Source organism: Melospiza melodia, chromosome 24 (genome assembly GCF_035770615.1).
Source record: "Melospiza melodia melodia isolate bMelMel2 chromosome 24, bMelMel2.pri, whole genome shotgun sequence".
NCBI classification, from domain to species: Eukaryota; Metazoa; Chordata; class Aves; order Passeriformes; family Passerellidae; genus Melospiza; species Melospiza melodia.
The window spans coordinates 8370317-8514495 of record NC_086217.1 but is presented as its reverse complement, the minus strand read 5'-3'; the positions used below and the strand labels follow the sequence as shown (position 1 = coordinate 8514495).

The 144179-nt window shown below is 41.6% G+C and overlaps 2 protein-coding genes across 2 annotated transcripts; both read right to left on the bottom strand.

The window, feature by feature from the left end:
- Nucleotides 1-11523: 11523 nt before the first annotated feature.
- NOG (noggin) lies at nucleotides 11524-13376 on the bottom strand. The gene has a single exon (XM_063175546.1). The coding sequence runs from the start codon at nucleotides 12839-12841 to the stop codon at nucleotides 12170-12172; it is 672 nt and encodes a 223-aa protein (XP_063031616.1). The 5' UTR covers nucleotides 12842-13376; the 3' UTR covers nucleotides 11524-12169.
- Nucleotides 13377-32805: 19429 nt separating this feature from the next.
- ANKFN1 (ankyrin repeat and fibronectin type III domain containing 1) lies at nucleotides 32806-138622 on the bottom strand. The gene is made up of 19 exons (XM_063175726.1): nucleotides 138506-138622; nucleotides 102783-102917; nucleotides 99672-99873; nucleotides 92690-92900; nucleotides 87719-87913; nucleotides 85611-85724; nucleotides 71755-71852; nucleotides 71068-71158; nucleotides 67696-67803; nucleotides 61082-61181; nucleotides 59801-59933; nucleotides 59088-59204; nucleotides 55656-55871; nucleotides 53429-53595; nucleotides 51870-52020; nucleotides 49925-50093; nucleotides 46435-46601; nucleotides 43094-43313; nucleotides 32806-40948 (listed from the first exon to the last, which is right to left on the bottom strand). The coding sequence occupies exons 3-19, from the start codon at nucleotides 99855-99857 to the stop codon at nucleotides 40155-40157; spliced, it is 3237 nt and encodes a 1078-aa protein (XP_063031796.1). The 5' UTR covers nucleotides 99858-99873; nucleotides 102783-102917; nucleotides 138506-138622; the 3' UTR covers nucleotides 32806-40154.
- Between the last annotated feature and the right edge of the window lie 5557 nt (nucleotides 138623-144179).

Here is a 144179-nt window from a genome sequence, read left to right as displayed (position 1 = left end):
TCCCACCTGTGAGTTCTGCTCTCACACTCAGGCACGCTCTATTGAGAGCTGGCCTGTCCATCTGTGCACACAACCTTCCTTGTGCTTGGCCCCTGCTCAGCTGGGACCCTCACTCCAGGGCTTCAGGGCAAAGCTGCCTGGAAGAAATGACACTGAACACCAGAACTGACACACCACCAGCACAAATGAAGATGCCAGGGGCGTTTCAGACAGCACAAATAATTTTCCTTTCATGCAACAGACATTTGGTCAAGATTTCTTGCTTCCAAAAGGCAGATCCTTCTATGGGTGCATGAGAAATGCAGGATGTCTGTTTGGCACTCAAAATCCAACCTAAAGAGCTGCAGAGATGTACTTGGGGCTTGGATGCAATGGCAGTGCCAATACACACACAAAGCAAATCCAGAGACAAGTATGAGTCAGAGAAAGAAAAACTGTGGAATTTTGTCCAGGTCCTTTCCACTTTTACACATGCAGAGAAACTTTACCTAAGCAAACCACCCCACTGATTACATATGTGAGCAGGAATTGCTCACATGAAGAGAGGTCACTGGATCTAGTCCCTGCTTTATGCATGCTGTGGTATAAAGCCAATTCTTACTAAGTCCAAGACTTGTTAGGTTAAGGCACAAGAGACCACAAGAGAGCATTTTGTCTTCCTTGCTAGTTTCAGTCTAGGTAATGAAGTAATTCTTATTTGAGCAGGACATTAGATTGATTGTTGGTTCTGATTTGAAGTCTGCAGCAGAGATAGTCTGTGGCAGATTACTGATTTCTTGAGATGTCATTTACTTAGACAAAAAGGTTAAAATGAGAAGAGATGACTGAGAAGATTAAGGGACAAACTGCTTTCCTGGTCCCCTGGCCATATTCTGGACAACCTCTTCCATAGACTATTTGCTACCAGAACTGACTTTCAGCTTGGAGCAGCAAACTCATACTCACGGAAATAGTTATAGACATGCAGAGAAACATCTGTGCACTGACACATTCAGAAAAGGCATTTTGGGCAAAAGACCTTCCAGGGTAAGATTCCCATCACTGTGTTCAGAAAAAGGGAAGATGTCAGAAATGAGCCATGCCACTTACTGGAACTGACCTGCCACATGTGGAAAGACCCCTCCCATTGCTCAGGAGAACCAGTGTGGCTTCATGTCCCCCAGCCTCACAACACCAGGTCAGCTGCTGTTCCTGGCAGGACACGGCTGTGGAAAGCCTGCAACAGAGTCAGGGACTCATCACTACCAGTATGGGTTGCTATGGGCACCACTGAAGAAAAGCAAAATCATTTGAGAAGGAAATAAAAGACTCTTTTCCACCAATAGTGACAGACACTCCAATAGGTTAGTGATCCTGCTGGAATGCTAATCAACAGCTCATGGAAAGACTTGGAAGTTGTGCAGCTTTTAATATTGCTAGTGAGGGAGTGTGGAAGGGAATTCATGTAATACTGGCCATGCACACACTCAGTACTCAAACACCACACATTAGTGCCACAGTTGAGTCAGACAGTACTTTTGTCTTGCAAGTCTTTCCTCTCAAGATCTCAGCTCCAAGCCCTAGCCACCTGAAGAGCCCATCCACACATTCCTACTGAGCCAAATATTTAAATGGAGAAGGATTCCTTGCTGGCATCAAACCACCCAGCTCACATCAGCACAGCTATGCTGATTTACTGCAGCCATGCCTCTGGCATCTGCTTTGAGCTCTGAGACAATCTAAATTTTCCATTCCTCACAGCTCTGGTGAATAATTTAAATACATGCTTTGAGCTCAAAAATAATACATTTTCAATTTTTTTGGTGAGCTGCAAAATAAGAAATACTGTCTCAGAATCACATGGAATCATCTGTTCCATCTTCACCCCATGTTCCATCTTGCTGAGTTTTGATTGAAATGGGATTTCAGTTTGTGCAGGCTAAAAAGGAATGGACTTTTGTAACAGAATTGAATGAGGACTTCTAAAATGCAAAAACACACCAAGTTAAAAAAAATCAACAGGTATTACACTGAAAAGATCAGAACAAAATCTTTTGTTAAAAAAAATAGTTTATTATTTTCAAAGCTCAAAGTGGCCAGATTTTTCAGCTGATGGGAATCTATAAAATGTTATGCTGCCAATGAGTCACCATTTTTGCCCCAGAAAAACTGCTAAAATATTTTCCTCAGACTGTACCAGTAGAGAAATTTATTTACCTTAGTAAGACAATTTGGACACGTAGGGCCAGGAGCATTTACTGTCTTACAGAACAATTTTGAGCAATTTACAGCAGAAACACTCATATGAATCCAAAATACTATGAGGGAAAAAGGTTACAGAATAAACTACAGAATTGCTCAGTAAGGTTGGAAGGCACACTTTGAAATAAATAACATATTTGACTCACACATTTCAAGTGGCATTGCAGAAATGATGCTCAAGAGCATCTGGGGAAGGAGGAGATTTGGGGATGATTTGTAATGGGGCAATTTAATACTCACAGTAGAGCTACTCATGATTCAGATCTATCATTCAGTGCTACAGCAATTTTTTAAACACATTTTGTTTTCAATTGAAATTAGGGTGGTTGGACCATGCTGTCTATATGGTAGACTGTGTTAACCTCTGTGTTCTCCCAGTTATGAACATTAAAATCCATCTTTTACTCTGGTTTTCCAGAAAGTGAAAGAAATTCCACAAAGCTAAACTTGCAAGACAAAATGTGCAATTTCACAGAACACCTACTATTTGGTAAAAAAGTATTTTAATCACAATATTAGGACAACCTTCAGGGAAAATACAACAGGCAAAGAGAAACTTCATTGACGAGTAATTACTGTACCAAAGACAGAAAGATTGTAGGCAATAAGAAATAGAAAAAGAGATATCTGAAAATACTTTGTATTCTTTAAAAGCAGATGAAGATCTTTGATTGGCATAAAATAACTGCATTGAAGTCAGTATGTTAATCCATCACATCTGCAGGGGCTGTTGTAGAGCTGAAATGAAGGAAGGGGGGGACTCAACCACTCTTTCAGCATATGACACATCAGCCATGCTGATGGAAGGCAGGAGGAAGGAAAAATTGAAAAGAGGGTAATGCTGACTTAGCTCTCCTTCCCCCGTCCTCCCTTTGCCCCTGTAAATCCACCCTGGCTGAAGATATGGCTTAGAATCCAATTGTTTTGCTTTAGGATTTCTCTTGTCTGTGAGAAACTCCATCTCCACCTCTTTTTCTCATTACTTCAGAGTGAGAAGATTTGGAAATGGGGTTTTCTGCAGCTCCTAGGAATGTTATATTCCTAAATACCCCATTTTAAAACATGTGCATCTATTAGCTGTTTTGAAAACAAAACAAAACACCTTACCATAGCCAATTACAAAATTCACCATATCAGATGGAGTCTTGTACATAGCAGTAAAGCTACATCTGCTGTTTTTCACAGTGTGGTGTATTATCATTGTCTCCTACTGAGAGCTGTGAATTTCTGCATCCAAAAATGCAAACCAAAGGTTTTTCCTGCCACAGATGTCATCTTATTGAACAAGATGCCTAATCTCAGGCACCCAGGACTGAAAATGTTAACTTTAAACTTTGTTGGCATTTCTCAGAAGCTTAGGAGTAAGAGGAACCTAGTCTGCCTGGTCAGAAAAGTTTCTTTCAGATTGCCTGAAATATTTTGTGGATGATTACAGTCTGAACATTTGAGTACATGCCACTTCATTAGACCTACTCATTTTTTTGGTTTTACCATAGATGGGAAATTAGGAGTGATCTCTGATATTTGATTTCCCATAAGATATGAGAGATATTCAGGGCAGTGTCTGGAAAAAAATTAGGATAATAAGGTGTATAAATCTCTGCTTCATTTGAAACAACGCATAAAAGCCGACCCCACATTAATTTTTTTGCTGAAAGAACTTCAATAAGTTTTAAAGTAAGTGTTTCATTTACTGCCACATGCCACACATACATGGCAAACAGTTTATACAAACCACAACACTCAGCTGTTCCTGGTTAGGTAGAGCAGCCCTCCCCTGAACACCCAAGCTGCTCCCGGTCCCCTCGGGAGTCCCTGGCAGGGTGCTGAGGTTTCAGCTGCCCCAAGTGAGAACGTTTGGGCTCTGGGGTGAGCAGGGAGTCCTTGTGTGGATGTGCTTGTGAGGCCTTGGCTGAGTTGTGCTCAAGGCTCTGCTGGCTCAGGGCAGAATGCTGTGCACTTCTGGAGACGGCTGAAGTGCCGTGTAACTATTCCCAACCTGGTGGTCCAGCTTTAATGCCTTCTACATGTAGTGCTCAGGGAGCTTTATTAGAGTTCCCAGCCCAGCAGAAACTCCACTGTGCACACACACAACGGTGCTGGCTCTGTGTGGCCGGGTTTGGGCAGCTGGGGGGGCTGCAGGGATGCCTTCACTGCAAAGCTTCCCCCGTGTCCCACAGAGCCACTTCCAGCTCCAAGGTGCACCAAGGCTGAGCCCATCAGCCCTGACGGGAGAGCCTCTGGGCAAAGGCATTTAGAAATGGAAACAAAAATTCCAGCTGCTTCATCCAGAGAGAGGAGTGAGATACTGGAGAGAAACAACTCTGCAGCCAGCCAGTCAGTGCAGAAGGAGGGAAAGGAGGCGCTCCAGGCTCCTCCAGGAGCTGAGGCTGCCCTGCAGGCCCTGGTGAACACCGTGGCCAGCAAGGCTGTCCCTGGGTCCCCGGGGAGCAGACACCAACTGCAGCCCTGGAGGAGCCCACAGCAAGCTGAACCTTTGGGAAGCCCGTGCTGGAGCTGGCAGGACCTGCAGCCCATGGAGAGAGGAGCCCACCCTGGAGCAGGGAAGAGTGAGAGGAATTCTCTCGCTCTGCAGGGAGGAACAACAGAAGGACCCGTGATGATCTGACCCCAGCCCTCATTTCCAAGCCTCTGTGCTGCTGGAGGGGAGGAAGCACAGAAAATCAGGAGTGCATTTAAGCCTGGAAAGAAGGGAGGGGTGGAGGGGAGGTGTTTTAAGGTTTGGTTTTGTTTCTCAGTACTCTGATTTGATTGGTAATAAATGAATTTCCCCGAGCTAAGTCTGTTTTGCCTGTTATGGTAATTGGTGAGGGATTTTCCCTGCCTTTATTTTGACCCGAGAACCTCCTGTTGTATTTTCTCCCCCTGCCATCCAGATGAGGAGCGATAGAGCAGCGTTGGTGGGCACCTGGAGTCCTGCCAGGGTGAACCCCCCCAGACCCATGCTGGGTGGAAAGGGCTCTTCACACCCTCATGAAGGCAGGAGCAGATACAATGACAGACAGGAGACATACCTGGGTGTTTCCAAGGCCAGGAGATGTAGCACTGAGACTTAATTTAGGCATTGCCTCTAACTGAGGCTTATTTACAAGAGCTTCAAGGTTCAGGTCAATGACCTCATTTATTGTGCAAGTATTACCTACAAAACAAAAATTTACCCACTTCTTCCAAAAGGACATGATGAACTTGGAAGTCCACCCGATTTTCAGAGATAGTATTTCAGCTCCTCTCACCAGGCTATGAAATCTCTCTAGTAATTTATGCATGTTTACAATAATATCTGTGCAATATTATTCAACATGCTGGTGCTGTGTGAAAAATGGAATGCCCTTAGAGAACATATCCACGCAAAAAGCAAAATAAACCTGGCTAGATATGCAATGCCTAAATGGCCAAAGCAAACTAGGAGAGGGAGTGAGAGAAAATTATTTTCTGTCCATTTTTCACTCCCAGACAATATTATGAAGTGCCTGGAATACCAGAAGGTTCATTTTAAAACAGAGGACTGATGTTTACACTGGCCCTTATAGAAATATATATTGGGTTTATGTACTTGTTTTCTCTAATACTTTAAGTTAAACTCAGCTTATTTATTGCTGAGAAAGGTACTGGATTTTTTTTTATTGCACAGGTACAACACAGCAGCCTGGCAAGGATATTCTGAAATTGTTCAGAGAAGCGTGTGCTCAGAGCTGTGTGATTGGGAATCCTATGGAAGGGTAACCTCTACCCTGAGCCCTGGAAAGTTGCACTGCTGTAAATAAGGTATTTGCACCAGTAGGTGTAAGATGCACTTATTATGAAGCTGTTTACACCACCCAGTGCAGGAGGCACTCCAATTAACACAGCAGGCCCTTCTGTTTGTTCTGTCTTCCTCTGGACCATGTGTTTGCATCCAGGCCAGGTAGGAAGTTGCCAGGTGTAGGCCAAAAATAAAGGCATTGCTACGCCAGAAGGAAAATGCTGTTAGGGTTGTATCAATACAAGGGGCTATATTGGTTACCTTCTCCTAATTTAATCGCTCCCCCACAAAACAAAAAATACCCATCAACAATACACTCCTCACAATCCCAATCACTATCACAATCACAATCAAACTGCTAAGCTACTAACCACAAACACAGATCAAGCATCCTCATTCCTGTGTCATTTTGCACTTTGGATTGAGAATCCCTGCAAGCATGACAGTTCTGGTGGTGGCTTTGTGATCTGGATCCTGCTTGGTAGGATCTATGCAGAGACCAACAACTCATTCTACAGAGCCCACTCTGCAGGCATCAGATGACTGTGGCTTTCAGTTACTACCTCTGGAGCAGAGCCAGAAGCCTAGTGGTGAAAAGCTCTTTATACCATTACCAATCCCTCGAGCCACCCAGTCCTTCTCCATTGCATACAGGTTTTTAGTGTTGTGCCTAAGATCTGTTCTGGTTCTGAGTAACGTTCTTTGTGATGGGAGCCTTGCCACTCCCCCTCTCATGAGGGAAAGAAAACAATGAGGAGGGAGTGTGAAACCTATTTTCAAACTCTGTTATGATTATCTGAGGCAGTGACTACTCTGGGATTCTCCACGGGAGAGACCTGAGTGCTGGGAGATGTCTGTCCTGGGTGAAGAGCAGACCCCCGACCAGTCAGTGCCAGGATCTGACTGAGTGCTGGGTGATGTCTGTCCTGGGTGAAGAGCAGACCCCCAACCAGTCAGTGCCAGGATCTGTGTGCTCTCAGTGGGTGTCATTGCCTTCAGCTGGGCTCTGGGATGGGAGCACCCACACAGAGCCAGAGGCCCCCACAGGGATGGCTCCAAAGCTTTCCAGGACATCTCCAGGCTGACAGGAGCTCAGAGCATGCACAGGTTGGTCTGGCATTGAGCGCTGGCTCAGAAGGATGCTCGAAGGCCCATGAATATAACCCAGAGAGGGCAGAACTACAATTAGTGAGCTCCCACAGCATCAGCTCTCAGCTGGTTTCCATCTATGCCATCCACCAACAGAGTCAGAGGCTAAATTGTGGCATCTCTGCACTCCTGTCCCACAGTTCAGCAGGGAAAGTGACTCACTGTGACGTTACACCCGTGCAGATTTTTCTGCAGCAGCTTTTCTCTCAGACTCTTCAGAAGCACATCACACAGGGCAGCTGCTTTCCCCTCAGGGAACAGGCTGCAGGGGACTTAGCAGTAATACACTGGTACCCGGGATTCACAAAGAGGGCTGTAAGCTGCTGATCCTGCAATAACACCTCCAAGGATTTAGAGTCTTTAATGTTGATTGCTGAATATTTCTGTTCCCGTCTGAACCATTCCAACAGTTGTTTCAAGTGAACGCATTCATTCCCTTCCTTTTAACCATTGGAGCTTCTTGCTAGGTCTGGGAGCAGGGAAGAGGGAATGAAAAGGTCTCTTCAAATTTGCTGGAGCTGCTCTCTTAAAAGGGAGCATTGACACAGATCCTGCAGCTCCCACGTGCAGCAAGGCTCCCACTGGAGCTGCAGGCACAGAGAGACTGCGGGATCCTTGTGGGCACTCCAGGGGAGTGTGGCTGCTCTCCTCCCTGCTGGATGAGAGAATCGTATCTATTCCTAGCATGGATCTACCAGGTGGCAACATTCCCCTGCCAGCATACCTTTGGTTTGGCTCACCTTGAAAGCTATGATGTTACATTATATGATGACGTCATTATATTTATTTCAGCTTTCAAGGAAGATTCCTGGCAAATCTCCAAGCTGGAATATCTTCTCTTTAATGTGTCCAAGATCCAGCCAGTGTGGTGCAGATTACATTTATATATCACAGCCCAGTGAAGTGAACTGCTGGGAATTTTTTTCAAGATGTTGATGTAACTAAATTAAGATTATTTCTCTATTAAAACTATGGAAGAAGAAAAACTTGTCCAGTATTTACCCAAATACTACAGCTCTAATTTCTAGCTGTGGTTATTTTGGTGATGACTCCACGGTGCCCTCATGCAATGTCAACAACTCATCTTTGTGGTATTTTGAAAATTATAAAAGAAATCAAATAGATTTTTCAATTAAGTATGTATGTGAGGAGTCAACACTTTATTGTGCAAAGTTTCCTAATTGGTTCATTTTCTTCACACTATCTGAACTAATTTTGAATTAGGTAATTTGGACAAGTTACTCTGGTTTACTTTGTTGTGCTTTTATTGATTGTGTTCTCTTAGCACTTTCAAATTAGCCATCATCACAACTTTGGCTAAAAGTTACCTTTTCCCTTGATAATCAGAAGTATAAAGCTTTAGAGAATGATACATAGAATACTGCTCTGCACTGACAAAAACAATGGCTTGGATGCTAAATGCACTGTCACAGAGGAACCCCCCTTGAACACCAGGCTTCAACTTTATTAGATTTTGAATAAACACGAGGTGTGAGAGAACAGATTATTCTGATTACAACTGGCTACAGTGGCAAAGAAGATGAATCCTGTGCTCCTCACAAGCAACGGCAGCACACAGGTTAAATGACTCAGCTGGGCCTATGGCAGACACAGAATCAATTCAAATTCCCATTATTATGCTTTAAGACACTAAAATTGCAAAATAAGAAACTGAAGAGTATCTAAAAGCAAACTTTAAACTTTTCCCTTAATCCTTCCCCACAGTGGTCTTTTTGCAGTCTGATGCCACTACAAAGATCAGCAAAGAAAAACTGGCTGTGTTATGAACTGATTTTTATTTAAAAGAGCTATAATTCAATTTTGCTATAAAAACATATTACAAAATCTAATATTAAATAGATTTGCATAGAAACATTCATCAGAAAGATATTTTATTTGTTTGGCTTGAAACACTTCCACTACAAGCCAAACATTTCAACACTAGGGCAGGAGGACCAGAAAGTGGACCTGACCAGAAACAACAGTGAAGACTACTAGTTTACTTTTGATCTACCAGCTGACAAAATTTAGCTATTTATTAAAAAAAAAATAAAAATCATGGGCCTTATGAATGGTGAAACTTGATTTTTTAAAACCCAAAATATTCTCATAAATTTATTAACAAGGTGTTATTGGTTGAGAAGGCATGCATGTAACACATGACTCTCTGATGACAATGACCCTTGGATTAATATTAAGACAGATATGGAGATAAATATTTAGACTACATTAACAGCACACTTCTTTTACACTCACATAACAGTCACCAGTACACACTCAGCTCTGCATGCATATAAAATTTTAAATCTTGAAGCCAGCAGTCAGAGGTGGCTTCCAGATGAAGTCCCTGTCTCCCCCATTGCTGGGATCACAGACAGATAAATCACTGGGTGACCCCCCTCGCTAAGTAGTGGGAATATTACTTTAGCAAATTTTGCTAATGGGGCAAAGGACCTTGTATTGTAATCCAGTGACATTTTCAACCTTCGGAGAACTTTTGTTGACATTCCCGAGTCCCTGGCTGCCATCCCAGCATGAAATAGTTTCTGTTCACATAATTCTCGTGTTTACCAGTCATGAAAAACTCTTGCTTTTTTTTTTAAATAAACTTTTTTTTTTTTGCAAGTGAAACTCTGTCTAAAAAAATATTGGCCCCAGGCATACAAGGTTTTGCATAAATTCATATGTGATGAATGGCTGATTTTAATGTTATTTGGGTATTTGTCAGAACCTAACAAATATACATGGTAATGGTGGTTCATAAACTTAAACATCTCAATATACCCTTTCTTCTGGAAATAAATTACGTTTGTTTGCCCTGCCTGGAGTCCTAAGGTAGCCGACATTAGGAATATTTTAAATGTGATCATCCATCCAGCATGTCTTTCAGGCGCCACGAAGATTAAATGAAAGAATCATAAGATGAAGGTCTTTAACTTTTAATCCTTTTACAATGAACCCTTAGATAGACATGGGGGCAGGGTGCCTTCTATGTGAGTAATAATGCCTCTGTTCCTCTTCACTAGGTTAATGAATACCCTAAATGTCCCAAGATCTGATTTTCTTCCCCCCTCCCAAAACTATTGAAATTAGAGCAAAGAGACGGGCGGTAAAACGCACCGACAGACTGAGCGAGGGAATGAATATGCATTCGGAGATACCGAACTAAGCGTTAGAGAAAGCAGGGCTGGCTCGTCTTAATGAAAGACTCGCGGGTTTTAAATGATTAGCATAGATTCCCTCCGAGTTTTGAAGGAGAAATTAAAAAGAAAAAAAAAAAAAGAAAAAAAAAAAAAGGTTTTTTTGGCTCCAAGATAAATAAGGAAAAGGCTTTCTGCACTGTCAGGGAGCCTTTGAAGAACACGTGAAGAGTTTGTTTTCGCAGTTGGTATCCATGAGATACGAACCGCCGGCTCTCCCAGCACGTAAAAGTCAAACACGTCCCCAATTGGGCCGGGTCCCGAGGAGCCGCGGGACAGCTGCGGGCGGGCCGGGCCGTTCCGTTCCGTTCCGCAGCGCCGAGAGCACCGGGCACCGGGCAGCGAACAGCGGGCACGGAGCAGCGGGCGGGGGCGGCCCCGGGGGGCGGGCCGGGAGCGGGCGGCGGCGGGATCGGGCACCCCGCGGCAGCACGGGCGGCACGGGGCGCTGCTCCCCGGCGGCGGAGCTCGCTGTCCCCCGGCAGAGCTCGCTGTCCCCCGGTAGCACGGGGCGCTGTCCCCGGCCGCAGAGCTCGCTGTCCCCCGGCAGAGCTCGCTGTCCCGCGGCTGCGGGCACGGTGCTGCCCGGCTGCCTATAGAGAGGAGGCTGGAGGGACGGGGCGCAGTCCCCGAGCCCCGCAGCCCCGGGCAGCCCGGCACGGGGGCGATGGCCCGGCGCTGGCGGGAGCCCAAAGAGTTAACCGGGCCGGTCCGGGCGGTGCGCGGGGCTGTCACAGGATCAGGCTAATAACGTGTCTGCGCTGAAACCCCCCAAAGCCCAGGGGTCAAGTTTCAGCAGTGTCCCACCACAATGGTAGGTGTGAAAGACACGTGTCCCGTTGTAAATGAAATGTCAAGCGGTTAAAAGAAAAATCCCCGAGCAGCTGCCACCGAGCTCGCCGGGGCTGCGCGGCTGCGGGAGCGGCTCCGCGGGGCCAGCGCGGAGCGGAGCGCAGGGACCCCCCCGCCGGCCGCCCCCGTCCCGCGGGGCCGCAGCCCCGCTCCGGCCCTGGGGGTGCCGCAGAGCCCCCCTGACAGAGTCGTGAGCAGGTTCCCACCTCCCCCTGCCACCACGAAACGTCCTGCTGAGCGTGGAGAACGAGGAGGAGAGAGAAGAAAGCCCCCCCGACGGCGGCCAAACCAAAAAGCAAACAGAATCCAAACGGCTCGTGTTTTAGTGGTTGACTTTAATTCTGCACTGCACTTTTACTACAAGGATATAAAGAATAAATAGCAGATACTCTTCATTTACATAGGATTAAGTCATTCGAACTGTTCTCTCTATTTACAATAACATTGTGCTCTAGGCGTTTATTCATTTTTATTTTAAATCTGAAGTCCGTAAGGAAAAAGAAAAAAAACCCTCACACACACGCTTTCCGAATAATGGAAAATATTATCAAAGTTTTCTTATCAAAAAGTTTGGTTTGTATTTTTTAATCCTTTTATTAAAAAAAAACACCCAACAAAAAACCTACTTCGCCAAAGCGAAGCAACTTCTCTCTGGAATATAAATACAAAAAAAAAAAAAAAAAAAAAAAAAAAAAAAAAAGGAAAAAAAAAGAAAAAAAAAAGAATACATTAGCAACGATCAGGGTAATAGTCTTGAAAATACAGTAGACGCTGATTATTTCACGTATAATACTGACCTTTTAATAGTATATTAAACCGGTGCCATATATACACACACAATATACATTCTCCTACACGTTACAGTGCATTACAACGTTAACCAGAAAGCAAATGTCTTTTATTTCTGTTGCAGCAAAGGTCCACGTGAGTCCGCTGGAGAAGGGGCGCGAAGGAAGTGCCAGCCCTAGCAAGAGCACTTACACTCCGAAATGATGGGGTACTGGATGGGTATCCATGTGCATCTCTGCCCGCCCCGGCGCTGGCACCTCCACCTCAGGATCGTTAAATGCACGGACTTGGCAGGTTTGCAAACCATGCCTTCGGGGACTGAACAAGACCTTTTACTGTAGCAGCTGCCCACTTTGACATACCGGGGCCAAAAGCGGCTGCCGAGATCGTTCCACGTGTATAGGACCGGGCAGAAGGTCTGGGACCAAAGCCACATCTGCAGCTTCCTGCGCAGCTTCTTGCTCAGCCTGTGCTTCTTGCCCGGCTGCAGCCCGTCGTAGAACTCCAGCCCTTTGATTTCGCTGGGCATCGCTCCCGAGGGTCTCTGCCTGAGCAGCAAGTCCAGCTCAGCTAGATCGTCCACTCCGAGCCGGTCCTCGGGCAAAGAAACAGCCATAAAGTTGGGGTCGAAGTGTCCGCCCATGAGGTTCCTTAGCAAGGTCTCGTTAAGATCCTTCTCCTTGGGGTCAAAGATAGGGTCCGGGTGCTCGATTAGATCCACCAAGGGCAAGTTGTCGCTGGGAGCCGGTCGGATGTGCAGATAGTGCTGGCAGGCGCCCTGCTCTAGCCGGAGACCCAGCAGAACCACCAAGGCGTATATAGTCACAAGGCACTGGGAATGATCCATCCTTGGGAGACCGGTGGGGGGGGGAGGGGGAAAGGGGGGCTGGATTCACCAAGCAGCAAGGCAAGAAGGTGCAAGCAAATGCATCAGAAAACTTGTACGGGGATATCCAAAATAGCTCGTCTTTGAAGGGGATCACGATCTCCACTCGCCGCACCACCAGCAAAGACAGCCCCCTGATAAGCGCGGAGAACAAGCCCCCTGCAAACACTCTTCTCTTGCAGGCTTCTCTATAAAATTTCTCCTGGTGAAGCCGCTCCAAAATTCTGCTGCTGCTGCTGCTTCTTCTCGCCCTTCCCGGGAACGGGAGATGCCTCTTTTTGTTGCGAATTGTGCTTGTTGCTGCCGCTCCTCGTTGTCTGCCCGTGCGTGTGGAAGAAGTAGCTGCCGGTTCTTCCTCCCCGCTCCTCTCCGCCGTTTGCAAAGCAGCCTCCTCAGCAGCAACAGCAGCCACGCACGTTGGCACCAGTTTGTCTGCTTTGCAAGGACCCAAAGCCTTTAAATTTCCTGCACTTTCAGCTTCATCTCCATGGAAACCACAGACTCTCTCCTAACCCACCCCACCCCCCTTAAAACCCACACACACAACACAACCCCCACTCCCACAAAAGTCCAGGAGAGCGCGGCTTCCCCCTTCCCACCGGCAGGCACCCTCTGCTGGGGAAGGCTGAGGCGGGAGCCGCCGCCTCCCCCCGCCCTCCGCACGCCGCCGCTCACGCGAGCCGCCGCGCCCCGGGAGATGCTGCCCTGCCCGGGGCAGCCGCCGGCAGCTCCGCCCGGCCGGCCGCCCGCTCGTGGGGCCGGGGCCGCCGGCTCCGGGCTCGGCCTCGCCCCGCCGCTCTCCTCGTGGGCGCGGAGCGCGGCCTCTCCCGCCCGCCCCGCGCAGGAGCGGGGCCCGGTGCTCCGCGGGCTGTCCCGGAGCTCCGCGGGCTGTCCCGGAGCTCCGCGGGCCGCCCGCGCCCTCCCGGCCCGGCCCGCGCTGCGCGGCCGCCGGGGGCCCTGCCCGGGCGCGCACATGGGCGCGGGGCGCGCTGCCCGCCCGGGGCCGCTGCGGACGCTCTGCCCGCGGCGCCGGGGCCGCCGGGCGCCTTCCCGGGCGCAGCGAGCCCTCTGCTGGCGGCGCCGCGCCGGGCCGGGGGCTGCCCGCGGGCGGCCGGGGGGCACCGGGACGGCGCGGAGCGGCGGGATGCCCGCGGCGCCGGGGAAACTCGGGAAGCGGCTCCCGCGCCCCGCGGGTGAGCGCGGGCAGAGCCCCGGGGGTGCGCGGGCGGGAGGAGGCGGCTCGGGGGCTGCGGCAGGGCGGGACCCCGCGAACGGAGCTGCGGCCCCCCGAGACGAGCCCGGTGCTCGGCGCCCATGGCGGATGCTCCCGGAGACTGCCCGGCCCCGCCGCTCTCTCCGGAGCACTTGCTTAGCGATTTTCTAGGGAGCTCGCTAAGACTTCTGCATCAGAAACGCAATTTCCAGTTATGCCCTCAATACATACAGGAAAAATGGAAAGTGCCTCAATTGAAATGCATAAAACAATTTAAAATTTGATACTAAATGCCACTTCCTCGGCAGAATTACTGTCTTGCAAAGAGCACTTACACGGCGTGGCGGGCAGTATGGCTGTATGGCTGTAAGGATCTATTATGGTTTGAGTAAAATTTCCTGAAGTGCTTGAATCCCATTCCTGCAGGCTATTTAGGCACTTAGGAGCCTAAGTTTAATGGGACTGAAGCTAAGCCATTTCACCTAAATTATTTATGCATTTGTTTAAATCTAACCTTCAAAATTAGGTTCATTATGAAAGTAGTACATAGATCATATTACCAATATTGGGTGATTTTTATAAAAATGATATTTTTTCAACTAGTTTCATTCCCAATTTTCAATTTAAAAGAACTCTTAACTTTGCTTTATTCCAGAACATGTAGAGCATTTTATAAATAATACATAAGTGAAAAAAGATTACATGAAAAAGATGGAAAACTAATCTAAGGTCAACACTGTGAAAGAGCTTCACAGTGACACTTGCTACTACAATGTCAGTCAAAGATCTGCTGGAGTTTTATTACCATTTTTTTCACCTGCAAGTTGAAGTCTCCACCTTCACCCAGGTCCTGGTAAACTTTAATTGCTGAAATTTGGCATAAAAGTTGTCCCTCGATATAAGTGAGAAGCTACACCTCAGAAACAGAACAGAAGCAAAAATTCAGAAGTTTCATTCTATTGCTTATAATTTTTTTTAATAATAAATTAAGTTTCCCTCAGCTGGTATTCAAAACCAGTTCTTTAATCTTGAGTCTAAAAAGCAAAGCCAATAAGGCCTTTGTATCATCTATTCCATGCCAGATATTTAAGATTCCACATTCAAAACTGTGACTCTAAAAAGAACTGGAAGACAAGACCTTTCCTCCTCAAGTGAGTTACCTGCACAACGAAATGTTTCTGGAATGAGTCTCTTTAAGCCTCTCTGTCCCTCTTTAAGCCCCAGATGTGTTCTGAGCAGAGCAGGCTGGGGCTCAGTAATTCCTCAAGCATGGATGTCTGCCTTGCCTCAGGTGCACTGAGCTCCTGGAGCGGCCATGAAAACTTGAGGAATGTAGAAGTGACAGAAGTCACTCGTGGCCCAAGAATTTCTTGGTGGCGTGGCTGACAGCAGGACTGGGAAAGAGCTGCCAGTAACTCTGCCAGAGGCCTCTGGGTCAGAGGGAAAAGAAACTGGTTTATTCCAAGGCTTGCTGAGAACAGCAGTAAATGAAACCTGGAGGTAAAGGGCATGATCCAGGATCTGTGTATGATGCCAGCCCTTCCTGGGATAGGGAGAGAGGCCAGCAGCTCATAGAGGCCTTAGCTGGTCATTCTACTGGCAGTGATGCTTGAAGCAGAGTAGAACAACTCCCTTTGCTCAGTTTTATTGGTTCTGGAGTGCTGTCAGTACTAAAAATCTGTTTTTTCAGTAGACAAAGCAAATACAACCTTCAAGGCGCACAGGAAGCCAGTGTGGCCAAGAGCAAGATGCCACTTCTTCAGGGTGACATCGCTGATGAGGAGAGAAGAGGAATGCAGCCTGCACGGCTCTGCAGGCACAGCTCTGCAAACACATTATGTAACAGCTTACTTCAGTCCACAGCAGCGAGGATGCAAGGAACAATTCAAAATAGATTTGTTTCCTGTTAAATCTACTGACAGAAAATGGCCTGACCTGCTTCACCCAACCCAGGGCTCAGGGACGTCCCTCTGAATGCAGCCCATGGTTTCAAATCAGTCTGGTCTGCAAGCAGTGGTCTCATGCACCACTCCAAACTGCAGAGGGAATCACAGAAGGTAATAAAACACTGGAAAACTGGCATGAAGAAGAAGGATGCCAGGTGTGATTGGCAAAGCTGTGCCTTCCTTAGGAGTGGAGGCTTCCTTAGAACTATTCTTGCTTGCCTTTACACTTAAAGAATATTTAAGTCATGCTCTCATTGCCTTTTTCTTCTCATGTTAAAAAATCCATTGGCATGAAATGATTGTTAAGGAAAGGAAGGGAAAAGCAACAGCATAACCAAATGAGTCCTCTGCTCTGCTGTCATGCAAATTTCTCATATGGCTTTGGGCAGCACATTTCATAGCTCTGCCTTTCCGTATCTGTAGAGCAGGAATGCTAATCCTTGCCTCCTTTATGGAAGTGTTGGAGAGTTTGATGAGATGCTACCAGTATCAGTGGAAAAATGCAGAGGGAAGAGTCTCCTGTTCTACTAAAATTGTAGAGGAAACCTGTGTTTGAAAGAGCAGACAACTGAATTAAAACCATTTCAATTTTAGTCTTAGGTCCTAGCAAGCTGCTAGTTTCCTCTTCCTTTATACACCTGTATAAATTTTATAAGGAACTTCTTCTCTACCTTTTCTTTAACAACTGAATCCCTAAAGAAATTCTAAAGGAGATGCACAGCTTGCAGCCATTTTACAGAGTCCAAATATATCAGATGACAAATCTACATTATGAGCTATCAAGGGTCATGTATGACCTTCCCTGGAATCCATGTACCACAGGTAGAAAATCACCATTCTACTACTTTGAGACTACATTCTTTAGTGTGGAAAGATTCAGGGAGATCCTGCTGGATCTTTGCAATGTGGTGCTCTGTCCCTCTTCCCTCATGAGGAAGGTACTTCATCAATTTCCCTGCCCCTTTCCTGATACACAGAATAAGGATTGTGCTGAGGATGACAATGTTAGCAGGTGATCAGCTGCTCTGAAGGAAAACAGTTTTGAATCAAAAACTTTGGAAGGTAAAACATACTTTGAGAGAGAAAAAAATCTACCTTGCAATCCCAACAGAATGGAGACAGGGAAGGATACATTTGGCCAAGAACATGTATCTACAGTGATAAATAATATATAAATAATATATATTGAAACTAAGCTCTGGGATGAGTGTTTTATAGTGGAGTAAATCCTAAGATGACTAATGCATTAAAACGATGAAGAGAAAACCACCCCAAAAAAATAAATAAAAAAACAGCTATTTCTTAGTCTTTTTAGTACAACTACACATAGATGTATCCACTGCCTTAAGAAAAAGTGTCCTTAAAGAATTGCTGTATTTTTCTGATTACATGTCATTCTTTCTCCTAAAATACTGTGCCTCCTTGATTCTCAGCCCAGTCTTTTCTTGCTTCTGCATTTTTCCTAAGGTATAGACTTTTGTCTTTAGACCAGAGCTTGTGCATTCATCTGCTGATAAACTGTTTATCTTAGCTTTTATGAGGGCGCCTTGCTGCAAGCCAGCCAGAGACAGGATCCTGGGTGTTTGTCTTTTTTTTTTGAAGAGGGTCCGGGAAGTGACGGGTATTTATACCTCCCTTGGCTCTATATATCATGGGAGGTGGAACTCCACTGTCTCTGTTTCTTGCTTTTTCTCTCAGCAGTGTCTTCTGCCATAAATCTGGATCTCTCAGAACAGACTTTTCTTGGCTACAACCCCACTTGGAGGAATTAGTTTTATTTATTTATTTATTTATTTACGCAAAAGGTTTGCAACAGAGGAAACCCAAAGTTTTTCTAAATCCTCCCCCTCCTCTACCCCACCTAAACATTCTACTTTTTGTGCCAAATTCCAACATCTCAGCAGTGAAGAGAAGAGACCAGCATCTCACAGTGTGCAGAGCAATTGATTACAGGCAGGGAAGCCAGAGGGAGAATTGGAAAAGATGAAACAGAAACCAAGGCATTTTTTATGTTAAAAAATGACATTTATATTTACAAGCAATGGCTCCTGAAGGGGATCTGAATCTCCACACAGGCAATACTGTTTATCCAAACAAACTCCCTGTGGCAGCATATATTACATTTATACACACATGGCAAGTAGGAATGTATTTATTCATTGTAGCCAGCCTGGTCATTAAGAGAAACATCTATTGAGATAAACCAAGTTTTTACTATTCCTTTTTATAAAACACTAAAGACAACTGAGGGACAAAGATTCAATGAAGCGAAAAATACAGCAACCTCCCCAGTCAAGGCCTGTGTGCATGGGAGTGATTCATTGATGCCAGCTACTGAATAACCCTGATACATAACATTTCTCACCTCTGATATTTAAAAAGACCCCCTCGCCCTTTTAGCACCAATGGAGCCCTTCAAATGTTTTATTGCTAATTGTCTAATGCTATGTGATGAATGACTGCTTGACTGAAAATGACAACCCCTTTTCTCTCAACTACTTCATTTTCCTGGCTCCAGTGGGGGTGAAGAGGAAAATAAATCCAATTACATCATATTTACCCCATTGGTTATGAATGAAGGAAAACTGAAACTTATTTTAAAAGTACTTCTGTCAACTCAGTCCTGAGCCCCCAGGTCCCCTGCACTCAGTAAATGTTGCCTCAGACTCTGGTGTAAAAGGTTCCAAGAGACTCACGGGTTTTGTGGAAGTCCAAAGTCCAAGAGGCAGGGTCTAATCCTGATCAGAGAGCCAGAGGGAACAGGATCCCAAAAATAACTGACTCAGAAATCCTGCACTAAGTGTAGAATGGCTGCACTTTATGCTCACAAGAAGTATCCTGGCTATGGTGTAATAAAAGAGCAGAATTTAGCCTATATATAAAACAACTTCTGACTAGGGTTTTGCCTCAAGAATCAGTGCAAGAGCAGAACGTCCCACAAATTCAGAACCACTGCTTTATTAGAAATTCTTTAAATTTGCTCCAGCTAGAAAATGTACGAGGATGAAGGAGCTTTAGTAACTAGAAAAAGATTAAACTGCATACCATTCCCCAGCATTTTGTATTATCACTCCTTTCCAACTTCTTATGCTTTATCCCTTCAGGGAATCTGATCTCTTAAAAAAGAAGTGGATCACAGTGATCAGCCAGAGTTGTGTGCATAGCATTATCTCTGCAGCCACTACAAAATGTCCCAAGACACAAGCCCACAGTGGCTGGGCTGGCTGTGAAAAGCTCTGTGTTCAATAGGAGACTTCTCAAAGAAACCTGTACCTTTAGTGGCACATGGAATGATTTCTCCTTTCTCTCACAAATGATGTAACAGGCACACTCGTGGGGTTATGGGATTGATTCAAATACAGAAACAGACATTTGTGTCTGAGAGTGCTGATGTTCAGTAGCAATCTCGGGTGGGTTTCTTTGGCTTGGGAGTTTCAAGTCTTTGCGTCTAAAGGCAAAGGGACCCAGGCGAGTAAAATAATGAATCCAGGCTTCCCAGACACAGATCTGACATTTGCTCTCTCCCTCTGACTCAGGCTTTGACTGGGTTCAGGGATTAATTAGGCCATGCAAACGAGTTAGGTTCTCTCTTCTGGCAACCTGGTCACGTAGGGAACCCCTGCCCCTCCCCTTCCCCACACTCTCCTTGCCCATAATGAAGCATGACTGTAGTAAAACAAGTCTTTTGATGGTGACTCTTCTCATCACTTTCAAGACAAACAATGTCTCAGAAGCCCCCCAGCTGCTTTTATTTTTCTTATATCTACAGTTACATCTTGGGTGTGTTTACTCATCCTCATTAAATATGTTGGTCGTTCGTTGTCCCCTGACTCCCCCCTTTTTCTTAATATCCTTCCTTTACTGCAGTTTACACAAAACATCAACTACAGGACAGAGTTAAAAGCTTTTGGATATTGAGCAACATCCCACAACACCACAGTCTCTAAAAGAGAATTGACAGGGGTATAGGAGGGTACAGCAGGATTATGAGACAAAAAGCACCACAGCACACAGAGAAGTCACAAATTACTATTTTGCTCACAGCACAGCTTTGCTTATGTACAGTGAAGTTCCTCTGATAAACCTGAATAAGGACTTGGTGTTATTTTTTCAAATAGAAAATTACCAAGTGACTGTTATCCTCCTCCTTTGAACACAGATACTCTGAAAGACCAGGATGGCACAGGAATTAAAAAACAACCCATCCCAGGACTAACAACCAGCTAGGCTTTCCTGCATGGACATGGGTCAGGATGATTTTCTTTCAAGCATCACTGAAATAACACTTCCACTGAGTATCTTTGCTGCCTAGCATGTGTCCTGAAGCCACATCACCTTTTGAAGTACTTGTTCTCATAATAAACACATCAGCAGTTCAATAACATGCCAGACACAATGACATATATTTTGAGTACTATTTGTTCTCTTTACATGTGTCTATACATGTGTAATTGTTCCCATGCAGGAACAGCCTTCCCACTTCTCCTATTCTTGACAGAGTAGTGTTCCAAAGACGCATGATCTTGTTCTGATTTACAAAAAAATCAAAATCGAACAAAAAAGAGCATTGCACTGACCACTCTGGAAGTGCCACAAGAGTTCTCTCTACTTTGAACATGAGGGTTAACTTTGGTCAGCAAAGTGAGCATTTCAACTCAAATATGAGGTACTGAAACGGGCCCAGACAAGGCATTCAAAGAAGAAAGATGCCTTTGCAACAGAAAAAGAAGCAAAAGGAAGAATGCTGCATTTAAAACATCTCATGGCAGGGATGGCTTTTTATGCCACTTTCACTTAAGATCTCCCCACTTTTCTCATCAAAAAAGAAGGTGGGAATAACCTTGCTCAGCAGACCATAATCTAATCTGCTCTCCCTGGGGAAACAGATATTGGAGTTGGCCAATCATCATTCTTCTGTGAGATCTCTCGAATAAATAAATAAATAAACAAACAAACAAATAAATAGCAGCCTTCCCTGAGGAGCCGAAGAGAGCCCTGGTGTGCTTAGGTTTCGGTCCTGCCTGGTGCTACCGCTGCAGGACCTGGAGGGAGCAGGGAGGGGGGCGAGGTGGGGGCAATCACCCTCCAACACCGGGAACTGTTTGTGAATTACCCTAAGCTTCCCTTAGTCATTATTCCATTAACTGCCTCTTGGTAGATCTGTCAGTAACTAAGCTGGGACTTATTTGTAGAGAATCAGAGGCTATTTGCTGCACTAAGTGAGCCATGAGAGCGAAAGGGTTTGGGATTTATTTGTAATTACAGTCCGGATTTTTTTCTTCTCCTTGCCTGGACCCCACTGGTACTTTCATTCACATTCCCTAAGCTGAAGCTGGCGCCAGGATCACAGGCTGGCCCTGTGTTTATGTCATTGAGACTAGGACAATATTTCAGTGTGGAGCCAGACCGCAGGGATCCACTCTATAAAACCCTCACTAAAAATAGACAGCCGCCCTGCCCCCAGGCCCGCGGACCGCCGGCTCCCTGCGTGGAGAGAGAACAGCCCTGGGCCGGGCCCGGCTCAGCCCCGCCGGCCCCCGGCGCTGCCAGCCCTGCCCTGCCAGCCCTGCCCTGCCAGCCCTGCCCTGCCAGCCCTGCCCTGCCATCCCCCGGCGCTGCCAGCCCTGCCCTGCCATCCCCTGCCCTCCCATCCCCTGCGCTGCCAGCCCTGCCCTGCCATCTCCCTGCCCTGCCATCCCCCGGCGCTGCCAGCCCTGCCCTGCCAGCCCTGCCCTGCCATCCCCTGCCCTGCCAGCCCTGCCCTGCCATCCCCCGACTCTGCCATCCCCCGACTCTGCCATCCCCTGCCCTGCCAGCCCTGCCCTGCCATCCCCTGCCCTGCCATCTCCCTGCCCTGCCATCTCCCTGCCCTGCCATCTCCCTGCCCTGCCATCCCCTGCCCTGCCATCTCCCTGCCCTGCCAGCCCTGCCCTGCCATCCCCCGGCCCTGCCATCTCCCGGCCCTGCCATCCCCTGCCCTGCCATCCCCTGCCCTGCCATCCCCCTGCCCTGCCATCCCCCGGCCCTGCCATCTCCCGGCCCTGCCAGCCCTGCCCTGCCATCCCCCGGCCCTGCCATCTCCCGGCCCTGCCAGCCCTGCTCTGCCATTCCCAGCTCTGCCATCTCCCGGCCCTGCCAGCCCTGCCCTGCCATTCCCGGCTCTGCCATCCCCGGCCCTGCCATCCCCGGCTTTGCCATCCCCGTCCCTGCCATCTCCCAGCTCCGCCATCTCCCAGCCCTGCCATCCCCGGCCCTGCCATCCCCGGCCCTGCCATCTCCCTGCCCTGCCATCCCCGGCCCTGCCATCCCCAGCTCTGCCATCTCCCGACTCTGCCATCTCCCAACTCTGCCATCCCCGGCCCTGCCATCCCCGGCCCTGCCATCTCCCAGCCCTGCCATCCCCAGCTCTGCCATCCCCGGCCCTGCCATCCCCGGCCCTGCCATCCCCCGGCCCTGCCATCTCCCGGCCCTGCCATCCCCGGCCCTGCCATCCCCGGCCCTGCCATCTCCCGGCCCTGCCATCCCCCGGCCCTGCCATCCCCGGCCCTGCCATCTCCCGGCCCTGCCATCCCCCGGCCCTGCCATCCCCGTCCCTGCCATCCCCAGCCCTGCCATCTCCCAGCTCTGCCATCTCCCAGCCCTGCCATCCCCAGCCCTGCCATCCCCGTCCCTGCCATCCCCGTCCCTGCCATCCCCAGCCCTGCCATCCCCGTCCCTGCCATCCCCGTCCCTGCCATCCCCAGCCCTGCCATCCCCGGCCCGCCCTGCGCTTCACGGCCGCGCCCCCTCTGAGCGGCTCCTGGAGCCGGCGGAGCCTCTCGGGCTGCAGCCGGGGGCACCCTGAGGGATCCTCTGCTCCTTGAGCGCTCCCTGAGCGTGGATGTGGCACCTCGAGTGCCCGGCCTCCCCCTGCCCCGAGCCTGCTCTGCAGCAATCCCTGAGCAGCCCCGCACACCCCTGCTCAGGCTGCTGCCCCATGCTGAGTTATCCTAAAATCCCACTGGCTGTAACTGGGAGAGCAAGAGACACCTGAAAATGTCAGCTTGGGACTCCTCCTTTCCGTCTGTAGCTTGCACATAGAGACCCCAGTAGGACAAAACTGGGTCAAAGACCTCACCTCTGTCTGATAAATCTTTCTTACAGCATATTAAAACACGAGCTGAACATTTCCATCTCATAGCTGTCAATTTTATTCAGAAGCATGAACCGGGGCAAATCATTCAGCCTTTTCAATGCCAGTGGTGCACGATCTGTCAGCTTGGAAGGATAAATGTAAATAGTAGAGTGTTAATTGATTAGTTCAACAGCTATACCAGGTAGATACAAGGCACTGAAATCGCAGATTTTAAAGGTAAGAGCCTGAACCCGCAGCTTAGATCCTGACATTGGAAGGGGTTTAATTCAAGATGCCTGTGAAGTGACAGAAAAACCTCACATGCATTTTAATGGGCAGCAGAGCCTTCCAAAAGACAGCAACAAAGAGCAATCGAGCCTCTGACTCCGTGTGCTCCCTGCTTGCCTAGCTGATGGAAAAGCAGCAGACGGGAGTGTGCATGCTTGTACACACAGGTATCCTCAGCAGGGGTGCTGCCAATGAACGTTCAAGGGGAGCAAACCCCTCAGAACAGCTTCCTGTCACTGAACCACTGCCCTGGCACAAGTCCTGTTCATCAAGTTAGTGGAACCCTGATGTGCTCAAACCAGTGGCAAAACTACAGTGGGAAGAGGCAGATTTGGTTGGCTAAAGGAGCCCATCTCACCCTCTCTCCCAAGGCCCAGGACAACCTGACTGTTCTCCACCTGGGCTGCATGGCTCATTGCTGAGAGAGGTGCAGCCAGTCACCCCCTGAATTGAAGAGATGGTTGCACAAATCTATGATAGAACTGAAAACTGAGCTCTGACATCCCTGTCAGTGCTTTAAAATCCTGCAGTGCCACGTGCTGCTGCTCATAATGAAGGTTGACTTTGATTTGATTGGTTTAAATTAAGTCATTCACTAGGCAAAGAAGCCATTTTGTACAAGGAGATAAGGCTATTGTAATACGGACTGAGAATGTTAGAAAGGGCTGCTTTGAAAATTTTCAAAACATCAAGAACATGTATACAGTAGTAGACAAGGATAGCTGTAGTCTTGTAAAGAGATTTATTATGAGAACCATTGATAAGATAATCCAACAGATTTCATACAAGCCAGTCTGTTTTCTGCACCATGCTATGGGTACTCAGTGTTTGCTCAGTGATTATTTTGTTGAGTTCAGCCCCTCCAGGTCCTTCTGCCACCAGGCTGTTCCAGTGAAATGTATCAGGTGAATGTCAGTGAGTGTAACCAGGATCCCTCTGCAGTGGGTGTTGGGCTTGTGCTGAACAGCAGCTCAGGGTGTGCATTCCTGATCCTCTCAACAGATAGCACAGACAAAACTTGAGAACATAAAATTGGGTAAAGTAGAAAATCAGCTTGCCCAGGGTCACAAACCAGCAAAACCAAGAAGAGGACCAGTTCCTATCTTTTGTAGAGTATCATATTGGCAGGGATAGACCACAGGGCCTCATGGATTTTATAGCATGTTCTGATTTAATAACAGTGGAAGTTACTTATCAATTGCTGCCTTTGTAATACTTCTCACTATTTTATTTCTGCCTTGTGAATAACCACCCTGGGGATAGAGGACCTTCAAATACCTTTAGTCAAAAGTGTGATATACAAAGGAAGGAAGCTGAACTGTCTTGGCGTGGAGGAAGCACATTTTTGATACTGGACCATGTTCTGCCATGTGCCATTATTGTTTGAGAAGCAGCCCTGAATTGTTCCCACACTTCATGCTACAGCTTTTCATTATCTGAGCAAGTGCCATTTGTTGCCCACGCTTCTTTCTACAGTCAGTGCGTGCATTCCTTTTTCACCTCTGTGCTAGTGTGGGTGCACCTGACAAGGGATATACAGTGAAAGGAAACTGTTGCAGAAACAGGACTCCCTGATTTGTTACATTAATTAGATGATCTGACCCAAGCAGAAGAGTGCAGGAAGATAAAGGCAGCACTTGCAGGAAATGAACATCATCACAGAAACACGAATTGTCTCCCTGGGTTCTGCCACGAATCCCAGTGCAGTAGCATGAAAGCAACTGAAAACTTTCCACAGATGGCCACTTAATGTCTATGTCTCATTTTCAACAACACTTAAGCCATGCAGCCTCGCTTGGGCTCCATTCATAGCAGGGTGTGCAGTCACAACAGCTGCAGTGCAAACCAGCTGGAACTGGGCTTTGAACACGAAGTCCTGGGATGAAATACCAGCTCTTAGGTGGTTTCAATAAGCACAGCCATAATTAGGGGATACTTGATAACTTTGACTGGAGACCATCTATGTCTTGGTTCTCCAGCCATAAAACAACATCACACCCATGACAATCATGGGAGTATAAAAAAAATATATCCTTTGAAAGATTTAATTTTTATTTTATCATTGTACCTAAAAGCTAGGACGTGGACCAGCCATATCTGGTGTTGTGCAAATCTGTAAGAAGGTGGCATTCTTGCTCCCTCAAAAATTTATAGCATAAGTTAAACCTTTGAGGTAACAGATGGTAGGACAGAAGTTAGAGAATGAAACAGAACTATTTTCTGGTTTGCCTCAGCACACCTGTGCCTCAGCACCTATGCTCAATTTTTGTTTCCAGATAAAACAGAAAAAAGCCTTTTAAAAGAAGGCTTAAAAACATCAGATTCTGTGATATGACCCAGGAGAAACTTCTGCACAGCCTGTGCACAATGCTATACAGACTGTGCTCCCTACATTTTGATGAACACAGTCTCTTTCAAAAAGTTAGTGCTGTGAACTGCCAGAGAATTTAAAAGTTTTAAATAATGCTGAGAGCTGGAGGGGCTGTCTACACACAGAAATGGTACCACAGTAAGAGGTAAAAAAACCTGTCTCTACATACTATAGAAAGACACAGTGATTTGAGTTTTCCACATAACTCCAAATAAAGTCTCTATTATAGTTACTTGTTTACTCTTTGTCTGCTGCTTGGCCACCCTGGTCAGATGTCAGAGCCCACCACCTCTCTGGCCATAGGCACAGAGATTGCTCCCATCACAATCACTTTATTATGTGGTTGCTTTCCCAGCTAATTTGAAGGGCAGTCATTTGTCTTAATAGAAAGGTTGTTCTGAATCTGCAGATCTCTGCAAAGGGCACAGGAAGACCAGGGAATTCAGCAATCATCATTTAGCAATTTCATTTTGTACATATTTTCAAAGTACTGCAGGAATCTGTGGTGGGAGCAATCTGTGGATTCCCTTGGAAAGCTTATGGGAATGTATTCTTTCAAATCATTACCCAGCCTTTCTCCCTACCCTCTACCATTTCAGGACAGGAGCAATATACAGTTCTCTCTTTTCCCTGGCATCTGGACAACTCCTCTACTGTCACCACCCTGGAGTCCTCAGCTGGCATAAGAATTCCAAAATAAACGACGGCGTTGTAAGCGGGAGAAAAATATTGTGTCCTTGTGGTGTTGATGTTTTTGCAGCTCAGCTTCTCAATGGTCACCACAAGCTGAGCTGCATATTTCTTTACAAAAATATGCCTGCACTGATAACTTGGCAGGCCACTCTTTGAACAGACATTTAGCTACTTAACTGCTCACTGTTGCCAACCATGTCCAGTTGATGGAGCAGGGAAGAAGGGGCACCTTGACAAGCAGCACATGGTGGCACCAGGATGGTGGGCTTTGTGGCCAGCACACCTTCACTGCAGATCTGCTGCTCAAGAGGTTTTTAAGAGGTTCTGTAATACCCAAAAACTAATACATCAGTAACACAGCAGAAGGTTTTTAAAGAGGCAAAGATACTGACTAAATATCTCCTAAGTTTGGGCATATTTCAAGAAACCACATAAACGAAATAAGCCTCAGCACATAATTTATAAACCTGCCCACAGGCAACTGAAGAAGAGCACGAGCCAATACTCCAACCCAGCACGGAAGTACTTCAAGGTGTTTTGCTGTGTACAGTCACACAGCCCAAGGGAACACAGTACCCAGAGAACTCCAAGGGCAAGGATGGGATTTTTAAAGAGCTCACTGTTGGCTCAGCTCTGCCAACTTTCACTCCTACCAATCTGCATCCAAAAATGCAGGTCTTACCTTTGCTCATCTCCCAGAACCAACACTCCTATTGGAGCCACTTGACTCTCAGTATCTGTCACTTCCAATTAGTGAAATTCTATCCCAGTTTTTAGTAGAACTGGATGGAGAAAGTCCCAATTTATTTATTTTGTAGCCTCGGTGTTCCTACATGTGTTTTTGCGTGCCCCCATCAATTTACACCAAAAGAACCTTCACAGTGTATTAAGTTGCACTTTCAATCTGTGCCTTCTTGCCAGCCTCGAGGGCACAGGGTAGAACCAGAGCTATGCATTCACCAGGCTGGGAGACTGAAGTCACTATCACACTTTCAATAGTTTTCCAATGTCCTTTCCAGAGGTCTCAGTGGATTGACAAATCAAAAAATTGGGGAAAAGTTAGCATGGAGAGCTGGATGAGACGCTCCCACACCTGGGTGGGCACGGCACAGACAGCAATGTCACCATCTGGGCAGCTGTCCCTGCTGAGTGATGACAACCTGACCCAGCAGAGAGGCCCCTCGTGTCCCAAACTGGGGCAGCAGCAGGAAGGTGTTGGTGCACTGCAGCTCCAGGCCCTCTGCACCCTCCAGAGGCCTCTGGTCACCAGGACAGGGACACCGAGACCACAGGGACACTGAGGCCACACGGGAAGAGCTGCAGCCTGACTGAGCCATTTTTTTTCCACAGCTGTCAATTTTCATTACAAAAAGGCAGAGACTGTGTGTTATGAAAGTCCACAGAATATGAAGCTAATAATAAATTGCAGAGGATCGCATGGAGGCTAAAACTATGCCTTGCTTTGGTGGTTGCTAACATGCTGGATATTCAGACTGGTTAACAATGTAGACCAAAAGAATTCCTGTTTGGATTAAAGCACAGGAGATACTGTCACACCAGCAGCACTGGCTGGATTGTGCTGAAAACATGTCCACCAGTGTACAGTGGGATGGGGACACTTGGTTCTTTCCACACAAATTTCACACTGAAGAGTGCAAAGGACAAATCAATATTCAGCAAGTGTCTCCAAAATTTAAGTGTACTCCCTATTTCACCCCAAAGGGCTCCAGTACCCTGACACTGGGGTTGAGAAGGGAATTTCTTGTCTGTGTTAGGACACCTCTATGATTCAAACCCTCCTCACAGGATCTGAACTAATAGCTCTTAGTCACCTTTTGTTTAAGTGGACTAGAAAGAGTTGCCAAAGTATCTTGCTCTAAGCTATGGTTTCCAACTCCTGAATCATTCTTACTGATCCTTCTGAACTTTTCGGAAGCCTTAACTTCCAGAACAGGATGAAATACTTTACTACTTGCATTAAGGGGGATCTGTATGTGGTAAATCTTCTCATTTGGCAAAGAATTAAAGTTAAAATAATTGGGTAAACCACAAATGGAGGAGACGTCTAGCAAGAAAAATACCAGGAAAAGACATTAATTTCACACTTCAAATGAGATTTTTAACATGAAAGCTGAAGACTGCATTATTGTCTACTTGGACTGTAACCAGCCTCAGGTAGATTCATTTCTCTCATTGAAATGAATCTTCAGTTTGTTTTTAAAATTAATTGCCAAAACTAAAACATAAATCAAACATTGATTGAACTGATTTTTTTTGTAAATTGATTTAGCAAATAATGTAGAGCAGGTTGAAAGTGAAATTAAAAGCTGTCCCAGAAACAGTGGCTCTCCCATCAGCTTGCACATCCCAACAGCACAGATCTTATTTACTCCATACTTGCTCCAAAGTAAAAGCCATGATCACATGATAAAGTATATTCTATCCATAAATGGTATCTATGTCACCTTAAATGTCATTTTATGAAATTATTTTAACAATGCAATGCTGGACATTGGATGCAATCTCTGCAGGATGTAGAACACCAGAGCATGAGATTATTTCCTTTTGAGCTGCCCCCTTTTCTGAGGTTATGGGGAGTTTGCAGATTGATTTTAAGGAAGAACATTACTATAAAAACCCCAGCTGAGGAAACGTGCTTTTAAAAGTTTGTTGCATTCAGCCTTTTATTTTACCAACATTGTTACCGAATTCCTGCCTTGACAGATGCAGATACTGTGGTCTTTGGGTAGGTCCAGAACTGTATGTATCAATGCCATAAATTTGAACAAGCAATACAGTTTCAGCAGCCTCATCCTTTGAAAACCTTGGGATCCAAAGCCAGCACAAAGCTCAATCAGAAATTGTTACCATCTGAGTTTACACAGCTCCATCTCTTTTCAAGTACCATGGATTAATGCTGAGGGAAAGTCAATAATGCTAAATTCACCCTGAAGGTTAAACCCATGGATTGCCATGGCATTAGGGACCAGGGATGAGCTCGGCCTGCTGTGGCTATGGCCACCTAATTCAATTAACATTTACGTTCTAAAAACCCCTGTCCCATTTGCAAGTCCTAAGTAATATGGCAAATATGGAACAAATTATCAGCAACAGCAGGGGAGATTTAAAATATGCATCTTGGGTTTGAAGTCACTCAGGAACCTGCGGTGATGCAATCACTCAAACACAGCGATCCTTATGAGCTCAGCTTTGCCAGGAATCCCCGTGCTAACCATCTTCCCCAGCCCGGGTGACACACAGCTGCCAAAAACTCACCCACCACCACCAACGCCTGCAAGTTTCGCACATCAGTTGTTTCCCAGTGACTTCCTGACCGCTTTTTATCAGAAATCCTTTTTCAGCCCAGGGCAGCGCACAGAGTCCTGTACAGCGAGCTGAGGGCGGGCGGTGATGGCTGCGCGTTCTGGGGCTCAGCCTGGGTTTGGCGCTGAGTGTGGAGCCAAGGCCGCTGTCCCATCCCACCGGTGCCACTCACCTGAGTCCCGAGCGCCAACACCTGCGACAGCGGTGGCCAAAGAGAGGCGGCGATCCAGCGGGATGAGCCTCAGCATGACTGCCGGGCCTGGGGCAGGGCTGCGGGCAGTACGGGCAGGGGTTTGGATCCCCCCACTGTGGGGCCGCAGCGGGATCCCCCTCAGGCGCTCCCCTGAGGACGGCGCCTCTCCCGCGGGACCGCCACTGCCCGGCGCTGGCCAGGAGGGGGCACCGCGGCGCCCGCGGGACGCCATGTTGGGCACGCGTGAGGGCACAGCGGGGGGACGGGCCGGCGGTACCGGGGACATTCGGGCAGCCGCCCTCGAAACGTCCCCAACACCGGGCATGGCACAGGCAGTGAGCCCCGGGATGTCCCACGCACACTCCGGGCTGCGCCACACCGGACACATCGGTGCTGCGAAGGGCGGGCTCAGCCCGTGCCCGGTAGCGAGCCCCAGCCGAGCCTTCTCAGGACAAAGCTTTGTCCCCCTGTCACCGCAGCGGCACCAGAGGCTCCGGGCTGCCGAGGTGTAAATCTGGTGTAAAGCTGTGCAGCTCTAGAACTGACCCGGCGGGCGTCACTCGAAGTAAATTAGGACACACTGACTTAGGCTGGTAGAAATATATTTATCTTTCAGTGAAAAGTAAGTGTTGCAAGGGTGTCACGTTGGCACAGAGGGTGATGTGGTGATTTACGACAAGCCAGGATGGGCTGGTGTCCTGCACGCCGGGCAAACCAGGAGCAAGTCAGGCGGACAGCTCTGCTGTGCTTTGCTGCCCGTGTTGGAGGAGAGATCTGCAGTGCTGAGCATCAAAACTGGGCATCACCCTGCCAGGGATTTTGTAAAATTCCCTTCTCTGGGTATCCAGGAGAGGGGAAGGCAAGCTCGGCTTTGCAGCTGTGCATGGGTTTCGGCCCATGGCACAGCCGGGTCTCTGTCACTGCCTGTGGGGATGGGCTGTGGAGCCAGTTTGACTCAGGACAGGACTGTGCATCTGAAGCCAAGCTGCAGAACCAGCTGCAGGGCACAGACTCAGGCTGGGACCACAAACACAATGAAATGCTGGTTTGCATCCTCCCAAACTAAAGCTGAAAAAGCATGCGGGGGATGCACCCAGCTCTCTGAGGCAGGACGAGCGGTCGGCGTCGCTCCGTGGCTGCTCTGCAGCGTACCCGAGGCAGCGCTTGCCGCCGGCTCTGGATTTACGCTCAGCGCATCTGGAGACAAGCAGCGTGCGGCTCGTGTGCTGGAGCCGGGCCAGGGTTAAGCCCCAGTAGTCGGAGCTGGATCCCTGGTAGCACTCGTGATGGGAGGTCAGGCGCAATGAAAGAGCCCTAGTAGTTTGAGAAGGAACACACCAGCACCTCTCCTGATGGGAGGTCAGGCACAGTGAGCAGGAGGGCCCCCCTCGTGCTGGCAGCTCCGTTCCAGTGTTTGGCCGGGCTCCAGAAGATTAAAATAGAGCCTTAGACTGTCCCCTCGGCAGCACTGCCAGCCAGAGCCCTGACAATCCTGGGGTTGTACTCAAACGTGAGTCCCTTGGGAGCGTGGGCTTTACCTTAACAGCTGAGGCACTGAGTCGGTCGGAGCAGGCAGGGTTGTTGCTCTTGTGACTCAGACTCGAGGAAGAGAGGGATCAGGATGGAGCCACGAGAGAGCAGGGGATCAGGACTGAACTACAAGGCACAGAAGGGGGAAAGAAGCAAGTGTGTCCCAGAAGAAAGTCTGAAAAAAAAAATCCTTGTTCTGCCGTAGCTGGGTTCAAAGCACGCATAGCCATGCAAGTTGGGCATTCCACTGTTCGAGCTCGAGTTCCAATTTAGCTCCTTTCTGTGACCATTTCAGGAAAAGAGAAGTGAAAGAAACAAAACAATATTTTCCTTTTTCAAATATTTTAAAAAGCAGTATGGGAAAAGACAAAGGCCATGCAGGTTCTTGTGAAGAACCCCCACATAGGTGGAAAAATCTTCTGTGGTCCAGAAATGATCACAGCTGTGGGGAACGGGAGCCACGTTCCTGTGATGAAGGGCTTCAACAAAAAGCCCAATTTTCAGAAGTGAGGGGCCCTCCCAAGTACACTAAAATCAGCACAAGTGGCAGATGTTGGTGTTTCTTACAGAGGGTTCAACTCTTACAGAATTATTTATCACCATTTAAGGCATCCATACTTGAAATATTTTGCTTCAGGGTGATAAGGAAGTGATAACAAAGAGTGCCAGACAAAACATTTTGGCACTGCCTTTTTTCCCCCTGTGAAATAATATTTGGTTGAAATTTTGAAAGAATCTATTTTGAAAATACCACACAGATTCAGTAAAAAAATGCTGACATCACCAAATTCAGTGATTTTGACATTTCAAGAAGAAGCATATATATTTACTGCTATTAAAGGCTGTTTGTCTTTAAATTTCTTTAATATTAGTTTATAAGGCTTAAAAGTTGCTGCTCCATTTATTTCTGTAATTGAGTGTCTGTGTGAGCAGAGAGTGGATAATTCTACCTGACTCTTTTTGGTATAATAAAGATGAATTGGACAGTCAGAATAAAATGATGTTGCTCTCACAGGTAGGAAAAAGAAGTCCTACTGATTAATTAGCACCAATTAATGAATATTTATTAGTTAAAAACTTTAAGAAAATAAAAACATTTTTTAGCCTTTTGCTAAAGGATATATTTGAAGAGAGAAACTGAAAAAAGCAACCCGGGGAGGAGAAGAGCAGCCCGAGGAAGAGAACAGTGAAGCTTATAAATGAAGATTTTTTTTTTGTGTGTGTGTGTTTTCAAAGCAAACAAAAACCCCAAATAAAACCCAAAACTTTTATTTAAAGACAGAATGAAAAAATAAGTTAATAGTTTGTTCAGAGAGATGAGAGTTTATATAGGTCAATACACTGGAGTGAACAGTGAAATGGGTATCTTGCTGTCAGAAGAGCGAGTCACAAACATGCCCAGAAGAGTTTGTAACTTCTTTCCAGTTGGTTTAAAAGCTTTTCAGTAAAAGAGCAGAGAACACAGAGGCAGGTACAGAACAGCACCGTCCTTCATGGCAGACGGGTTGGAAACGTCTGGGGGAGCAGCACTGCTCACTCACTGATCTTCTGGGAAAAAGGGGAATCTCAGCTCAGGGCAAGCAAAACATACAAACAACCAGGCTCCAAAAATGCATGGTACATGCAAAATGCACCAGAGAGAGGAACTGAAGCACATGCACACAAAAATCCTGCTTTGTCCTGCACTCTAATCCCCAGTTAATTTCTTAGGTCACTGTACATGAATAATTACTTGCATTTGTCGTTTTTTTTTTCCTTTTACTAACTTAATAAACATGGTACCAATCTTAATGTTTTGGAATAAAAAATCAAGGTAGTGGAAACGACAGACATGTTTTATCTTACATTTTGAGAATTATTTTGCTCTGCCACTTAACTCAACTTTGGCTGTGTTTTGGTTAAAATATTTTCCATGGGTGAAAATATCCAATATCAGTCCAGTGGCATGCTGTTATTTTTGAAGCTTGCATTGAGATGGGATGTCAGAGCTGAAATACAGCCCATGGTCACCATGGACATTGTCACATGTGCACAGGAGGCTGATGCTGGGAGGATGCTGACCAGGAAATTGTGTCCCAGCTCTGCCACAAGCTCTGTGACCTTGGCCATGACACCTACTCCAGTTATGGCATCATCTGACTGTAAAACACATTTAGCAACCTGTCCCTCTGTGAAAGCAGATAAACTGTGACCCAGAGCAGAGCTCTTCCAGTTTGACTTCAACATTCAGAACTGAATTGTTCTTGTTTCCCTTGCTTACATACTGAACACAGCTCCACACCGCATTAGAAGTGTCTTGCTTTGCTTTTTTGTGTACAAGAATATGTGAAAAAAGTTCAGTTTCTGTTGTCTTTTATGGGAGGGTATTTTCACCCACAAACCTGGAAGCCATGCCTATTTCATTCAGGTTTCTGAATTAAAATAAAGATTTGGAGACCAGATTTGAAAGCTTGGCCTTAGAAAAAGACACTTTCCAATAAAAATAAAGGAATTCAGGGAGAAACACAAACTATGTTCAGATTTCCAGGGTTTGTAAAGTTCACATATGGGGGTATTTGATGATGGTCAAACACAGTTTTTTTCAAGAAATACTGTGTAAAGATTATGCACAAGTGCATGTGGTATTTAGGATCATGTGAGTGTACACACCAGAATTTCTTTGTTAATGAAGACTTGAAGTGCATAATTTTAGAAGATCACAGGAGTGGTAAGAATGCAAGAGCAATTCAAGTCTTCTAAATCTTGAAAGAGCTGAGTTTCTATGATATTAGATCAAACAGAAAAATCTATGTTAAGAACACTTTTATGACAATGATTCACTCAAATAAACTTAAGATTTCTTTTACCAACTGATCTTTTTTTTTCTAAAATAGTATTTAATATCTGAAGTTATAAAAAATATTTGTAGTCCTGAAAATTATTTTTATTGTCTATTTTATGTACTATTCATGCCTCTTTCAGGAATTATTAAAGAAGCATGAGTCATACGGCACTCATTTACTCTTGGCTTGTGGCCATCCTCAATATATATTTTGATTTTTTCAAGCCATTCACAGGTACATACACGTGAAAATATTGTGTCAAGTCCCAAGCTCACAGTTAGCACAGCATACATTGTTCATCGAGATATTTACAAAGTTTTAGAGCACATAAAATTGTGCATTATTTTGTACCAAAATTTAAACGTTAACATACGCTTGGTTGCATATCTAGAAACAAGTTACAATAAAAATCTCAGCAAAGACAACCAATAAACAGCCAAATTGCTATGTACAAACAAGGCAGGAAGCAATTAAACACTGCCTCGCACATTTCACTTAAATTACTTTTTCTCGGAGGGGAAAACACAAACAACCCCTCTTCCCCTCCCCCAGGTCCCCAATAACCCTATTAAGTCTGTTTTTATCAGCAAAATGACTGGAACTCCCATTGCATTCAGAAGGGGATTCATTTGCATAACATGGGGGAGAAATGTGGTCCCTGTTAGAAGAAGCAATAGTGAATTCTGCAGTGAGGGCTTCCCCAGCACAGCTGGTGTCACACAGTGTGCTGGGCTCACTCTCTGAGCCTGCTCCAGCCATCGCTGTCACCTCCAGGGGAATATTCTGGGATCAAATGCCTTTTGTCTTCCTTGCACATACCATTTTTCACACCAACATAAATGTTGTTTTCATGATGACTCCACTGGTCCAGGTCTCAGGTGATATGGAACTGTGCCTCAGGGTGTGCTGGTCTGTGCATGGTCTGTACCTGACCCAGCTTCAGTGAAACTACTGATTTACACTGCTGCAAAAGAACCTGGAGTGAGGCCCAAGGACAACAGGACTGTGCCCAAACGGACCTTTACATAAAGTAAACCACAAAAACTCTGTGCATTCAGCTTCAAATCTGCTCAATAATTACTACAGTTCACAGTAATAAGGTAGATTAGTGCCACACCAACTTCTCCAATGTCAGATCAGTTTCACATTGCTTTTCCAGGAAAGAAAATGAAAATAACAATAAACATAAAAAGTTTGTTCCCAGTTTTTTGAAAAGCTACATAGGTGGTTTTCTGTAGCCTAGTGACAGCCAAGCTGAGTAACACCTTCCCCTGTTATGGGCTGACTGGTGTAAGGGGTGAATCTTGCCCAGGATGCTGTGCTGTGAAAAGACTGAGGAAGGCATTGCAGCCTGGCTCTTACTGACCCCAAAACTGAGAACTGGCTGAGAACCAGCTCCTGGGTCAGAGCTGACAGACACCAGCACTGAGGAGAGGTGACCCTGAGCTGGTGGGATCACTCCTGGGTCAGAGCTGACAGACACCAGCACTGAGGAGAGGTGACCCTGAGCTGGTGGGATCACTCCTGGGTCAGAGCTGACAGACACCAGCACTGAGGAGAGGTGACCCTGAGCTGGTGGGATCTCTCCGGCATCAGCAATGATGGATGGGCAGCTCCAGAGCCTGATCAGATCAAGGTGACCCCTCCTGGCTCTGCAGAAATGTCTAAGCCAAAGGAGGGCTCTGGGGGCTGCTCTAGGATGGGTGCCCTGCTGGCCAGTCCCTGCTGCCAGCTCCAGTGTGCCAGGGTCCACCTTGGGGAATGCTGCTCTGCCTTTCTGCAAAGAACATATGGGGCCAACAGCTCCCTTCTCACTTCTGGGCATGATTCAGCCTTATGTATTCCACTTAATGTGATCAAAAGATAAGTTATACTTACAAATAAAGCACTCTAGTTACTTATGGGTTTTTTGTAGTGGAAAAATCAGAGACCTAACCTGATGAAATCTCCATTGTCTGAAAATTCAGGGCCTGTTTGCTGAAAATAGTTTTTGCTGATGGGAAAGTTCAACACCTTAGAGAAATTCAGAGTAAGTTCCCAAACTGTGTACCCTATTTTCAAATACACTATACCTTTGTTGTTTGTAAGGCTGTATTGAAATTTTACATAACAGTCACGAGCCATGCATTTAAACACCTTAAAAGAGTTGACCAGCAACTTAATGCATTTCTTTATACAATTGAGAATTTAAAGATGCACTGTCTTTTTCCAAAACACATGAATGTTCAGGATAAAATATTCCATCTCCCCTCTTCCCCTTTAATGTCTATATTTAAAAGCATTATTTTAAAGATTTCTTTGTCTTACTATGAAAAAAAACCAAAATTTTTAATTAGTCTCTAAAACAAAGTAAAAAATTCAACCATGGGAAATAAATGCTTGAGCCACAAGTGTCTTTAGACAAACTGTCCATTTGCAGACTGCCTTTCTGTGGATGCAAGAAATTTTGAATGTAAACCTTGCAGGTTACGTATCTCACTTCCTACCAGCACAAACAGGTAAGTTTGAGACCACTAAACAGGGAGATATAGTCTACATTTTTTTCTTCTTCCTGTGGAGTCATTAATATTAAAGCCCTGTATTCTTTTCTAGCCAGTCCAAGTCATGGCTAGAAATAGGAGGGACTGGGTTCAGACCAGGAGAAAATATAACCCCTGAAAAATGCAGGACAAAAGTTCTGGTGCCAGATGGATGAGTAAGAGAGACCCAGAAGTTGCAAAGCCCAGGTACCCTTTAGAGAGGAGCGCTTCAAGCGATGCCAAGAGAGCACAGGCACCTTTGAATGAATGTCTGCTGGCCACTGGAGCTGGTGTGGTGCAGGCTCTGAGCCCTGGCACTGCCCAGCTCTCTGCAAGAGCTCTTGGAGGGGCACTCGAGCTCAGCCTGGAGAAAGGGCTCCCAGTAATTAAAGGCCTGGATTCCTAATTTTAATTTGATTCTGGACTGTGAGCCTTTACTCAGCTCTACTCAGAAGAGTCACTGGTGCAGCCACTCTGTGGAGTGGGGCTAACAGTGCAGTGCTGTGCATTTTCCAGGATTATTTGCAGTTGCTGAAGTTGCTTGTGAAATGTGTGTGTGATGTTCCTAAGAGAACTGCAGAAGAATTGTGGTTTGTATTATGGCAGTACTTGAAAGGCACTGCTTTCTACTATTTATTTATCTCTGGGTGTTCACTACTGTTCTTTCAAGGACACCCAAAATTGGTAGGGATAGCAGTTTTGAACAAAGAACATGTATTTTTACTTGAATATAAGTCAGTGCTTTATAGCCAGAAGTATTTAAACCCAGAACTATCAGTTAGTAATTTGACTAATAAAGTTTGTGGAAGAACATCAGTCTGGAGGCAATAGATCAAGGAAGCACATCCCATTGGCCATCACCTAAAAACTACTGCCACAGCAAGGTTAAAACTAGGACAGGATAGATTTTGGCTGGTATTTGCACCCCCAGAGTCAAATTTCATCTCAGCACAGAAGATTATGATGAAGTCAAGGCCTTCCTTCAAGTAGAGAATCCAGTCCTTTATGAACTACATGACTGCTTCTGGAAAGGTCCAGCAGCAGGAGCATCAAGAGATTGTTACATCCTTATCTCACCAGCAGTGTGTGCCTCTCTGCTGGACATTTTGCCCTCATTGTCCCTGATGAGCCAAAGAAGAGTGAGGTGGGTTTCATTTAGGAGCATCTTGTTTTATCTCATCACTTCCTGCAAAAACATAGGGCCTCAGTGTATGCTTATTTTATTCTTTAATAGTTTTATGGCAGTTTTCTTTAGAGGCAAAATAGATTAGGGGAGCCCTGGCAAAGTCCTGAATACTGGAAAAGGGTGTCAATTATTTTGGTTCTGCACAGGAGCATTCCATTGTTTGTCTCTCCCTGGTGAAAAGCCTTCTGCTAATAAACAGAATGTGAAGTAATCAGCCCTCAGTGACAGTCAGGCTGTCCTGCTTGGCTCTGTGGTGAGTCAGGCATTCCCCATCCCCAGTTCCATACAATGTGTGCCCTTCTAGCTGCAAATGGGCACTGCCACTGCTGCCTCCCCTGCATCTTCTCACCCACAGGAATTTTTGGTGTGGGTCTCATCCAAACCCTGTGGGAGTGAATGGAAGTCTTTCCATCCTCACTGTGGAGATCAGGTAATGAATGAATATTTTTTGTCCAAGAAGTTAACTTCCTGCTCCCAAAAAGAGAAATTACAAATGTAAATCCCTTATAGAAAAATTTTGCCCTTCCTATCACTGCAAAGACTCTTCTTGGCTTCCACATACTGACCAAGCATAAAATAGTGAATAACATTTATTTTTGAATTTATGGATTGAGTTCGCAGGGATTTTAATAGCACTGGGGTTATGGAAGTGCTATTTTAATAAGGACCACAGATCATGGGCCCAAATCCTTACCTTTACCTCAAGGACTTGTAAACTCAACTATTTAACTCAAATCTCTTTATTGGGGGCCTTAGAATGTATCCACCTGGAGGCTGGAAAACTGAAAGGTAGAAGGCTACACAAACACGGAGTGAGGGAATTTAACCAGCAGGAATGTGGTCTATAAAATTAAACTTCAAGAACTGTTTAAGAAAATTAAAGCTTGTGCAACAGCTGGGGTTTCTCTACACATTAGTTCATTTCTTAGTAACTTCAGTGTTAGGGTTCTTATTAATATAGATTTCAATTTTGAGATCATCTTCTGTAGTGCTTATTGTGGTTGCAAAGGACAAAATCCTCACTCACTGTAATTTGCCTTTACACAATACAGTAAGATCCCAACCTCCTTATCACATAAGTATTTATTTGGGGCCCAAAGAAAAAAACATCTTACACTGAAACTTCATCCCAAACTTTCCTAATCTGAATTGCAGAATATCCCAGCTTCAGACATGGTGATCAAATACCACTTGAGTTTATGGTGAATATTCAGGAATAAAAATAGGGGTGTTTCTTTCCAATGGGTGTGTGACAGTGATGCCAGCACAACAAAATGTGCTCTTGTTTGGTGGGGAAAAGAAAAACTTTGCTTCAATCTCACATATACCCTGCATATTATTTGTCTAGAACCTGGCCTCATTCTGCCTGCTCTTGACCTCGAAGGTTCATCTTCTGACCTTTTAAAATAACTTGCTACTTAAATAATTTGAGATCTAAGCTCCTGAAAAAACAATTGTGATAATTATGTCAGGCTCTGACAGCATTCAGAGATGGTGTTGATTACATTCTCTATACATTGAAAGAATTTTCATTTCTTTAAGTGGCTAGAAACACTGGGTTATCTGTTTTACTAGACCCGTTAGTATTTCAGCTATATCCAACCTAAATTCAATCAAGAGAAGCTGAAAAGTAAAAAAAATTGCAGGAGGTGGTGGGAGACAAGTTAATAGACCTTTAGAACACAGTCCTAACATAAGGTCACCAAGGATGTTACAACTTCTGATAACTTGCAGGCAGAACCACTCATGCTTAAAATTTTGCATGCTCAGAGAAACATGGAAATGAAGAGACCTGCAAAACCTGATACTCAATTGCACATTGCTATGTGGTGACTGTTACAAGTCTACCTGCAAAGCTGCAGATGCCAGTGACAATAATGCTCCCTTCATGAAAGATGATACCTCTGTGAGACCAGAAATCTGGTGATGAAGTCAAAAGATTAGGATTCCTTAGAGTGGCACAAGCTGCCATTTCAGGAGCTGGATTTTCACCGGTGGTTTTGAAAGTATGGCCTTTGTGATCACAATGCTCATATCTCATGTGGAGTGATGGGAAGCAGTGCGGGATTGTGGGGTTAAAGGGTGCTGCTGAAAACTTCTGGGACAGCAGAACCCGACTGCTCCTCTGGCCCCGTGATCTGTTGCATAGCACTGTGCACATCTGTGTGTTCCACAGCCTCCGTGCTCATCGCCCAGGACCTGCCCTCTCCATCCAGAAATGTTTCATAAGGCTCCACATGTATCCTATGGACATCCTGCCTTGGCTCCTCATACCTGCCTTTGCCATCCTCTGGAAGGCTGGATGCATGAGGTACGAAGGTGCCCCGAGACCCATCGATGGGAATGGTCACCTGCTCGCTGGAGGTAGGTTCTTGAGCCAGGTCTGGGGATCTCATCAGGTGCTGGGTGTAGACACCCTCTGACAGAGAGCCCGCCTGCGTCTCGCTGTGCACGCGCAGCCAGCGGTGCTGCCGGCTGAAGTAGTTGTAATGCTGGTGTTTCCCCAACTTTTTTTTCCCTAAAAAGCCCAGTGGCTGCTTGGAGCTGGAGGACTTGTCCGTGCTTTTCGGTGTAAGCCCTGATATTGTCAGACTGCTCATCTGCTCTGTGCAGCATTCAGCACTGGTGTCCAGGGCACCACACTCTGTCAGGCCTTCCCTCAGCACCAGGCAGGGCTTCAGGTCGTGGGCTTGGAGCACGTTGGGTGCGCTGCCACCCAGGCCGCTGCCAGCCTGCTGGGAGATGTCCTGGGACGAGGAGTAAATCAGGTCCAGTTCCCTTGGGCTCAAGGCATCGCTGGAGTCGTAGTCGCTGTCGGTGGGGAGGAACACCTCGGAGCAGCCTTCTTCATCCGAGCAGGGCTGGGAGTCTGCAAGGAGAGCTGGTTAACACTCACAGGACAAGCTCAGCACAGACATGTCATTCACGTGGGTTTTGTCCTAATTTTAAATCTCCAGTGATGGAAATGTTTGTGTGTTTCCTCTGTGAAATTGCCATAGGCCAAGTGACAGCAAAGGCAGTCAGGGAGGGTTTGTCAGGGAGGAGTCACAGATGTGTTAGACAGGTGGTGGCAGAATTAGGAAAACCAGAAAGAATTAATTTATTATGTGAAAGATGGGGAAAAACTTGAATTTGAATTGGGATTAAGTTCTGAGAGGATCTGTTTTCTTTTATCTTGCTTTCACTAAATTTTAGACATGGAGAATTGTGAGAGAGAAAATCTCTAATCCAGTTTCTGTTTTTATTTAAGATGTCAATTAAGTTACTCTAGATTTATATCTCTAGAGTGTGAGCAATGTGCAACTATAAGTGTGGTAAGAGGCTCAAGGCACAACATGGATGTTGATAAATAAAAACTGCCCTTTTGGCCATCAGGTGCATTGTGTGTTCAAATCCAAAACAGACACACAGAATTCAAATGCGAATTTGAGTACCACATCTCACACTGACACTGAAATTGCTGCTGTCTTTGGGCTTCAGAGGGATCAATAAAATAATAAATAGTGGCATGTGTGATAGAATAGATTGATGCTCCATTGCCACGGATAGTTTATCTTAGATTCCAGGAATTAAACATCGATTTTATACAGTGCTGACTGCTCACTTGGAGCTTGTGTAAATTGCCATAGAGCCCAGTATTAATGAATCCAGGGTGTGCAGGACAAGATAAAACTGCAGTTTGCACTGTACCAGAGCCAAGGATTATTCTGTATTCATGGTCTGTGATACAGGGGAAAAACAGCTCAGGGAGGGGTGCTGAGAAAGAACACCACTGAATCATCGAGTGAAGCAAAGCACCAGCCTCTTCAGGCTTCTTTTCTTTTAACCTCATGAAATCTAGTCAGAATAGATGTATTAATTTTCCTTAACTGTATAAAACTGCCAATTTGAAAAAAACCTAAATTATTATTACTATAATGGTCATGGCAGTTGTTTAATGCAGCATCTATTGCTTTTGTTTCTGCTGTTTCATTTACTTGTTGCTTAAAGACATCTCAGCAGAATGATGGCTTATTTTTTCCTCCAAAGTCCTTATTCTGTTAGCAAAATGGGTGTTGATGTTTCATTTGCTTCATCTTTATTTCCTGTGATTCATTTCTTTCATCAGTTTAATTTTCTGGCTATGCAGTGAAGTAATAATGGTCAGTGAGGTGGGTACTTCTTTGTGTAATTTGTGTAATTCAAAATGCTTCTCTAAAACACTGAAAACTCTGAGAGGTGTGTGAAAACATCTGTAAAACTGGACAATTGGCACTAAAATTTGCTCTATCAAAAAAAAGCAAGAGTGGCATGAGAAAAAATTGCTGCTAAACAGAGGAAAACTGAAAGCCTGGAAAGAAAATGGCTGTAATACCTGAGATACAGAAGGTGGCAAATGGAAAATCTGGAAAAAATTGAGTTAGATTCTGTCAAATTAATGAAAACTGTGGGGAGGAATAATAGATACATGAGTGATGAGAATGGGTCAATAGCTTTTGCTAACAACTCATGTCTCATCAGTCAAACAAAACTCTGAACGTGTGCACAATAAATACACAGCCATCGTCAGAGCTCTGCAGGGCTTGTGATAATGTTCTTTAGCATGGGCTCTGCAGCTGAAATTGGGACAGAGAGAAAGCTCCTTCCCTATGAAAGAGCAGATTGTTGGTGTAGGCAAAAAAATGAAGCAGTCAGCTTTCACCATGGATGGATTTTACTGGAATTCTGGACATCATGGAGAAGCCAGTGATAGCACTTGTCCCTTCCAACCTGTGCATTAAATGATCTGGAACAGTGAGGTGACAAAGTTGGCTGATGATGAGCAGTTATTCTGAGTAGCTGAAAGTAAAAAATGATTGTAAAGATTACAGAAGGATCTCAGTATACTGAGTGGCAAATGATTGGTAAAATGATTGTTAAAATACCTTGACAGGTATGGGAAAAATTTACTCCTTTTATGAAAGGACATACAAAAACTGTTATAATTAAAAGTGAGTTCAAAGAGTGCTTGGTAAAAAAAGAAAAGTTCTCTTACCACTCACAGCTTTTCTCCTCTGGATTCTAGGCTCAGGAGAAGGGGGAGGTGAAGGAAGACAATCTAGATGTGAAGAGGTGGAGCTCATTTTCTTTTGAGAGTGTTCTTCTGAAAGATCCACAAGCTTCTTTATGGGCAGGCCTGCTGCTGGCTGCTTGTATCTTGCATACTGCAGTGCCTCTGTGATCCATCTCATGTCCCTCCAGATCTCATCAATTTGCTGTGAGGAAAACAATAGTGACAAAATACAGTCAAGTATGAGTATTAATTCTACCTAAGTGTGTACTTTTTCAAGTGCAAGTCTGTAGTCACTGGTAAGAGAGAGCAGCATGATCCCCCAAAAGAACATTCAGATTGAGGAGGTCTGAACTGATTTTGGTTAAGAGGTACCTCAATTATGAATGTGTAGTTAGGAGGGGTAAATCCAGACCTAAAATATGACATGGAGAGAAAATGAAAATTGTATTTTGATGGAGTAAAAATATGATCAGTTTATAGCACACCTGGAAGCTGGTTTGATTCTGCACTGGAATAAAAGTGAGAGATCTGGAGCATCTTTTCAAACCCAGGTGAAAGCAACTGCTCAGGTCAGACCTAGTTTTTATCAAAGAACATACACATGTGCAAATACATAAATGGAGGGCAGAAGCACAGCTATGAGCCAAACTGCAGTTTTTCCTTACCATTTTAGTCTCCATACATTTTAAAAGTATAAATCTACACAAAAGCAGTTGTAAGACATGCCTTTTGATGGCATTAAGAGACAAGTGCCTAAATCAATAGCAGGATTTAGGTTAAGTATCTCTGCAGAGAGGAAAGATGCTGTTTAGTGTGGGTCTGAAGAGTGTTTTGATAATGGAACATTTTCAACATCTTTAAACATCATCTTCAAGCCATTCAAGATCTTTGATGGCTGAGCAAATGTTGCAACCATCAAATGAGAGTAGCTGTGAGTAAATACCCTCCTGCTGCAGTGTCCTTTCTAGAATTTCCCTTGCACTTTTCCTACAGTGAATGTCAAGTGAGCCTTCCTATTAATACTGCAGAGCTTGAGGGAAGCTGCTTTGCAGTTACACAAGCTACATTCTGCAAGAATGCAGTGAGAGTTCAGTCAGTAATGGAGAGGCAAAAGTGAGGGGTGCTCTGTGCAGTGACAATTGTCTGCTGGGGAGTGCCAGAGGGATCAGAGAGCCTGCTGACTGATATTTGAAGGCAACTTCTCTTAGCTGGAGATGCTTCACAAAATGCATATTCAAAGTGTGAAAGTTACTCCCAAGGGATGCTGTAGATGCCAGATTTGCTGGGGTAGTCCTGATGAGCTGTGTTGGAGACAGGATAGCTGGGCAGCTGGATCTTGGTTTTGACCTAGTATGGCCATTTTTATGTAAAGGTGAAATCCTGACTCCAATGATGTCAGTGCAAGCCTTGCCACTGAGTTAATATGAGCTAAGAATATACATCAATAAGAATAGCAAATGGTTCAGAGATTAATTCATAATCCTGCATAATTTCAAGACTTCAGTGTAGCTCCATGAAGAGAATTCCAGTTAGCAAACATCTCACCTATTTGATTTTAGAGATTTTATACATCCTTTCTGTGATCCTCCCTCAACCCCAAACAAGAAGCATCCTGCATGCAGTTTATTAAAATGCAAATCCTGTTGGGTTTCTGTAATGAACGGTGGTTCTTTTACAATTTAGGAACATTTGAAGCATTACATGATATGAATTACAGCTTAACTTCAGTTTTAGTTTCAGTGTCTTTAGATTCCTTTCTCTGTAACATTCTGGTAAAGACTCCAAGTACCTTACATTCTGGCTGGGGTTTTTTTCAATAATTTTTACTTTTCAGCTGCCCTCTGACTCCTTTTCAGAACTGCATTTATATAGAGTCCCTTGCTCTTTACAATGTTTGGTTTGTGTAGTGACTTCAACACTGTCTTAGATCTGGGATCACACAAATGCTCTTGTGGTTTTGTGGTCACCAGTGAAGATTGTGGCATGTGGTAGGCAGAGATATTTTTGCCAATAGGTGGAATGCAGCTGGTTTTCATTTGAGAGGAAACCTGACAAGCCTAATACACTGTCACAATAATTCAGCACAAAACACTGAAGTTTAAAATGTTCTCCCCTATTTTCCCAGCATAGATATGTGACTCAAACACTTTGGAAAAGAGGAACACAGAACTGTCTATACAGTACCTGCATATTAATATAAAAATGCTTGGGTTTTATGTGAAGGGTAAAAATTTTCCAAATTCTCCTGCAGACGGCAAGAAAGCTAGATTTTCTGAGTGTGAGAATGGGGTGACTGAGAGTGGGATTTCGATGGATCTTCCCTCTCTGCCCTGCTGCAGGTTGCCCAAAGCTCCAAGTGGACAAGGCAAAGGGGGTCTGCATGCAGAACAAAAATAAATAGAAATATTATCCTTTTGTTCTATGGAGGGCCAAACATCTTGTCAATGGGATAGTGTCTTGGCCCCTATTCCAACAGAAGATAACTTGAATATTAAGAATATAGAGCTGAAAAGTTATTTGTATTTCTCTTGTAGAGAGACAGGTCAACCATGCCCGTAGATATACTCTGCAAAAGTAATGAGCTTTATCTATAAATAACCAATTATCAAAATCATTTGCAAAAGGATAGGCTTTACTGTGCTGCACAATGGAGGGTAGTTCAAAGAGCCCTTAGTTGAGTGGGTAGAGTTTTGATTTGGGAGCAGTAGAGGAAAATCAGGATGAAGGACAGAGAATAAGCAAATTGGACAAGTGTGGTAACACGGGATCCTCCTGCACTGGAGGACTGAGGCAGTGCCACTGCATGGTGCTGGCCAGGCTCACAGCTGCTTTTGGGGCCAGCTTGACATCTGAAATGCAGAGCTGTGTTCCTGAGTGTGATATTGTTGGTGGAGGTTGTCTCCACAACCTAGTCTGAATTTTCATTGAAATTTTTTTAATTGCCAAATTATTGTGGTGAAAAATGTCCCCAGTTCATACAGACAAAGAAAAACTCTTACACAAATGAATGCCCAGACGTGGTGCTAGCTTACCTCACGTTAGATGGGAGGGAGTTTTACAAGCAGACTGACACATTTCTTTATAACAGTCTAGTATAACTGTCATTTGATTTTACCCATAAAAATCCTTCTATAAAAGCAACAACTAAGGAAAGCATGTTCTGGGTTTGAATTTCATAAAAACAGAATTGCACTTTTGATACAACTGCTCTTTTTATGATGTCTGTGAATAATTCTCCATTTAGATTTCAAATTACAGCCCCATGCAATTTTTAAGAAAGCCACCTTAAAATCTCCTTGGAATAGTCAGAAACAGACTATTACCTGTATGTAGTCTATAACTTGCTGGTGTCTTTGTTTGGCTGCAGCGACTTCACTGTCTGAAATTGCTTCCCTCAGGGACTGCTGGGTTTTCAGAGAGTCCAGCTCTATGACAGCAGAAAGGCGGCAATACAGGCTTATAAATTTTTCCTTGTAACAGCAAAAATGAGCTGTGAAAAGACCAAGTGCAAAGGAAAATTGTTACATTCTGGTTATGAAATATGAAATCCTTAGCGTTCAGAACACAAATTTTATTAAATATAGTAACTAACTCTGGATGGCTTTCTTTAAGCTAGAAATGAATAATACAGGCTTCAGTTCTGCTCTCATTTACACTGGATTTACTCAGTAGCTTCACTGATTTCAAAAGAGTCATTTCTAATTACATATAAGTGAAGGGATGATCAGGTCCTTAGTATGCAGCTCCAGAGGCTATCTTGCCTTTGATGGCTTTAATCAGAAAGGCTATTTCTGAGGCTTTTATAGCTCATCATTTCTTTTATCAAGAAAGTAGTGACATGGCTGGAAAATGAAACTAATACTTAATTTTTTTCTTAAATTGAGTGTTTCAGAATGAAACAAAAAAAAATTGAAGGCTGATAACTTTCTCTTGGACTTCACTGTTATCACAATTTGGGAGAAATAATTAAAACTTTTTTAGGTGTTACCACACATCATCTTCTGAACTCTCCTGCAGAAGGGTAACACAAAAAGTTCAGACATGACCTCTTGCTTTGTATAATGTGACTTTGGAGCAGCACAGAACTATCCTCTTTACCAGAGGTAACAGAGACAGCATAGCTACAGTGCCATGGAGCTTTGCAAATGTCAGTTTATCCAGTGTGTTAAGGATACATTATTCCAGGACCTGCCACTGCTCAGGCAAAACTGAGCAGTTACCTCTCCAAATGGCAGTGCAAACGTACTCATATTTGCTGAGGGAGAGCAAGTTTTCAGAAATACTTCCCCATTCATTGGTGCTGCAGTAAATGCAAACATACAGCTGACCCTGTTAGAGCAGCGAGTGCCAGTGGGATTTACTGCTGCTGCTCCCCTGGACTGGGACAGGGCATTTTTCAGGGTGTTCCAGGTGTAAAATGCATATATTCTTCTCATAAAAAATATTTTAAAAAAGAAATGAAAACAGTGTCCCGTGTCTACTTGTCCCTTACAAACAACATGATTAGAATAATTGAGAAGAATTTGTTCAACTGAGAGATCCAATCACAGAAACATTTTTAGCATTAACAATAAAGGCCTAATCTTAACACAGACATCTCACAAAAAAGAGTGAAAGAATGAATTCTACCTTCTGGTTTCAGCAATGCCTAGATATTGCAGGGATCCAGTGTGAATAGTGTGTGGTCTTCCAGTACATATGCCATATGTGGTGGACTCTTGAGTGAATTACAGCTGCGGTTTCGGCTCCAGTGCTGAAGTTTCGAGCCTTTGTGGTTTTAAGTCAGACCCTTTAATGTTACTTTAACAAATGTTACTTCAACGTAGTCTTTTGTGGTTATGCAATTATATAGTTGGTAGCCACCAGCTAATGGGGAATGGAAGCTTCTAATATTTGAGATGTGAATCACAGTCACTTTATAGAACATCAGGGATACATATATAATAAGTCATATTGAAATGTCATCCGCCTTTGGCCTGAGGATTGCTTACTTAAAAAAATACTCAAAAGTAAAATTCAGCTTTCCATACTGTTTTCTCTACCATGAACTGTTTTCCCACTGCAGCAACATTGCAGAACAGAGAGGGTTGTACCAGGAATGCCTTTTGGGAGGTGACTCTGTTGCATGTTTGGTGGCACCACACCATCCCGTGCAGGCTGTGTCCCTGAAATGAGAGGCACTCCTGCCCCTGGCCCGTGTTCCACCTAATGAGAATCAAATAGCCTGCACAACATCTAGTGAGGAGATTAATTGCATCAGAGATTAATATGCTCTGTGCATTAATTTGCATAGCAGGGCAGCAGGCCCCTCTCACCAGGAGAAATGATGTGCTCCATCCTCAGAGGCCAACAGGCTTCAGGGTGGCACATCAGAAGATAAAAGTCTGGCTCTAGGGCACTGCAGCCACGGCCATGTGACCCAAAGCACTGAGCTAACTCTTACATTAGCTGTCCTTTGAAGGGGTAACTTTTCCTTGGCAGACTACACCATGTATTGTGTGGCTGTTCCACTCATAATTGTGTGGCAGCTCAGCTGGCATCTGTCCTCCCACAGGCAGCAGAAACCCCCAGAGCTGTCACAGCACCACAGTGGGCTGTGGCTCATGTGCCATAAATCCACTGCTGCTGCAAATGCCTGATCCAAATGAAATTTGTGTTGCTGGGTGATGGTAGGTCATGGATGAGTAGTGACTGCAGAAACACAGGCAAGGCAACACCCTCCATGAATATCTAACCTCCTACCTAAATGATTTGAGCAGCACTTGGCTCTGATAGGAAAGTAATGGTGTCACATAAACCTCTGACAGGGATATCACTGGCACACAGCTGCCACTAAAGCCTTTCCTGCAGTGGCTCCTGGTGCTCTGACTCCATCAGTTTTTATCTTTCTCTCTTCTTCAAGGCAGAGGAAAGAAAGATCACAGTTTTACAGGCCAGAAGGAAACAGAGCAGACTGACATGTAAGGCTCAGCAGCCCCCACATTTTAATATTATTTCTGAAAAGAACTGTTAAGTCTTTATGAGCTGCTTTTATGTGGAACCTTTTCTTTTCTCTGTGGACCAAAGAAGAAGAAATGAGAAATAGAGGACCTTGAAGCTAAAGCATCTTATGTCTTCTGTGAAACAGCTGGAAAACCCTGTTTTGGAGAATTCTTGCCCAGTCAGCAATGCAGTGGAAGGAGAGAGCTGAATCTGCTGCAGCAGAAGATGTGCTCTCCAAAGAAAGAGATTCAAGTCCAGTACTTTGGCATTTTTCACAACAGGCTTTTGGTGCACCACAGCAGTAGGACAGTCTCCTGCATTTTTCCAGGTATCAAAGGGAAAAAGATGCCCTTCATATGGGAAAATCTATTCAGACCTTTCACAAAGCTGTAAAGGAGTCAGACCTTGAGTGGGACCATTTGTAATCAGGATCTGCATAAATCCCCATTACAGAACCAGCAATTATCCTTGTGACAACTTAGAGAGATGTTTTTTGCATCTCCTGTCCCACTCCAGCCTTGCTGTGTCACGTGCAATATCTCTCGGTTCTGATTTTTAAAGAACATCATCTTGCAAAGCAGCTTATAGACACATAGTGGATGACTGTGGGCCTTGCTGTCTGCTCTGCATTTCAATAACGATGGCTACAGTGCATGCTTTAACTGCCCTGCTCCCTCTGTAACTTGTACACCGTTCTAGGGAGTGTTGTTGCCAAAGCCATCATGTGATTTATTGACTCTCCACTGGGACAAGGGGGAAAACAGATACAACTTTGTGATTTTATTATAAGGAGACTGGGTTAATATTTCTAGGTGAAGCAAGCTACTATACCAAGTTCAAACATCTGAAGAGGGAGGTTAAGAAATCCTGAGTGTGGGGTGTAAGGATTATTCTGTCCTGGGGCAGTGCAGACGTCGTCTGAGGCGGGGAGCAGGAGAAGAAAGGAGACATTGTGACCCAGTTCCAACACCTCCTGTGTGTACAGACGGAAGTGCTTAGCCTGTACGGGGACACGCGCGGGGGAAGGAATAGGAGAGAATTACAACATGGCACTTATATAAACAACACCCCAAATGATATAAAACATTAAAGAAAATTTGCACAACATCAAGCTCGGAATTTTTATAAAACGTAAATATTTGGGGCGGGGGGGGGTGGTGGTGGTGGCTAAATGTGGGTTCATGTCACTACATAAAATAAAGATTTAAAGCTGCAATGTTCCACATTAAAACAACACACACAGGCACAACCCCCCTGAAAACAACATTTATGTTTCTTATTAGGCAGAAAATGATCACATGCCATGTGCTTTTCAAGATTATGATTGCATAATTATGTGAAAACATGAAAATGGATTCAATTAAAAACCTTTAAGATTCAATTTAAGGTTGGTTAAGAGAAATATGCAGCTCTCCCTCAACACAGCACTGAAAAGGTTTAACAAGTGCTGCAGCAAGAGAAAATGGCCCAGGCAGAAGTGGCCTGAGGCTGCTCAGAGCTGCTGTGTGCAGCACTGCCTTCTGCCCTGGCTGTGCCCCAGTGCCACTGTCCCTGCTCCTAGTTACCACAAAAATAATAAAAATACATAAATAAATCCGTGGAATTAAAAATGCAATTCATTAACATGAAAGCTTGGTGCTGAGCCATCAGACCATTTGCATCTGTGTTGAACTACAAGGTCATGTTGATATCCATCTCTCAGGCACAATGCATGAGCTCAGATGCTTGGCTGAGGAACATATTGCACAGTGATTTCAATATTTTAGTCCCTAACTCTACAAGAAGAGAAAAAGGTTGCACAAAAGGCATAACCTCCAAGCAAATGCAGTAATATAGAGACCTGTACAGAGCCCTATTGAATTAGAGTGACTGACCACAAGGCAGCACACCATCTGTCTTAATTTTGGATTTACTTGAGTCTTACTTGGCTCTTCCCTAGCTACAAGGTGAAGCACTGATGGATTCCTTTTTAAAAGCAAAGCCTAAACCTTTCAAAATCAAGAAATGTAGAACCAGGTTAATTTATTTTAAGACCACATCTTTCTAGCTGGACAAACAGACCTTGAAGTGATATAAAGATGATTTACTTCTACTTTAAGACCTCTTTACCTTTGCAGACCAAAATAAAATGGAATTCATGTAAACAAGAAACAAACTTCTTAGCTTATTTTTTCATGGATCTTTCACATCATAGATTATTCTTCCTGACTTTATTTATTCACATATGCATTTCTTGTACCTAAATGTAAAGCCAGACACCTCTCCTCACTCACAGAAATCTGGAGGTCTGGGACTTTGTGTTTTAGAGGGGGTACATTCATCTGTGTGCAAAAACCAGCAAAATGCTGTGTCTTTGCTGGGCCTTTCCTACAGCCTCACTCAGAGTGTCCCAAAAAACTGTCACTTGCTGTGCTTGCCTGCAAAAATGACTCTTTTTCTTTGTCAGCTTTGTAAAGGTGATCAAAACTACAACTTTCATGCAAAAGTGCCTATTTGGACCTGCCTGAAGTTGCACAAATAAGCTAAAAGATAAAAAAAAAATAGCAGGCAGTTGAAATTTGCCTCTTAATCCTTGTGTGTTCACATGTCCAGGACAAGAACTGCTTTACTGAAGATGTTCCCCCTCAGAACAATGGAATACAAAACTTCTCTGCTTTGCTTTTCTTGCAACCCTGACATTGAATCTCTACTTTTCAGTGGCACAGTTTTGTAGCTTTTCGCTGTGTTCTTAAGAATGGGGTATTAAAAAGGTGATAAATCCCACAAAGGCAAATACCTGATGCAGAGGTAGATTGATCTGTTTGAGGAGAGCTTTCACTGCTGTCTGGAGCTCATACAAGAACAATTGAGTAGGGCAGTCTGAAGTATGATCCATACTTTCCACAGATTCTGAGCCAGAAAGTGTTTGGATCCATTCCCACTCATCTCTGTATGTTGAGTCAAGTTAAAATTAGAAATATAACAACAGTTCAATGCACAAGCAGGAATTCAGTGTATGTGCATTTGGGATCTGTTGATAGTTTAATCCTCATATACCAAAACATTCTAAACTTGTGCTATCTTGATTGAACTTTGAAAAGTTTTATTTTTCTAGCACATGTACATCAGGCTGAACATTCCTCTGGAAGTCCAACTGCCTTTGAAATATTTCAGTAAGGCTTCTCACTCCAGGTTTTCTCTTTCATATTCTGCATTCCCCATCTACCACAATATTTTAAAAAACATGCATTTGAAATGGCTACAATTAGCAGGAGGTTTGATCTCTGTGAAGGACTATCTTCTACTGACTGCAGCCAAAGAACTTCCTGCTTTCCTCCATGTGTCTCTGTTTGAGACCTGATAAACATGGGAATCATAGTTCTGGATCCAGTCCCTAATTCACCCTGCCTAGTATTCAGTCTTGAATAGCAGCCAGCATCAAACATTAAAAAAGAAAAAGAATGTACAGGAAACCCCACTACAAGACAAGTAATAGTTGTGGTATAATCTGTTCCTAAATAAAGTTCTGATCTGAAACTTCAAGAGTCAGGGATTGCTATAAACTCTGAAGCATTTGCCTTTCTATTCCTTCCAACATTGTTGTTAGTATTCACTACTACATTCTGGATATCCTCATTGTCTGTGTAAATATCCAGGTCCTTTTTCCTTGTGCAAAATTCTCAGCTGGTTGCTGAAATGATACAAGATTAAAAAGCTCCAGAAAAAGATCAATAAAATGTTTTTCTCTGGGCAAGGACCAGGCAGTACAAACAGGGCCCTTGCCAATGGATAAGGGAAGCAGTGGACAAGGGGGAAATGGCTTTTCCAAAGCACAGAAGTTTGCTGGCTGGTTGCATTTATAAATATGGTTTTCAATTGCTGTGGGTTTGCTGTGATTTAGGGTGAAAAAAACCAGATATCACACAAGAGAATAAACAGAAAAATTCCCCACAGCAACACTCCACAGTCAGTGAAAATCCATGGAAAGGGTGGCACTGAATCCACTGAAGGCTGAGTCAGGGCTGCAGGCTATGATCTTCTGAACAGGTCATTACCCCTGTGCAGGGCTGGAATAACCATGGAACACCATCCCTAGCAACCAATGGCCCCCATCCATGTGCCCTGGGAAGGTTCTCAGAGTGCTGGAGAAGCTCAGGTGCACCTGTTCAGCCCAGCAGGGCTCTCTGGGATGGCACAGCCTGGAGCCAAACCCTTCTGCCACACTCCAGAGCCAAACCATGCTGCACCTACAGCTTTGCAATGGCAGAATTGCCTTGGCAGTAACATTTGATCAATTGTTTCAAACTTAAAACAACTGTTCTCTCTCTCTGTAAGTAAATCTCTGTATTCACTTACTTGGAGACGTTGCTGTTGTCTCGGATTTTGACATGGCACAGGACATTGGGCAGCTTCTGCAGCACGAGCACTTTGATCTGGTCCACGGAGCTGCAGAGCTTCAGGTAGCCCAGGTACAGGCCGGGAGGGAGGCGCTGCTGACTTCGTTTGTGATAGGAAAGTATGTCCTGGTTTAAGGGAAACAGTCCTACATAAAAATCTCCTCTCTTTTTCCACATAAGCAGAAGAGTTTGGGAGCAGAAAGCAACAAATGTTTTTACAGCCGCCGTTCCCAATTCAAAAAGCATTTAAGCACATGCTTAAGCATATGAATAATCTCTGGTAGCTCGGGTGCACTTGGACAACTTCTCACTTAAAGCCATACACAGGATCTCTAAGGTCTCTGTGTCATGCAGGAATTGGCTCTGACAACCTGAGGTTTCAATCTTCTGCAACTGTGGTGTTTAAACTGGCTTAAATAACCCCCACCTCTGCCTCCTGTCCGATCATTTCAGTGGTGAGCCAGGTCAGGGAACCGATTCCTCTGGAAAACAACTTGGGAAAAGGAGCAGTTGTTTTTCAGCTGAGCAGTTCCCTGGTTTGGGTTTGGTTGGTGGCTGCACAGAGAGAGCAGGGCAGCACTGGGGCAGAGCTGGGAGAGAGGGGCTGCAGGAGCCAGGGCTGTCCCCAAGGAGATGCCAGCCCACATCTCTCCAAAACCTGCTCTGTGTCACCTGCTGTCAACAGGAAGATCTCTGTCAGCATGAGGGTTGGTAGTTTGCAAAACTGAACAAGTGGCAGCGTTTTCTGAACAAATATCTTTATCAACAAATAGAGCTTAGAGGAAATTAGTATTGATGGTGAATTTGCTGAGGCCAGGAGACATTTTTAGAGCTATGTATAGCAGCAGTTCTCCAAAACTACCTGAAAAATGATGTCTGCTGCCATCCATCCTGAGAAATGTGTGCTTCTGCAGTGGGTGAGGATTAAGACACCTGGCCCTGTGCCTTTACTCTTGGAACCATCAAATTATCTGCCAGTGCTATGCTTGGCTCTGACCAGTGCAATTAGACCCTCATTTTCACAAGCACTTCATGAACAAAATACCCACTCGATGATTAAACAAGTAATAGAAGAAAGGGTGGGCATTAGATAGGAATGTGTAAACCATTAGGGGAACATTTTTTCCACTAGGATCTCTGTGGAAATCTGATCAGGACTTTAGTTTGCTTTTCCTAATATAAAACTTTTGCCCAGATTGACAATTTTCTGCACCTTTAACACATTGTAATACATTAAATCTAGCATAGATCAGGTAAGTTTTATTGTCTTTTGGAAATTTTTTAACATTCCTAAAACCTGGTAACATATATTTTGATTGCCTGTCACTTCCCGGTATAAAAAGCAGAGTCTGTGCCCCAGAAAGTGCCTCTAATTCAAAAATTAACCACAGCAGCCATCATCTCATGGACAGTGCTAAAAAAGGAACTAAGACAATGATTTCTCTTGTATTTTGGGTAATTGTGCAACAATTTTAGGGAGATTGGCTGCTGTTACCTACAGAAAACATGTATTAATCTTAACATGGACTGTCCCTGTTTAATGTGTGCTCAGAGATAATTCTGAACCCCCACTCAGGGATGGGAACTGAGCTGAGTGTGCCAAGCAGCTTCTGAGATCAGTCCTGACCTTGGCATTTCTCTAATTGCAAGTCCAGGAGCATGTGATGCAGAAATTAAAGGAGGGTTATGGTCAGTTAAGGGTTCCTTAGTGGCTATACCAGGCTCCAAGGAACGCTGAACCCCACAGAACAAGCTTATTAAGTAAAACAGTAAAGTTTAAAACCTAGATTTAGTTTTCAAGGTTGGATGGAAAAATCTTACAGAGTGTAGAAATTCGAAGTGTCTGTATAGGTGCTTAAGAACATCCCAGAGAATTTTAAAGCTTTTTTATATCCCTTGCTACAAAATTCCATAGCCTGGTTTCCCGAAATTGATAGAAACTACAATTCTCTGCTAGGATTTTGAAGTAATTTCTTTAGAATCTCATGGATATTTTGCATATTAAGGATCTGATCCCAGATCCACTGGAAGTAATATAAGTCTTTGCTCTCAATGGGAGCCTTGCCATTAATTTTATTGGGCACTGGACTAAGGCCTAAAATTCTACAAGAGGCTTCCAAAAATGGGGGCTCTGGCACAGGCTTTACAAAAGCAAATAACACACAGTAAGAGAAGCAAAGCACTACCTGGATTGTTATGAGCAAGATGTCTAATGCTGTTGGCTCCTCTGGAGTTGAGAGGGATTTCCTCTGGCTTTGTAGTTTGGATACCTGCATCCATTTGCCGTTAAAAAATGAGTACAGGCTCTCCACTTCTCTGACAGTAACTATCAGCATATTGCCATGGCGATCCTTGATGGGCTCGTAAAAAACTCTGCCTAAATTGTGAGTTCCCAGCAAATTCTAGAAAACAAACACAAAATGAAAGTTATTTATCACATATCAGGAGAGTATCATTTGAAACATAATTTTGTGCTCATTGACATCACTCCTGTTAGCTTCACTAAGAATGAGGCACTGTGTTTCTCAAACCCTTGCCTTACAGTCATACCATTTAGTGACAAAAGGAAATGTTTTCCCTCAGGCTGTGTTTGTGGATTGAGTTGTGGATTCTCTGATGCATTTGGTCCAGCAGTGTTTACTCCAATGCTTAATGGAGAACCTCAGGAAGACTATTATGACCCAATGCCTTTGTAAAAGGCAAATTGATCCACCTATTTACTGCAAAGAAATTCACTTATTTGGGCCAAACTTCCTTGTTTTGCCCAGTCATGTAAAGATGAAGGATGCTATTTTTGAAAGCACTCATTGGTCTGCTGGTGATTCCTTTGATTTGAACTTGCTTAAGAGTTGGGTGCTTATCTGAACCTTCCCACAACCAAATGTCAGAGATCATATAAAATTCTTCATTTTCCCCCAAATCACTCCTAACAGACACTTTAAATATTTTTTGCTATGTTAAGTAACTGTAATCTCCATTCTCTGTTCTCCATTTTAAAATGATTCAGATTATTTTCAGCAACAAAAGCAAGAGACCCTCATATTTGTGCTGAATGTAAATAATTCTGGAGCTAAACTGTGCAATGTGTTTGTGAAGCACAGGATTTGAAGAGACACGAATCCTTTTACTTCAGATACCAAGAATGTGCTAGACAAAACAGGCAGAAACTCACAAAACTACCAAGGCACAGCTCTCCAGGAAAATCTGTGAGGATTAAAGAAAAGTAATTTAAAAAGACTCCACATAAAATACATATTTTGGTTAAAATCCCTTTCCTCACACAGTAAGGCATCTGCTTATAGGTGCAAACACACTCAATCCAGTGACCAGCCACTGAAGAGATTCCCAGATGTTGTAAAGAAAAATGCATAACATTTAAAATATGCTCATTACTTTGTGATTTTTCAAGAGATCTACAGTAAACTGGATAGGGAGAAGGGTAGTGTAAAAGGAAAACTGAATTCACAATGAAGCACATTGTATCTTTGGGGAAGTGCTGTACATTAATTTAATGACATTGTAAACCGATAGATTATACTGAAATTAATTATCTGCAGTTAGCAGGCAATATTTACTTATCAACTTTAATATTATGAAATTGTTTATAAACTCTCAGCAGTCAGCACAGTGCCTGGGTTTGGGCAGTATAGGTTGTTTATTGCAGCTTTGTGCATCTCTTTCCAGGGCAGACTGTTGGGGTCTATACAGCCCATCTCCTCTGCCTTGTTTAACTGCTCTGCCTTTTGGGGTTTGTCTCCTTCTCTGACTGACTTTGGCTGTCTTGAGTGTACATTTTGTGCTAATCCCTGTGTCTCCAGCTGGGGCGGATCCTGGCAGTAGTCCTTAGCCATCTAATTGTCATATTAATTACTGCAGCACATGAATGTGCCCAGATGAAAACAAACAGTTCTTTATTGTCACTATGTTGTGAATGACATTCCAGCACAGGGAATGGGGGACACACTAATATCAATATGGGACTGATTCATGCCCTAAAAAAGTTTTGTGTCTGCTTAGCTTGTTACACCATCACTTGTGCTTTGCTTTAGTTGTCTGCTGGTAACAACAGGCAAAGTTGCAGTCCCTGTTGTCTCTCGCTCTACTGATCTAGTCCCTGAGCAGCTGTGTCATCACTGATCTTTTCCATTCTGTCCTGAATTCCTGCAGAGTCAGTCTATTAACTGCCTCAATAAAAAGTATTCAACCATATGAACTTTATTGAGATCCGTCTGCTGGTGGATCCCATGAGGCCACACAACGTTGGCAGCTGGGTGACAATCCCCGTCCTCTTCAGGGACCAAGCAAACAGAACAGACATTTGGGGCAATAAATTTGGCAAAACTTCAGCAGGGAATACACCACATGGGCATAACTGCTGTGTCTCTGTGTTTCAAGCTCTGCACTTTGCCTCCCTGGTAGCCAATAAGACCACGATGCCCTGGGGATGTTGGGTGTCTCCCAGGGCAGATTTTTGTCCAAGGGGATCTGCACGGGGGGGATGGAGCTGAGCTAACCAAACCTGTGCCATCTGAGCTGAGCCAGCCCCAGGGGGGGAACATTCAGCAGATCCAGTTAAAACTTCCCCTAGTGACAGCTCCAAGGATGACAAGCAGCTGCTGCCTTACACAGGTGTTCCCCAATAATGTGCAGCAGGCTGGGCTTTGGGGCACGCTGGGGAAATCAGTCCAGACAGGTGGCTGCCCAGGAAGGCTGCACAGCATCCACCAAAAGGTGTAAAACAAACTCCCCCATGCATATTGTCAGCAATGGCCCCACAGCGAGTGGGGGGCTGCACCCCAGGTCACTGTGACCCAGCCTGGGGGACGTGTGGCCACAGTGACCAGCAGTGTCCAGCAGTGTCCAGCACTGCAGCAATGCCAGCAGTGCACCACTGATTTTCTGGGAAGTTCTGGTGGCTTCAACAAAAGGTAGGAGAAAATGAGGCCTGGATATACTTTTTCCATAACAACCATGCACACAGCTTTTTGAAAATGTATTTTCCCACAAAAGGAACTATTTTAATGGAAGTGTCTGCCGGCCATCTAGAGATTTCATGTTGTCGTGAAACCCAACTTAACCCAACTTCAAAGCTTTGCAATAAAGGTAGAAATGTTCTGCTGGAGAAGTGTAATTTCTGTTTGCATAACAAGTAGTGAACTGAGACAGAAGGATTTAAGTGACCTGTTCAGTAACACTCAGGTTGTATCTGTTGAAGGGGCTGGAATGGAACAGACTTTAAATGCTTCATTAAGAGACTAATAATTAATAATGAGTAGGCCTATAAGAGTCTATCAAGAGTAAATACTAGGATTATAACTTTGAATTCTCAATCTGCAAACTCACAGGCTTCTCTGCCTGGTCATTATTTACTGGTTCATATTTGTTTCTTTGTTTATTTCTTTTGTTCTTTTTTCCTATTGTTTCTTTCCTTTGTTATTCCTGCTCTTTACTTCTATTATAATAAACTCCTTCCTTCCTGGCAGGAGAGACTCAGTGCCTCATTTCTCTGGAGATGAGGTTGCTGCTCCAAAGAACAGTCCCAGGGATAGCTGGCAGCTCTGTCCCTTGCAGAGCAGGAGTCACTGAGCTAACAGCCAGAAATGTGCCATGGGACCCACCTGTAGCTGTGCTGCTGCTGAAAGCATCTTCTGCCTGGCCTGGAGAGCAGTGGAGGAGGACACAGACACTGCCATGTTCTGCCTCAGCCACCTGATGTCATCCCACATGCACGACAGCTGCAAAAACACATCCACTTCAACCAGCTCTTGTTCTCGGCATTTGCAAAAGCAGAAGTGATACTAAAATGCAAGTTGGACTTGAAAAATCAGTAGATACTGCACATTTTGTGTTTCTGCAGATGACAATTCAGCTGACTGGATAAACATGGCACAGATACTGACTCACACAGGAGGTATTCTGTAAACATCATGAACCTGTTTCAATTGATTTTGGACTGCTGTGCAAAACTGATTTACTGTTCTTTGTGGTATAAGAAAAGTCGTGTGAGACAACTTGAGTGATGGCACAACCACAATACCAAATTTAAAACCCCTGGTTATTTCTTTAGGCCCTTGCTGTAAATGTCCATAAAACCTGTAAGTACCCACATAGCAATCACTCATCTAGGATTGCTGTATCACTGTCAGTGGCCCAGTCAGGATTTAATCCACATAACTGGTTTGCGAAAATTGCCTTTAACATGAGTGATAGAGCATTTAATCGTTCAGCTTTTTACTGACATCATTCCATACATTCAGAGTGATGAGCTGAGGCCTATGCATTGCCAGAAACACATTTGCAGAAGCAGTAGATGAAATGAGACTCCCATTACCTTTGTGAACCACAGGAAATCCTGCATAACTGAACTACTGTGAGAGTCATCGATTTCCACAATTGGGATTTGATCTTCATTGGTTACTAACAAATTGTCTTTGTAAAAAAGTATAACAGATAAGTAGAGTCCCCTAAAGAGAGAAGGAAACACTATCAAACACCTTTCATGTCTATTCACATCCATGCCAAATTTAGTCAAAGAATCGTAGATGTCAAGTTCTGATGAGACAAAGTGAATCATCTGGTCTAAACTTCTGTGTAATATAAGGTCATGCATCTTCAGTCAGTAAATTCTGAAAAATATCTGGGAAGTTTATCACTTTAGATGATGTGAGACTATGTGAATCTAAGAGATTATGGATCTGTGCAAGCCACTGACATCAGTCTCAGTGAGAATTTTGCCAGAGTACACAGTACACAATGAAGACTTTATGCCCTTCAGAAATCAGAAATTTTACTAAAACTTATAATTAATGTGCTTAGTTCTGCCCTCCTTTATTCAGAGCAAATCTGAAGTAACTCAATTGAAATCAGGTGGGTTATTATGGATTTACATTGGTATAATCGAGTGTAATTTGGCCAACATATCTGCAAACCTGTTTATAGAGATCATTCCTTTCAATATTTACCCTCACAATTAGTTACATAGTTAAGTAGTTACTGCAGGGAATTTAAAGACTCTGGAGAGCTCTTCTGAAAGAATCAAAACCTTATCAAAATACAAAGAAGAAAATGCAAATTGAACACTCCTGGCAATGGAAGAAGAAATAATCCAGAATAAGCAACTTCCATTTGCTAAAACAAATAATTAGGGCTGAGAGTTGGCTCACAGTGGGCTGCAAACCCAGCTGAGGATGTCAGAGTTCTATGTGTGTAGCTTGTTGCCAGCGGACTATTCAAGTGTTATCTGAGCTCTGTGCCTTACATTATGAATGAATAAATGTTGTAGTTTCATTAATGAGCAGCAACAGAGGCAATGCTTTCAAACAGCTCAGTAACTGCACTTTGGGTTTACACAGAATATTTCACTCTGTAACAATTTGAATCCACTTCCAAAAGTAACAAGAGAAACATTCTATTGATTTCAGTAGGAGCTGGAGCATTATTTTCCTGTCAGCTGCACCAGTCCTACACATCTGTGATTTTATCAGCTCATTCTGACCAATTGCTGTCTCATCAGTAGTGGCATATTCACACATATTTCTAAGGTTCTTTTCTCTAACACACAACAACAACTGCCAAAATTCAGAATGCCTGGAACAGAGAAGGAATGACAAACCGTTTCAGAGTCTTCACAAACTTGTTTGATGAATGGAAAAGGTGCTTCAGGCTTCTGGAAACCGATTGCTTGCGACCAGCATTTTGTAATTTAGAACTTTCTGAAATGGGAAAAAGAAGCAAACCCAACCCAGCTCTTAAATTTCAGTTAGTGTCTCATAAAAAACCTTTGTTTCTTGAACCACAGTACTAAATTTCAGTCAGTGCCCATTACATTCCTTTCAAAAGACAACATTTAGAAAGATGCTCAAATGCAACCCTTTGATGGTGTTTTCATTAACTTAGTGATACACAGCAGCAGACAATTTCCTTACTTGCTGCAAACTCAGACAAGATAAAGCTGTTTTGCTCTGAGGCAAGGTTGAAACAGCCCTACACACTCTTAATGCTCAGAGAGGATGGGAATTTTACAAGTGGTCTCAAAAACCCAAGAAGGAATTTTAATCATCAGTCAACATTTTAGGGCGCTGTAATTTCTAAATTTCTTACCACATGTAGCTTAAGCCTCTAAGAAGTGAATAACTGGTGCACTGGCTGACACTGACATCCCAGCATCACCAGTGAAACCAAAGGAAAAGCTTTGAGGAGACCAGATTAACCCTCATCTTTCTCTATACCACATTAAATACATCTGCTGTTGCTTGGATTTTTTTTCTCCATCACAGCAACTTCCTCTCATTATTGTCTCAGAGCTTCCACAGTTACCTTTGCTCCCTAGTAATCTGAGTCCAAGGAAGAGGTGTTAAATTCTTTTGTTCACTTCATGTCAAAGCTGAGACCTGTTGTGTGCCTGCCAGCATCTCTGAGCCAGCTCTCCAATAGAAGAATTTTATAAAATTGTCCCAATGTTTAAGAAAAATATTGTTAAAGTTTCATACATTGCATTTTTTCACTTTGATGAATTTGACTAAATGTCTTTTCTCATGCATGGCCTTGTAAGCCAAGGAAATATCTTCCCATGGGCATTGAAAGCCCTGAGTTCTGTGTAACAGCTGTGAACCCCTGTGTGCCTGAGCAGGTTTGGAGGGGACACCAAGAGGTGGCAATCAGGGACAAGCAGCACTTTATAATGTACTGGCAGTTGCTGTTCATACCTGGATTTGAAAGCAATGGGCATTTAACACTGTTTGGGTTTGGTTTTGGTTTTTGCAATGTCTGTGCTGTTTAATGTTGTTGCAAGAGAAACAGCAGAAATACTTTGAAAAATGGAGTTAATTATTCAGATATTTGCTGTGATATGAAAAGAAAGACAAAACAGAAAATGTCACTGTGAAAGTGCATCTCCCTCTTCCAGGATCTGAGTGTTTATTTGGATAAAGCATGGATCCCCATCCAGACTGAAGTGTGAAACATTTTGAGGGACATCCTTTTTGAGGGACACCCTTCTCCAGTGGGAAAACCCATGACTCATGAAGAGCCACTTGCTGAAAGCTGCAGTTCATCTCCTCAGGTGTTCTCAGAGTATTTCCCACTTACCTCTGGTGCAGAATAGGAGGGGCCTGCCTGTGTTTCCCTGGTGAGTTCTAATTTTGAGTATTTGAAGAACATCTAAATTTGCTGTTTTCACAAGCCCATCTGTGGAAGTGCTCAGCATATTTAAAATGCTGAATAAATTTGCACCATGATTGGCACATTGAAAGGCCCAGCAAGCAGACACATTGTTAGCAGTAATTACTGCTCTGTGGAACAGCGAGTACAAAGAGAACAAGGTTCTGTTGGGGTGAAATCATACAGTTCAGATGTGTGAGACTTATTAGATCATCACATCCATTGTCTTTCCAGTGCAAACTTGTTCTCCGTGGCATATTCTCCAATTCACTCTTCAGCTTAAACAGACTCATCCAAATCCATGACTACTACTTTGTTTTCTTGTCTTTCAAAAATATTCATTTGTATTTCCATCCATATCTCCTCAGATAATGGTTATTTTACTGTGAACTTTTTTCACTGTATTGCAGTAATGTAAACCAAATGCTACATAAAAACTCCTTTCTTACTGTTTCATTCTTCCAAGGTTAAGATCAATTTAGGAATATAAATTTCATTCTAATTATTTTCTTCTGTATTCCCTCCATCTATACAGAAGAAATGGAGGAGGAAATTACTGAAGGTAAAGCAACATAACTTTGTATAAAACACCAAGAGACTGCAGCATTAAAATAAGAAGGTACATTACAAGTGAAATATATGTTATTGGTCTATTTAGTTTAGTCCACAGCTTTGCAGAAGCCAACAGCAAAAGAATTAATGTAAAACTAGACGGAGATGGTAAACTCTCCTATATTGCTGTTTGCTTTTTATTTTACAGTATTGTGTGTCTAGAAGCCAGAAAACATGGAGCTGAGATTAGAGGATAATTTGGATCTGCAGGAAATGGAACTTTGTCTGTTACTTAATTAACTAATAAATAACATGGAATAACCTTCATAAAAAAGCATCAGTAGCAACACAGTAAGTTTATATTAACAAATGATACAGAAACTGAGCTGTGAGCTCTTTTAATAGAAGCCTGGGAGTGAGCACATAGCAGCCAAGATGGGAGAATTTCCAGAGATTAGATTTAGATCAGAGGCATTCAAACCTGGTCTGAAATAGGCAACAATTAAATAATAAAGTGTATTTATGACATTGTCAGCCTTTCTCTTTGAAGGTAGAGGGTTTATAAAGATTTCTTTGCAGTTTTTTACGTAACTACAACCCATACTTAAAAGCAACCTATTGGAAGAATAAGAACCATCCCTTCAAACTTGTGTGCATCTGGGGTCCCTTCTTAAATTCTCAACCTGAACTTCTCAGTCTACAGCTTGGTTTTCAAGTCTACTTTTGTATATTCTCACAAAAAATATAATTTAAACATCTTAAATGCCTTGTGGAATTAGAGATCCTTCTCTTTGCTAAATGCAATTAAAACTATTTACTTTGCTTGTGAATCAAATTAAAATGAGAACATTTTTATTTCACCTCTGACTTGTCTAGTAAAAAACATTTCAACTGAATTTCAGAAGGAAAATATCTGGTAAGAATTCTACTGAAGAGTTGGGTTTCTTTCTTAATGAAGCGTCACACAATTACTTAATCCACTCTGAATTGCTTAGAAAGAAAGATCTAAAAGGAAAAAAAATACTTAAAAATATATTTGAAGTGTTGCCAGGACATACAATTGTTCTAAGTCAGTTATGATAGTCTGTAGCATGGAATTATGAAGACAAATGGATGACTGTTGTTTGTAATCATCAGGGTTTTCCAGAAGATTAAACATATGAAAGCAAAGCTTCCTAAGTAATTCCCTAGGAGATTTCATCATATCACAGAGCAGGTTCAAAAGCAACAGCTGATCTAATTCCAAAAGCTCTTAAACTCACTGTACATTCCAGTGTATTCTTCCTGGTATTTTTGTAAGCTTGTTTTCTCCAGCGCCTGCAATGCAGAGCACAGGGCAGAAGGCAGAGCCTGAATGAACAGACTTGGGCAGAGATCTGCCTGGAATGTGGGCAATGTCCCCTCCCAGATCCCGCAGGAGCAGCAGCTCACAGCCTCGTCCTCCAGCCCCTCTGGCTTCTGAGGCTTTTGCCTGCATTGTTCAGATAATCTCAGACCATTCAGATTGATGGCTCTCAGGTGTTTCCACCGTCCTGTCACTTGTCCTGCCCTTGGAGCACGAGTGGGACAGGAATCTCTGTGGGGCACTGGAGGTGCCTGGGCACCAGGATGGACCCAGCTCTGTTCCACTGAATCCACAGGAATCACTGTGGGGCACCAGGACTGATCCAGCTCTGTTCCACTGAATCCACAGGAGTCACTGTGGGGCACCAGGATGGATCCATCTCTGTTCCCAGTGAATCCACAGGAATCACTGTGGGGCACCAGGATGGATCCATCTCTGTTCCCAGTGAATCCACAGGAATCACTGTGGGGCACCAGGATGGATCCAGCTCTGTTCCACTGAATCCACAGGAATCACTGTGGGGCACCAGGACTGATCCAGCTCTGTTCCCAGTGAATCCACAGGAGTCACTGTGGGGCACCAGGACTGATCCCAGCTCTGTTCCCAGTGAATCCACAGGAATCACTGTGGGGCACCAGGACTGATCCCAGCTCTGTTCCCAGTGAATCCACAGGAATCACTGTGGGGCACCAGGACTGATCCCAGCTCTGTTCCCAGTGAATCCACAGGAGTCACTGTGGGGCACCAGGATGGATCCAGCTCTGTTCCACTGAATCCACAGGAGTCACTGTGGGGCACCAGGACTGATCCAGCTCTGTTCCCACTGAATCCACAGGAGTCACTGTGGGGCACCAGGACTGATCCCAGCTCTGTTCCCAGTGAATCCACAGGAGTCACTGTGGGGCACCAGGATGGATCCAGCTCTGTTCCACTGAATCCACAGGAATCACTGTGGGGCACCAGGACTGATCCCAGCTCTGTTCCCAGTGAATCCACAGGAGTCACTGTGGGGCACCAGGATGGATCCAGCTCTGTTCCACTGAATCCACAGGAGTCACTGTGGGGCACCAGGATGGATCCAGCTCTGCTCCCACTGAGCTCTGGTTCCTGCAGAGCCTGGCTCTGCTCTCACAGCTCATCAGCACTGGAGGCAGAGTCAAGGATCTTCCTCAAACAATGTCCAGCTGTTTACTGACAGCTCTACAACAGATGGGGCAAACAGAGATCCCAAGGCTGGCATTTACTGGAATGTGGTAAAGGGAATCATGGCAAAGAACAGAAAAATGTCTGGGCAGCCTGTGTGTAAACAGCAGGCCCAGGCTGACTTCCACCCTGTCAGTCCATCATGCTAATATAGAATTAAGAATAGAAATCAAGCCTCTGCATTAAATCAAGTGAAAGCTGTTATTTGGGGTTTTCTGAGAAGCTTATCTCAGATCCTTGATCAAACTCCTCAGATTCCACTGAGGTTGATAAATATCAGAATAAAATTTCTGAGTCAAAGTGATGTCATAATTCTTACTTTTCCTGCAAACTTTGTTTTGATTTCTTACCAAATTAGTGAAATAAAAGGGATTGACATCATCATATATTTAAGGAAAGTTCCAAAGGTTCTCCTATGATGATACCATGCTGATTTATCCAAAATGTACTACTGTGTAATGCTAGCATTACGAGCAATTATGAGATTTTTATTTGGTTGGAGGCAAGGGTGTTGCTCAAGCTGACTCCAGTGTGGGGTCCCACAGCCTTTCAGGCACAGAAGAAAATGTTCTGAGCTGAACACATTTTCTGTATTGTAATTTATTATTCAAGGAAAAGGTGTTAGGAAATCAACAATGAAGTGATTTTTTGACACTGGGGTTAATTTCAGGAGCAGTGAAATTTTATAAGAAGCAGGCACTGGTGTCAGAATATCAAAAGGAGGTATTTTCTGCATGATGTTTATAACTGCTTTTGTTCTGGGCTGCTATGTCAGTAAAACAATTTATGCTAAGAATATTTTCAGATATTCCATCACTTAGTCCCTGTTGACTTGAAAGGTGGCCTGAAAGAGCTGAGATAGGCACTAGTTCCAGAAAGGAAAAACTGTACCACAAAAAATTCCTTCTTAAAAATCCATGTAAGAGATAGAATACATCATCTGTATTTCCAGTACCAAGACCACCTGCAAGTGATAATGTTTGCATGAATTTTAATTAGAGAAATAACATTTTCTTGCAATATCTCCTTTCCAAGCATCATAGATGAATAGTTGAAGTTGCTATGGTTACAATGGGTTGTGTCAGACTGTGGATCAGTGTGATGGTTACAAATTTGTATGTAAAGAACAAGGGCTGCATCTTTTCATTTCAACCAGATGATTTCAGCTCAAAATATTTCTGTGATTTTAAATCGGTTGATGCAACTTGACATATCAGTCATACTAGGTGAAGAAAAATGAAAACTTCATGATAGTTTATCTTTTCTGTTTAAAGTAAGTCCCTTTGCAATTTTTATTCCAGTTAGAAGTTTATTTTAAGAAAATAAATAGTACTTTTCAACAACCCATATAGAACAGGAGTTTTTATATAGGCTCTAAAAAGAATGCCGAGATGTTGCTTTGGCTCTTGAGCTATTAAAGGCACAGTCTGTTTCTCATGAATGAAGATTGGCTGAGATTTGAACTCTCTCCTAGTTTTGATCCATTCTGTTTTGAAATGTAGCAATCTTATCTTCCCATTGCATTGTGCAAGTATTTTTCATTATGGATTGGCATGCCATCCACTTAGTATCTTCCATTTGGAGGCAGCCAATTCCTCCCTTTTGATCCAAACCAGTTGTTAACTGTCTAAAGTATTTCTTTATATGAAAAAATAAAAGAGCCTTCCTTGAAACATTTTAGTGGAATCCCGCGTGAAACTAATTTGTGGGGAAAAACAAATCAGTAGGTGTGTAGGGTATGGGGAGAGAAAGCCTGTGCCTGTGTGTGTGTACATTGCAGCCTTCAGACGTTTTCATCCAACTAATTTCAAGGGTTAAGAGGGAGATAGCGTGCTAAAGTGATTCCAGATGGGCCAATATTAATATCTTTCTTTTCCTGATGAATGAGAAGGTATGACCTAGTTAGAAAACTGCTAAAAGTGAAGGCACCAGCGAGGCTCCAGCCCAGCAGAGCCGTTCCTGCTCACCTCGGCAGCTGTGGTGCTGGTGCGCGGCGCGGACCTGCTGCAGGAGCCCTTCCAGGGCCTCCGTGTGTCTCCTGTGCTGAGGCTCTCTTCCACTGCAGTCTTTCCAGTCTGGTGAACAAAGGAAATAAACAGAAATGAAACACAAAGGTGCAGGAGAGGCTCTAAAAATATTTTGTTGCCTCTGGTACTTCTCGTCTCTAGAGGAGTTTTACATCTCGGCAGGCAGGAGTTGTTTCTAAGTCTGTTGTTACTTGTACACTGAGGTTTCTTTGCCTCGTGCCAGCTGGGTGATTAATCATAATGATTATTAACAAAGAGCTCACAAGCAGCTCTGAGAAGCTCCTGTAGTGACTGACTTGACCATGGCTGTTTCTCTCCATGAATGGGCTCTGGTGCCACAGTAAGGGCGGCTCTCAGCCCCTCACCAAGGTCACACAATGCTCCTTCTGCCACTCCTGCCGACACCAGGAGACTCCACAGCTCACCTACAGTTCTGCAAAGCAGAGAATGAACATCTTCCTACCCCCAGAGCTCGCCCTGTAGCCAGAGAAACATGCTTGGAGTAAAATCACTTCTGGAGATCTGCTCCCAGCAGAGGCCTGAGCAAACGCTGGCAGCTCCTGCCCTGGAGCCATGGGCTGCTCAGCACTGCACTCCTGAGGCAAAAACCTGCTGCATTTGTCCCACACACATTCAACCACCAGCAGACTTTGTTTTCACTCACTTGCTGCTAATGAGAATCTCAGGCTTCATTTTAAAAAACAAACTCATCACAAATAGGAAGAAACTGCGTGTATCAGAAAGGAGCTCTTTAATTCCAGACTTGGCTATTTTAATACTTTGATTATAATGAGAAAAGCTCATTGCACCAGTTTCCTGGCCCAAAGGAATGGTGGATCAAGGTATTAAGAGATCTGTCTGCACAGGAGACATGCTCCCATCTTGCTGGCACAGAGGCCGGGTACGTACTCATAGCCACCAGCAGTTTGCTCACTCACTAAATATACAGATCCAGTTTCTAGTGCAAGTTTGGAGTCAAGCATTCCTTCCAATGGGCTCACTATGCCAGGGATATAAATACCTGTTTATTTACATTTAGTGTAGCAGCCAGAGTAAGCCCCATGAAAGGCTGGAAAGAGAAGACATTTGGTATCCTGATAGCTTGTGGGCAGTGTGACAGCCGCAGAGGGGCTGTCCTGTGTGCTCTGTGCTGCTGCAGACATCAGGGTCAGCTGCATTTACTGCTCAGTGTGGGGAAAATGTCCTCAGAGCTCCTGTGAGCAGCCAGGAGGGACCAGCTGGAACTCACCAGTATCAAAGTGTTTGCTGTTATCAGACTGGTAGAGTTTCAAACAACCTTGTGATTTCTCTGTCTCAGTGGTTTCCAAACTTTTTGAACCTCCAGGTTGCTGACTACCTTAAAAATGACACAGAAACCAGACCAGCTTCTGTCATTGTCCATCACTCACCTGATCATGAATAAACTTAGAAATGTTTCTGTCTACTGGGATTTCACAGAGAAGCTGCACAATGCTGGCCACCACTTTCCAGGCTGCTGCTGTGTGTGAGGGAAGTGGCAAGTGCTCCCTGCCATCACACACAGACACATGTCCAAGAGTGTCACCAGCCTGATGCTCTGGGATTGGACCAGCATCAGGCCCTGAAGCTTTCCTTTCCCTGCATATTCTCATGGCTGCTGATACACACAACTTTGTAGAGCATTAATGTATTCCCATTTAAATTTTAGCTTAGGGCCATATTTTGTTATGCAGCACTGGTGTAATGTCAGCTTGCTGCCTCCTTGCCAAGCACAAATCTTCTGCTTTTCAAAACCAGTGGTGAAGGCAGTCATGTGAATAGGGAAATTCTGCCCCCAGTAACTGCAATGGTAAATAACATCTTGTCTTTCTAATGTGAGTATTACTTAATGAAAAGATTTGCATTTAGGCTCTGCTGATCTCACTGTAAAGCTTAAGCATGTGGCCCTAAACCCAGCAATTACAGACCTTTCTGTACTCTTAGCACCCTGAGATACTGTACAAGGGGAATGAACAGAATTCTCTCCATGGCTTTTGTGCTGATCCACTGAAATCTGCAGGAAGATTTCCTTCACACCCCAAAACTTTGGAGCTGGCACATAATGTCAGATTTCAGAAGGTTAATAGCAGGGGACTATAAAAAGGGAAGAGAATGCAATATGCTGAAAGCAAAATTCACATCATACAAAGTTGCAGTCTTAAATACCACCTGTCTTGCCAGGAGTGCTCCTTCTTTGGGGATATTTGGCTAACTGGCAGCTACTGTGAAAGAATCTGTCCCCCAGCTGATGTAAATTCTGGGTTTCTGGGGCCAAGTCCTGTGTAGTTACACCTGGCTATAGTCAAGGTAATTGCACATTACCAAGTTATTAGTTATCCACAGTAGATTTTTCCCCCATTATTGTAGCCCATTTTTGTTCTCAAGCAGAATATTTCTTTAGCCTAGTTCTGGTATTGTTCTGGAGAAAACACAAGAAAAAAAAAAAAAAGAAGCAAAATGGGACAATGGTAATGCAAAAGCCTTATTTATCCAACCCTCTCCATTATGACTGCTGAGAGTAGGTACAGCTTGTTATATTTTTTCGCATTAGCATGCAAGGTTATTAAATTGCTACATTAGCTTAATAAAAACTAGTGTTAATGCAATAGAAAAGAGAAGTCCCACTTTACTGCATTAATCAACACAAGGGGAGCTGTAATACACTGAGCCAGTTTGGCAGGGAACACTTAAGTCTGGAAAAGCAACTAACAATACAATGTGATTATAATAGATTAAAAATTACAAATGACAACTCATAGCCCTAATGAAGTTTGAGAAGACTGCCCGAGGTTGGATAAGGAACATTTTCTTTTTGACATTTCTGCAACATTTACAGGCTACATCCTACCACCATGTGTGTCCACACTGGAATATTTTATGTACAGGATGCTGTAAGAGTGGTCCAGTGAATGGGATCTGTAATGCTACAAGGTAAAGCATAAAACTACATGAGATACTTGTAAGTGTTTTGCTTCTAGCAGCTCAGAAACAGGTTTTGATCTATTAATGTACTGAAAAATGAAGTTCCATATATCAGAACTCTACTAAGAGAAAAGAAGATTAAAATATTTCTAACTTTTTAAAGTGTTAATGACTAGAAAACAATTTTCTGTCAAAGGACTGGAGAAGAACAAAAGCTGAGACATAAATATACATCAATTATTATTTTGCTTAATTTTTGAGGGTTGGAAAGAATTGAGTTTTACTATTTATTTCACTCCCAGGTGGCATGACAATTACATTGTGAACTCCAACATCACTAAGCAAACTGGAGGCCAGACCAAGCCCACCTACTTGAAGGAGAAGCATATTCAGGAGTAGATTTGCATGGAGGTCCCCATCCTCTCATGTTGTATGCTGAGACACGGACATAATATCTCTGGCCCTGCAAATGGAAACAACTGGAGTCAAAACTATCACTGGATTCAAAATCTTGGCTGTAACAACTGCAAAGCAGTGCCTCACAAAGATTTTTTTTCCAGCTTAAATAGTTTTAATAATTTAAATGCACCATGATCAATTGAAACATACTACAAAGATTTGAGGACAAGGTTTAAGACCCAATTCTGTTTGGTGTAAAATAGATATACAAAGACAAATAACAAAAATGAGAATGACTGCCATCAACATGTGCATTTCTGGAAGAAGGAGAAGAGAAGGAGTTGTTATGTGAGGTATTGGTCATCAGAGTCAGGTCTAGATTTCTCAAGAGCCTTTGCTCTGCACTGATTATCCCATGATCCAGAAAACAGCAGCTTTTGCTCCAGTCTTTCCCAATTTCTCCTGAGAATGATAACTCAAAACTGGTTCTATTCCTTTGTGACTTTTGGATTATGGCTACCAGACATACTGTGCTCAATCACTGGAACATGTTGCTACAAGAAAGGCTCTGCAGTGATTTCCAAGGGTGTGGTGCAAATTCTCTTTGTATCACTGTGGGGACCAGGCCATGAAGGTCTAAATGAGTCCCCTGGAACTCACCGTCCTGAGACCTGTGATGAAGCACCTCAAAGAGTGAAGATTATCCATAATTATTTCACCAGCCAAAGGAGAAAAGTCTTCTGAAGAGCTCCATTCCACTAGAAACAAATAGCAGGAGAAAATCAAGTCAGGTACCAGTCCAAGCAAAGAAGCCAAAGGACTTGAATCACTCACAGGTTAACTTTTCTCCTAGCAGTTTCCCAGTCCATGTGGGTACTAAAAGTCATGTTCAACAGTAATGTATAGCAAATACACAGTGATTAAATGATATCTCTGTGTACGGGAGATAAACCCAAAATATTGTTCAAAAGCTTTTCAGGAAAGAATGCTTAAAAATAGACTGCAATACAAATTACTTTGAGTTACCATTGTGCTCATTTAAGCAATTTCTTTTTAAAGACAGAGAAGCAGTGGAAAAGAAAAGGTGAAGGAATTGGACCTGTTAATGCCATTTGGCAGTTTATACATCCTAACCAACAGAAACCATTGGATTTGCAATGACTTGCATTGGATTTTCCCAGGTGGGCATGGGCAGAGAGCCCTTTTGGCTCCTCAGGCCCACAGACTTCCCTTGGCTAATTAGGATAGAAATGTTCTCCTTGGACTAGACACTCACTGGAGCCTCCTGGTTGGTTTCAGAGGTTCTGGCTCTCCTGGCCAGGCCTGCTGCTGCTCTGGTCACTGCAATTACAGAGCTCCACCAGGACCTGGTAAGCTGAATCCATCTTCAGAGGGATTTGGGTGCTGCTGGGCTGACAGACCCCTCCCATCTTTCCTTCAGCCCAAATTGTGGTGGACACCTTCACCAAAGTGCTCCTGTCACTCCTGTTCCTGCCGAGCTCAGGGGTTATGCAATCAGCTGTCCTGCTGTCCATACTCTTCCTCAGTACTTGAAAAAATTATTCTGCACATAAAATACTACTGGAAGATTTTGGGAAAAGGATATGCGCAAGTGAGGAACGGATGACTGCAGGCAGGAAACCAGCCTTTTTTCTTGAATTATTCCTTATTAATGAGAGGTGCCATCCTGGTTAATCCTGGAGTCATACCTCTGGCATTTAGTGACCTGTACCTTCAGATTCAAACTTCCAGGAAAACCTATCAAAACCATAGTGAAATTAATCTCTTGAATTATTCTACAGTAGAAACTGGGAAATCTCATGAATTTCCTGGATTTACACCAAAGAATTCAATATAAAGATTTTCTTTATTTCCTAAAATCTATTCACAAAATAGTTTTTAGACATTTTACTTGTATATTCATTAGTACTGGAGTTGATAATTTAGAATAGATCAGAGGATATAGGTATTCTAATTTCAACATGTGGAATTTTCATCTTCTGGCAGTGTCATACCAGTATTTTCACGTTAAAAGAAAATGGCTTCAGAGAATTTCTTGTTCAGCATATATAACATCTAACTGCCAACACATTTTTCTGAAACAGCCAAGTATCAATAGCACAACTCATTTTTCCCTTCTCCCCTAATCTCTCCTTTTCTATGATTGCACTTTGTTTCTATGATTGCACAGCATGCTCTGCAACATTTTTGTGTTTGCTGCAATGAAAAGAAGATTGGTTTTTTATATTCTCATTGAATTTTTTCACTGTGTATTTTTCTAGTTTTCCACGGGTTTTAAATACCTAATTACTGCCACCTTTAGTGGAAGCTATCTCTGCACATTAGTAGGAAAATGTAGAGACTGTTGCAGTACCGTATTGTAGGGTTTTGTTGACAGTTTAATTATAGGAATACTTAAAAGCAACATTGAACTTGATGGCCTGTCAGAGTTTCCATTGTAAACCGTGATTTTCAAGGTTTCTAACTCCACTCGTATTAAATTGCTGCAGACACTGTACACATGCTGCAGACTTAGACATGTTTTCTGTTTTCCAGAAGGAGAAACCAGAAGGGAAAACCCTGCTCAAGCTGCTGGATGTATTGTCAACAGGCTTGCAGTCACTGCAGACACCCTTTTTCTTTCCAAGGATTCATGTCAAGCAAGACAGTGTCACTCAGGACAGCTCCTGCCAGCAAATCCTGCCTTCATTGGAATCCCCATGTCTGCTGCAAGAGAGGGGCAGTGGTTGGGCCACACTTTGGGCAGCACAAAGCAGAAGCCAAGGATGAGAGAAGTAGCTCTAAGTAGCTTTTGATCCTCCCAAATTTTTAACTGTTCCATGGACTGGAGGCTGCCCAGACATAATCTGGTACTTTGAGAGGCATATTTAAATTCGGGTAGCTTACACAAACAAACTGCAGCCCTGTCCTTGATGTGGGTCCCCTTCTACTTGCATTTGGCATTTAGAGGAGTGCTCCCAACATTTAGAGATGCTGGCACACTGTCTGAAGAGGAGTTATTGCCTTAATCTGAGCAGGATTGCAATCTTACCTGTCTGCAATCCTGTGACCAGCAGGAACACCACAGTTCTGATGGTGTGACTAGCAACAGCATGGCAGCTTGTTCTCAGAAATAACCAAAGGCTGCTGAGTTCAGGGACAGACACTGAGTTTCCAAGGAGAGAATGGGCTGACATGATCCTCAAAGCCGTGTCAGGAGCAGCAGGGAAGTTTGAGAGGCTCTGTGATAGTAAATCACAGGGCTGTGCTCTGATCTCCCAGGGCAAGCTGCTGCCCCAGCTGGTGTCAGTGAGGCCCTGAGTGATGCTGGGTGACACTGGGATGTCCCAGCCCCTCGAGGGACAGCAGCTGCCTTGGGAGGGTGTCCCAGTGTCCCAGGGCTCGTCCTGCCATGAGGTGCAGGTCCCCCCCTGGTCCCCCCACTATCCCATCCTTCACTGGCTGCCAGCTGAGGCTCAGCTGTGCCTCTCCTTGTGCAGCCAGCAATGCCAGCATTTTGCTTTGTTTTTAGCTTAGCCAGTGGTGTCTGAGCCCCATGGAACTGAAACACAGGAATAGGATATTTGCCTGTGGATCAGGTTATGGTTATCATGGTTGAGAACCCTCCCTTTAAAGGATATTTACCTAACAAGATGGTGTATCCAAAGTTGCTCAAAACTTAATTTTCAAATATATTTATTTTGAAACCTCACTTTTGGAAAAAAACCCCGTCCCCCAGTTTCAATAAAAATTTCCATAACTGAAAAATAAATATTTTTTCAACAGCTGTGTTGGAATAGTGCCTTCTTTTTCCCCTCATTTCAAAGTATATCTGTCATAAAGAAACTCATAACAAGTTTTGGAATTTTCTTGCTTACTTATAATTTTAACAAACTTTTTTCCTCCCATGATTTTACTGACTCAAGTGAGAAGATGACATGATACAGCTTTAAAGAAATGCAAATCAATGGAAATAATTTATCACTTTGGTTTATATCTCCTGCTCTGCATTGCCAGTTTTTAGCTCTCTACTGTAATGGTCATCTAAAAATAATACAGAATATTCTGCTATACTGATTCATTGGGCTAGAAACCTCCAAGGGGGACATAGATACCAGTTTTCCTATTCTATAGAGGTAAAAATGAAGTAAAGAGGGCTAGAGAACCTTTTTCAGTCAAAAGGCCCCAAAACAAGGGCAAAATCCATGTATCAGGCCAGTGTTGCTCCCACTACCTGGCCTCGTGGGATGTCTGCAGCTGTTCCTGGTACCAATACAAAGCCACTCACTCATGGTCTTACCCTGGCGAAGGATCTGGACCTAAAAATTATCTAATTTTGCATGAGCAACCCATCATGAAGATTTAGCTAAATCTTTGCCTCCTTTGTGAGAGGGAGAGTGCTAGGAGAGAGCAAACAGAAATTACCAACCATTTGTGTCACGCTGAAGTCCTTGGGACTTTAAGAGGGAACAAAAGGCTGCCTCACCTCAGCATGTAAATGCTGAATTATAAACATGCTCAAGTATAGAAAGCTGAGGATGAAGAGGGTCCTTTATAAGAGCCCAGGAACAGGAGCTGGTCTTGTAGACTGCACCAACTGTGCTGTGAAGGACCTGAAAGCTGTTGGGTGAATTAAGGATGGAGCATGTTCCAGTCCTGTTCTGAACACCCCAAAGGGCTGCTTTGTTGTGAACGCTGAATGTCTTTGCTGTTGCGGCTTTCCATCTGACACTTCATGTTATGTCAGAGCAGGGCTTTTTTGTGTGTTTAATATATTGGTGACTATGTGTTTTAATGAAGGTGCCCTGTATTCCAGAGCTAGCAAATGCACGATGTGTTGCTGCGGTCGCCAAGATAAGTAGTAATTTTTAAATAAACAGCAGTATAAACAGTTACATAAAACTCATGTAAATTGCTGGCACATAATTTTAGACTGGCTTAAGTTATGTAACTTACTTGTGGCCAAGTTTTTTTTTCTGTTTTTTTTTTTTTTTTTAAATACTCAATTCACACACTTTAAAATAAAGGGAGAGGTTTATTTTCACCTGTTTCTTTTCCACTCACAATCCTTCTGTTATACTGAGCATGCCTTTAACAGCTTCTCAGAGAGACAGAGAGACAGATAAAGGGCAAAGGGAAGACATAAAACACCTTCTGACCCTATTGTAGATTCATTCAGGAAAACACCTTCTCCTGAGTCAAGTAAATAGCTTGAGCCACAGTACAATTTATTTCTTGTCTTGACATTTGTTTTTCCTTGCACTTATATTATTGAATTGCTGAGGAGATTAATTAGATTGAGGGACAGGAGTTCTGTTGCTGCTTGTTTGGGGTCTGCAGAGTAGTGTATGGAGCTGAAATTCTGGATTTTATTCCTGCCTTTGCCACTGACTTGCTGAGTGACCTTGGGCAGTCATTCTGTCACTCAAGCTTTTAAGGAAGGCTTAAGCAGCAAAGGTTCTGTCTCCTTCCCCTCCTCCCATGTCCAGGGCCAGGGCTGATGGTGGTCTCATCTTGTTTTTCCAAGGGCCTCCAAACAAATAATTGTGTTATTTATTAGCTTCCTTTAAAATAGAAAACATAACAGAAATCACCACCAGAAATTTCTTCATGCCATCTTTTTCTGCTTGCTGATCTTTAAAAAATTTTAATTATTTACTCTCATAATGTCTTAGCAGCTGGATTTAAGGGCATTAAACTCTGCCATTCATATGAATAAAACCAGGATGAAAGACCCTAAACAAATATTTATAAAACAAGTGAAGAGACCTGAACATTAGTGAAAAGCAGGAGTCTGTTGGTGTAGAGACCAGCTCTGGTAGAGAACACTGTTTGCAGTATTTGGTCAGCTCCTCCTTGCTGTTTTCAGCTGTTGTCTCCAGCCTGATTTAGGAAAGGAACCCAATTTTTTCACATTTTCAGCTCAGGCTGTGTTCATGCCTCTTTCATGTTTGGAAATCCTCCAAGAAGTGATAGGAGAAAGACAAGCCATACCAGCTGTAGGGACTACTGACAGCATAATGCTTCCATTAGGAAAAAACAAATGTTTGGCACTGAGCAGTTTGTGCAAACACAGAAGTTAAAACACAGTCATGGCCTGGGACTTGGATTTCTAGGTACGGCTCAAATTAAAACCTGTGCTCCAATCTTCTCCCAATACTAGTGTTCATTATTTTGGCTCTTATCTATCATTTCAGTTATTTCTGTAAACTTAAGCAAGGCTCTTTGTACTGGGTTAGTACAAAGAGAAGCATCAGTAAAGCTGAAGAGAAATGAAAAAAGATGCAACAAACAGCTCTGTGCCCACCTGAGGCAAACAGAGCACTGCTGTGGTGTGGTAGGAAAGAGCTGGAGGGGGATTTAAGGGCCTCTCAGCAGAGCAAGACAGAGCAGTGCAAGACAGTACCAAAAAAAGCATATCTAGACTATTCCTAGAGAGCACATCTTCATTTGGAGCTTCCATGGCTATAAATCTTCACATTACTTATTTCAGATATTTTTTCTTTTAATAATCAAATACTTTATTTGCAGTAAATCTTCTTCCCAACAGCTCTGGGCTCCTTTGCGTTTTACGCCTGCTAATAATAACCAATGATGTTAAATAACCTTTCTTGTGGCCCTGTTTCTGGATGTTCCTTTGACCCAGGCCAGAATACTCTATTTTATGTCTTGACATTTATGGGAACCATTATGACAGCAGGCTGGGTGCCAAAGACACATCTTTGCTTGATCATGGTTTCATGACTAGTTAATCTTAAAGCAAATCTGCATTATATAAATGATTTATAAGATACTATTTTTACTGAATTTTAATAAAATTCTCACCAAGAGAATATAAAAAGAAAATTGATCTTTTTTCTCAAGTATTTGATTAGCGTTTTCTAAATCCCAGCAATTCTCTATCTGTTTGCAATAAGGCCAGCTATCCCAGTACAAGAAGGAAATTTTTTCCTCTCAGTGAAATGACATTTCTTACGAACATTTTATAAATAACTAAGAAAATGTGCCATGTGGGTGCACATGCAGCCTTCCAATGTGGGCTAGTGGTTGGAAAGCTACAATGGATTATAATAACAGCCAAGATTTGTTTCTCAGCCCTGAAATTACAAACATACCCCACTGTGGCCGTGGAAGGAAAAGTGGGAGAGAACATGTGTTAGAACTGTGAGAGGGGATTGAAGAATAAATGGGGTTCTTATGCAGAGGCTTCACATGCTGGAAAAGCTTGGCTGGGGTTCTGCAAGCTTCCTCTGCAGTGGGAGCGTTGCTCTCCCGTGCTCTGAGCGTCGGCACAGCGCGCACGGGCAGGCTCAGCTCCGGCCCAAAACACGGCATTGAAATAGAGTTAATAATCAGCAGCTGGGAAAATGCACTCAAAAAAGTAATCTATCACAAGGTAGGAGGCAAAGCAGAGCACTGCACAGTGTGGGGAACAAAGGAAGGAAGTACTCAGAGGGTAATTCAAGGAATCTGTTTAATGGGATTCCACTCCTTGTTCTCTGGTTCCTCTGTGATATTCCACTCCTTGTTCTCTAGTTCCTCTGTGATATGAAGAGGGACTTTGCTGCATAGATGTTGATTAAACATATTTAAGGCTTTTATTTCTTTATAAAATAATCCCTACAGTAACTTAAAGAGCTTTCACCTTCCCTAGCAGTGCAGACAGGTGTACCATCCTTGATTTGGGGAGATTTAACTTAGTTTAATTTATTGAAAATTAACCCAAATTTCTAATAATTCATTCAAAGTAGAAGAAAGTAAATATAATTAGAAAAACATCTAAGTGAACAGCTACCCATCATCTTTCCTAGACTGAACTTAATGTGCTTGTCCTCCTGCTCTCCTACGGTCAGCTTCCCTTCTCTCTGTTGTGGCTTTCACTCATTGCTGGGTTTTCCATGAGACATAGCCAGGCCAGCTGTGAGCATCACATGGCTTCTCCTGACCTCCTCCCACTCCTTCAGTTGACCCTGGCTCCTGGAAACTGCCATCCATGCCCATCACTCTGCTCAGGAGTGAGCCCAGTGGGTGCTCAGGTGTGAACTGGGGTAAGAAGGAGCTCGTGGGGGAGCCAGCTGGGTGCTCATTAGTAAATTAACTGGGTGCTTGTGCACAGACTGATGGGGTGCTCATGCCTGAACTAACTGGGCACTCATGCAGCAGGAAACCCTGCAGTTTATGCTCAATACACGAGGTAGGAGGTTGCAGCAGATCCCAAGACCTGATTCCAAATTTACAGACAGGCATCAGTTCTGGGGGTCAGATCTGATTACTAGAACAGGATCAGGCTTTAGCTGGGGAGGCAAATAAGACCCAGACCTTTGATGCTTGTCAGTGGTCCAAGAAAATCCATGATGGGCCAGAGAAGGCTTAAGATGAAGCTGTGAGCAGGGAAACTTTGCCATAAACCCTTTGAAGACATTCTGTTTTTGTTTATGTCTTCAGTAAGTCTTCATTCCCAAATCCATTAATCAAAATATCTGCTAAATCATTGATCTCCTTCAAGACAGAAGCTGAAGGTCTTGAGTCCCAGTCCTGCCACTGATTACAAGGAATTCACCTCTTTTGTGCCATACCTATGAAATGGGAGCTGTAACAGCCACATACAAACCATTAAAAAAACCCCAAAACGCAATAATTTTGGTAAGTCAAAGCAAACATAAAAGACAACGCAGTGTCTAAAATTCAACATCATGATAGGAGCCTTTTTCCTCAGAAATGAAGGCAGACAAAAGTAGAGACTGTATGTCTGGGTTTTCTCATAGCTATTCATCCTGAGCTGCTGTTCAAAATCCTTATAAAACACAAAGCAGGAGGAAAGAATGATTCAGCTGAGTAAATGGTGTTTGATTAGCCACATTAGTTAATTACACCATCACTTAATATGTGATTCATGTTCAAAGGTGATTTTAAATACATAACAAACTTAAATAATAGAAGGTCTTAAATTTTATGTAAAGTCCAGCACATACTACAGACATTGACAGGAGCTAGAAATAGAAAGGTTTGTTTTAACTTTTATACATTTCTGTACTGGCTAGGCATAAAAATAGAAGTCAAATTGCACAGTCCTGTTAGCTACCAAAACGTAACGTGCAAATAAAGTGCCCGGGAGACCTAATAAAATGCCATAAATGAACTACTGTAAAAAATATCAGACCACACCTATTCAGCAGGATAAATTCAAATGTCTTACAAAGAAATGTATTCTCTTTTCTTTTTATGGAGCAAGAACTGTTTTTAAAAAGAGAGAATGAATTTCAAAATACACAAAGAAACTTTGAATAATAAGTGGAAAGGGTTCAAGACCAAGTGCAGAATGCTGCTCAATTCCTCTATGGACTGGACCAGAATCAAGCAGTGACACAGCATCTACTTTAGAGAGACAGAGCTATTATTATTAAAGTTCTTTGTTTTCGTAAGACTTGCTTCCACAAGCATTCATTTCCATAACCAGGGTTCTTCTAGAAGTCAAAGAAAGCACAGGCTTGCTGCTTTGCACTCTGACACTGCTATGGGAGCAGATAGTTGCCACCAAAGTGGAGAAAGATATATGTAGATATGGATATAGAGATATAGCAATATATCTGTATATTTAGGTCTTTGAGGATCACTGCAGGGAGCCTGCTATGGAACAAATCCAAACTTGGTCAAACATGGAAGGCCAACTTTTGATAAACATATCGAACACAAATTAAAAAATGTGGTATTTGCTGTTTGTATGTGTTCATGGGGACAAGCAGAAGCCCACACAAAATGATGAGATTATTTGGTTGTGAAAGGATGACCCCCAAGAATAAAACATGCAGAATCACACAAAATTTATAGATAACTCCTGTTAAGTCTTGGAGGTTTTTCACACTGAAATCTTTAAGGTAAATTTCCATTGACTTGGTGAGAAGCCAGCTGAGAATCCCAGATCCAGGTTTCTTTGGAGCTCCAGGTCTCACACAGGCCCAGGCTCCTCATTCCTGAGCACAGGTGCTGACCCTGAGTGCAAAGGCAGCTCCCCCATCCCTTACTGAGACTCCCAGTGACAGCAGTGAATTGTACTGGTCTGTTCTGGACTGGCACTGACCCTTTTCATGCAGCCCTGTGACAGCAACACCCTGGGGCTGCTGCATATCCAGCCAGGACTGAAACAGTGACTCAAAGACAATTATTCTCATTCAAAAAATAAATCTGAAATAGATCACAAAATGCTTTGGAAGAAAGGAGGCAGGGAACGACCTTTTCTCAAAATTTAAGCAAAACATGACTCCTTCTTTCTTGATCTAAGCCAACCTGTTTTGTTTTGTTTCATGTTTTAAAGAGCTACACTGACGGAAAATAAAAATCTTCTCTCCATCCAAAAGAAATCCTGGAAGGCAGCTGGGTAGTTCTAACAAACATGAAATACTCTGCTAAAAGACCAAACTAAACAAAAAGGTAACAAGGGCTAAAGTGGCCCAGACAGCTCAGCATCACTATCTGGAAAATAACTTGGCATTCACAACTACAACCAAACAGAGAAGATTAGCTTTGTTTGCTACATCAAACATGTCTTTCTTCCTTTCTCTTCAAACATAAATAGTTCCAGGCTCTAAAATAAATTAGCTCAACTTGGGTTATACAAGCTGTTTCATTTTTTTTTCTTCAAAAGGGAATATAGATGTTTGTTTAAAAATTGTAAATAAAATATAAACAGAGATTTTTCATTGCATGGTGATTCTTTCCAGTAGGTAGTGATCAACACTGTGTCCATTTTCCTTCCTTATCCTATACTTTGGTATCACAGCATTATTATGACTACTTCTCATGGGAAATGAGATGAAAAAAAATCATGCAGTAAGAAGAGGTTTATCTGTACTTATTCACTGTAAAAGCAAAATAATTATCAGGTTTAAAATCCACAGAAAATAAATGCAACAAAATTACTTAACATTACTTTCACTTTTTTTTCTTTGAAAAATCCCTCTTTCTTTATGTGTATGTGCTATGTGGAACACGCAAACCCAAAAAAGCTGGTTAGTGAAAGACAAGAGTTCTTAAAGCCCAGCAAGCCCTTGCTGCTGCCTCTGGTGGGTGTTCCTGGGAGCTGAGTGCTGTCTGAGTGTTGATGGTGCTGCTGTGGGGTGGTTTTAGGAGATGGTTTCAGTGCTGCAGCTCTGGGATAACAAAACATCCTGCAGTACCAGTGTGCTGGTGTAAACAGAAAGCTCTCCCTGGCTTCAAACTCTGGCAAGATGTTTTGTACGTTAACCGGAAGGTTTTGATTGTGTTTTCAAAGATGTAAAACTAAAGCAGGTCCTAAGTACTTCCATGGTGGGATGTGAAGTTTGGCTCTAGGGCACAATTAGCCAAGGGCAGGGTTTTTCCCCCCTCAATATTACAGTGATGCTTCACATCCTTCCTAAAACTGGCTGGGGTGAGGTGTCTCTGGCTTGGAGTCTTTCTTAGCATGGAGCAGATTATTACTTTTATTATTGATTTATGCCATGGCTGTCTGCTTCCAGCCTCAAAACACTTTACTAAGTTACAATATACTTAGGAATCATTTCACGTCAGCTACCACCACGCTGCAGCCTTCTCCAGAGGGAAGCTGAAGGGAGCCATTAGGATGGTGCCTGCAACATTAAACAACAATCCAGGAGAGGAAGTAAAGAATACTCTGGCTGCTTAAAGCAATGGCTGAACAGAATGCAGTCACTGAGCTGCCATCCAGCTGGGACACCAAAGTCAATACCCATTCACCGTGTGTGGTTAAAATTAAATCTCCTAATGAAGTGAGATGGTTTTAGTGGTTAGAGAGTGAGTGCAAAGTATTATTCTCCTCTATGATTATTTGTAAGTTATACTGCTAACAAGGGAAAAGATCACACACAGGAAAACAGCAGACAGTTAGATAATGTTCCAAGCCCAGTTTCTAAAAAACATTTGGGCAAATAAAGCTTTGGGAAAAAAAAAAAAAAAAAAAAAAAAAGAAAGAAGAAAAGGAAAAACAAAGATGACACAGGATAAATTGAATTGGCAGTTTTTCACTGTTTTTAGGGAACTAAACTAAGCCAAACAGAATTGATGTCAGTTTTTATTCCCTACAGTTCAGGCCCAGAGAAAAGAACATTATTAGTTTCTGTTAATGAGCAGGTATTCCCTAAACACTGGTGCAAATGCTCCTGAATTTTAATTTGCTTAGAAAAAGAAATGGTAAAGTATTGAGGGGGAAAAAACCCACATTAATGTCTTCTTTTTTGTTTGTTTGTTTTGGTTTTTTTGTTTGGTTGGTTTTTTTTTGTTCCTGAATTAGCAAAATGCTTCGGTGGTTTTCTGGACGGAGGTTTATATATCTGACTAAAAAGATACTCACACTTTGTTATCAAGCTCTCCTTTCAGGGCTAGTAATTGTTAGCTGGTTCTAATCATTCTTGCAAGTGATCATTTGAAAGGTTCATTTTATGACCCCTCAAAGTAGCACAAAGAATCTCACTCCATAATGTAATAAACAATTCTACAACCAGTGCTTAATTAATTCCTGAAAGTCACCAAAAGGAGCTATTAATGATCTTTCTTTTTATCTAACCATAAATATACAAGTCTCCTGGGACAAAGGATTTAAAAAGAATATTCTGTCAAGACTAACTGTCAACTTGATAAAGCATAAAATGATCATGAGTGAGGGTAATTCAAAATACAGGGCAGTGCTACCTGGTCTGAAAGTTAGGTCAGGTTGGATTAAATTTCTCTGAATGCTGTGTTTATCAAAAACAGGACACCACTGACACGGTACAAACCAGACTCAACCCAAATGAATACCCAAGAGAAAAGTACTGCAGCCTTCACAGAATTATTTTTAAAAATTAGCTCTGTTTGGGAATGTGATCTTCTGTGAAAATACCAAGAATCATTATAATTAGAGGGTGGACAATGTTTCAGGATTATTTAAAATACAACTATTACGAAGAACAGTCTGATATTTTCTAGAGAACTTTGGTGTTTTAGGAGCCCAAGTATTGTTTTCATGAGTAAAGCAGGCAGTGGGAAGCTCTTAAATGAAATTTAGTTTCCTGGCAACACAACCCATTGCTGAAAATTAGATTTAGGCTTCTAAAGGGCTTTGATGTTTTTGAAAATCACACTTCCTGCACAGTGCACAGCTGACTAGGTGTAATACATTAATTTGCCTTCTACTGAGGCTGTCAGGGCATTATCACTTTGATGGCCTCAGTAGTGTCTGGGAGGTTGGGTTTTGGTTTTTTTCTTCGTAGAATGCAAAAAATTATTTTGCTGGGCCTAGCCAGTGATGAGTGGAATCTGTGACTAGAAGCAGGAGGAGGAAGGAAAGAGACAATGTACCCTTTCCAAAATAAACTCCTGTGGTGCTTTGGGAGCTTGTGCTGGTGCCAGTGGAGCCTGTGAACTGCCTGTCCCATCTTTGGAAACACTCCCTGAGCTGCTGGACCCTTGAGGGATGGGATCTTTCTGAATTTCTCCTCTTGAAACCATCCCTGGGACACCCCCATGGAAACATGAAACATTCCCCGCCACACAGCCAGGACAGTGCTGCCTGTGAGAATGGGAACTTTGGGTTTAGGCACCTCTGAAAGGAGTTTTCAATGATTAACACAAAGAAACAAACACAGCAGGATGCATGAAGGGAGAAACTGGGGGAAATAACTAAGGGGACTTTGAGGCTCCCACTCCTTGACTCCCCTGGGCAGGGCCAAGGAGGCTGCAGATCCCCAGTCCCTGGACCTGTGGGAGGATTCCCGCTCCCACTGCAAGCTGGAGGCTGTGGATTGCGGTGCTGAACACTGAAGAACTTACTGTTCCAAGGATTGTAGAAAACCTGAAAGTTCCTTTAAACAGGAAATTTAAAAAATTCTAATTTTTGTTCTAATCTTCAATAAAACTTGCTTTTTTGCTTAATGTTGGAATTTCCTGTGGAACAGAAATTCTGTTTTAAAACCATCTCTATTCAACAGGGCTATTCAGATGGAAGCATTTTCTTATTCATTCCACTTTGCAACTAACTGGTGCCACCCCAAATGTATCACTCTTCCAAGAATGATGTGGCAGCCCTGGAATAGCTAATTAATTGGGCTGTATGATGCCTGTGCCAGAAGTTTCAGCTTCCAGAGGCATTCCTTTAAGGAATGGTGGTGTGGGTTTGGCTTTTACAAGGATACACATGGTTTCAGGAGCCCACAGGCACCAAAAGTTAGTTTGTGTTTTGTAACTGCTCATCTCAACCCAGTCATTGAGCTGATGTCTTAACCACAGTGAGTCAAGCAAACTTCTTCAAAGCACTCATGGAGAAAGATTTTGGTTAATTTATTTTTCTTTTTTTTTAATAAAAATTTTGTCCTTGGGTAATCTTTCAAGAAAATTCCACTTCTATGTCTGTTTACTGGGAAAATAATTACATTTAAACACTACTTGCATCGTAATATAACCTCTTGCATATAAATACCTTTGCCACTTAGCCCTCAAATTTTTGTACATTGTTAAGGGGAATGAGAGATGTCAAAATCCAGTACCTTTATACTTGGTCACCACAGCTGAGTTGACACTGAGGGGTTCTTGGAAGGTGACAGTGAGTGATGTGCTGCTCGTTACCATGAGACAGACATTGCTTGGCGCCTCGGGGGCTCCTGGGAGAGAAGAGAAAACATCAGCTCTTCAGCACAACAAATCCTATTCAAACAATGTTCCTGAGTCTTCAAAGAACCCACTGAAAATCACCCTGCAATTGTGAGCTTTGGGTTGTAGGTGTTTGTGTTTTCTGCCTTTTGAGCATTTTAATTAGTGACCCTACTAACAATATCCTGCAGACACCATTTGTTTCTATCATGGTTTTTGGCTCCTTTTTGGTTAAAAATATCTTCCTGCATATATGTAACCCAATAAAACAGATCCATGCTAATTATGTCAATGAAAAGCCCCTATAAATCTCTTGGGGTGGGTAAGAGGAGAGGGAAAGGACAAAACCACAAAGAGCTAATGAAACCTTGATGGTTTCACTAACAAACTCAAATTCATCAAAAACCAGAAAACATTTTTATGTTATCGGGATTCAAAAATTGCAAATTTCACAACTGTTTTGGTGCAATAGCCCCAAAATGCAGTTGTCAATTGGGATCTAACATTTTTGTTAAAAAAAAAAAAGGGGAAAAAAAGCTTAATTTGCAGAATATCAATAGACTCAATTCAGAAAACACAAAAATGTCATGACTTACTGCTGGGATTGATTTTAAAAGTCAGTATATTAACTTTCACTATTTCTGTATTTCCTGTATTTTGTATCTAAGAGAAGGAGTATTACATCTGTCTTGAAGAAATAACCCTAACTTACAATAAATTTGCAAAAATTATTTGTGAGTACATTTATATAAAGATGGTTTTTAAAATGTTAATGGCAATGATTGTATTCCATCACATAGGATACAGCTAAAAGATCCATGTGTCTAGAAACAATTCAGGCCTGTTTACTCCTTCATTTGGGCCCAAATTCCATTTAATTTGGATACAGACTCACTTGTACAACTGTTTAAAGTGACTCAATTTGTGGCTGTGGTGATGAAATGGATACCAAGATTAGGATTAGTGCTTATCAAATTAAGGTTAAATTTTCACAATATTTATGTGCAAAATGAAATTTCACTGCTTGATCAAATATTTGGAACAATCCCATTCCAAAATAGTAAGTTCTTTTGAAAAATAATCAAATTACGACAGAGAAAAGGCCAACATCTCCATCCCTCTTCCTGGCTATTCAGATGTTGTTTTATAGCATCCTGTTTTAAATTCTGAACATGTTAAATGAGATCCAGGAGTAAATGTGAAAAGAGATAAGCAGGGCAGAATCATTGCATCCTGAAGGAAGAGTTGGTATGTTGGATGTTGTATTAATTTTATGCAACCTAAGGAGCCATATGCTTGTTTCTCTGAGATATTTGGTCCTTTTATTGTTCTAACAGTGATTTCCTTCTCCCTCTTGGAAAGGCCATTTCACCTCTGTGCCTCAGTTTCCCCATCCCAACCTCCTCCAGCTCCCACTCACAGCAGTGCTGTGAGGATCATCATCTTTGGAGAGAGTTCTCAGCTGCTGATTCCTGCCTGGAATTTTGCTGTTTCCTTGTACTTGATGTCATTTTTGCCTTTTTTTGTTTTATAGGTTCCCTGTATTCTCCACACCTATATTTGGAGCTCTGTAGCCTGTTGTATTAGTAGCTAGTTTGCCCAGTGCTTTTCCATAGCCTTTCCTTAAGCAGCAAGCAAAAACAAAGACAAAACATTCCAGAGCTCCAAGCTCCAGGAGGTGCAGGGTTCTTGGTTCTTCCTGGGAACCAAGGCTGAGAACAATTCCTTGAGATCCATTTCATGTTCAGAGCACAGCCAGTGCCAAGGGGGGAACTCCAGAGAAGGGGCTTGACCTGGGTGGGGGGAATTGCATCACCACTCATCCTCCTTTTTATCCATTATGCTAATTTCCTAAAACCGATAAAAATGTAGGGGTGGGCTTTTGTGGACATCTTTCTATAACTGCCCCTGAAGGCCTCCAAATAAAGGTCTCTTTTTTTATTACCTCCTTACTAAAATTACCTCAAGTTTCATTTCCAAGTTGAGAAAAGGGCAACATACTCACGGGCATGCTCGTAGCCGGCCTTCATGCGCTGGTAGAGCCTGGCCCTCCACTCCCAGCCCTTGAGCTGCTTCTCCCGCTCGGCGCTGTCCGTGCCCAGCCCTTCGCTCGCTGCCTGTGCCGATAACTCCATCACTCTCTGCTGGGCCTCCTGCACCAGCGTGCTCAGGTGCACAGACCTGCTCTCCACGGTCACAACTGCCAGGAAAAGAGGGAAATAGGAAGTGCTTGCCAAATTGCTGGCCATGCTCAGAACACATCTTAGGTTACAAGGTAAGATGTACTCAAAAGTGTGTATTCCATCACCATCTTCATAAGCTGTTAGAACCAGACAGGGCAGAGTTCCTTATTTCCTTCATGACTCATCCCTGATAACTCTGAGGGATCTCTTCTGTTCATGGGCCATTGAGTGTCACTGCATGGCTGATAAAATTACATCATCCCCTTGGGAGATGCTCCGCCCAGGGGGAGATACCAAGCATTCTTACCCGGATATGATCTGAGGTTTGGAACACCACTGCTGCCTTTTCTCTACTGGATTCTCAGAGGACAAGGTCTCCATAACCACCACTGGACCTTCAGAGGAAAATCAAGCCCTTCTACAGGATCACCACTTCAACAGAACCACATTTGTCACTCCAGGAGAATTGCAGCCACCATTTAATCCGAGTGCTACCTGCACCCTGAACAACAGGGTGTCAGGTTGTATTCTGACAGTGTTTCTGTATTATTGCATTTATTTTGATTTTCCTTAAAGGTCAGGCCACTTAAATGTCATTAACACATGAATTAATTTGCCAAATTTTTTCCTCAGGTATTTCTCCTATGCTTAGAATTGTCTTAAATAGACTGAAATTGCATATCTGTTGTAAATCAAATATGAAAACCAAGCTAAAATAATAACCTTGCTCTCTAACCTCTGCTTCAGTATAATATTGTAAACTTACATTTAAAAAAAGGATTTTGTACTGATTACAAACACAATATATAAACTTCACCAAACAAGAAGAGATCTGATAGGCAAAATTAAGAATTTTTTGTGCCTAAGGTCCACGGCTGGTAGAGAATTGATCTCTTTCCACAGTTTTGCCCAGAGAATTTAATTAGTCCTTTGACAGACAGCGAGCAGCTTGCCACATGGAGATTTTTTCCTCCCATGCCTAGAATAATATTAATTTGATGTTTAGCTGTTCAGATTTTCTGTGTGAAGTATTGTGGGCTACATCAAGGTGAAAATTAAGATCACATAGGTTACAAACTAGAATAGGTTTGATTTTAGCCCAAGTTCCCAAACAAGCCCCTTGATTGTACAGTGAAATGTGGTGAATCAAGTCCTATTTTCAGAGTTGCTCTTAGCCTAAAATTGTTCAATCTGCAGTTTAGAAAGTAGGACTTGTAAAGATGTTTAATTTGAAAATAAATTCAGGTATTGATTTGGTTTTTAATATGCAGGAAAGAGTGCACTAGAGAAGGAATTCTGAAATCACAGAAAATCACTTTGGTGTTCAGTGTTTTTGCAGAAGAGCTCTGAGATAGCGTTAATTTAAAGGGCCTCTTTTTTCCATAATCAGTGCTCTGGCACATGTGGCTTCTCTTAGCAATAGTGAGGAATTGCTAAGTAGAGACAGGCAGGCTCTTGGTTGCCCCAAGTCTTTCACAGGAACAGCAGGAGTCTCACACAGACTGAACCCATAATTCACTTGCACAAGTCAGGAGCAGCAGATATTTCTGAAAACATCAAACTGTACCATATAAAGCACCAAGACTCTCATAGGTTTTTGACACCAAAACATGACAGGAGCAAATATGTATGTGGATATGAAAGCATTATTTCTAAACTGGGATTACATGGGACAAATTAGATTGGAAAGGAACTTTTCTAGACCAATACTCTTCAAAACAGGCTCAGCCAAGAGGTCAAACTGAGTTACTGCAGGCATTATCCAGTCTGGTCTTGAAAACTTCCCAGGATGGATGAAGATTTTTCCACTGCTTCGTTGTCCTTATAGTGAAAAAGGTGTTTGTTTTATCCAGCCTGAACCTCTCATTTTAACTTTTGTCTCTGTCTCTCATAACAGGATGACAGCCAGAGTTTACCAGAGTCCAAGAATAACCCTACTAATGTGAAAAGTGGCCTGGGATCTTTACAGCCACGGGAGAGCAAAGAATTACTCAACACCTCTGACATCCAAAGAGTTGTTTTTGAAGAATGTTTGTCTCTAAGACTTTGGTTTCAGAAGCTGGCTTGAAGCCAGCCTTCTTAAGTTTGATCATTCTTCATATGGACATCAGGGACATATGGCCAGGCTCCCTGGAACCTGCTGGTATCCTCAGAACTGTTGTTTACTGGGAGGCCAGAGGTGATAGGGTTTCCTGGATCCATGCCTACAATAAACATGCAACACATCTGATAGCACAACAGGACTGAGGAAGGAGATTTTATGTGCCAGAGCTTCAGGTGGTTGAGCATTGGCATTGGTTCAAGTTCTCACTAAGGATCTGGCTCTATCTGTTTAATCAAGGCTCAGATCCACATTTGCTGAGTCTCTGATGTCCAATCAGCCAGTGGGAATTTTAATCTTATTTTTATTTGGGTTCACATGAACAAGCCAAACCATGAGTATATGATAAACGATAGTAACTGAAAAGATATCACTTTGTCTTCTCCCCAACTAAATTAATATTTTAAATGGTCTACTCTCTGATCTTAGTTACTTTGTTTATAAAAAGATGTTGGGTTCCTGTTGAGATTTATATAATCTGAGTTCCATGTGGAGATGAAGATCATAATTTTACTTTCTATTGCTTTATCTGCTGCTGTTCCAGGCAGAAATCCAGGTGATACAGATGGAAACTATCTGTCCTCCAGATTCTCTTTTCTACAGAGTTAGGTTAGAGGCTATAATGAAATTTCAGCTGAATCACTACAGCTAATATATACAGTGAAAGAGCAGAGGTTTTCTGTGAAGGAAGCTTTTTGTTTGCACTTGGAATGAGGAATTCTTCCATTTCACCTTTTCCCAGCTCTGTGCATCTGTCTTGTACACTTCTAATCACATTAAGAGATGCTGTGTCCAGTCCCCAAACTGGGTGAGTCAGGATTTTACCCTCCCATTCAGCCTGCAGAAGTCTTGCTCAATTGCCCACCACAGCGGAATGAAAATACTCCTGCTGGGTGCTGGATCATGCTCCTGCAGCCCTGAGATGATACAAACAGGATTTAATTTGAACAGGGTTGGTTGAGTACGAAAAGCAGAGCAGAAAGTCTGGACAAAAGAGAAGGTGACTGCCATCAGTTCCACAAGAGTGAAGACATGCACAAAGATGCTCTGAACCTTTGTTCTGAGGGCTGAAAATAAGTTTTTGCATTTCACTCTCAAACAGCCACTGCAAACCCTTCAGGTAAGAAATCCAAACAAAACGATCGTTTGCTTTTTACTGGGAATGTTTCATCCATTATTTCAATCAGAAAAACTAAAAATCAAGATAAGTGAAGTGGAAATTTGGTGGGTATATTTTGAAATGGAAATGAGGTGGTTATATATTCATATTCTCTGTGTTCATAGGCATGTTTGCATTAATTACAGGAAATGAATACTAATTTATGATTGCCCCTGCTCGCCATCAGACTGCATTTATTTACAGATGAGGTCAATGAAAAATTAGTTTAGTCTTTTTTACTGCTGTTTAGAACACTCAAGACTGTGTTTTCCTCTAGATTTGTCATGGTTAATGAATGTTGCTTCAGCAGTCAATCATGCACTCTAAATGCTGTCACACTTTTTTTTAAAGCCTCAGTCATGAACCATGACAGAAAAATAAACAAATAAATATAAAACTAAAAAACTCTTTTCACTGAGCAGCTACACTATGCAAAAACCTCCAGGGAAGGTTAAAGGAGGCCAGAATAAATGATAATATAAGTGCTGTGGATATAGAAAAGCAATAAAGGTGTACCAACACTGAGGGTCTGGCAAAAAAACTCAACATGCACATGCACACACACTCTCCAGTGAAAAAACTGGCAATGTTAGTAGCCTCAAGGTGCAATTTCCTGGAGCACTGAGATTGACATGCCAGCACTAAATGTTGTTAATTTAACTAACTTCAAATTAATGGCAGAGTCTGCAGTGGCCGAACCCCTCAAACACAGTCTCATTATAGCCTTGCTGGGAATGTCCTAAATATAGGCATTGACAGTTTAAAACAAATTCTCTTACATCGGGGTATTTTTAGACCCACATAAGGCGTCAGAGTTTGTGTCATGGTATATGGGTGATTAATTGGGTTGGTTAGTCACCCTCCAACCCACAAACTGGGCATAAAAAGCCCCATGAAGGAATACAAAGCAGTTTTATAACTACAATATGTAGTTATAAGCAATATTGGGATTCCAGTAAAGTGAGAAGGTCTGTTTTGTGTATAGGTCTTCTCTGGTTCTGTAGAATTTTGAAATTCTCATTTAAGTGGGATTTGAGGCCATTTGAAGACCAGTAGTGAGGGTTCTGTGGGGAATGGAAGTGATAGGTTTCAATATAACCAGCCTCCTGAAGGCAGCATAGCCAAAATCAAAAGGATAATAAAAATAAAGCAAAGTCTAGACAGCCCATCATCCTTTCACTTTTGATGACAAACTCTGCATTTCAGACCACGATCTTTGAATCACTGAGTTTCTGTTGCCATATTTTTAAAGATTTTTTTCTCAAGGCTGCTATTAACCCAGCTGCCCCGGTGTTAATCACATTAGAAGCTCAACATGATTGATTAGTTGGTGAATCTGAGAGAGAGAGAACAAATCTACTGAGCACGTATTCAATGAGTAGATATTGCTGCAAATATCCTCCAGCACTCTTTTTATAATCATCTTTATGATAAAACCAGGCAATTTTTGTGTGTGGTGTAATTGATTTTCACTAACAGCAGAACTGATCTCATACAAGCAATTATCTAAGTCAGTTTGTGTTCTTTACTTACAGTGTGGGCTTTCCTTTGCCCCAACGTGCAGAAGGGTCCTGGCAATGGGGACATTGTTGGTCAGGATGGCAATATCCAAAGGAGTGAGTCCCTCGCTGTTCGGTGTGTTCAGGTCCAGTTCCTCCAGGGTGTATTGATAAAGAAGGATCTGAACAGCATCCAGGTCCTGCTGCTCTACGGCCTCAAACATAGCTTCATTGCACTGGAAGTTCTGTGTTTCAATAAAGACAGAAATTCAGTAAAACTTTTCATATGGTAGCGCTTTAAAAACAGAGAAAATTTGTGTTTTGTGAGTTTGCTCCTGAAAATAAGATATTGTGCCTCCAGCCCCAACTTAGGCTCAGCTTGAAGCAAGGCAAATGTTTGCAGCAGAACTGAGCTTGGTCTACCCCTGGAGTGCTTGAAATTGCTTCAGGTCTGTGGGAAAATTCAAGTGACATTCAAACCCATATGAAACAAACACATTTTTATTTAGACATCTGTCCTGTAATCAAACTGTATGAGCAACATTATGTTTGCAGTGTGAAACTGGATGACACACTACAATTTTGGCAGAGCCTTGGACTACTGAGGTTTTCAAACTCAAAATTTCAAGTAGAAAACTACAATCAGATGATGAAAATCCAGATCAAACAAGCAGTTCTGCAGAAAAACCTTCCCAGTTCCAGTGTGATCCAGTGTGTCACCTCAGTTATTTCTAGGTGCCTGTATTATTGCTTTCAAGTTGTAACCAGAGGAAACTTTGAAATTTGTAGGCCTTATAAACACATGTAGAAATGGGACTGAAAAACTGGATTGTCCAGTGTGCATGTCTGAGCAGCAGAGAGCACAAGCAGCCAAACATGAGAACTTCCACAGCACCAACTCTCAGGCAGGGAGAACCGCTGAACCTTTTCCTTAGCAATGTCAAGGAGATAAAGGAAAGGCACAATACAAAAGCCCCTGTTGTTTCCTAATTGAGCTGGGGAGAAGCAGGTGCAGGAGAGTAGCAGGGCCTGCAGGTTTCTCTTATGAGAACATCCTTCTGGAGCCTGCAGTAATGACAAGTTATTTGCCAAGATTCTTTAAATTCTCTCCCAGTGTCCCATTGCCATAATTACCTGATAGAGTTTTTCCCTCTTTGGAATGAATTAGCAGGAGCAAGAGGCCCAGCAAGGCAAGAAGGGCTCAGAGCACAGATTCAGATACATAGTTTAAACCCCAAAACCACTGAGAAAATTCTCATCCCAGAATGCACTCTTTATTCCATGAAATACATATTGAACTGAAACCATCTTCTACTGTGATTGGAAGTTAATACTTAACCACACTAAAACTTTATTTTCTTTCTAAAATATCAATTTATCAATAGTTTTATTGGACATATCTGTGTCCAAGTTTGCTCTCAGTGAAACAACATTGACCTGCTGGAACATCTGTGTGTCTCCTTGTAAAACACATGGAATAAGGGTTTCCAAACAGTTTTGGAAACTGCAGTCCCAACCTCCACCTTGGAATTTCATCCATTCTACAGGAGCTTTTTTTCAGCGGGCTTGAAGTTAAAAGTGTCTTCCAAAATGTTCAGGCCTGACAGGGGTCTTCTGGTCTACTCTTTGCATGTGAAATATTGGTACCACACTAAGAAGTTGCAACGGTGATGTTAGCTAAAAGTTTCAGTAGGGACCCCATCAGTGCTGAGTATTGGGGATCAGCAGAACAGGAGGATGAGAGTGCAGAAGGTGCCCTGTACCCCAAACTGGCAATGCAAAGAAATGAGATACTTATGTTAAGATGACAATCTAAGGGTGAGATGAGCTATGCAGCAATAATGCAAATCTGGGACAGTAGTGCTGACTTGGGAATCACCTTGTAGACACTGAAGTACTGAACAGCTCATGCTGGAGAAATATTTTTTCTGTAGGTTTCCATGCAGAATAAAAGATATGACTTAAAGATCAGTGCTCTTCATGGAGTTCTGCCACATTCTTGGGTTTAGACTCTTCTCCAAATGATAAGATTCAGGTTTAATTTTATAATTAGATACTTAGGCCATATTCCAGGGTTCATATAAGATAAAAAAATCTCAGAAAAAGGGACAATGGAATGGTAAGCAGCTCTATTTACCATTTTTTAACCCCTCTGATCAAAATAAAAATAATTTATAAGGATATACTCTGTCATTAGGTAAAGCACATGTCCAGAAAATTTTAAAAAAGAAGACAGCACATATTTCTCTTATTATAAGGGAAAACTTTAAAAATGTCAGAAATTTTTACTGCAATGCCGGAATACTTCTTATCATTCCAGTAGTTCCACACACCTGTCTTGCTTATGTAACACCTTTATAATCTTGATATCAGAAACATTATGTTTATTCTGGTGTTTTGCCCGTACGCTGAAAGAATGAAGTGCTCTTGCTAGACATCAAAAGAATTTTAAGTAATTATAATTACAAAACATTTTAATTATTGGTATGATTCTGATACTTTTGTACGTCTTCAGCTCCACTCAACAGTAATATTGATTTAACAGCTGTATGTCACTGTATTGTGCACTCAAAATTAACATGCAGAGAGCACTGATGTATGAAGTGCAGAGGAAAAAGAAAGCTTGCTCTTCACTCCATGAGACTTTATTATTATGATGCAGAATTGTGAACAGATAGACTTTTAAAGCATATTACTCTTGTAATTGATCACAGCTATGAAAATCTACTTATTTAGAAGTGAACTAATCAAGAGCATATTACAAAGGGAATTGGTTGAAGGAAACTGAAGGACTGCATTGGTCTTTCTTTTAGTTAAGTTCATTTTTGGAAACAGTTTGGGGGCAGAACAAAAAGGTAAAGCTGATGATATTACTGAGTGAAAGGCTGTAATGTGGTGCTCACTCAGGACAGGAAGGTGGTTATTTTTCTCTTCACATTCTCCCTTCTGTGGCACTGTGTACACACATGGTTGTCCCTTTTTTAAAAACCAGAATAAATAATTATCTTTTGATTTGCTTTACATATGTGCACAAAAGTTAAATGACCTAGCATTCGGAGAGTGCTACTCTAAGTGCTCAATATCATTATTTAGCTTTAATTCAAATTTTGTCAGAAACTCAGGAAATCTTGTACTACATCCCATGAGTTTCTTCCATTGAACAAACCAAAAATTCACTATTACATAATAATAAAAGAGAGATGGCTAACTTCACTATTATAGCTGAAATTAATCCAAATTATGGCTGACAAAGGCATTTTGTCCTTTTAAAATATACACACACACATACACCCCTTAACAGATTTTACCTACCTGTCAGATTGCTGTAGAATTAATTTTAAAATTTTGATTTGAACTGGGGTTTTTTGGTTATCATGATTTAGACCTGCTGGTGTGCTTTGAAAATGCATCTTCAGACTTCTGCTTGCCAAATGAAATACCTGAAGTATTTGTGAAATTTTGGCCCTAAGTAAGTTGCTGAGCAGAATCTAAGCACATGTTTAAGTTAAATTTGTCGTAAATGCTGTTGCCAACTGACCTGCTGGCAAGAACATTTCACCAAAAGGGAAAAAATAAAAGCAAATTTCTATTTCTTCATTTCATTAGAAATCTGATTGAAAAAGCTGCACTGATTTAAATGAGAAACAGAACATGACTATTATAAGCTGCTTCATCCAATCCAAATGATTACAAGATCAAATTGCAAATATCAGGTTTTCCAAATGAGCAATTCAGACACAGGTAATAGGCTGAAATACATTGGCAAGTTTTGTAATTTCAGAGTGTAAAATCATGGCAGCTGTGATGTGGCCTTTCTAAATGGTCATGTGTGCGTCCCTCTTCCATAGAAGAGCACATCAAACTCTGCTAGACGGTCAAAATCATCCTGGAGAGGCAGCAAGGTATCTATTACATCTTCACCCACGCTACTGAACTGCCCCATTTGGAAATGTGCATCCAGCCCAGCTCTCCAAGTCCAGAAAAACATTCTACACACCTGACCAACTTTTCCCTATTTGCTTTCACACTGAAAACAGAAATATATTTGAAAATAATATAGTTTGCTGCAAAAAGCTTATCACATTCCATGTAGAAGACTTTCTAGTATTGCAGCATGTCTCAGGCATCTGCAGCCTTGTGATAAGAAATCCAAACAGGTATAAGGAGTAATGTCTTTAAAACCCAGTGCTCTATTTTAGTCCAGCTGATATTGTCACAAATACTAACAAGAGCAATCATTTACCTTTACTAGATAACTTCCTTCTGCTCTGAAAGGACAAAAGCATTAAATTCAAAGGAAAACTTAATCACATTTAAAAGTGATTGGGTGAAATTTAGGAGCAGTTTTTACATTGCTTTTTCCTTGACTCAGTCCTGCAGCCTCTAATCATTAGCTGGACAGCTGTGCTCTGTGATTAATTTATTTAGGTGTTGCTGTGATGCACAAATGTATATACTGAAAAGAACTACAGTATTGCTTTGCAGTAAGTAATAACCATGTTCCAGTAAGTGATTCAGTGCCAGAGTGTTTAGAAATGCAATCTTATGTAGCTTAATTAAAATGAAGTGCCCCTTTCAAGCTATTTGCTCTAAGTTTGACTGAAAAAGTCCACTATGTACTACTGGAGTTGGAAAAAGTGGTAAGGTAGTTTCTGCAAAGACTTGTTTTGATAAACATGAGTTCAAGAATAAAGCTATTTTGGGACATTGCTATGTCTGCAGCAAGACAACAATTTACTGAATGGAAAGTGTTGCACAGCAAGAGAGAGTGGAAAGAAAACTCTTCACAAGCCAAAGCTGAAAGAAAACAAATTCTAACAAATGTTGTTCACTTGTCTGGAGACATGATTTTACTCCTTAGCTCAGCAGCACAGAAATTCAATGATTTGAAAATACATGAGCTAGCAACTTGACCTGGAATATTTCCACCCCTTCACTAATAGTTTTCTTGCTGTTTATTTCTAGGGAAAACTGGGAAAACAACAAGCAGAATAGATAGAATGGCATCCAAAGCCTCTCAAGTTCAGTGGGAGTCTATTCACTGCCTGTTGTGGACACCAGCTCAGACCCCAGACTGGTGATACCTGGAGGTTCCTCTGCTGGGTTTTTGTCAGTGACAAAGGCTGTGACACTCCCCTGACAGTGTAGTGGGCTGGGGGAACAAAGATATGTCTGTGTCGTATCAAAACCCATCCACACAACATAAAATCAGGTCTCCCAATGATGATAACTGGTGGAATAGGCACTCCCACTGCTGGCAGATCAGAGTGAAAAGGGACAGATGTGAGGTTCTGAGTTACTGGCTCAGGGTTAGCAGAGGACATGGCCCCCAGCAGCAGTGCTCTGCTCCTCAGTCCTTTGGCTCAGCTCACTGGCAATTTCTCTTCTTATTAGTGAAGTATGACAGAAGAGCCCATGTTTGAAGGAAAATGTAATTTGAAAGGTGTATTTAGATAAACACTGGTCAGAAGATATGCTCACAGGCTGGCATTCATTCAGCCTACATGTCAGTCTGCTCTGGCAGTGTCCCCAGCACTGGTTTATCCTCCTCCTTCACTCCCTCAGTCACGCTTGAAATTGAAGTTGAAAAAAAAAAAAGGAATACAAGATAAGATAGTGGCTAAAAAAATTCATCTGAAGAATCTTTCCCCACGGTTCATACTTTGAGACCTCAATTCAAATCATCCCTACAAACTGAAAAGCATTTGGAAACCCAAAGCCTCAGAAGCAGAGCTGCTACAGCCAGCACGACAGCTGGCTACCATGAAAAGGCTGTTCTCCAGCTCTCAAGTCTTGTTTGAATTTCAAGCTTCTCTTATGAAACAAGAATCTATTGGCTCTGGAAGAGCTGAGAGGAAGCAGCCATGGTCCCCTGCTTCCTTCAGGTCATGGTCTTTCTTCACAGAGAGAGACAACAGTCTCCACAGGTCATGCAAGGTCTTCTGACTTTGGGAAAGCACATTCTGCGGGGACAGCATCAGCTAATTGAATGAAAAATAATTTCCAATTCTTGCAGTGATTTATATAATATATCTCTTAAATAATTTATGAGTAATAAAGGAGTCTAGAGTGTCCTTTCTCCTTCTGACAAAATGTGATATTTTTGTTATCTGGCCCAGCCATACTGAGTTCCATTTGTCATGTGGAAAAATGGGAACTTCTATTAAAAGCCATCTACACTTTTCTGAAAACATGTTTTATTCTTTTCCTGTAAGAGAAACACTTGCATTTATAGATTTAATTCACGTTTTGTCATGTAAGTGCCAAGTTACAACCTTACTCCTAAAATAAAGCATCAGTTATCTACTGACCATCACCACAGTCTGGTAGTAGCCTTACACTTATCTGTCATGCCTGAAAGTTCCATTTGCTCTGTTGTTTGGAAAAATGGGAACTTCTATTGAAAGCCATCATCACTTTTCTCAAAACATGTTTTATTCTTCTCTTGTAAGAGAAACACTTGCCTCTATAGATTTAATTCATGTTTTGTCATGTAAGTGCCAAGTTACAACCTTACTCCTAAAATAAAACATCACCAGAAGTTACAATCTTACTCCTAAATAAAGCATCACCAACCTTACTCCTAAAATAAAGCATCAGTTATCTACTGACCATCACCACAGTTTGGTAGTATCATTACACTTATCTGCCATGCCTGAAAGTTCCATTTGCTCTGTCGTGTGGAAAAATGGGAACTTCTATTAAAAGCCATCTTCACTTTTCTCAAAACATGCTTTATTCTTTTCTTGTAAGAGAAACACTTGCATTTATAGATTTAATTCACATTTTGTCGTGTAAGTGCCAAGTTACAACCTTACTCCTAAAATAAAGCATCACCGCTTGAGTAGGCAGCCTGTCTTTACCCTTCAAGAAGGCCAAACTCTTGACAAAGGGTCATTAATGGTAAGGCTGGGAAGAACACACGCACTCGTGAGGGAAAAAAGCGAGATGAGGAGAATGTGGAGGTGAAAAGGCAGCTGAGGAGGGAGATGGGAGAGGGCAGAGGCAGGTGTTACCATGGAGGCCTTGCGGAGGCTGAGGCGGTCGCAGCGGGATCGGAAGTAGGCCTCGTCGAAGGACGTGTGGCTGCCCTTCAGCTTCTCCGACAGGTTCCGGTAGAGCCGCTTGGCCGCGCTGGGCGACGAGGGCATGCTGTGCTTTTTGCTCTGCAGCAGGCTCAAGTTGTGCATTTGCTGGGTCATTCTCAGCCAGGGTTTTCTAGAGGGAAAGCAGCAGCTGTTTAGTGAGGTTTTGCTGGACCAACGTCGTTGATCAGAAGTGTGTTACTGCAACACACAGTGCAAGGCTGCTGGGCCTAAAATCACCTTCACGCACAGCTTCTGCACATGTTTGGGGCTTTTTCAATGGCAAATCGCTCTTTATGGAATTACACCTGTGGATATCTATGGAGACAGACAATTAAAGATGGAAAAAGAAAACAGATCACCCCAGAATTATTTGCTAATTCATATAGGGAGAAGGAGTTTCAATTAATGAGGGAAACAATGTTTTTGCAGAGTGAGTTCTGGGAATACAGGTGTCAGAAAAAAGTGACACCCAAAAGTAAATGTTGCTATAGACAGTTTCATAATGAGTGGCTTTTTCCTCATGTAGTGAGCAGGCACTGATTGTGTCTACTTGTTGTTTTACTTTATCCTGCTCTGTGTTTGCCCTGTCCATTTAGAGTAGAGCCTTCTCTTCTCCAGCCTTCACTAATGCAGGAAGTGTATTTGTCTCCATCTTCTTCAACTCAGTTGCCCAGATATTTTTCACAGAATCTCTTGAAAGTCATCAAGTTCAAGCTTTTCTTGAGAAGGGAGAAATTGTTTCCAGAATCTCAAATTTCTACAGAGAACAGCTTGACAGCTGCATTTTCTTTTATGAGAAAATACTAACCTGAGCAAGTAAAGGAGAAGCACCTGTCAGTTCTTGGACAGTTTTCCAGGAAATGAGAGTCTTTGGGAGAGGTGCTCTAGTGACACCTCTCCCAATACACATTCAAAACCCAGACAGTTGGCAGGGCTGTTTCCTCTGTTTCAATGTCTACACTGTAAAAAGAAACTGGAGTCTCTGTTACAGCATTCTAGAATGCTGGTGTAAGCTTTGAACCAAAGCAAACTTAGGCATCACTGAGGTGCTAATCTGTGTCACCAAGCCAGAAAAGGTTCAGAGCAGTTAACTACCAAGCCTGTTTCCCATGGCATGGGTTACTGTTCTTATGGACTGTGGCTAAACATAATTTGACTCCAGATATTACCATTCCTTGGGGTAGCTGGAGTCCTTCTCACCTTGATCTGGTGAATGAACCAGGATCTATCCATTCAGAAGGAAACAACAGTGTGTTAGCAACCACCTAAACAACTTCTGAGGACAGTAACCACAGTGTGCCCTTGCCACATGTGGAAACTTTGTCAGTAAAAACCCAGAGCAGATCCATGGTCTGACACTGATGGAAGAAGAGAACAGAATCTTTTATAATCTTATCAATGTTTCTGTGAAGTCAAGAGCGGGTGAATCTATAGAAAAGCTAAGTAAACATCCTTGAAATAGCAGCTAACAATAAAACAGATGGCATCCTTGCTATCCACACAGAACTGGTGAATCACAAATGACTTGAAACATAGATGTGTTCCCTGTATAGTCACCATCAATATCCCAAAGAAGTGCAGGGGATAACTGTGGAACAATAAAGCAATAGCTGGAATGACATGATGTGAACAAGCTGCCTTTTTTCATCAGTGTACTGAAACATGAGTACACTGAAAAACTACAAAATGCTACTGCAGATTTTCATACTTAGCATCCTTGCTAGTACATACAAGGTATGAAATGAAAAAAAAAAAGGCAAGTTGAATATTCTGTAAAACTTTCTGGAAGTGGTATCTTATTAGGCTGAAAATGACTCACAGTAGAGCAATAGGAATGAGATTGGGCAGAATTGTGGGTGAAAAGCGTAATAAGAAATAAGGAAAAGAGACAGCTTGATCCACATGATTCTGTGATGGAAAGCACAGGGGTTTTTTGGTGCTGTTATTTTTTTACAGAAATCAAATATTTCATGAGAGTGTTTTTAGGCTTCTTTAAAAAGTCAATAATTTTATTTCTTTTACAACATATCCTTGCCTCAACAATCAAGTGAGGATGTGAAATGTGCATTGTCTTGATTGAAACAACAAACACCCCAGTTGAAATGCACTTAGCCCGAGGTTGTGTCATTGTCAGAACTAATTTTTGCAGCACCTGGAAGACTAATAATTTAGAAAAAGAAGATGTGCAGAACAGCCCCATTTGAGATTTTTACATCCAGAAGCCTCTGCACAAATCTGACATGGGTCAGGATGACATAAGGACCTCTCCATATGGTTTGGAGTAGCCCTGTGTGATCTAATTTGCACCCCCACAGCAAGGTGAGCACTGCAACAGGCAGCACAGCACCAGGTTTTACTGGGAAAAGCAGGACTAGAAAAAATAACAACAGCAGCTCCCCTTATAACCAGACATAATTAACAGCAGTTTTCATTTCCAAGAATTACAGAGCATAAAAGTCTTGCAGCAGATCTCTGGGGAAACAGTTACTGCCCTGCCATGGAAATACCCATCAAACCAGTGTGACTGTCACTGTGCTATAGGTAGGAACCAAACCAGGGACCAAGGTCTCCCTGGTCATATTTCATATTTCATTCTGCACATCCTGCAGTTTCATCTTTGTGATCAGATTTCTACTTGCACCTAAGCACTGAACCATTTTATTCCCCATCACCAGGGTCCTTTAATAGTCAAATTCAAATTCAAATGAATATAAAATATTTACCTTTACAAAAGATTTGTGGGATTTTTTCCTTTTTAATTGTCTGATACTGACCTATAATTCACGTCCCTCAAAAACATGTTGCAGAGAAAGAAATAGAAATACCTAAATTATAGATCACTGTTGTATGTGGCACATACATGCTACACTCTAAAGACAGGTACATTGGTAGGGCACAGCATAGCTGTAAAAGCATTCTCTTAGGATTTTAGGAAAACACAACAGCTGAGAAACCCCTCAGCACTGTATGTTTATGAATCAAACATACTTGAAACTAGTAATTTGGAATATGTGCATTAAAGAGTTAAATTTGACTTACCAGCTTAGGCTATCCAAGGCAAAAGGTGAAAAAGTTGCTGTTAATTGTCCCCACTCTTCCTTCAATGAATCACATTAGCTCTGCTGTCTCTGCTGGCTCAGCCTCTGGGCAGAATGAGTAAATCTCTTCCTTACACTGCATGAATGATCAGATATGAAAAAGCCTGTTACTAGTGATTACTGAAGTCCAAGATTGCTGCTAAAACCTCAGAGCAGAACAGTATTTAAAGCAAGTAGTGTTGTATCACAGGTAGAACGTTTGGTGCCTAAACTCTGTCCCAGTTACCTGTGCAGCTGTAGGAATGACCAATATGTGAAGCCTCCATGTGAGAGATGCCATGACTCCTGTGTGCTTTTAGCTTGTTGTAGCCTTTAAAACTGATCAGCAGCACAGTGTGCAAGTAGAAAAAATAATTACTGCCAGAGCAAACAAAACTGTGATTGTAATTAATTTGGCATGAAGTATGAGCAAAAAATCATTAATGCAGCCATCCTCAAGCAGCTGGTTTTATGCTAGAACAGTGAGAGGAAGGGGTAAAAATCACAGTGCAGTAGTGCTTGTTGCATGTGATGTATTGTTTCTTCTTTCTCCAAGCAAGCTACCACTCCAGCTGTCTGCAATCATAGCAACAAAAGCAGCAGGCATAGCCATAGCTGTGGGACATCTGCAACATCATTGGAAAGCTCCCAGCCTGAACAGGTTACGCCTCAAAAAGATTATTAAATGGATAACAAAAGCACACTCTACGGATGCTAAAGCAGATCCTGTAATGTCTGCATTAGGAGCTTCCAAAATAGGAAAATAGTGACATTTCAAAATCTCATTTTTTTACTGTAGGGCAAAAAAATTGCAAATGCTGGAGCCCACAGAAACCCACAAAAAATCATGAAGTCAAATGTGGAATATTTCAAATACCCATATACAGAATTCTAAAAACAGTGAAGGTGACAATCAAAGATAAACAACAACCTAGGAAATTGTTATCCTTCTAGACAGTCCACTGGGTTAAATTCATGCAATCAGAAAACTCCAGTGCAACATCAGATAATAGAAAAGAACCAAAACACAGCAATTCCTGGTCCTAGCCAGTGACCATTAATATCTACAGAAAAGTAGTTTGGATTATTTTTAAGGAGATACCAGAGCTACTCTTACAATCTGTGGATTTTTCTTCCCTGGTTTTATTCAGACATGATTTTGGAAAATGTTGGAAACCTCCCAAAATCTGTTGATCAGTCTGATTCTCCCACAGTTCAGACCTCAGCTGAGGCGCTGTGCCTCATACCCAAGGGCATCCTTTTGCCCAAGTAGCTGAAGCTCAAATGTAGTCCTGGGCCTGATGTTTGTATGCCATGGAACTGGAAGCTAAGCTGTATTTTTTAAACCAATCTGGATATGGATCAAACCATTCTTTGGGGGTTTTCTATCAACACACATGCCTGCATGTGCATGTGTAAACATACACACAGACATGGGCATATGAGAATATCAAATGTAAATAATGAGAATATCAAGTGCATATAGTTATGGGGCATAATGAGAATATCAAATACAAATAGTTACTTGCTTTGCTGCAGCAGAGAATTGCAAAGTGCTATTACAATATTCTATGCACAGCATTCCTTCTCCTGTACCTTGAAAATCACAGGCCCTCCATTTACAGGATTCCCTCTTTTGTTCTGCTCCTTCCAAGGATCATTAGTCAGAGAGCTGACTGAGGTCACTTCTCCTTGCCAACAGGAGGGAATTGGAAATCTTTCAAAAACCACCAAATACCTCTCTAACACTGAGATACTATCTGGAAAAAAACATGCTGAAAATCTGAAACGTCTAAATCAGTTAAAAATAAATGTAAGCCTAGGAACTCCATTTTCAGTGCTGTGCTAAATAGGGATGATTCTTCTAAGGCAAAGTCTCCAAATAAGTTTTTTTTTGCCTATATAGACCTCACCTATGGAACTCACTTGTAAAGGAATTCTCCATTTCCAGCTGTGTTGAGGGGAAAAACATAGAGTGAATTTCTAGAAATCAGTCTATTTCCAGCACCAGTTTATTGTGGTTCAATAATTCTATCTTCTGCTTTCTCCCTTCAGCATGGTGGAAAGCAGCCCCTTTTCATTGCCATTTTGATTTTTTAAATGCTTAGTCCTTTTTCTACCCAAACAGTATTTAGCAGAGTAGTAAAAGTCAAGATGTTTTCTTGCCCAAGCCTAGTTCTTGTGAAATACAATTAGGTTTTTTGGCACAAATTAATATATTTATAATCTTCTTGACCTATGAATATAAATTCATAATTAGCCTGTTCAAAATCCAGAAGAAACAAAGCAATTCCCGGTAATGTAAAAGAAGTAATCACACATTTAGCAAATGATAAAAATGCAATTATTAAACATTATTATTGAATGTTTGTAAATAACTGTGAGAGACACCTACATCTAGTTCTAGAAATGAAGAAGGCTAAAAGACCTACAGAAGAAATAGACCCTATGATGAAACACGTGGAAGAAGATCCTTTAGTCTGATCTCCTGCAGAAACCTGCCCATCCTCAGCCTGTGATGCTTCCATCAGAGGACAGAGAAGCCATCCAGTTCTCCTTGCCCTTGCATCCCTCTCTCCAGAGCTGCACAGAGCATTTTGCTGGCTGCACTCACACTGCTGCCTTAACCTCCTGCCACAGGTTTTCCTTCCACGACTGGTGAGTCAGAAGTTCCCCGCCTGTGGCACACAAGGAGAGCTGATCCCACAAGCTGCTCTTGCTCTTGCTGCTGCTAAAGCTGCATGTTTTTGTGAAGATGTACATTTAGTGGCACATTTTGTTTAAGGAGGCTGCCCAAGTTGGCTGAGTCAGTGCCACAGTCCCGCAGACCTCACCCTGTGCTGTTCTCAGCTTTACACACCGCAGGCTTTTTAGCGTCGTGTTGGCCATTAACTCCACGTAGCAAATTCTGCTCGTTCCTCCCCGACCTTGGGAGGTTTCTGGCGCGAGGAAGCTCCGTGTTTGGGCTGGGGTTTCGCTCCTCCATCCATCGATAGGTGGCAGCGTCCACCCAGCTCTCCCCAGCCCGGGAGAGGTCCCGGAGCGGCGGCCACGCCGGGATCCCTGTCCCGGGACACGGTGCCCAGCAGGGCATCCCCATCTCCAACAGGGTATCCCCCATCCCCAGCAGGGCATCCCCAGCAGGGCACCCCCATCCCCAGCAGGGCATCCCCCCATCCCCAGCAGGGCACCCTCATCCCCAGCAGGGCATCCTCTATCCCCAGCAGGGCATCCCCCATCCCCGGACCCCATCCCATCCCTGCTTTACATCGCCTGCAGTGGCTGTGAAAAACATTTGGTTTTTCCCACTAGAAACTGGGTGGGAAGGTTGGAGTGGAGAAAAGGACATGGAGCCTGGCTTTACTTGCAGCGATGGCAAAGCTGTTCCATCAAAAGAGACAAAGCTGCCTTTTAGGTTGTTCACAGTCCCACAAAAGGAACAAATATTGCTCAAATATCAGATCTCCATCCACTATCACAGCAGTGGAGCCAGGCAGATTGGATACCTGGGACTGGGATCTCCACCCCCTCCCAAAGTAACAAAACAAAGTGGCTAACGCTGACACCTGTAGTCACTCTCATTTTAAAATTCCATTACTTGAAAGCTAGTTAAAGTGACTCTTCTCCCTGAAACAAGATAATGGGGTAGTTTTTTTCATACAGTCAAAAATATTCAGTGGGAAAGGTAAAATAAAAAGCAAACAAACCCCCAAACACATAAAAGTTTATGTTTCTTTGTCCCACACTCATTCTTTCTTGCACATTTTTATACATAAAATGTACTGGAGTAAATTCCAACTCTGGTTTTGGCAATTCCTGCCTCTCTGGCTCCTTGTTTACCTATCATCTTTCACACATACCCCTTTGCCAATTTGTTTATTCTCTGTCCTGTTCCCTGGTTTCTTGGGTTTCTTCAAGGACATTGATTGGAGTCTTGCTGTTTCACTAGTTACTTTAGCCAGTGTTCTTGATCCAAATCCATAGCAAATAACCTATTATCCACAAAGACACAGAAGTATTCAGTATGCTTATGAAAAAGCAAAATATTTCCCAGTTGATCAGTCACAGACATGATCAAACTTGAAAAATTCTGAAACTGTGAGTAAAGAAAAAATAATTGTGTTTGGACTAAGCTTAGAAATAATTTCCCCAAGTATTCTGAAATGTGTGAGGCACTGTGATGTCAGTGACGAGTGGAACTGGGCTTGGCAGCCCTGGCTCCTCCAGGTTTCCTCTGGAGCCACAGCTCCCAGCCCAGGGTCCTGTCAGCCCCACCTGGAACCCAACACATCCAGGCTCTGCAGAGCTGGACTTGGCAGATGCACCCGTGCCTGGGGCTTGCAGATTGCCAGAGGAAAGATGCAGATGGGAGGAATTCTCAGCTTGGTGGCAGCTGTGGACTTGCTGCTTGTACTTCACACTATGGTTTTAAATGAACTAGCAGAAACTCGGAACTGTTTGGTCAGAATTCTTTAAAGATGGCATATTTTCCATACAGTCACAGTGGCTTGTTTACCCCTGCTAGTCTTTTTACTTGGAAAATTCCTGAGAATAATAATTCCTGGCTGCAGTGGAATAGAACCAGGCCTGGGCTGTCAGAGCTACAAAACTACTGAGTCATTTGGGATCTTTTGGAGTGTAAGCTAAGGTAAACAGAAATAAAATAGTATAAGAAGTCCATCAGTGCCTCAAAGCCCTCCCTGTTTGAACCAAGGAATCAAAGGGCAACTGCTGTTACCTATCAGGAGGTGTGCACCAATCCTGATACATGGGAGTGCTGCTCTATTGCAAAACCAATGCAGAGCAGAGCTCTTTGCTGGTGGTTCTTGCAATTATTCCCCAGATCAGGAAAACCCCCTCAATCTGTGCAAACACATGCAGTTTCAGGAAGCCTATAAAAGTACATGAGACCATTGGACGTGTCTGAAGATATTGCTGTCCCTCAGAAACAAATTACCCATCTGAACATCATGGAAATAATGAAGTTGTCAGCAACAACAGGCAGCTGTGATGTTTTGTCAGCCTCCTGTTGATTATGTTATCTAGTCAGACACTCCACATAGAGATAATTTATGCCATGTATTGTTCAGCCATGACTGCTCCCAGCTGCACTACATTTAATTCAAGTTACACCAGAACATTTTACAAACAGAAATTAACAAGCTTTTCATAGCTGGCAATTTCTAGATTAGGAAAGAATAAAGAAAAAACCAGAATTTAGCAAAATTGAGCATGGAACAAAGCTGAACAGAGGCAGACGCACAACATCCCAGAGAAGCATCTTCTTTTTTTAGACTGAAGGCATCTTTAGGCTTGTGACACAGTCTTTAAAAAGACCAAAAAGAACATACAAATATATAGATAGGTGTCATTGCAACTTTTATATGATTGTAGTAATTAGCAGTATACTTATTAATATAAAGCCTGTTTCTGAAGATTGATTAACTTTTCTTCAATACTTGTATAAGAGCATTCATTATAAAATACTACACAAGTGCCATTATTTTTCATACTGAATAAAGAAAGAACTTTGATAACAGAAGAACAGCTTCCTGCTGTTCTGTGAACCCCAAGCACTGTTTATTTCACTAAGCAGATATTCCTTAAAGAGCAGCTTGTTTGCCCTGATTAAAGCAGAAGTCTATTTATGGCATTTAGTGACTTTAACATATTAAAATCAGACATTTAGAAAGAAACACATACACAAAACCAGCAGCAAACCAAACCACAAAAAAAACCAGAGTAAGGTACCATATCAGGAAAACTTTGCTACTGAGGACAAAGAGTAGGAAGAGGGGCTATTTTCAAAGGGTAACATTTACCTGGGGTGAATAATTTGTCCAGATCCTGATGGAGACAGATTGTTTAAGATAACAACAATTCAAACCAAGAGCCTATTTGTCTGCATTATCAGAGGAAGAACCACAAGGAGATCTGTCTCCCTGGATCTTTTTTTGTGAGCAGCTCTGCAGGTTATCTTTGCAATAGGGAAGCATCCCCCTGCCTGCCTGTGAGAATCTTCCACAAGTGGAATTCATACTGCAGTCATTTGGTCTGATGTGGCTGTTCATTTACATTTGAGTTTAAATGAAAATAACTCTGAGGAATTCCAAACCAATGCATCACAGAAGCAGTGAAAAAACCCAAACAGAATGGAAAAGATTGCTGTGAAGTAATTATAGATTTGCCACTGCCATTCTTTTTCACAATGTTCAAATTTAAACATTCATTTTTTCTGAGAAATTATAATAGCTTTGAATCACGAAGATCCAAGGTTTACTGCAGAGGCAATGCACATGGACATAACAGTTTTTGTTGAAACCTTTTTATACTTTAGAGAGACAAGGACATATGATTGTTTATCCTTTACAAGAGGCCTGGGGCACAGCAAAATCAGTTGCAAAATTCAAAAGATGGAATTGTTCTTACCTCAAGTGCAACATTTCAATAAAAGTGAAATTAAAAGGTAAGAAGTGCAATTAAGTCTTGTCTGTTTGGAATATAGCAGGTCTATATACTGCTTTAACAAAAATATTTCTTTTTTTACTGTAGTGAAGGCTTTCAAAAACTGTAGCAGTGAGAACAGCAGCTCATGAAAATATCTAGCCATCACTTTTCTTTATCTCTGAACCTGATGAATCTGTTCCCTCTCAATTAACCATTCCAGCCTCTCACTGAGCAATAAACATCAGTGCTTGGCCTTGCCACAAGTCCCATCTCCATCTCACAAACAAGACAGAATACTAAGTGATAAATGCTCCCTAATGACCACACACTTTTTGGATGAATTTAGTGCACAGCCCCTCTTCCCATTTCTCTCTTTATCACATTGAACTAATGCATCAACCAAATCCAAAGGTGAGAAATTAATCTGAAATAAACTCCTGCTTTTCATGGCTGAAGTGTTCATTCATGCTGCTTCATTGCAGCATGACTTCCTCTGTTTTCCAGCAGGTCAAAGAGAATCTGATTCAGAGTATAAAATTGTGGGCTTTATCTCCACATTCAAACTCTGACTTAGCAAAGTCCTTGGAAAACAGCTATCAGGCCAATTCTTCAAGGAGGGCTTGTGGTATAGGCCAAGTCCTGACGTGTTGGCAAAAGTCTATATGAACTTCCATGCTGTTCATAGACCCTCTGGGATGTGTTTTACTCCTTCTCACTCACCCTCAAATCAGAGAGAACACTGCTGGTTAAGCTCAGGGCAGGAGGTGCTTCCAGCACACAGCAGGGCTCTGGCAATGCCCAGAGTCACCGTGGGTGGGACAGCTCAGGGCCACAGCTGGTTCAGTCTCAGCACCTTTTGTTCTTCAAATCATGGTAAAGCACTTGTTAGTCCTAGAACAGACACATTGGCTGGGAAAACCTTTGAGATATCAGGCTCACCCTGCCCTAAGGGTTTCCTGTATCAAAAATGTTTGGTTATCATGTGCTCACTTATGTTTCAGTTACATGCAGAAAATTGAAAATATTAAAAAGTTCAAAAACTATAAAACCCCAACTCCCCAACAGCTTATTATAAATAACTACTTCCTATATTTTATAAATGAGGTACTTCAAAAGTGTTTGTACATCACCATCCAGTTATTACATTCATTAGGGCTGTCGCCGGAGACAGATGGGGAATATAATTTGCTGCTGTGTTAAAAGATTGAATATGGATTTGGAAACGAGGACTCCTGGTCCAATGAAACAACACTCTGTGCAGCCAGAAGTGCTGATCTGATTTCATCTGAATTGTGTTAATAAATATTTGCAAAACCAGGCAGCTTAGGTGGCTTATTTAAGAAAACACTTGCTTTTCACCTTTAGTAATTAATTTCCTTCAGGGTCAGCATTTGGTGGTCTTACAGCTATTGCCCAAACTTCTACACACTTTGGGATGATTAATGATCTCTGTTCTGGAAAATTATGAGGTGCTATAAGGAAAAATTAACTGAATTCACACAATGTGCAACCTCTCACCGGGTACCTTTTCTCTGCATTGTTTTTTTAAGGGGCATGGTCTGTGTGAATGTGTGTCATTGAAAACTGGTAATGAGCTCCCCACAAACCTGCCCTGAATGCTCACACGGTAATGCAGCCAGTCTCAGCTACAGGGCAACACTGAGCCCAAGTGAAATCTTACAGATATGCAGTGCTGGAAAGAGAATTACCCTGCAGGTAGCCCTGATCAGTGTTACACCTGAGCCTTGGGACAGAAAGAAATGCTCAGGGTTTTACTTCAGATGCTCTTCGTGGTTACAGCTTCAACCTTCCTCACACACACACAAAGCACAAACATAGAAATGTCCACATTTATCACGCCAATTTTGATACCTGTTTTGTGAAATTTTTAAAATTAGTAAATAATATGATTTACATCATATTTTGCAGCATTTCATTCAATGCAGGTCTTTTGAATGATTGCAATTGAGAATATATCTTGCATCCCTGCAGATACCGTTCTGGGAGAATTCATTCTGGGCCTCTATCCACTTTTCCAAACAAGCACACCTGCAAAAAACTTCCATGCAACATCCAGTGTTGCTACTCAGATGGAAATAAAGGCATGGATTTGCAATGAGGTGAATAACAATTTAATATATACAATCATCTAACAGAAAATCTTGTGCTCTAGCAGTTTGGAAGCACCTGATCTGTTCTCTTGCCTGTACTGTCTAATAGAACTGTGTAGTTTGGTTTTAATTAGGGGACACAATTATTAAGAATTTGAAAATTAGCCACTATCAGTATGCAGGGTGAATTTGTTGTCTGGCTTTGTCCTTTATCTAAATTGGATTAAAACCAGAAGGTTGATTTGGTTATTCCAGCTGCACTTGGGAAGAAGCAGAGTTCAACTTGAATCACTGGGTTTGCTCTAAGAATTGCTGGTGCAGATGGCTTTGTTGTCTGATGTTCAGGGCAAATAAGGTGACTTTTCTTAAGAGAAATATTGAACTACAGAGAAGGAGGAAAAAAGACAAGCTGGTATGAACAACTTTGAATCATAGATGAAGAGGAGTCACGAAAAAAATATAAAAAAATCCATTTAAAATTTTTAGCAAAGAAGCTTTCAATGACAGAGTAATTTATTTTACGATATTCTACCAGAAGACTGAGAAACATTTTCTCACTGACTTCTGTGAGATGGGTGTTTTGTACTGGAATTACTGCTCAAAGTTTCATGGATTGCAAATAGATGGAACAGGAAAATGAAAGCAGGGAGATTGAAGGGAGAGTTTATCTAAATGGTTACTCAGTGGACCTGTGAGAGAGCTGGAATTGGACATTTATATTGTTCCAGTGCCCATTTATCCTTCCTCATATGGCTTAATAGAAATGTTGGAATTCTGTCTAATTTTGGCTCATTTAACTTTTATTTTACACCCGCCTCCTTTCAAGAAGTTACCATGGAACTGAATTTTCAAATTACCGACATGCCACATTGGTACTTGTGTTTGAAAAGCCCACAGATTAGATTACATGAAGTTACAACAGAATAAATCTGATGGCTAATGGATGATTACATCATTTTCCTTTAAATTAGTCTATATTAAAAACCAGCTTAACACTAAGAAATGAACTTGCACTTCAGCAAAAGCTAGAGTATTAATATTTTGATATAATAGGAAAGTTTGATTATTGAGGCCATTATTATGCCACAGTCTCACAGTTTAAATACAACTGTGAGACTGTGATATCATATTCTCACAACGTAGTTCTTTGGATTTTCTGAAGAACACCCAGACACTCAAAAAAAATTTGTTCCAAGAGGTGCAGTAGTTAAAGAATGATTTTTTAGAAGGGTGAGAAATCCCAGCCTAACTACCAGCCTCTCCTGAAAATAGGCAATCTAAAAATGGAATACTCTGATATATCAGCACACATGCTGTGCCGGGAGAATACGACTTTGTGAGACACACAAAAAGACAAGTGAAGCAGTTGTGGTTTTTAACACTCAAAGAAGCACAGATTCAAGCTTAATAGTACCAGTCCACCACCACAAAGATTGCATAGAATCCCCTTTACTTATACCAGAATTTAGCTTTTAAATATAAGTAGTAGAAAAACCTGATTAAAAGAATTACAAATAATTTTAATATGAGTTTAAGGAAATAGTTATACACCATTGAAACCAGAAATTTCGGTCAGTTTTCCCCACAAACCTATCTATGAACCATTGAAGGGCATTTTAATAAGCAGCATTTTGTTCAGTAGGCTTTTGAAAATAATATGGAGAATACAACTGCTGTTTTCAGCCAGAATCATTCATAGAGCCCTCATGAAAAATAAGGAGTTCGGGCTTAAAAGTGAAATGAATCTTCTCTAATTTTATGTGAAATTCCACAGCGCCATGTAATATGATCTTCATTCCATAATGGGGGCTCCTATTTAGTTAGCAAAAAATAACAACCTCTCTAAATTACTGCCTTTTGCATATCTCCCACAGATCTGATGGCTCAGATTGTAGGTTTGGATAGGGACAGCCTCCCAGTGGGTTACAGATATGAAACCTCACTGCACATGAGAAATACTTACTTTCATCTCCTTCTTCAAGCCTAGATTCAGCTATTCACAACAGAAAATCACAGCACAAACACCAGCCCTGCAAACCTTGGCAGCACTGAGCTGCCGCTGTTCTGTGTTGCCCATCAGCTGTCATGATGGAAAAGAAAACTCTTTCTACATTCAGAGAGTATTTCCAAATGTGCACATGGTACTCACAGGAGATGACAGTGCAAGAATTGAATGTCACTCGCATACCAGAAATACTTCTGAGGTGGGAAATAAAGGAGTGATCACAAGAAAATCCAATGGGATTGCAGTGACAAGCTTTGAATTTGCAGTGAAAGCTGTCTCCCTGCAAGATATGTTTTGTCCAGTGCATGCTGCAAAGCACAGTCAGTTCCTTTTAATTTCCTTCATCTATCTGTGTACACAAGGCAGCATCTGAACTGTATTTCCAAGCAAACAATTATATAAAACCAGGTGTCTTCTCAGAAAAGTTTTCCTTTCCTTGAAAAGCAATCAGGAAAGTAAGGAATTACTGTACTGAAAATTAATACATCTGTATGTGTCTATCTTTAAAAAAAGTGACAGAATACATTAAAAAGTGAAATATTAGATACCCCAAATCAGTTTTCAGACGTTATTAGAGAGCAATTCCCGAAGGATAACTACCAGGTAAAAAATTTGCTGTAAATAGCACTTTTGAGAAAACTGCTTGCAGTTAATTTCCAAATAAAAAAGGTACAATTCACTGTAGAATTTGCTTCAAAATATACAACCAACTAATTATGAAGTAGTCTCTTTCAACATGAAATAATCAATACAGCCAATTAGCATACACAGATGGGTGAGAAAATTAAGCTTATGAGTGAAGTATGAAAGGAATGGAAATCTGAAAGTAATTACAATGGATTTTCCCCCATTTTCTCTCTATAGAGAGTATGTTATATTAGTTTAATATAAACTCATTTTCACCTCTGTCTCTGACAAAACAAGCAGGAAACTGTTACACAATATCACCTTCTTGAAATACCGCCAGATTTTACACTTTTTTTTAAATCCAGGAACAAATGGATAAGGAAATAAAAAAACCCAAATTGTGTTTCTTTACAATTGATGAGTCATGATTAAAAAAGGTCAGAAAATGACATTTGCATTATCTATCTTGTCCTGAAAATAGCACTGTTCAGCAGAGCTGGCTGCCCCCCAGAAAGACACTGCACTGTCAATTTGCAAACAGGTTAAAGCAAAACAGTTTAGTGATAACTCATACCTAGAAATTTATTGCAATGATCAAAATTGCTTTCTTGCATTTGGAATTTAAAATAAAGCATTTTTTTTAAATTATAGGGAAAAATTTAAAAGTCTTCTTTCACACTACCACTGACCATAAAGGTAGGAATTTGGGGGATTTGTGAAATAGTAGAATGATAGCTTGGATCAAGCTTCAAAGTGTTGGTTAATATCTCATTAACTTTGCTAGGGAAGGAATCAACCCTTTCTGATTGATGTCTTAATTATGTCCTAATCAAACCATGACACAGTAATTTCATAAGCACTGGTACATTTCCTTCCCTCACAGCAGCAGAGAAAAACTTTTTTTCTTACATATATTCCTTACTCTGTAAATTAAAAGGGAAAAGACATTTGCTTGATAAATGTAGACACATTCATGATAAAATATATAAAATTATCAGCAGAAAGATGTCCCACATAAATGGTGTCCTCAAATAACCTTTGGTGGAGCTTGAATAACTGTGTGACATACAACTGCTTCAAAAATGAGGCAACTGAACATATTTTTGAGTCAATTTACATGAAACAGTTTTAATGCAATTCCAAGCAAGTCTGTTGGATTATTAAACGGTAACTTTAATAGTTAACAGACACTCTAAGTTTCTAATGTAGCTGAAATAGCTTCCATCCAAGGAAAAAAAATTAATAGAATGAATCCTGCTTTAATCTATATTTTCAGGCTTTGATTAAAGTTGTGGTTTTAATATTTCTTTCAGCTGTCTTCAGCCTGCAACAGCAAAGAGACTTACAGGCCCAGTTCCACCAAATAGTGTGAGGCTTTGCACACATTGAGGCTCATGATTTCTAAATTATATTAAAGCACCTACACAGCCATTAAAACTCACATTCCTTCCCCAGAGCTGCTGCAGCAGTGACTGTAGGAAGAAACTGTTCTTTGATGACCTCCCTTGTGAATGAATAATTTTAGATTTTCCTTTATGATTACTCTTGTTTTGCCCACCCACTTACAACATCAGCTATAATAAGGCTATTTATGGTAACTACTACAGGATAAATTAAACCCACATTTGTGATTCGCATACACAAACCCAGTGCTGCACTTAACAGAGCACAAACCTTTGTGCCTCAGGAGGGCACTGACTGATGTGTGACTGAGAAGCGCAGTTCTGCCATTTTAATGTGTGCCTCTTCAACGTTTTTTTTTGTGATTTTTGAGGCACACAGCACATGGCATTAAAAAGCAGAAGCATCCACACAGCTGCTCTTTGGTATCAAGATCAATGAGCCAGTCAAAATAATCAAAGATGCCCCCTTGATCATGGAAAAAATACTGAGATTTCCAAGCAGGGGTGTGACACCAGGAGTCACAGGGCTGTCCTGTACAACTCCAGCCACATTCATAGCAGCAGCTTTTCACTGCAGCTTTTCACTGAATTTCATACCAAAATACACCCCCATTTCTCCAGGCCTCAAGAAGGCAGTCACTTCATTCAACACTGCTGGTGGTACTGGATTTATAGGATGTGCTTTTAAAAATATTGGGAACAACAAGTTTGAGTTTACAGGTGGTACCTCAGTCCCTCCTCTCCACCCCAGCCTGCAGCCTGTGACTTTCTAATTACTCCTTGATCTGCCTTTTTCACAGAAGAAATGTAAGTATGGATTGGAAAATTACAAAAGCAATACACAGTGGTCAAAGTTTCCAGTTCTCACATCCCTTAGTGAGAAATTCATCCCTAAGCCCAAGAAAATTACTCAAGTGTTGATATCATTGTGTTTTGATAAAAGCCTCAATTTTTATAAAGATCTTTCAGCGAAAACAGTACAGTGAGAATACATCATTAACTCCTACTTAGTGTGATGTGAATGCACCATAATGACCACCCTCTGTTTTGTGCATGAAACCAGCTGAAAGAAACTCCATATATGAAATACAGAAGCCTGGAACATTCTGCAGTGTGCTCAGTGGTTTGAAACAGGAAAAAAAAAATGCTGCTGAGTCTTTACAGTATTAAGATATGAATAACGAACATAAACATGTAGTACCTGGTGACTAATGAGCATAAAGCTTTAATCTTTCTTCGTGGGAAATCCTATGGAAGGCAAATAAACCCATAGAGACCATTGTGGAAGCCATACCATACCATACCATTTGAGAAAGCTTTCTTTTATCCCAATAGTTGGCAACAAAATATATGAATTTACAACAGATTTCTTTCTTTTTTCCTTTTAATCTGTAGCTAACTGCAGTTTTAAAGCCTCTCATTTGTTTAACTACCAGGCTGAACAAGCAAAGTTGGCATTTAGAAAAAGAAAATAAATCAAAATCCAGTTAAATTTGGCACCTTCCTTGTTCATTCTTCCCCAGCAGTCCTGACTTACGAGTGGTTATTCTCCTTTCTCTTCAGATCCTTCTCTAAGCTCTCTCACCAGGATTTCAATGTTAGATGATCAAATGTGCAAGAGAGGCACCTAATTTCTCACAGGCACTTCTGAAAGCTCCTGACTGGGTCTACAGTGAACAATTTTCTTTCTCTTCCCCTGCCCCCACCTCTTTTTTTTTTTTTTTTTTTTTCTTTTCCCCTGGCCTTTGATCTTTAGAAAGCACAAATGCCATTACAGTGAATAAAGTCATAGCCCACAGAGTCAATCCCCCACTATTTACCTCCCCCCCGAGCCAGCCCGGCCCAGGCAGGGCTCAGAGGCAGCAGCAGGTATCATCCCACTGTGACAAATGACAATGTGTGTCAGGGGAGGCTGAGCAAACAAACACTCGGATGCTTGGGAACACAGACACAAGAGCACAAGAGCTAAGATCCAGCTTGCTTTTTTTTTTTTTTTTTTTTTTTTTTCCCTCTCTTTTCTTTCTCCCTCCACCTTCCAAACAGAAGATTAAGTTTGCTGTGAACATGAGCTGATGAAAAGAATTCAAATAGTGCTTTGAATAGTGCCACTGGGAGTGTCACAGGAGAATTACAAATTGCTGCTGGAGACACCAGTCTCCCTTTACAGAAAGTTAACATAAAAGTACACATATCTTCTTTCTATAAGGTACTAACTTGTAAATTAACCTTTAATGGAGTATAAATGATGTCCTGAAAGAACTGCTTATGCAGCTATATTTATGATCTAGAAAATTGCAAATATTTACAAGATTATAGGTGTTAATGGTCTGTCAAAAATGTTTGTATATTGTACATACATTAAACCTCAGTTTAAGACCACCCTGCTATAAAGACCACCCCATTTCTTGTCCCATATAGAATTTCATTTGATTCCATATATTCCATTCCTTATAACGAGGCCAGGCCCCAGCACACACCCAAACCACTCCAGACAGGGAACTGCTCCTCTGTGGGATGCACTGGGAAGGAAAATGTGTTTTAGCCTCTGTTCCCATTCCCTGTGCAGCTCCCACCAGGCAGGGTTACCTTTGTACCTTTGTCCCCACAGCAGGTGAACCCAATCGTAACTTTTCATTTTCTACATTCAGAAATGTTATAAAACAAAAAAAGGATTCAAAAAAAGTTTTTTTAATTCCTCCTTTAAATTAATATTAATACATTTTCTTTATACCCTTTTAAAATTTTAAACCTACTTTACCTTTCTCCTAATCCTATCTCACAACAAAAAATAAATACATTAAAAATTAACCAATGCCAAAACCTATCACACTCTAATACATCAAACAAAAAAATCTTATAATTAAAAAAATCTTTAATAAACAAACCAAAAGCACTGAAAGGTCTCACATCTGAGCTTCTTTTTTTTCTTTTTCTTTTTCTTTTTTTCTTTCTTTTTTTCTTTTTCTTTTTTTTTTCCCCCTCACTTCATTATTGAAGCTGTAATTTTCCTCAAAAGAATTTGCATTTGAGGCTTTCTATGAGTGCTACAAAAAGAAATCATCCTCTCATTGAGTTTATTCTGTATTTGTCACTGACTCAATTTTTGCTTTGTAAATAATTATTAATATATGCATTTTCTGGGCATAAGTTATGGCAACAATAATTTCAATACAAGCCAAAATGTATTTGCTACTCAAAGTGAGACAGTAACTTGTGCTCTGTTCTCTGATCTATTACAGCTTCTTTTCTGGGCAGCTGAGTGACTTTCTGTATTAGAAATTTTATCCCAACTTCTGAATTGAAATTTCTTTTTCTGAAAACATTGCAAAATAAAAACCAGTTGGACCTTGTTAGTTGCGATAGTGAAATTTCAGAAAGGTCAAAGTTTGAATTTTGAAAGAGGAGAAACTTTTTTTGGAAAAGCGCATAACTCCAAATGTTACAATTTTCAATACTTGTTTTACAAACATCATTGAATTCACACATAAATACAGCTGGGGAAAAATAAATACTTTGGGAACAAATACTTGGGGCTCTGCCCAGGTTTTATTGCAACAGATTATTTTCTTTTGTAATTTATCATTTGCTGTGCATTATCTTGCTCAATGACTGGAAAAAACCAACGTTCTTCTTTAGGATAAAAAGTCAAAGGAAAACTTGAAAAGGCTCTCTCCTCCCTGACCTCATGCACATTTTTATTGATATCAAATTGCTCATATTTTTTTGCCTTGCCATTTTCATTTTTATACCTGCTGGATCAGATCGTCAAATGATGTAAACTGGCATTGGCCTAATGGTTTCCATGAAAGTATCAGAGCTGAGGATCTGGCATTAATTACTGGGGATTCTCTGTTATCCAGTGAGATAATGTAAAAGCTGAGCTTGAAAGGGAGCGATCTGTGAGTTAAATACAGAGATACAGCTTAAGTGAAGTGATTTCAGGGAAAATTAACTTCTGAGATTTCACACAGATCTTCAAATGATTATTATTTTATGTCATAATCTGCGCCAAGAGAATAACCAAGGTGAAGCTTCTTCAAATTATGAGACATTTGATTTTCTCAAAAATACAAAATTCATTTAGATAGCTCAATGAAAGAATGCCATCTGGAGTTTTGTTGTTTTACACAGAATGAACTGGCTTACCTTGGTTTGGCTGCTAAAAGTGGTGGAGCAAAACCCAAGGATTTTATATAATTTTTTGGTTTTCAAGCATTGCTTTTTTTTTTTTTTGGCAGACATAAGCACACACATTACAAAGTTCCCAATTATTCCTCTCATTTTGAGTGCTTAATTTTAGTGAGTCTTCTCTCCATTTTTCTTCTAAGATTATTCAGTCGAAAGGGATTTTTATACTAGAAAAACATCAGGATTTTACTTTCATGAGGATATCTCCTGGTGAGGGATATCCAGAAAGGACAGATCCAAAGACCAAAATTTCCCACAGGTAAATCAGAGATTTTGTTGCAGGCAAACACTGCACATGTCACATTTTCTGTGCTTCCAAAGGCTATTTCCCAGTAAACCAAAGCATTATAGACTATTTATTTATAACCCTGATATAGAACAAACAGAACCACTACACAACTATATGTCTGGGTCAACAAACTTTAAGGCTCTACAATAAATTTTTAAGGATGAACACAAGACCTGAGATGCCTCTTCATCAGGGCACTGAACTATACATGTCCATGAATATAATTTGGTTTTTTACTGCCAATATTCCCACTGGAAGAGTCTTTTCCATCAGCAGACGGTCACTTCCTGATTTACCTTATGTAAACCTATGTATTTGGGGGTAGTTTATATCATGCTAGTTTTTTCCCAGTATGTTTGTTTAGACATGTATATCTAACTTAGGTGTCTTCACTCCTGTTAGTTATACAGAGAGTGGCTGTGGGCTTTGAACCAATTAGTTGATTTTAGCAGCAGTGAAATGTCCTTATGCCATTCACATTTTTCCTCTGTAAAAGGTGGATAAAACATCCTTCCTTTCCTCTCCTCTCCATGTTCATTTTCAGACTGTAACTTCTTCTGAGCAAGAATTCTGCTGATCAATGCTGGTTTAGTGCCTACTACAGCGGGTATCTTCTCACAGTGGGGTACTACTATGCTACAAAAAAAAAAAGTAAATATTACTGATGGTAAAAATACAGCTCATCGACCAAAGGTGCAGGAAAAGAATTTTGTCCTGTAGGACATCAAAGTTCTTAAAAATTCATATGTCAAGTATTTCCATCTGAACTAAATTAGTTTTGTAGAACTAAGATTTCATGGCAAATAAAAATAGTATATCATCTTAATAAAAGCATCATGTGCAAAGGGAAAATAAAAGCAAGAAAGATATAATTTTATAGTACTTGCACAGTTCTTCTTACTCTGCACTGAAATTCAAAACTACCAAAGAAGCAGCCATCAACAGCCACATAATCAATCTCCTGCAAAGCTGGTGCTGGTCTCCAACTTATTTGATACAAAGGACAGTGGAAACAATAGGAAAGTTTGCAGGAGTGTAGTAAATAACTCTAATGCTTTGAATTGCAAAGGGTAAGCAGCCTACCAAAAGTATTTATCAAAGTCATATTGGGGGAAAGAAACATCACCAAGCAGAACAGTGCAAGCCAGATGCTTGGAGATTAAATGGGGTCAAAAATGCAACCCTAATTTTCATAACATCCTCATAAAAATTCACAGGAAACTGCTTTCTGAACCTGTTTTGGAAGAGATTTTTTTGAAAATTAAAGGGGAGCTGCAGATTGAGATTCTACTGAATGAGGTCAGAATTACAGAGGAAGAGAAAAATAACCTGTTCATTAAATAAAAATAAGAACATAAAAATCAATACAGAACAATGCTTAAAAGTAGCTGACAGTTGTGTCTAGACTGGTGAGATCAGATTTACATCTTTCAATTTGCACTAGTGTTGAAGGTTCAGATCAGTCAGATCTTTAACCCTTTCAATGAGGGAACCAACCCACTTGACTTTTGTAAACTCACCAGACTTGCCTGTAAATATAAATATAAAGTTAAAAAAAATAGGCTTTACTAATATTTTCAGCTCCTTTCAACCCTAGTGTCTCTCCCTTTTATATACACACATTGTGCTTGTGCCTCATCCTTCAGTTCTTTAAACCCAGTTGTAAAGAGTAGGAGCAAGGCACACACTCTAAAACACTTAACTTTTTTTATTGATAAACCCAACTTAAAGGCCAGTGAATATAACGGAAGATGACCTACACTGGCTGAAGACACAACATCATCTTCATGAAATAATTGAGATAGAATCTCTCCCACATGGAAAGACCAAGATACCAGAATTCTCAAAAAAAAAAAAAAGTTCAAATTATTCAATAGCTCTACAAATAATGAAGGATTTTTTAGAACTTAAAGGAAACAGAAGGAAACAGATTTTTCAAGTTCTCATGATGCCCTTTCGCTGCCATTCAAAAAGCCATCTGACATTTTCTCTCACTGCTCACAGTTCCTGTGCCAGCAGCACCAGGACAATGCTCAGAGCAATGACAGGCATTTAATTTCCAGGCTTTGATGTTGCAAAACAATGCAGTAAAGAGAAATTAAAACTTAACAAATTGATTGACAATTTTTTTTTACACTCTTCCCTTTCATTTCTACAATACCAATTTACCTCCTGCTGGCTTGCAAAAGAAACACAGGGTAATTAATTTGCCTTAGTGGACAGTGAAGGAATACAGAATGCAAATATGAGAGCCATAACCTTGGTGTATTTTGGCCGACACTTAGGCTGTATTTATTATCTGACAACAATTTGCATGCAAGTGTAATTTCTAAAGCAAATTAATTTTCTTAAGAGCAGACAAAGAAGATGGTAAAAAGTAAAAATGAAGCACATCTGAACATACTGGCCACATTCTTTTAGTGAACAGAGAATTTAGTGAGGTTATGAGATATTTATAGGACATGCAGTGTGAATAAACCATGTGCAGGAGTGGCTACACAATGCAATTTATTTCCATCAGCAATTAAATCATCTACCATACTTAAAAAGGTCGCCTTTCTTTTTCTATGGAGATTCAGGAAATAATTTTCTTCTGTATTTCAGAATATAAAAATAATAGTGCAAGTGAAGCACAAGCTGCAGCTCACTGTGAGGTACTCAGAGTGTTTGCCGAGCAGGGCTGTGCGGTGTTCAGCCTGCTCATCCTGAGCACTGCCCTGTGCAAGCCTGAGCCTGGATTAACCTGAAACTGCCAATGGATGCAGCTGCTGATGCTCCACTCATGGCACCTGGATAAATGTTTGAATGTGTCAAAATATTGGAAGGTAAAAGTTTGAAGCAAGAGCTTTCAAAGTATTGGAGGCTTTTCACCTAGAAATGAAAATCTGGAGCTGTAGTATCCCATATTTCTCCACAGTAAATGCCAGCATGAAGAATTGTTTCCAAATAGAAATTCTTCAGTTACTGTAATGACAATAATATTAAAGCATGTTGTGACCCAAGAGCTGAACTTTTCCATACTGGAATTGTGAGCTGATGTCCATGTGTACAGCATGGACAATGTTTCTTGCAGCTGTGGGATAGTTAATTTCTCTCCCTGTTACCCTTTGCTACTCTCACAGTGCAGCATAAAGGAAGAAATCTCACTGCTCCTCCTCTCACTACAGATTGATGCAATATTGAATGTTTGATTCAGAATTATAGAATTAACTTTCTTTTTTTTTTTTTTTAACAAAACAACTTACTGTAAGATTAAAAGGTTGTACCAGGGAAAAGAGTCCACAGAGTTTATGACTTAAGCTTAAAAGCTGGTACAAGTTAATTATTCATCTTGAAGCTAAAACAGCTTGAAAAAAGATTTCCTTTGACAGTCATCCTTTTATCTAAACACTTGGCTGCAGAAACCTAAGAAATTTACAGTCCTTCCCACACACTACACTTTTGTCTGGAAGCAACTAGAAATGCAACTTTTTTTCCTATCATACGCACAGAGGAAATAAAGACATGATAAACTCACTATTTGTGCCAAATTCATTTTGCCTGATGTGCTATTTTGGTGTTAAAATACAATTGGAATGATGGTCTTTGCACACAAAATTAGAAACCTGATTTTACACTTGCAAACTAATATGGCAAACCTGGCCTTTCAACTTACTGAAAATTTTGGTGGTGCTCCTTGTCACATGCAGGGTACAGGGGGTCCAATTTCAGTGGCTGAAGAAACAAGTGAGCAGAGAGGTGGGGCAGCAGTGTGGAATGCTGGATAACACACTGGGCTTGGGAGGCTCCATCTCTGTTCTTGTTGCATGGCTGTGACCAAGTTGCTTCCTGTTTCTCTGACCCCTTCCACCCTCATCCATCATCGGCCTGCACGGCAAGCCTGCCTTCTCACAGGCAAAACCAAGGAGATAGGGTCTGTAGGTGATCCTGTTACACCAACAATGTCTGTACAATGCTTCTTGCCTGTGTTTATTAAGATGTGTTGCCTCCATGATATTCCATGGTTGGTTCAAGAAATGGCAACACATTACTGTCAGACTCACAGAAAATATTACAATAATTATAACTGCCAGTGGCAAAATAGTCTTACAAATACATGAACCATTAATGATGCTAAAGACTTGTTGTTTCCTTTATAGTCTGTAAATCTACCACATATGAGATGCCAATCCATTTCTGAGCACCAATTAATGTATTTTATCTTATTGAAGTGTGTGAAAAATTTGGTCTTTGGTCACTACCATATCTGCTTACTATTGCTTACCCATATATTAAACTCACAATTTAATCTATTGTTCTTTTATTTCACGTAGAGGTTGATTTTTATGGAAAAGGTCATCAGGAATTACTGGTATTTCATAGTTTCATTGTCTCAAACATTTCTAACTTTTATCAACAAAGCAAAGAGGGAACAGAAGTTATGTTCAAAGCTAATAAAGACTGCTCTTAGAATTGTAACACAGCTTCCTAAGAATGTGAAGAGTAAGAGAAATAGCAAAAGATAACTGGAGCTCTGTCACCCTCATCTGAAGACCAGAATGACAGTGTTTATTACACACATACTCAGCTATCAGCTGCCACACACTCTCTTGAGCCACGTGTCAGCTCTGATCAAAACTGCCTGGTTACAGTTCGTGTCATCAGCAGAGTCAAATGCAATGTGCTAAACCCTAAAATGTGATCAGCATTCTGGCCCTAACCCTGGAAACCATTAAGCACATGATTTTCTTTAACACCTCAGAAGGCTCAGTATTCCACTGAAAATGAGACCACTTAAATACTTGAAAGTTAAGTGGAAGCTCAGGTAGGCTGCTGGATCGGGACCAACACTCTTGTAGATCCAACCACTAATTCACATCCTTGTTTTTGTTCCATCTCAATCACCAAGCCTTGTGCAGTTCTTGGGACAAAAACTTACAGGGAACCGCAGAAGCAGTTTATTATCTGATAACAGACATGAAAACAAAAGGGTACAAACCTAAACCTAAACTAATGAAAAATCTATTCTGAGTAACATGATGAGTAGTTTCTATACTTTAGGCACCCTAAAATACACAAAGTACTGCAAGTAAATAGGCATAAAACCTCTATCTTTAAGATGGAATATTACTCTACCAAAATTACTGCTAAGCAACAGTGAAAGGAAGAAAACAGAAAATATCTGTGCACTGCCATGTCAGGGACTAGGGGTCATGGGCAGAGCTCTGTGTGCAGATTTCACTCCAAGTTTCACATCCTCACAGCACCAAAATCACAGTGTGTGTTTGAGTCAATCTGTTCATGTGCAGCATCTTTAAAAGTTTTAAAAGTTCCGAAATCCTGAAAAAAATAGTTCAAGCTCTCTTTATTCTACTCCAATAGGTTTCCTAAGTAAAAATAATCCAGACTCATTAAGTATGATTTGTCATAGTTTTGTGTGTTGCCCATAAGGTCTCATGGTTTTTGCTTGATAAATATATCCTTGCTCTCACTAATGTCGTACCTGAAATTAAAAATAAAAATGACAAAATATAGTTTGCACTAAAATTTACCACTTATAACTCCATTCAAACAAATTTCATGACTGGAAAAGTTAAAACAAATTCTCTTTTTAAAACATAGCCTCTTTAGAATGCAAGGCTATTTTACATGTTTGGATTTAAAAAGTAGAAAATAAAGCTCAGCAGAGCCATTTAATGGGAACAATCTAAAGGCTTGTCCACACAGGAAGTTAAGCTAAATTAGCTGAAAGGTGTGAATTTAAAGTGCATTAAGGTAAAGTGAACTACAGTCACTTTATTCTGAATGAGAACATTCACACCAAGCTTTAATGCACTTTAACTAATATACTTTAAAATCATATCTTTAGTTAATTTGTCTTAACTTCCTGTGCAAACAACTCTTCTCTAGCACTTACTGAGAGCCACAATATAGATTGATGTGGTTATATTTATAAATATGCCTATTAACCTTAAGACTCTGAGTCAAAAAAAATTGGGATGTTAAATAAAAATAAGAAATATGTCCTTGCATGAACTTCCTAGTGCTTTGAGAGTGCAAACAGTCCTAATGTTCCTAGTGTAAACATGTCATTAATTTAGCCCTAATTTATATAAAAGTATATTAGCTATTCAGAGCCAGATTTAGAAAAAACCACAAACACTTGCATATTGTGACTATAGTGCTAAAATAACAGAACCAGGGTGTTTTAAAGCATAAACTTTTTATGAAAGAAATCTGCTGCTCAGCATACAGCACCTTTTCTAGTTTATCAATTCACAAGTTCTACACGATTCAAGCAGATGTTCTGACTGACAAGGCTACAACACAATAGGGATGATAATAATATATCCATCAGGTGACAAATAAATAAGTATTTCCATCAGCCTTCATAAATATTTTGAGGTGTTCTGTATTCCCAGAAAAGTTCTTTTAGTTAACAGAATCCATCAGTTAAAAGCTTCCTTAACTGCAGCAATAATTTTCTCTGACAATTTTGCACAGTAACACAAACTCAGAGCACTGCATTAGCACAGGTGGCAAAGGTGCAGCCACCCACAGCTCAACATGAAGGAAGGGACAGTCCTTGTTTAGGTGTCCTGGTACTCTGAACATTTGACAGCTTTTTCAGAGTGCAGATTGTTGCTTTGGCAGCACATGGCCTTGAATCTCAGCTGGAGTCACAAAACCCCTTTTAGTCCCTCATGTTTTCTGATTTCCCCTCCTGGGCAGCCCATGGCCTATTTCTGAGCACTCAGGCTAATGCAGCCTTTGGGCAGGCTTCCCATAGCTCAATATTCTGTGTTTTGTGTTGCCATAGCTTTTAAATCATGCTTCATTTTTGTGATGAAAGCCAGCCACAAACCTAAACTCCCCTGTATAAACTAGAAAGGCTCACCATTAGGTTAAGAGTCCCGGGCAGAGGCAAAAAGCATGTGTGTGGCAAAACGGAGCTGCTTGTTCCACAGAGCCTGTTTGTGCAGTATCTTACTCCTGTCACACCTCACTTGGTACTTTCCCTTCGCTGCCAACAGGTTCTCTTTGGAGCCCTTAATTCTGGTATATGTCATGGAATAAATCCAGGAGAAGCAGCGGTTGCTGCGTTTGCCAGGACTACAGCAAATGCAGGATTCCTTCAGGATCCTCCTGGTGTTTTCCCTGAGCAGTGGCACCCACAAGCTAAGCAAACCACACAGCTCAAGGCTGTCAAGGGAAAACATTTGTTGTTTTCTGTTCATGCAGAAACATTAAGAGTCCTAAACTTTTGGGGTCCCATATTCTTTCTTCTAAGTTCCCCCAAATTAAACTATTAATATGGGAACATACCTTAATCTGTAAAAAGATGTGCATCAATCTTCATAATCCCAGATATCACATCAGAGAAATACAAAAAAACCCTATTTAAACAGCAAAAACACTAAGAGCAAATGCACCTGAGACAGGCAGATGTGTCTAATTTGCACCATCAAGCACTTTACAAGCTAAAACTTTAACTTCAGTGATTATGCCTGAGGCATTTAAATGGTTCTAAATTATAAGTCTAGCAGAAGTATTTTTCTAATAATAAGCCATTAATTCTGGCAGTTTCAGACTGTCTGAATCTAGGTGTATAAACTGTAGCTGCATCAATCAGTGCTGTGTGTCTGGCTATTTCAGGCATTCCTTGTTAGTATGAAGAAAGAACAGTTTGTCCCCTAAGCACAACAGCAGCTGAGATTCCTGTTGATTGATACCTAAATGTGCCGTAGTGAAAATATATTCGGATAGAGCCGGAGAGGGAGGCACAGCAAAGACGTAATGGGGGCGGAGGAAGGAGGGATGAAATTGGCCACAACAGGAAATTCCTGCTCATGAGTCTTCCAGCTAGCTGACAAGATGGATTTCATTCCTGCAGGTAACAGTGCCTTTATATTTAATCTTCTACAACATCTGTAACCATGCAAATTCTTCACTGCTCTGTATGCAAGATCAATTACTGAAAAGATGTTCTTGCTGTCCAGGACATTTCTCCACTGTACATTCATCTGGTTTCATATACTGAATCCACTGATGTCAACAAAATTGGTGTGTAGAGAAAGCCTAAATATAAAGGGAATTTACTCTGCCAGTTGAAGAAACCTTTACTGGGAAGATGGTAATTTCTGAAAACCTAAAGTGGTTTATTTAGAAGCTTGTATTGTTTATTTCCAGAGACCCAATGATTTTGCAACTGAAAACTGGAAGAAGTTCACAGAAGTCACCATAATTAAGCTGAAGAACCTTACTTTAAAAGCTTTACAATTCTAAACAGGAAAGGAGTATTTCTGCTATAAGTGTCAGTCTCAGTGTTCTACACTGTGACAAGTGAACCTCAACTCATTTTCCAGTTTGGTGAAAATTTCAAGGTTTGGGTTCTCAGTTAGTTTTTGGCTTTTTAGTTTTTAGTCTCTCTCTGATCTTTGACAGCCTGACAACAACTTAGACGTTTCAGAGCAGCAGATCTCTACCATTTGCAAACTGTGAAAATCTACGCTTTAAAACATTGACAAAATTTGGCTCAGATCCTGATTCCATGGAACAAGCATCACTAGAGCAGTCAGACAGACAAGATTGGAATCTCCAATTGCATTAGTCTCTTTTCTAGCATTCTTTCAATCAGCATGGGAAAATATTTTTCTCCCAAGCAGTAAAATACTAAATTATGCACTTATGTAAAAATAGATGCAGTCTTGTTAATGACATAAAAGTTTAAAGTGCAATAAATACTTACTTGAGAGGCAGAAAAATCCTGTAATCAAAATGCTGATGTAATCAATCCTGTAATCAAAATGCTGATGACAGCTCTGTTGGAAGATGTAATGAGGAAGGGACAGCGAGCCCACCTGTGAACAGTTTCCCTCCTCCAGTTAAAGTCATGTCCCTATGGAACTCCTTTGAAAACAATTTAGAAGATCAGACTGCAACAGTTAAAATGAAGACATGCTCAGGTGCCTGGCTTATGTGAGCCATTTCTAATCTTTTTGAACCAAGGCAGAAGTGATGGTCCTACTCCTACACCAACAGCAGTTTGTGAGGCTGCAGTTCACTAAAACAGAATTACATGCAAAAATCTCCACCTATCTCATAAAAGGGGCTGCATTTCATTTTCATAGTTAGCAAATAATTTATTTTTACCATTTTTTCCCAACATGTCTGACCAAGTATAAGCCCTCCCCACAAACCATTCACTATGAGAAACAAGGCAAAAATCATATTTCACTTCTGAACCTCCTGTGCAGATTAGTGAGAAGCAAAGAGGGGAGGTCTGTCTGCCACCAGTGATTGTCTTACAGAACATGAAAACAAACCCACAAAGTTGCTGACAGGCTATTTTTACATTTCTACCCATACAAGTTTGGTCATGGTCTCTCTAAGGATGCATAGCTGTCCCCATTTGAACTTGTAGGAGATCTCAATATCCACTTTTATGGATTGTGTTGCCTTTCTGTTCAGCCAGATGGAAACTGGGGTTTTTTTTCTAGCTTTGCAGTTTGGATTGAAAGCTGAGGTTTGCTTGGCTTTTGTCTTTTCCTTTATTTTCCTTTCATTTTCTGTTGCATTTGTCTATCCAGGAAATCACAACACACCAGTTCCTGGGACACAAATTTACAACACACCAATTCCTTAGCAGAAATTCCCTGTGTTATCCTGCTCACCATGCCCCAAAGCTTTAGGAAGTGGAATAAACTTCCTGGTACTTACTGAGTGTTCCAAGTGCGACCACACAGAGTTGTTGCATTCTGTAGCACACAGACTGACACCTCAGCTTCCTTTCCAGAATTTTTCTACCAGCTATTAGCCATTATCTATCTTAGGTGACATTTCAAAAATATCTTCAGACAGGTATAATATGTGTCTGCTGGTGCCTGCTTTTGCATGATAATAATGCAGTTCTTCCTGTACAAATCTCTGAGTCTAACCTTTAAATCAAGAAATGAAGGGACTCCCAAGAAAAACAGATTTCTAAAAGCCACTGTTTTAAAATACTCCTTGTAGAGGAGAACAAGCGCCTATTTTATGAAATGCTGACTGATCTCTCAACACTCAGATCTGTCTCACACACAGGGAACGTTGCCCCACGTTTGGGGGAAGCCATTATCAGTGGCCATAGTAAGAACAGTGAGTGAGAACTTTTGGAAGTTCTCCATTCCCGTTTAAGATTTAACCAAAGAACAGGAAAGTGTTAATGGTGAATTTCACCTGTAGAATCACGTACAAACTATTCATGTTTCATTAGGGGAAGGCAATAATTGATCTGATTTACTCTACTCTTCTACCCCTGAGTTGATTTTTTTTTTTAATTGTCTACAAGAATTTCCCTGATCTTGCCAGAGAGACAAGGACAGCAGAAGACTCCAGTAAATCTTAGGACAAAACCAAGATGTGTCTCTCTTCAATTTCTCATGCTTACTAAACATGATGCACATTCCGTGTTGTAGCATTGAACTATTGGAAATTGACAACACAAATTCATTAAAACTTATAGCATCATAGAATGACTTGGGTTTGGAGGGACCTTAAAGCTCCTCTCATTCCATCCCCCTGCCATGGGTAGGAACACCTTTTTCTAGACCAGTTTGCTCAGACCTCCATCCAAACTGGAACTTTATAAATTATAAACTGTCACTAATTTTATTTTTTTTTTCAACTCTAAAAAACAGAGAACTATGGACAGAAACAAATAGTTCTAGAAAGGAGAAGAGTTCTGGATCTGAAGGCAATGATAAAAAATGTGTTGAATGCAAAGACTGAATTAACGTCTGTGGAGATCCCTAACATAATAGATTTTGGATGGGGGAAGGAATATATACTAGAAAGTAGTTTGGGGGTTTTTTTGAAATAAAACAATTTAGTAATACATGGACACATGGCTTGCATTTTTGTTCTGTTTGTTACTATACTGGTATTGCATTTCAGTTTGGGGAAAATAAAGGTAACTCCAGTTGAAAAGACTATTGTTGGCAAGCTCAAGGACACAAACCAGTTATTCTGTCCTTAGTACAGCAGCCAGCATGGCACATTTCTACTGCAATCGGAAGTTGGTCAGCTCTAAAGCATCTAATTAAAGCAATTATTCTAGGCTTTAATGGTTTCTTTTTATTGCCTCAGTATCAAGAGACCCTGCTGAAACTGGGTCTGTACCCTCTACAAACAGCTAGCAAGAGAGAATACTTTGCCTTTCAAGCATTCAGTATAAATAAGACACAGAGGAATCAGCCAGGGGAAGACATGAGTTATCTCTGGGTTTGGTTATCTGTGCTGGAGACATGATTAGCAGCTGATCCTGCTTAGTTCCATTCCCTTGTCTCACCACTTGGGTGTCTTGGGTTTTACATGTAATTTTGATCTTTAAGAACAACAACAACAACAAATGTTAAATGAATATGAGCTACTAATTAATCTCTGTTACTGGGCACCAAAAATTTCAGGATTCTGATCCTAAAGACCATGGAGTTTTTAGCATGACAGAAAAAATTATTATCAATTTCATAAATGCGGTATGTAATTAAGTGCACTAATTCTCTAAAACATCCCTTGAAAGTTCAACTCAAAGGTCATTGAAATCAGCTAAAAACTTCTATAAAGTTCAGAGGCTTTTGCATTATGTTCCCTTTCTGTCCTAACAAAACCCTTTTATAAAATTAATTTGAAATTCCAAGATAAATCTAAATACCCTCTTTAAGAAATGTAGGGGTTTAGCTAACTTGCAATAAGCCATCCAGCCACTTTTTGGGAAGTCTGTCAGTGTTGAAACCTGGGCCTGTAAGGCAAACTTTGTGAGCAGGATAAAAGTGCCAATAAAGCTGGTTGGGCACTTTGAAAGAACACTGGTACATTACAGATTTTATTGCTCACATGCACAAACCCATCAGTGTCCTGGAGGCAGTCGTCTTTCTAGCTCATTGATTTAAGGCAAGAAAGCAAATCAACACACTTACATGTATAAAGAGCTGAATTTGGTGAGGTAAGACCCATGAGAAGGTGTTTGCAAGAGTAAGGTCTGAGACACACGGTTTACAGAGAGTTTGCTCAGTTTAGCTTACAATAAAACACACTTTATGTCAACAGCTGAAATATGAAGTCTAAAGCATCACCTTTTTCAATATCAATATTAATCTCAGCAAAATTTTCAAAGGAAAGAAAGTCCCCTGCAACAATGGCCGCAGTTATTCTCAACGTGCAGTTTGTCTAGCACTAAAGCTGTGCATTACTATCACCTCTCTGCTCCCTACATATTCCTGCAGGGCAGTTAGTTTTTAAATAATTAAAAAATTCGCTATTAATCAACTTAATGAAAAACATGTCAGAAACTGAACAGAGGTTCATAACAATATAGCAAAGACAGAGAACTAGTTAATATCTATAAATAACGTTCAGCTGCAAGTTATGAAGTTTGTACAAAATCACATACATTTATCTTAGTTGGCCACCTCGCCTGGAAAGTCACCCTGTACACTGACTGGACAGCCAGGGAGGCTGGGGGTAGCAGGCTAAAATATTTTACTTTTCCCATTACCATCCTCCTATAGCATCTCTCCTATCTCTACCCCAATGCTTTCTTTGTCTCTTGAATGATGAATCTAAACCCGATCCTAACTGGCACTGTAATCAGGCTGTGAGGACCGACCACGCTCAGTGTAAATAACACCACTTTCACAGCTTAAATGTGGCATCCTGGGGGTTTAAAGAAAGAGCCCTATGAACACGACAGAAAATATCAAGTGAGGAAAGCTTTTACCATTCTGTTCCATTCCCTTAAATAGAAAATAGCAAGGAGTTAGTGTTGTTTCATAGGGACAATAATGAGATGGGATGGGAGCTGTCCAGAGCAATAGTTCTCCCTAAACTGTAGAAAAGCAGTGACAAAATAAAAGAAATTTCTTTCAACTCCTTGCACCATTCTTTCCCTTCATCCTGTTTTTCACTTCCATTGCTCAGAATCTGGTATGCTCTCTGAAACTTCACCTTCCCCTCAACTTACGGAATTTAAAAATGCCTGTAGCATGTCATGATGTAAAACAACACGCCTCACTATAAGACTTTGTCTTGCAATTCTCAGCTTCTTATCATGTGAATGAAATCGAGTTATTCTTCATGTACTGCTGCAAGAAACCATTCTTTAGCTAATATGACCTGTAGCAGTTCAATTAAATTTGGGAGTGCTGAAACTTGTTACAGCTGAGGCTCAATCCTTACCCCTGCGAGCACTCAGACAGCCACTTGCTGTCCTAAATGCTCAAAATAGATACAGAGAATCACACAAAGTGTAATTTATATAAGAACATACCATTATTATGGCATTCACTTTCAATCCCAAATTGGCCACCATGCTCAAGTTTAGGCAGCATCAGTCTAAGCCAATACAAATTTATGCCAGGAAACTGAAGAACATTTTAAATAAACTACATAGAGACATTCAACTGCCCAGTGATGCCACAGGGTTTCTTTATACACAGTACAGCAGTGAAAAGCAATCAGGAGGCATTAGACAATGGAGGCCACTTCTAAAATTATCAACATTAACTAGCTAGATGTGGCATATTTCATACTATGTCAGTCCATTCAGTTTCCAAAAGCCCCTAAAAATCATCATCTGCTTGAAATTCCAACTCAAAACAAAGTGCTATGTTGATTATTTTTAAATAATAACTTTCTGGCTATGTATGAAATAAAAATTGAATGATTATTTTCACTTTTGAGCCAAAAAGTATGGTCAATTGTCACACTGGACAGAATCCAATAAACATGGCCAGTTCTTTTCCATATTCTTTTGCAATGATCATAGATCAAATTTTCCATATACAAAATGCCTAGTGAGATATATATATATATATATATATGTATGTATGTATATATTTAAGAGGTATAAATGGCTAAATGGGAATTCTAACTCAACATTGACTTCTGAACCAATTTGATGAGCTTCATTATAACAATTTTTGAAATATGGTCATAATTTTAAATATTCTTACATAAACTTCCCCAACCACTCTAATCATGCATTCAGTGAAATATTTCAAAATTCTCCTTCAGTTTTTAAATGTGCGCTGGTTGCATATTTCACCTTCCACAACGTGTTACTTTAGTCATTAAAATGTTGGACCTGAAATTTCTATCTGTTTCAAGTGACACACTGACTGATCTAAAACTTAGTTTAGCTACAAAAAACATTGTGTTTCAGCCTGAGCATCTACTCTCCTTTTCTAAAAGAATTTGTTCCTCCCCTGGTGATGCATGATGGCTGTTGTATAATCTTGTACTGCCCAAAAGAGAGGCTATAGAATCCAGCCTATACAAGCAGAGATTTATGAAGTGGCAAATATTTGCTTGAGACAATTGCTGACCTCAAAGGAACATCTTCAGGAGCCCAGGCCATGCTGAGCGTTGCCATATGAGTCACACAAAGATTAGCTTGGAACAAAAGCTGCTGCAACTTTGCATTTAGAAGAAACTTGGAGTCAGGTACATGTTCTCAGCTTGACTCCATGTGAAATTTAAATCCGTAAATCATTAATTTCAATATTGTGGGGATACAAAAGGAAAAGGAGACATTTGCCTTAAAAGACTTAGAAAGGAGTGCTTTAGGATCCCTCTGCAGATTTCCATCTTCCCTCGCTCAGCCTCTGCTGTGAGGCAGGACACAAACACTGACCTTGGAGCTGTTCTGTGTGCACTCTTGACATGCTTCTGGAAAAAGCAAGTTTAGACAACAGCTTCAAGCTCATCTTGAACTCTTCTAAAATGCACTCCAAACTCTCAAGGTTTATTAGCACAGAACAAACCCAATCTGAATCACACATGAGATGATCCTTAACACAGGCTTGAATTTGACACAAGAGGAGGCTACAAAATCAGTGATGGGCTTTCTTCTGGTAAAATAAAAACAAACAAAAAACCAAAAAAAACACCAAAAAAACAAAAAGGGAAAACTGACATGACATAGGAAGAGAAGAAAACAGCTCCTCAAATCCCATGGCTAAAGAATGAAATGAAACAGGACATAAGGTTCTTCAAAGAGCTGTCCATTAAAACTCTCTTGACAACATTCAAGAGGAGATATCAAACATTAATCTAAATCTTCTCATTTGCATAATGTTTATGAATCTGAAAAGACTTTAAGATGAGTATTGTTTATCCAAACTCCTTGCTTGAACACTTTCAGATGTCCCACCTACTCTTGCACTTTAGAAAATGTATGTGTGCTACTCATTGCCATTATATTTTCAGCACATCACATTGTTAGTTCTACATCTTAATTGCTGGGGAATATGTATGTTTCAGTGAAATAAATCTTTGGGCTCTGAAATTTTCTACTTGTTTGTTCAGTACAGTTTATACAATGTCCAATAAGCCTATATATCAATTTAACATAATGGGATTATAGCAAATTTTGTCATTAATGAATTAACAATGGCAACACTAGGAATGAAGAAGTGAAAATGCTGGATTTATTACACCTTAGAAACCAGAGTGTTCTCGTGGGTCTTTGAAGAGTTTGCCCTCTCATCAGCCTGGAACAAGCCAAGCTCATTGCTGCAGTGTTTTTCCAGCTGCTGTTACCTCTGTCAGTAAGAGCACACTACTCTTACCCAATGCTACAGCAAGAACTGTGCATGGCTCAGCAATACAACATTACTAAACAGGGGTGAGGAAAGGGGCAGTGAAAGATTTGGGGTGACTTGTGCTGTTTGAAACCTTCAGTCTGTTTAAGCAAGTGGCTGGGCTGTTAGTCCCGTGGACTAACTGGCATTTGATCCACATGCATGTCTCTAGCCACAATGCAAAGTCTGCAAATTAGACAATACCCAGAGTCAGGACTTACATGACCCAAGTGTTCAGAGTGTAGCTACAGCCACAGACTGTACATGGTCACTGGTCCTGGCTTCTGAAATCCTTCCAGGCTCTCTGAAAAAGCCAGATCAGTTCCAGGATCGGAAACACCTGCATAGGAACCATTCACAACTCCTAGGTTTTTTCTGGCTCTTCCCACAAAAAATACTGAAAAGCTTTTACAGAAGAGGATGCCCCCTGCCCACCTTGATGCAGAAGTGATGTATTTCAGTGAAGGATCAGACACGTGATAACAGGTTGCAATGGGCAGCACCACCCCAGAGCACCACATCAGTCTCTTTTCTGGGACTACAACATAAAAAGCCATAAACCATACACAACCTAATATATTATCTGCTTTGTATCCAGAGGTATCTTGGAGGAGTTAACCTGCTGATCTTCTAATGAGCAAATCAGATTGAACAAAGAATTATGTTATAAACCTTGGCTTTTACTTGGTGTTGAAAAATCATATAGTATATAAAAATGGTGAGATCCTGATATTTGATCTGTGTGAGATTATTCCTCTTGCTAGAACCATGAAACTTTGCCAACTCCTTGGCTGCCAGCCACATAAATCAGTTTCTCATACCTCTTCCTATAGGTCACTCACCATACAAGTCTTTAAGACTAACATCCACTTTTTCTCCTGTTTCAGCTTAGTCCTATATGTAAAGCATCAGCTGAAACAGGCGTTGTTATCAATCTGTTCTGCTTTATCTTTGCTTCATTTTCTAAGACATAAAGCACTTCTGTAGATTATTAGATTTCTTATTATTTACTTAGTTTCTGGATAAAGTGATCCCTTGGTGTTACTTCCTTGTCTTCAGATTTCTGGGTAGGCTTCATTTATCCAGTGCACTTCAAATGCTGGGATAAAAGCCACAGTATAACAATTGCTAGTAACAGGACAAACTTAGTAAATTTAAAGTTACTAAAAGCACTCTCAGTGGCTTATTTGTAAAAAACCTCTAACCGCAGGCCTGGCAAAGGGACTGATGTTTTTGTTTATCTGAATGAAAATTGAAAATAAATTCTAAATGAAAACACAGAACAAGGAAAAACTGCAGAACTAGATATCAAATGGGGATGGGGAAAGTAATTAAGAAGATCAATATGCAATGACTTAAAATTTTTGCTGAAAAGACCCCCACACCCTAAACACAGGATTTTCTTCACATATTGCAAAACATACAAGGCAAATTGTTATTAGAAACTCAAACACTTCACACTAAACATGCAGTATTTTAATCCTGTACCTTAGCTGGTATCACTGATTCAAGCAGTAATACTGTAATACTGTTTGAAGTAGGGTATAAAAGGATAGAAATATAACCCTAGACAGAAAAAGGAAACAATTAATTTCAGTGACTCATTATTGCCTTCCTCTTTATTCAGACACATAGCCCAATATTGTTCATAAAGGTGCAAACATGGCAATTTTTCTTCATTTAAATTGGAGCTGAGAGACAAACCATCAGTTCCCAGGCCCAGGGGAGTGTTGTGCCTGCTGTCACCTGTGGTCCCCAGGAAGAGCTCAGAGGGGCTGGCTGCTGGACCAGCACAGAGAGGGGACCTGTGGGTTTGTGCTGGGCGAGGGATGGGGAGAGCAGCGACAGCTCCTTGCTGACAGGACTGTGGGGAGCTGGTGCGTGACACTTCTGCAGCTGCTCTGCGCATACAGGGACAGCCGCTGCTTCTGCCTGCAGTGATCAAATCACATCTGAAATACAAGAACTAAGTTGCTGTAGTGGGAGCGCATTCACTGCGACACTGAGACTCTGTGAGGGTGGAAGCAAAGGGAGCCTGCATCCAGATGATCAGCGTGCTGCACAGTTTGTCGAAATATGAACTTGGATGCTTGAATTTTAATTCAAATGTGATGAAAAATTGTGACCCAAGGAACTTTCTACATCCAGTAAGGAAAAACAGAGACAAATTCATCCCTTATGCAAGTCCCCCACAAAATAAACTGGTTTAACGTTGGAATCATTCAGATGTCTCTTTTTAGGTAAAATGAGTACAAACTTAGAGAGTTTATGCATTAGGCTTTTCCTACAGAGATTGGCTAGAGTGCTGGTAATGCATAACACTTTAGGGACAGCAGTTAACTTTAATACACACAAAGCTTAAATTTCATTATTTTGTAGTATGCTGGATTTCACTGAATCACAGCTACTACCTTATCCATGCTGTAGCTATTTTGAGGGAAATAAACATCTCTATTTCTGTTACTTATACACCAGTATACAGAAATTCTTTTACCTAGGCACATATATGTAAAAACACTACATGCACACATCTCTTCTTCTGTACTGGGAAGAAAAGCAACTAGATCTATCTACAGGAAAGTTAATTCAGCTAAATTCACAATAAAAGATCAATACTTTATCTCAGGTTCTGCACACCTTACCATCAACTTCAAAATCAAATACAATTTTGACAAGCAATATAATCCAGTACTTTACACTCCTTTTGAGATCTTCATGGCATATAATCTCTTTTTAATGCATGAGGAAGGAAAACCGAGAGGTGAGATGAGATGTTCAGGACTGTAAAGGAAGTCAGTAGCATGCTAAGGATAGAGCCCAGTTGTACTAATGTTTCCAACCCCCTGAAATGTTAAATGCAGACATGCAACCCCACCAGAAAAACAGGCAAGCATCACACGAGTGCCCCTGCTTCAAGCATACATGCCTACTGGGAAGCACTGGACACTTCTGGTTGCCAGCCAGTAAACTTTCCCCCTCCTCAGCGTGAACTCTGATTGTCTGCCAGTTCACTTACCCATGATCATCATCTTTCCTGTCTGATGAGTGTGGAACAATTGCCCCTCGAGCACGGGTTAGCCGGAGCCGGAAGAGCCGCTTGCCTCCAGCCCAGCTGTCGGAGTCTCCATGCAAGATGCTGTGCAAAATGTTGAGTTAAAAGAAAACACGAGTAGGGGGAAAAGAGAGCTCTCTGAGAACCTCCACATGGTTCCTGTTGCTAAGGGAACCACTCCCTTTGTCTGCATAGGTTAGGAATGGCTGCTTCATTTGGAGTCTGTCTCTTAAGTACTGAAAACAGCACAACAATTTCAGAGAGAAAATAAAAAGTCCAGAATGTCTTGCAACCTGAGAAATGGAACCACCTAGGAATTCTAACATTAAAAGCATCTATTAATAGTTGATCTGGGCGACTCCAAGGAGACTGTACAACTCCTCTGTGCCATCTGATGGGACAATACACTGCTGCACACAGTTTAATTTAGTTATTGTAATCAGCTTTTGTGGATGAGGATAGCTGATTACAGAGAGATTGATCAAGAAATCACGTCCAGTTTACTACAACAAATGGAGAGAGATCAGTAGTAACAAATATAAGCATTTAACAGGTATTCCTGATGGGCTATAGAAGAGAGGTGCCTTTACTTACATGGGCTCCTATAAATATTCAAGCCCAAATCCTTAACTCTGATTTCTGTAGCTGCTCTGCCCTGCTGCCACTCTGTCCCCAGACCCAGCACTGGCCGTATTTCTGAAGCCCCAAATATTTGAGAATCAGTCTTCTATACAGGCCCATTGGGCTCAGTCCAGTTCAGCACATGGAGTTAGGAATCCTTGCTTCTTACCTTACCCTCTGTGCCATTATGGCATACAGTAGGATGTGTACTTAGGTAGAAATGTGATTTCACTGTGAGTCTGGGGCCCTAAAACATGAAGAGCTGACAGAAATTGTCAGGAAGGTTGGTACATGGGAACAGAAATCCCCTGAGTGTAAACATTGTGTTTGCAAAATGTCAGCCTCTTTCTGACAATGTACAGCACGAAATGCATTGCACAGCACACTTATATCCTGCTCTCTCTCAGCTGATGCCAAAGCCAGCACCCCAAAATACTGCCAGTGCAATTTTTTTTCTGTGAATTTACCTGTTTTAATACTGTAGTATTATGGCGTAGAAATGGTCAAAGACTTAGATCCCGATACAAATTTTCAAGCACAGACTTCTTTAAGGTTCTTAACATATCCAGAGGACAGTCAGAGAAATGAGTTACAAAATCTTAGTTCAAAATCTTAGATGATGGGCTTGTGTATGGAAAGCAGAATTTTCTTTTTCCACCAGAGAGCAGCTGTGAGTGCCTGCAACAGTGGAGGGGGTCAGTTCAGCCTTGCAGTAAAGAGCTGAGCTTCACTCAGTGCAAGGCAGCTGCAGAGGAAAATCAGTGCCAGTGTTCTGTTTTCCAGGGAGCTGAGATTTTTCCCCTCAGCCAGATCAGAGTATAATCTTAGAGAACAGCAGAGATGCTCTTAGAGAATACCAGTCAGATAAGAGTAATAAGATGTCTTTGCTCACGCACCCCAGTCCAGCGCTGACTCTGACATGAAGAATTCAGTTGTCACTTCATTGCACATATTGAATTGTGTTTGCAGCATATAAGTTGCAACACCCTCCCATCTTCCTCTCACCCCAGTGAGTCAAATAAAGCAGTCAGAATTGCTTTGTAGAGAGGCCTTTCTGCTCTTCCTTTCATAAGATTAAGAGATTAGAGAGTGTAACCCAGGCTTCAGTTTAGGGACATTAGAAAGCAACTGTTAATGGGTTTCCATTGCATCATTTTTATCAAGGAACATTTAATTGGAAACCAATTTAAAAGTCTGTGATTTTATGTATTATTTTCCTTTCAGAGGATTAATTGGAATTGCTCAATCCTGCTGTGTATGTGTACACACAAATACACTCATCCCATTTTCTCCTGCTCATGATGTCAAGGCAAATGCAAATAAAATATCCTGGGATTCTCTGCCGCCTCAGCAAGGGAGACAATGGATTTTATGACTGAAGTGAAGGTTCTGCCAATACTTTACCACTTTCTTCTGCTGCTTGTAAACCATGGAACCTTCTTCAGTGTAATAACAGTGACAGAAGCAAACCCATGCATATTTAGAGATTCAAAGTTAGTTCCTACCATAATAAAATTCTTCAATGCCACAGATCAATGCATAGTAAGTCTAACACTTTATCTAAGCCTTTTGCAAGTGTTTGGGTATATAATACTATCATTAATACAAGAGCATTCTGCTGATCATTCCCATTTTAGCACTTCGTGATAAAAAGACACGGAGAGCAAATTCAGATCACATTTGTGAAAGAGTCAGGGACAGCACCAATGTATCCTCCTGCATTACTACACAATGTTAGATCCCAGAAAAAAAAAAAAAAACCAAAAAAAACCCAAAAAAAACCCAAAAAAAACCAAAAAAAAAAACCAAAAACAACAATATTTCCCCCCTTATTTTAACAAAGGTATTTTATCTGTTTAATAGAGACTTTAGCATTCTATACTGGACATTTACTATTTTCCCATTATTACAAAAACAATCCATTTTTTTCAGACTGGCAGTGAGGCTCAGATTTGATGATAACAATGTGAATTTACAAGAAGTGAAACTGTACTCAGGAACTCTTCTTCAGTGAAATCTTGAACTGTATCTGTTACAATAAATCCCATCTTCTCAACTGAAAAATAAACTGCAGTAAGTACTAGTGTCCTAAAGAGCCCAGCTTTGTTATGCTAATCCAAGGTATTAAGAATAGTCAGAAAAAGAATTCATTAGTGGCTACTTGAATCAACTGCTTTTTGTCCCAAATATGAACACATCCCTGCAGTCAGAAATTACCTACACAGTGTGATTGAGTTTATTTATTTACTTACATATAATAAGCAACTTGCAGTGCATAAAGTGAGGCTATGGAAAAGTACATTACAGTGCTCCTGCTTCAGGGCCCTCTCAGTCAGAATTTTAGTATATGTGCCTATTTTCTGTTTATCATTCAGGCAAAAACATTGAAATTCTATCCCCTTAGTCCACTTAGCGAGCAAGAAAAGATTGTCTGCCTTATATAAAATGGCTTACAAGGAATTTTTAAAAAAATATTTACAAAGCTCTAAAAATATTATCTTGTTTTGTTAAGGTTAAGTGTGTAAGCAGTGTAGCTGTTACAAATATACCTCTTGTTATGCAGTGAAGGAGAGAAGGCAGATGGAGCTGTTGATAGCCTCAGTGACAATAGTGCAACATGCAGTTGCACAGGAACCAGTATTCACCCTACAAGGAGAATTTTTCCTATTCCCCAATTTTTATTTTTTTTCGGTCGCGAGTTAGAATTAAAATTCCAACATGAGAAATTTTCCATAGGAGGGTCATATTTAAAAGACCCTCTATATAAAAAAAGCCCTTTACTTTGAATGAACTGACATGGATTTAAATGACCTGTGAGAGTATGTGTACAGTTGTATGTGCATGTATAAGGTTTCTTGTCCACTTTCGAGAGCCCAGACTCCCATCCCTCGTGGCAGTCTGCCAAGCAGGCCAGGAACGTGAAGAAACTTGACTTTCTGGCACTGTTCCACGCGAGATGCCGGGGAGCTGAGAGCTGGGAAAAGCGGGTGAGCTGGCAGCAAACCAAGAACGTTTCCATCAAAAATTTCATTGGAATAGACATTTTCATGCGACGTGTTAGGTTTTGGTGAACCGGCATTAGCTGAGAGAAAAATGTTCCACTGGAAACTTTCCAGTTTGTCGCAGTGCTACGATCTTGATGCTTGGACCTCGCGTATTTCATTCTACCGAAAAACAGATTTTTATTTCCTGGTGTCATGCACAGAGACAGAATGTAGTTTACTGTACTACTGATTGTCTAAAATAATTTCTCCTGACACTGTAAAAAGATACTTTATTTTGCCATCTGCAGAGAGTGCTGCTGTCTCATGACTCCGTGATTTTTTGCCATCTCCCCACCCCTCTTTATCTCATCTAAATGGATCACAAGAAGGAATGTCCGCAGGCGAGGGACTCAGTTGTGAAAGCACCACTTTGTACTCAGAGAGAGATTTAAATAACTATGTCTTGAACAAGATTTCCATCTTACTTTCTATATTAGTTCAGTAGGGAAACCAGTACATCCCCACCTTGAAGTGTTATTGAAATTCATAAATATGGATTAAAACAATAAACCAGTAACAGTTCCAAGAAATGTATAGAATACAGTAGCTTCAAATACTAAACTGTAGGAAAGTAAAGTATTTAACAGTATGTTGAGTACAGATGGCACAGAGTTGTGGCAGAAAATTGAAGTAGGGAAGAATACAGCCCTGGATGAACAGTCAAGTCTATTTGAATGCAATGCACACTCCAAACATTTGATTTCACAGATTCTTTGACACAAAAAAGTGTATGCAATTTATATAATTTAGTTCATCTCATTCAAGTTGCATGAGTGACAATTCTGAGATTTTGGAACACTTGACCAAAATTCAGCTTTGTCACCGATGGTATATGACAAAGCTGGGCCAATTCCATGTGCTCAGCTTTTGAACCTGCCTCTCAGAACACTTATTCATATTACACCCCATTCAGGAAGTGATCTCACTGGAAAATCTGAGCAAAGCATAGGACAGAAGTTCCAGATTCAAAAAGCTAAGGAATGTTCTTTCTCCCCCTGCCACTTCATCCTCTTTTAAATGAATTTAGTCCTTGTGAAAATAATTGGATAGACAGCCCTAAGGACCAGGGCTGTTGTGGACACACAAGGACACATTTCCACTGTCCTCATTTCACATCAGTGAATGTTCACTCTGAGATGTGTGTTTAACTTCCCATGTTGGGCATCATAGGACTTTACCCAAAACTAGTGCAGAGATAAGCACAGAATTCTTCCGCCTGAGAATAAATAACTTTATAATCATGAATAATCATACAATAATTCATCCCATCTCTTTCGAGTTCTCATAGCGAAAAAGGAACCGAACAACCACTCTCAACTGAGCTGTAATACGTAATTGTTAATACTGGTACTAACAGTATCCTTTGGTCACTAGCTCTCTCAAGTTTGAATATGGGCACCAAATTTGAGCTGAACCCAGCATTAAACACAGGATTTCTACCTTGCTTTTTCCTACTGGTAATGAAATAAGCATTGATTCAGAAACAAATTGTGATGCAAGCTTGAGCTCTATAAGGAGACTGTATCCCAATCCTAGACATAGCACAGCATGTCTTAAGGAAGCTTCTGGGTGCTCCAGTAGCTTCATGGGGCAGAGTTAATTCAACTCCATGTCTCCATTTTGCTTTTCAGAATTTCTTCTTCTGTTTGGAAGAGTAATCCACCTCATTTTCAAATGTTTGAAAATTCTTCATCTCCATTTCAAGTGGCTGTCAATATTTCCAGGCTGTGTAACCGCTTTCCTCAAGTGAAATTGGCAAAATTGGCCCAAATAATCGATTAATTTTTCAGCAGAAGAAAATAGAAAGTATTCCAAGCCTGCTGAATTTGATGTGAAACTATCAAAGAGAGTATGTGCACAGAATTAGCAAAGCAAAAGTCAGACCTGTGGATACATCTTGCTCGATATCTCAAAACAGTCAAAGAACTCCAGCTGGTGTTCCCTGCCTCTACTTGACAATGATGCACATTTTC

Bases quoted from the DNA above. Each gene is read 5' to 3' on its own strand.
- NOG (XM_063175546.1), bottom strand. From the start codon at position 12,841: ATGGATCATTCCCAGTGCCTTGTGACTATATACGCCTTGGTGGTTCTG.
- ANKFN1 (XM_063175726.1), bottom strand. From the start codon at position 99,857: ATGACCCAGCAAATGCACAACTTGAGCCTGCTGCAGAGCAAAAAGCAC. The intron at 87,914-92,689 runs GTAAGTAAAGAA...TTTTCCTGGCAG, and splicing joins GGCAAAGGAAAGCCCACACT to TTGTGACCGTGGAGAGCAGG. The intron at 50,094-51,869 runs GTATTTGCCTTT...GTCCCCGTACAG, and splicing joins TCAATCTACCTCTGCATCAG to GCTAAGCACTTCCGTCTGTA.